The sequence below is a fragment of the Monodelphis domestica genome, chromosome 1, assembly GCF_027887165.1.
Source record: "Monodelphis domestica isolate mMonDom1 chromosome 1, mMonDom1.pri, whole genome shotgun sequence".
NCBI classification, from domain to species: domain Eukaryota; kingdom Metazoa; phylum Chordata; class Mammalia; order Didelphimorphia; family Didelphidae; genus Monodelphis; species Monodelphis domestica.
Window position 1 is genome coordinate 64386294 of NC_077227.1, and position 119193 is coordinate 64505486.

The window sequence follows — 119193 nt, forward strand, 5'->3', positions numbered from 1 at the left end:
TGCCCAGGTTGCCACTCCTTTCAGCTCTCTATCTCAAGATGTGTGACCACATCTCTCATGGCTTGTTACTCAAGCAATATAAATATTTCAACCAGAATATTCCAAATTGACCCTCTTTTTTCAGTGCTTTTTACAAGTGTCCTTTGATTTTTCCATAGGGAGAGCTAAAATTCTGTTTTTATCACTTCTTGTTTTAGACATTTTGATATTTTCTACTTTCCATAATCTTTAAAAGATCACAGACCACAACTCAACATCACATTCATCAGTTTTATCAATATCCTAGCTTGGTTGAGCATAGCAAAATAAACTCATTCAGGTGGTCTTTCCTAACTTATCCTGAATTTTAATTATTTTTTAGTAATTTTAATTTTAATTTTTTTAATTTAAATATCATTCTTCTTGCAAAGAAAATAAATTAAAAAGTGACAGTTAAATAATACTACTGTCTCTTTATTCTATTCAGGTCCAAATCTGAGAAGATGCACTTCCTGGCTGCTTTCCAGCTTTTTATGCTAACACTTTCACTGACTATGGCCTCTGACCAAGTCAGAGGGGAATGTGAACCAAAATTAAACATGTGCAATATTATGCCTTGTGGTATGCCTGGGAGCAATGGGTTACCAGGTCGAGATGGGAATGAGGGTCCTAAAGGAGAAAAGGGGGACCGAGGTATGTGAATCAGATGTCCCTGAAATATTTAGCTTTGGGAATGGCATTGTAGACAGTGTTAGATACAAGAAGTCCTGGATGTCCGTGTGTGTGTGTGTGTGTGTGTGTGTGTGTGTGTGTGTGTGTGAGAGAGAGAGACCATTCACAAAACACAAATGCTCTGAGTTTTATTTTCTACCTCTACAAAATGGGGATAATGGGCTCTTGTGTGTCCCAGAAGAAATGGTATCTGTAAAGTGTTTGGCAAACTTTGATGCACTTTAGAAATGTCTTTTATCTTCTTCATCTGCTCAAGAATCATTTGCTAAACATTCTGAGGAGAAGACAGTGTGCCCAGGTTTGTAGAGTAACAAAGGTAGATAATACATGGTCCCTGGCTCAAAAGACTTGGTACCAGAGTCTCACACCCATGCTACCTCCCCCAGCAAAGCATGGGAAGGTCATTTTTTACTGGAGGCTTGATTTACCTCTGAAAAGAAGGATGGATTCTGATGCAGGTCCCAGGGCTCTGTGGAGAAATAACAGCAAATTAAAGCCTCATTTAGCAGGCTCAATTGCCTCAGCTATCCATTTGACATTCCAGGGTCCTAAACACCTGGCCTCAGTGGTGCAGATTCCTCAGCCTTGGGTACACTGACATAGCAGAAGTTCAGTCTGCCCATAATCATGAAAGGGAGAAACCCCTTGTACTGATTGTTGCCTTTTCTCTCCAAATTCTTCCCATCATAAGGAGAGAGAGGATCAATAGGTCCTCCTGGAAAACTTGGACCCATGGGCATCAAAGGTGATCAGGGGCCTGTGGGACCCAAAGGACGAAAAGGAGACTATGGAGGAAATGGAGGTGAGAGAGAAAAGGGGTACAATGGGGAATGGAAGGATTGGGGGTGATTATTTTCAACTTTACTCAATTAGTTCAACATATATTTAACAGGGATCTATTCTATTAGGTCAAGGCTTCATTTCATTCTCCAGATCTTACAGTCTAGCTGGGAGCTAGAACATCTGTGACAAAACTAAACAAGAGAACTGACAGCTTGTTTGGTACATATAATATTTTGTTTTGGTAGTTAGAGAAAGTGGAAATTATCATGTACTGAAATAATCATAAGACGTCTTTTTGAAGATGGGTACCAGACCTTGAAGGATAGAAAGGATTTTGATCAAGGACAGCATCATTTTAAGGCATCAGTAAAGGTAAAGAGGAAGCTGTTAAAGGATAGTGTGAAGATGAATGTGGAAGGTGCATAGGAGAGATGAGTGGGTTAGAAAAGAGCAGATAAGCTCACAGCAAATAGCTTTGAAGAAATTTGGACTTAAGTAATGAGGATCCACTAGAGATGTGGTTTAGGAGAAGAATATGGAGAATGTAAAACATTAGAAATAGAAAAAGTAGTAGTGAGGGAAGGGAAAATAAGAAAGTGGAATGGAAGGAATGGAAAAAGTGAAGAAAAGAGGAATAAATATAATTTCCCACAGCCTAAGTTTGAATGGTAGCAACAGGAACATTGAGAAAAAATTACAAATAATGAGGGAACTTTATTAATCTTAGTCCAGGAGAGATGAATGGAAAACTAGAAAATATATGGGGGATGGAAAGGAGAAACAGTTTTTTTTCTATAATCTCTGAGACCAAGTGCCCCCCCATATGACAATTGAAAATCCCATGAAGCTGTCTTACCAAGAAATGCTATCATTTGACATAAAGCACACGATCTATTCCTTCCCTCCACTTCTCCACTCCTCCATTACTCAAGTCTTTGTCTGTCAAGACTAGATCTGTTGCAATGTGAGATGGAGTGGGAGAGGAAGGTCCTGGTATTGAGTTCTTCTATGGATAGGATGTGGCTTTCTCACTAGAGAAAAAGGAATCAAAGAATCTTGGTCTGTCAGAAGCATTGCATAATATCCAATGGAAATGAAAATCATTTTTGTCACTCAGGACTGATTCCACTCAAGAATTAGATGAATGTTTTGCAAGGAGAAATGAGAAACCTTCAGGCTCTTACCAACAAATACAAAAATGGTAAAAATATAACTTTAAAGTTGCAAGCTAAAGTATTTGCTCATGAGATTAATTTTATCAACCTTTTCCCCACACATTTCTATTCTTTTGGATGCCTAGGTTCAGATGTTCCTAAACCTGACTGTGATAGTCATATTCTGATCTATGGAGTATTATACTAAGGAGATTAAACCTCTGTTATAGCCTTGGATTAAAGTGAAACTTTACTAGTTACCCATGTCCTAAAGTATAACGTTCTGGATTTCATAAAGATCTGGTTCAAATTCCACTTCACACATTTTTTAGCTGTGTAATCTTGGATAATTCAATTTTAAGTACGCAGAGCCTCAGATTCTTTGACTGGAAAATTAAAGGGATAAATTTGACAATTGTCTCAGTTCCTTCTAGATTTGAATCCATAAATCTATGATGTCTAGGGCACATTTTCACTAAGAATTTTAGAGGTTCAGGGACAATACAGAGAGAATAAGAATACTATGACACAGAACTAAAGAAGGAGAAGGAACTTGTTGGATGACAAGTTCCATTGCCTTTTAGGTCCTCTCCTCAATCCATAGATGTTAGAATTCTAAAGAAATAGCTGAATTTCAGAATCATAATTTTGGAGGTGATTAAGGGTCAGCTAGTCCAGAAATTCCTTAACCCAAGATCTAGAAAAAAATTTTTACAATAATTTGCAAGAAAAAATATTTTGATAACTATATTCAATATAAAGTTTCTTTTATAATCTTTTATATTTTTCTTTGTGTATTTTAAAACATTACTCTAAGAAGGGGACCATGATAGACAAAAAAAAGGTTAAAGATCTTGCCCAACTTTGTTGCTCTCCCCACTTCAACAAGAAAATTGAAGCCCCTAGAAGTGAATTGACTTGTCCAAAATCATGCATAATTAACCTGCCTCTCCAGGCCAGGGTTCTTTCCCCAGTCTAGTCCAATTCTTTCTTCTTCCAGATACATAGATGCACCAAAAGAGTCATGTAGGTACTTCAGGAGATGGTTTTGTTTCCCAATCTTTGGCCAAGAGGAAAGAATCTCTGGATTGAATTGGTATCTAATACTTTAAGGATCTCTTTGGTCACTGAAAACTTGTTCAAGCATGAGTTCTGCAAGAAGCAGGAAAAAGCTAGAGGGGATCCTCACTATAATTCCTCTCCTTGGGTTGGGGAGGCATAGCAGGAATGATGCAGAATCATCCTTTTTCCATGTGTGTCCCATAAGTCCCTTTGTTCAGGACCCAAATTCTTCCAAATTCTGGGAATTGGCAGGGAGTCTACTAGCAAGGTGTGAATAGAGTATATCTACCTTTCTCCTTTACAGTTTTGATATTGACTGGCATCAAAAATGTGAATGAGAAGTTTTTTTGTGTGATAGTCACATCTGAACATTCATTTGAAGAGGGAAAGGCTATATGTTCACAAAATGGTGGCCTATTGGCAGCCCCCCATAATGCCAGGGAGAACAGAGACCTGCAAGAACTGACCAAAAAGCACAATTTGCCAATCTTCCTGGGCATGAGTGATGAGAATATTGAAGGCACATTTCAATACCTAAATGGGAAACATATCATCCACACTAATTGGGTATCTGGAGAACCGAACAATACTGGGAATGAAGACTGTGTTGAAATCTATACTGATGGCAAGTAGAATGATAAAGCTGTGACTTAAAACAGCAAGTCGTTTGTGAACTTTATGCTGAACCATGTGTTTCTAAAGGGCAACTTGGTTCATTGGCATTGCTGGCATACTCTTTCAGAATTTCTTGGGCAGGGGTTCTAATTTTATCTACAGGTACAATGAGATTTGCCATTTGAGAATTCCTTAAATAATATTCATCACAAATTTGCCTGACCTTATGTCCTCAAGAGAGAGACTTACTTCAATGAAAAGATCCTACCAGGATGAAATATAAGTGCTGTAGATAATGAAACAGGGTATAATTTAGGGCATCTCCTCTAGGACCTTTGGATTATACTTTGGGGAGAGGAATAAGAAACTAATAGAGAGAATTCAATGAAAACTACAAAGATAGTCTATGGCCAAAGGGGGAAAGGCCATTTCATTTTAGACAAGATAAGCATTGTAAGTGACAATTCACAGAATGAAGCATTTAAAAAAGAAAATATTTTAATATTGCATGTTATTACCTAATATTGGAAATATCATGGATCAAAAACAATTTTAGAAATGACCAAATTTAAGAGATGGATAATATTGGAAACCACCTAAAGCACAAATCCCTTCTCCAAGAAGTACTCATCCCACTTTAATATGAATGATAGAAAACTCATTACATTCTGAAGCTGCTTGTTTCCATTGCTGGCCATCTCTTGTTTAAAAAGTTCTCTCTTAAAATTAATCCAAATTTGCCTCACTGAAACTTCCAGTCAGTGACCATTGTCCTCTCCTCTGTAACTACAAGGGCAAGTCTAATCTCTATTCTACATACAATTTTAACTACCTATAATGTTTTTATAAACACTGGAGGGAGGAATATTATTTCTCCTGTCTTATCTTCTCCAGGCAAAATATCCCTGGTTATTCCAATTATCCTTCTGTTTTTTTAACTTTTACCTTCTGTCTTAGTATTGACACTAAGTATTGGTTCCAAGGCAGAAAAGAGGTAGGGACTAGGCAATTGGGGTTAAGTGACTTGTCTAGGATCACAAAACTAGGAAGTGTCTGAGACCAGGACTAAACCTGGGACCTCCTAACTCTAAATCTGGCTCTCAATCCACTGGGCCACCCAATTGCCCCCTCCCCACAAGCTTATATATATATATATATATATATTTCAATCTTTACCTTCTGTCTTAGAATCTTCTTAGAACAATACTATATATTGGTTTTAAGGCAGAAGAGTTATAAGAGCTAAGCAATGGGGGTTAAATGAGTTGCCCAGAGTCAAAAAGTAGGGAGTATCTGGGGCCAAATTAGAACCTAAGACTTTCTATCTCTAGGCTTGATTCTCTAACCACTTAGCCACCTGGCTGCCCCCTCCCCAAATATATTTTTTTCTTTTAATTCAAAAATATTTATTTTCCCAATCACATGTGCTGATTGTCATCAAATGTTTTCCAAAATTATGAAATCTCAACTACCTCCTTCCCTCCCTTCTCTCTCCTCACTAAGAGACAGCAAGCAATTTGATTTGGACCATACATGTATTATATTTTGCACACTTGGTCATTTTTGGAAGAACACATTCAAACAAAATCAAAGTCCCAAAATAAAACTTTAAATACACAGATGTAAAAGATAGAATTCTTTAATCTGCCTCTATCTGACTCAACAGTTCCTTTTTGGAAAGTACATAGCATTCCCTGTCATAAATCTCTCAGAATTATCCCAGTTCATTGCATTGCTGAGAATAGCCACATTTTCACAACTGATCATCATACAATGTTGCTGTTATTGTGTACAATGTTCTGCTTATTTCATTCTACATCAGTTCATATAGATCTTTTCACCTTTTTATGAAATCAAATCATCTTATCATTTCTTATAGTTCAATGTTATTCCACCACCAACATGTACCACAATCTGTTCAGCCATTCAGCAACTGATAGTTTTCCAATTTCCAGTTCTTTACCAACAACAAAAAAGAAAAAGATCTGCTATAAATATTTTTTTACAAGTAGTTCACTTCCCCCTTTTGTTTTCACTTTGGGATATAGACTCAGCAGTGGTATTAAAGGATCAAAGGATATGTTCAGTTTTATGACCTCTTCGGCATACTTCAAATTGTCCTCCAAAATGGTAAGATCAGTTTACATTACCAGCAATGCATTAGTGTCCCAACTTTGCCACATCCCTTCCAACAGTTATCACTTCCATTTACTGTCATATTGGTCAATCTGATAGGTATGAGATGGGCATCTCAGCATTGTTTTGATTTGCACTTCTTTAATCAAGAGTGATTTTTTTCATATGATTATTAATAACTTTTATTTCTTCATCTGAAAATTGCTTATTCATATTATTTTACCATTTATCAATTAGAGAACTGTGTTCTTATAAATTTGACTTAGTTCTCTACAAATTTGAGAAATTAGACCTTTTCCAGAGAAATTTGCTATAAAGGTTTTCCCTAGCTTGTTGTATCCCTTGGTCATATTGGTTTTTTTTTGTAAAAAAGCTTTTTTAGTATAATTAAAATAATTGTTTTTTTATTTTTTAATGCTTTCTATATCTTGTTTGGTCATAAATGTTTCCCTTTTCCTTAGATCTAGTATGTCTAGGCCACCTTCCTTCATATTTTTTTTCATTAATTGCCCTGTTTTTCTTCATCTTTTCTTCTTCCAGATGAATTTTGTTATTTTTTTCCTAGTTATGTAAAATAGTTAATTGGTAGTTTGGTTGGTATGGCACTGTATAAGTAAATTAATTTAAGTAGAATTGTCATTTTTATTATATTAACTCAGCCTATCCATTATCAATTAATATTTTCCAATTATTTAGATCTGACTTTATTTGTGTGATAAGTGTTTTGTAATTTTTTTCATATAATTCCTGGGTTTGTCTTGGCAAGTAAATTCCCAAGTATTTAATATTATGTAGAGTTATTTTAAATGGAATTTGTCTTTCTCTCTCTTGTGCTGAACTTTATTGATAACATATAGAAATGCTGATGATTTACATGGGTTTATTCTATATCCTGCTATTTTACTAAAGTTATTAATTATTTAAACAAGTTTTTAGTTGATTTTCTAGGATTCTCTAAGTATACCATCATATCATCTTCAAAGAGTGATAGTTTAGTTTTCTCATTGCCTGCTTTAATTCCTTTTTTGTTTTCTTATTGCTAAAGCTATCATTTCTAATACAATATTAAATAACAGAGGTGATAATGGGCACCCTTGTTTCAGCTGTGATCTTATTGGGAAGACTTCTAAATCTTCTCCATTGCAGATTACACTTGATTGTTTTATGCAGATACTACTTCCATTTTAAAGAATGACCCATTTATTTCTATGTTTTCTAATGTTTTTATTAGGAATGAATATTATATTTTGTCAAAGGCTTTCTCTGAATCTATTGAGATAATCATGTGATTTCTGTTACCTTGTTATTGATATGTTGAATTATGCTGGTATTTTCCCAATATTAAACCAACCTTCCATTCCAGGTATAAATCCCACTTGGTCTTGGTGACTGATACTTGTGATATGTTGCTATTATCTCCTTGCTGGTATTTTATTTAAATTTTGTTCGTCTCTTCATTAATGAAATTATTGACTGTTTCTATAATTCATTCTTTGGTCCACCCCTTTATTAGCATTAGATTATTTGGTTTCCAATTGATTTTTTTAAATTTTTCTCTCCATAGTTTTTAATACATTATGATCTGAAAATGATACATTTATTATTTCTGCTTTTTTGCATTTAGCTGTGATGTTTTTATGCCCCAATACAGTCATAATTTGTGTAAGTACCATCTATTGCTGAAAATAAGGTAGATTATTTTATATTCCCATTCAGTTTTCTCCAGAGATCTATTAGTTCTAACACTTCTAAAATTTCACTCACTTCCTTTACTTCTTTCTTGTTTAAGTTTTTGGTTCAATTTTTCTAGATCTGAAAAAATGAAGTTGAGGTCCCCCACCAGTATAGTTTACTATCTATTTCCTCTTGAAGCTCATTACTTTCTCCCTTAAAATTTTTGAGGCTATACCATTTGGTGTATATATGTTTAGTACTGATATTGTTCCTTAGTCTCTAGTACCTTTTAGCAAGATGTAATTTTCTTCCTTCTATCTTTTAATTAAGATCTATTTTTGCTTTAACTTTGTCTGAGATGAAAATTGTTACACCTGCTTTTTTTAAAACTTCAGATGATGCACAATAAATTTTTCTTCAGACCTTTAACTTTACTCTTTGTGGGCTTCCCTGCTTCAAACATGTTTCTTATAAACCACATATCATAGGATTCTGGTTTTTAATGCACTTTATCCATTTCCATTTTATGGATTTCATCCAAATCACATTCACAGTTATGATTACAAACTGTGTATCCCCTTCAATTTTATTTTCCCCTTTTGATCCTGTTCTTTCTCCTGTCACTCTGCCCCTTCTCAGAAGTATTTTGCTTAATGACCCCCTCCTTACTTCCCCCACCTTTCTATTACCACTTCTCTTTGTCTCATTCCCTCTTTTTTTTAACATTATTTTATTTGGTCATTTCCAAACATTATTCACTGGAAACAAAGATCATTTTCTTTTCCTCACCCCCCTTCCCTCTCCCATAGCTGACACACGATTCCACTGTTTATCACATGTGTTACTGTTTCTAACCCATTTCCATGTTATTGGTATTTGCATTAGAGTGTTCATTTAGAGTCTCTCCTCAGTCTTATCACCTCCACCCCTGTAGTCAGGCAGTTGCTTTTCCTCATTGTTTTTACTCCCACAGTTTATCCTCTGCTTGTGGATAGTATTTTTTAGATCCCTGCAGATTGTTCAGGGACATTGCATTGACACCAATGGAGAATTCCACTACTTTCGATTGTACCACAGTGTAGCAGTCTCTGTGTATAATGATTTCCTGGTTCTACTCCTTTTGCTCTGTATCACTTCTTGGAGGTTGTTCCAGTCTCCATGGAATTCCTCTTTTAGCACAATAGTATTCCATCACCAACATATACCACAATTTGTTCAGCCATTCCCCAATTGATGGGCATCCCCTCATTTTCCAATTTTTGGCCATCACAAAGAGTGCAGCTATGAATATTCTTGTACAAGTCTTTTTCCTTATTATCTCTTTGGGGTACAAACCCAGCAGTGCTATAGCAGGATCAAAGGGCAGACAGTCTTTTATCACCCTTTGGGCATAGTTCCAAATTGCCCTCCTGAATGCTTGGATCAATTCACAACTCCACCAGCAATGAATTAGTGTCCCTACTTTGCCACATCCCCTCCAGCATTCATTACTTTCCATAGCTGTTATGTTAGCCAATCTGCTAGGTGTGAGGTGATACCTCAGAGATGTTTTGATTTGCATCTCTCTGAGTATAAGAGATGTAGAGCACTTTTTCATGTGCTTATTAATAGTTTTGATTTCTTTGGCTGAGAACTGCCTGTTCATGTCCCTTGCCAATTTATCAATTGGAGAATGGCTTGATTTTTTGTACAATTGATTTAGTTCTTTGTATATTTGAGTAATTAAACCTTTGTCAGAGGTTTTTATGAAGATTGTTTCCCAATTTGTTGCTTCCCTTCTAATTTTAGTTATATTGGTTTTGTTTGTACAAAAACATTTTAATTTGATGCATTCCAGATTATTTATTTTGCATTTTGTAACTCTTTCTAAGTCTTGCTTGGTTTTGAAGTGTTTCCCTTCTCAAAGGTCTGACGTGTACTATTCTGTGTTCACCTAATTTTCTTATGGTTTCCTTCTTTATGTTCAAGTCATTCACCCATTTTGAATTTATCTTGGTGTAGGGTGTAAGGTGTTGATTTAAACCTAATCTTTCCCACACTGTCCTCCAATTTTCCCAGCAGTTTTTATGAAATAGTGGATTTTTGTCCCAAAAGCTGGGATCTTTGGGTTTGTCATATACTGTCTTCCTGATGTCATTTATCCCGAATCTATTCCACTGATCCTCCTTTCTGTCTCTTAGCCAGTACCAGATTGTTTTGGTGACCACTGCTTTATAATATAGTCTGAGATCTGGGACTGCAAGGCCCCCTTCCTTTGTATTTTTTTTTATTATTTCCCTGGATATCCTTGATCTTTTGTTCTTCAAAATGAACTTTGTTATGGAAATTTTTTGAAAGTTCCATGGGTATGGCACTAAATAGATAGATGAGTTTGGGTAGGATGGTCATTTTTATTATATTGGCTCGTCCTACTCATGAACAGTTAATGTTTTTCCAATTGTTCAAGTCTAGTTTTAGTTGTATGGAGAGTGTTTTGTAGTTGTGTTCATATAGTTCCTGTGTTTGTCTCGGGAGATAGATTCCTAAATATTTTATTTTGTCTAAGGTATTTTGAATGGGATTTCTCTTTCTAGTTCTTGCTGCTGAGCTGTGTTGGAATTATATAGAAATGCCGATGACTTATGTGGGTTTGTTTTGTATCCTACAACTTTCCTAAAGTTGTTGATTATTTTGATTAGCTTTTTGGTTGAATCTCTAGGATTCTTTAAGTAGACCATCATGTCATCTGCAAAGAGCGATAATTTGGTCTCCTCCTTGCCTATTTTAATGCCTTCAATTTCTTTTTCTTCTCTAATTGCTACTGCTATTGTTTCTAATACAATGTCAAATAATAAAGATGATAATGGGCATCCTTGTTTCACTCCTGATCTTAATGGGAATGGATTTAGTTTATCCCCATTACAGATGATATTAGTTGATGGTTTTAGATATATACTGTTTATTATTTTTAGGAATGTCCCTTCTATTCCTATGCTTTCCAGTGCTTTTAATAGGAATGGGTGTTGTATTTTATCAAAGGCTTTTTCTGCATCTATTGAAATAATCATGTGATTTTTGTTGGTTTGCTTGTTGATGTGGTCAATTATGTGGATGGTTTTCCTAATATTGAACCAGCCCTGCATCCCTGGTAGGAATCCTATTTGATCATGGTGAATGATTCTTCTGATCACTTGCTGGAGTCTTTTTGCTAGTATCCTATTTAAGATTTTTGCATCTATATTCATTAGGGAGATTGGTCTATAATTTTCTTTCTCTGTTTTTGACCTGCCTTGCTTTGGAATTAGTACCATGTTTGTGTCATAAAAGGAATTTGGTAGAACTTCTTCTTTGCTTATTATGTCAAATAGTTTGTATAGTATTGGAGTTAGCTGTTCTTTGAATGTTTGATAGAATTCACTGGTGAATCCGTCAGGCCCTGGGAATTTTTACTTAGGAAGTTCTTTGATGGCCTGTTGGATTTCTTTTTCTGATATGGGATTATTTAAGAAATCTATTTCTTCTTCTGTTAGTCTAGGCAATTTATATTTTTGTAAATATTCATCCATATCACCTAGGTTGATATATTTATTGCCATATAGTTGGGCAAAGTAGATTTTAATGATTGCCTTAATTTCCTCTTCATTAGAGGTGAGATCCCCTTTTCATCCTTGATGCTGTTAATTTGCCTTTCTTCTTTCCTTTTTTAAATTAGATTGACCAGTACTTTGTCTATTTTGTCTGTTTTTTCAAAGTACCAGCTTCTAGTCTTGTTTATTCGCTCAATAGTTCTATCACTTTCGATTTTATTAATTTCTCCCTTAATTTTTAGGATCTCTAATTTGGTTTTCTTCTGATGGTTTTTAATTTGTTCGTTCTCAAGGTTTTTGATTTGCATTTCCAATTCCTTGATCTCTGTCCTACCTAATTTGTTAATATATGCACTCAGGGATATGAATTTTCCTCTAAGTACTGCCTTGGCTGTGTCCCATAAGATTTGAAAGGATGTCTCACTGTTGTCATTTTCCTCAATGAAATTAATTGTTTCTATGATTTCTTCTCTAACTAACCGATTTTGGAGAATCATATTATTTAATTTCCAATTAATTTTTGATTTGGCTCTCCATGTACCCTTACTGATCAATATTTTTATTGCCTTGTGATCTGAAAAGGCTGCATTTATTATTTCTGCTTTTCTGCATTTGAGTGCCATATTTCTGTGACCTAGTGTATGATCTATGTGTATGATCTATTTTTGTGAATGTGCCATGTGGTGCTGAAAAGAAGGTGTATTCCTTTTTGTCCCTATTTATTTTTCTCCATATGTCTATTAACTCTAATTTTTCTAAGGTTTCATTCACCTCTTTTACCTCTTTCTTGTTTATTTTTTGGTTTGATTAATCTAAATTTGATAGTGGTTGGTTCAAGTCTCCCACTAATATTGTTTTACTGTCTATTTCCTCCTTCAATTCTCCTAGTTTCTCCATTAAAAATTTGGATGCTATACCATTTGGTGCATACATGTTGATTAGTGATATTTCCTCATTGTCTATACTCCCTTTTAACAGAATATATTTACCTTCCCTATCCCTTTTGATCAGGTCTATTTTTGCTTTGGCTTTGTCAGATATCATGATTGCAACTCCTGCCTTCTTTCTATCAGCTGAGGCCCAAAAGGTCTTACTCCAACCTTTAATTCTTACCTTGTGAGTGTCAATCCACCTCATATGTGTTTCTTGAAGACAACAAATGGTAGGGCTTTGGGTTCTAATCCAATCTGCTATTTGTCTACATTTTATGGGTGAGTTCATCCCGTTCATGTTCAAAGTTATGATTGTCATTTGTGGATTTGCTGGCATTTTGATATCTTCCCCTAGTTCTGACCTTTCTTCTTTAGCTATTTCCTTTTGAACCAGTGATTTACTTTGGGTCAGCCCCCCTAGTCCCCTCCCTTGATATGCTTCCTTTTCTAGCCCCTTCATTTTTATGCTCCCTTCCCCTCCCCCTCTCCTTCCCTCCCTTTTTATACTTCCTCCCCCATCCCCCTCCTTAATTTTCCTTTCTTTCTTGCCCTATTGGATAAGATAGAATTCAGGATCCCATTGGATCTAGATGTTCTTCCCTCTCAGATTTGATTTCACTGAGAGTAAGGTTTAAGTAATTCCACTTCATGCTCTCTTCCTCTCCTTCTCATATGAGAGTTCTTCCCCTCCCCTTCCCATGTGTATCATTATATGGGAAAGATTATTCTATTAAGTCCCCCTCTATTTCTTGAAGTAAATCTTAGTATTATCGACGGTCCCCCCCCCTCTCTTTTCCTTTCTTTGCCCTCACTTTCACCAAATCTTCTTAATGCCCCAATCTTTCCCTATGCATGTTTCTTCTAACTACTCTTATGATGCATACAATTTTTGAGAGTTACCCAAAACATTTTCCCCACATATTAATATATATGATTTGATGTAAATGTAATACTTATAGAAGAGAGTTTGAATTAAAGAAAAAGATAAGATTTATCTCCTTTTCCCTTTCTTTCATATTTACCTTTCCATGTTTCTCTTGCTTTCTGTGCTTGGATATCAAATTTTCCACTAAGTTCTGGTCTTTTCTTAGCAAATGCTTGGAAATCTTCTATTTTGTTGAATGCCCATACTTTCCCCTGGAAGTATATAGTCAGTTTTGCTGGGTAGTTGATTCTTGGTTGGTGACTCAGCTCTCTTGCCTTTCTAAATATCGTGTTCCATGCTTTGCGGTCTCTTAGTGTGTTAGCCGCTAAGTCATGTGTGATCCTTATGGGAGCCCCCTTATATCTGATGCTCCTCTTCTTGGCTTCTTGTAGGATTTTCTCCTTTTCTTGGAAGCTCTTGAATTTGGCAATTACATTCCTGGGGGTTGTCTTTTGGGTATTTAGTATAGAGGATGTTCTATGAACCCTTTCTATTTCTATTTTTCCCCTTTGCTCCAGAACCTGTGGGCAATTTTCTTCAATAATCTCCTTCGCCTCTGTGGAGTACTGGGGAGTCCTTCTGTTCCTCCAAAGGTGATTTTTGTGCTCCTTTGATGTAGTCTATTTCATTCGGTGCCGGGGAGAGGAAGCGTGTGGCTTCTAGATTGCAGCCATGTTTACCATCTTATTCCCTCTTATTCCCCTCCTACTCCTCTATAAGGTCAAGTAGAATCTTATACACAAATAAGTATGGTTGTTATTACCTCTCTGAGTCAATTATGATGGGTAAGATTTAAACATTGTTCATCACTCCACTCCACTGTACTAGTTTTTCATGCCTCTTTAGGTGAGATAATTTACCCCATTCCACATCTCTCTTCCCTTTTTTCTCAGTGCAATTCCCTTTTTCACCTCTTGATTTTTATGTTGCATGTCATATCATACTATTCTGCTTATGACCACACCTTCTGTCTAAGGGTACTCCTAACTGCCTTAATACTGATGATTTTTTTTAAGAATTACAAATGTCATCTTTCCATGTAGGAATATATATATATATATATTATTTATATATATATATGTATATGTATACATATATATATATATATAAATCTTATCAAATCCCTTAACTTTTGTCTTTCTTTTTACCTTTTTAGGCTTCTCTTGGGTCTTGTGTTTAGATATTGAATTTTTGGTTTAGATCTGGTCTTTTCAACAGGAATGCTTGGAAATTTTCTATTTTAGTAAATAACCACTTTTTCTTTTGAACAAATATACTCAATTTTGCTGGATAGGTGATTCTGGGTTATAAACCTATATCTTTTACCTTCCAGAATATCACATTCCAAGCCTTCCTAATTCTTTAATGTAGAAGCTGTTATGTCCTATGTAATCCTGGCTATAGCTTCATGGTATTTAAATTGTTTTTCTGGTTGATTGAAATGTTTGCTCCTTGTCTTGGGGAGTCTTGAATTTCATTATACTATTCCTGGAAGTTGCCATTTAGGGATTTATTGCCAGGGGAGGTGATCTGTGGATTCTTTCAATTTCTATTTTACCCTCTTGTTCAAGAATTTCAGGGCAGTTTGCTTTGATAATTTCTTGAATGTTGATGTCTAGGATTTTTTTTTAATCATGGCTTTCAGGTAAGTTTAATAATTTTTAAATTGTGTCTCTTGGATCTATTTTTCATGTCAGAAGTTTTTTTCAATAAGATGTTTTGGGTTTTCTTCTTTTTTATTTTTGATGTCTCCTAAAGTCACTAGCGTCTACTTACAGAATTTTAATTTTTATGAAATTATTTTCTTCAAAGAATTTTTGAACCTCCTTTTCCATTTGGCTAATTCTGCTGTTATTTTCTTCTTCTATTGCTTCCTCATTTTTCCTCTATCTCTTTTAATTGATTTTTGAAATCCTTTTTGAGCTTTTCCAGAGCCTAAGACCAGTTGTTTTTTTTTTAAGTTTTGCATGTATTTGCTTTGGTTTCACTGTCCCCTCCTGTGTTCCTTGGTCTTCTTTATCTCCATAAAAAATTCCTACAGTTGGGTATTTTTTAAATGTTTGCTTATTTTTCCAGTCCTTTTCTTGACTTTCACTTTTATTTTAAGGGTAAGCTCCATTCTCAGTGTAGAGAGGGCATTCTCTTAAATCTCAGTTTTTCCCTGCTGTTACCCTTAATTCTATTTCTGGGTTTTTGCAAGTTTCAGTTATTCTTAAGTAGTTTGATGGCCTGTGGACCAGGAGCTCTGAAACTCGCTTCCTACTGCTGATTCAATCAATCCCTGGAACTGCTGATGGCTTGCAGAGCTCAAAGCACTATCATTTACCCTCTTCTGTGGCTTGAGTTTTAACATTAGGCTAGAATAAGGACTCTGGACTTCACTTTGGGCTTACACAGACCAGGTGTGCTGCAGACTGCCTTGCATTGAGGGTTAGTTCCACACTGCAGGTTTGAGCTGGAGTTCTAGGACTTGTTTTGGGCTTACACAGACTAGGCATGCTAGTAGATTGTCTTGCACTGGAATTCAGGATCTCACTGCTGGCTTGAGCAAATGTTCTGGGTCCCACCTTGGACTCATACCAGCTAGGTGCCTTTCTGACTGCCTTGTACTGTGGCTTGGGGCATTCATTAAGGCTTGGAACAGGGCTTGAAACTTTATGGGGTGGGAAAGGGATTGTACTGCTATTGGCTTAGGCTGAGTCTCAGAGTCTCCAGTTTGGCTTGGGGCCAGGCTCAGAACCTGGACAATAGATGTTTGGCAGAGGGCTTGCTCTTGACTTGCACTGGTACTCCTTGGTGTAGCCTCCAGTGAGCTGTGCTCCCTTCCTTTCTTAGTGAACCATTCCCTCTCTGCCTAACTTTCAAGTTGTTTTCTCATACTGGTTCAAGATTTCACTTCTTCAACTCTGCTATCTTCACTTCACCTCCAGAATCTTTTTTCCCAATCATATTTCCCAATCATATTTTTCCCAATCATATTCTTAATAGATATTATCTTTGACTACCACTTTTTCCTTCTTGCCATTTAAGTCTATAACCTGAAAAAAGAGATGGTTTCTTTTACCCCGTTTCTCTCTCAATCAGCCTTAGGAAAATATAGATTAAAATTTTAAGGACTTGTTTTAAAATTACAGTAGAGTAATTATCTTTGCTTTCATGCATTTCCCATTTTTTTCCAAAGATGAACAAGTTTAGAGCTCCTGCAATCATTATCTCTATTTCTCTCCCCTTCATATTCTTTTCTAATATGGTATTGATTTTGATGTTTGGTTCACATGAGTAACCTGTCAATCTATAGTCAAATTAATTCTTTGTACTGATGTCCAGTATCCCAGAACCTTCCTTATTTCTTCTTAAAAGAATAGTAGTGATATCCAAGCTTCTGAATGCTCCTGGGCATTTAACCTCTTTCATTTCTCAATTTTAAATCATATTTTCTGTCCAAGTTTTCATTGTTCCCTTACCTCCCCCAACCAACTTAGCCTTGAAGTCAAGTTACCAAAATAACTGGAGAATCATAAATATAGAGATGATAATTAAATCTGAGGGAATTGAAAAGATCACCAAATATAAAAGTATAGAGTGAGAAAAGATGAGAGTTCAAGACAGAGTTCTGTGGGACAACCAGATTTAGCAGGTGTGGTCTGGATGAAAACCTAGCAAACGAGACAGAGAAGGAACAGTAAGATAGGTAGAAGAGAAACCTATTGAGAATGGAGTGACAAGAACCTATAGAGAAGATAGTATCAAGGAAAAGGGAATGATGATCGATAGTATCAAAGGTTATATAAAGAGAGTTTAAAAAGAATATTAAGAAATTAAGAAATCACCAGTAACATTTGAGAGAGCAGTTTTGGGTGGATGATAAAGACAGAAGCAAGATTGTAAAGAATTAAGAAGAAAAGGAGAGAAGGAGAAATGAAGGCATCTATTGTCAATAGCCTTCTCAAGTTTAGCCACAAAAGACAAAACAGATTTGGGGTGATAGTAGGAATGAAATGATCTAGTGAGGGATGTTTGAGGATAGGAGAACATGGGCATGTTTTAAGCATGTAAGGGAATAGTCAATAGACATGGAACAAAGATAAGTGAAGGGGGAATTATAGAGGGAACAATTTGTTGATGATGAGATAGAACATGATCACTTGTACAGATAGAAGGTTTACCCTTGACAAGGGAGGACCTCCTCTTCATATGAAAGGGGGTTGAATAATGTTATGAATAAAGGACTCGGGAAAATATTTTCATACTACTGAAAATTGTATCTTCTTAAATGATGAATGTGAAATTAAACAGGTTTCAAAGATACTCATTACATGTGATGATTTTTCAGTGGAAAAATTTTCCCCAGAATTCCTTATCTCAGTTTTATCCCAAAAAGTGTTACATCACACTCTCAACAACACCTTTTTAGTTCTAATATATAAGGTGTTCTACATGATCTTAAGAACCATTATTTCCAGGAACCAAAGAGATCCATGGCCAAATCACTTTGGGCAATATGCATCCAGTCATCTTTGCATTTATTCCCACCTAACCTCATGTATGTGAGTGAGATTTCAGGTCTGTAGGAGGCCTGATGCTATTATGTGGGAAATACCTGAAGTTCACCCCCAATTCAGAATGTCTTCACTCTTTGGCCATATGGAAAAGTTGCACTGCCCCTCATCCACTGCAGTTGGTGCCATGGGTCCTACCAAAGAAAAGCCTATGTGGAGTTGAGGAACTTCCAAAACCTTTATCTTCATGCAGAAATGAATTCTCTGAAGCAGCAAGTAGCAACCCTTCAGGAACAGGTGAAAATCCTGCAAACAAGTTTCACCAAATACAAAAATGGTAAGTGATTTGGAACTTGGGCAAGAGTCTTTCCCCCTATTTCTACTAATTACCTGGTCCTTTGCACACAGATGGTTTTTGTTAGGTCTTCTAATTATGGTTTCTTTAAATTCAAGTATAATATTTATATTGCTATTCATAGAGGCACACTGTGTATTATGAACAAGAAAAAATAGAAAGGCCGTGGAAAGGTTTTTGGTACTTTCTACCACCTCTGATACTCTGCTGATGCCTAAATGTTCATGTTGATAAATCATATTCTATTTAACTGTGTTTTATTTAAAATATATATAAATATCCATAAAATACACTTTTAAAAAGAGCCTGGGCTGATCTCCTACCTAGTGCAAGGAGAGGATATTAATAAATCCTTTCAAAAGACTGTGTGGAAAATTTGGTCAAGGAAAAGAAGAAACTTGCTAAAGAACCTAGACTTAGAGCTGGAAGGGTCCTTAGAGATGCTTTAAATCTAATTAAATTAAACTAATTTAATCCAAGTGATAAATCAAATCATATTCAATTACTACATTTTAAAAAAGAGGAAACTAAGACCACAAGAGCTTAAGTGCCTGGCTCAGGGACACCCAAGTAGTGGGTTGAAGAGTCATGATACAAATAAAGATCCTCTGTCTACACCGTCAGCATTCTTTTTTCCATTATACTCGAGAGACCCAAGAGCCCCCATCACTTCGTTTCTTTTTAAAATTTTTACCCTTCCATCTTAGAATCAATACGGTGTACATTCCTTCAAAGGCAGAAGAATGGCAAGGGCTAAGCAGTTGAGGGTTAAGACACCTGCCCAGGGTCACATAGCTAGGAAGTATCTGAGGCCATATTTGACCCTGGGACCTCCTCCCTTCAGATATGACTTTCAATCCACTGAGCCATCCAGCTGCCACACCATCATTTCTGACTTTATTTTTAAGAGTATAGGTTCAGAGTCATATTTTGCATTACATCTTAGTATCCCAAATTCATAAAATAAAGCAGAAAAAAGACTTCAAGTGAAGTGAAGTGGAACACAGAGAGGAGGACTTTGTCATGAGGTCTTCCTTATATAGTATGGAATTTTGGTAATATGCTAGGATGTCCCAGGAGCCTGAGGGACAAGGCATTCTATTATATACTTTAAAGCAGAGACTGGGAGCTCCCCAGAGCAGATGACAACAGCTTGGTCTTGGCAGGAAGTGCTGGAGGCTTCATTTAGCTCCATGGATGATAGCAATGGTCTGGGATAGTCATTTACCCATTGACCATTCACCCTGATGAAGGCTTGCAGAGCTGCAGCTGAGTCTTGAAATCACAAAACCATAGATTGGAGAAATTTATTCAGCACTTCAGCCAGGCTTCCTGGAAGCCAAAGTGACAGCTATGTTCTATCCTTATGTTATTAGCTGGCCCTGGAACCTTTAGAACAGGTAATGATAGCAAAGAGATGCCAATTCTAATCACGAGTTTCCCTAGTTCAGGACTCACCTCCCCCAAGCCCCTGTCTGGAGGGAAAGGAATATTCAGACTTTCTGATGTTTCTAAAATCCCTCAAAGGCTCCAATCAACCCAGAGCTCTTTGCTGCACTGTCTTCACTGACTACTGCAAGTTAAGTATTCGAGAAGAGCTAGATGAAGAAAAGGAGATAATTTTTAACATCTATGGTCAATTTAATTGGCTACAAGTGATTAAAGTATAATGGAAAACCTACCAAGTTTCAGTTCAGAAGTCCCAGCTCTCCATTTACTAGCCTTGTAACTTTGGGCCACTGTCAACCTCTTTGGGCCTCAGTTGTCTCATTTTTAATGTGAAAAGATAGAAGTAGATGACTTTAAGGGTCCCTTCCAGACACAAGTATAAGATCATATAATGTCCAGAAATACTAATAATTTATTATCTATTGAAAGCTAGAATTAGGAATGTCAAGCAGGAAGGACTATATCCAGAAGATACCAGTCCAAATATTGTCACTGTGCTAACAAAGCCAGCATATTTTTACCATCATATGTGGTACTACTCCTCATGTACCTGGTACTTAGGAATCTATACTGCTATTCTCTGCAAGAAAATTCAAGAGAATTTGTAAAATTTGGAGATTTATAGTGTAGTACAAAAAGTGATGATTTGGGAGTCAAAGGTTGTAAGTTCAAATCTTAGCTCTGCCACCATATCTGTGATCTTGGACAAATCATTTCCCTAAGCTATAATTGGACCTCTGCAGTTTCTAAGTTTCTTGCATGCCAGACAAAACTCAGAACTAACTAGCTTCTTTGTTCATATGCCTCAGGTTTTCCTATGTTTTTGTCCTAGCTGAACTGTTCCCAAGTGGCCGAGCAGTGGGGGAGACAATATTCAAGACCAGCAGCTTTGAGGGCAACTTTGAGAAGGCATTGCAATCATGCAGACAAGCTGGTGGGCAAGTAGCCTCACCCAGAAATGCAGCAGAGAATATGGCAATTCAGGAGATTGTCACAGTATACAATAAGGCGGCCTTCCTTGGCATGACTGACATGAAGACAGAGGGCAAGTTCATCTATCCAACAGGAGAATCATTGAGCTATTCCAATTGGGCCCCAGGAGAGCCCAACAATGATAAAGATGAAGAAGACTGTGTTGAGATCTTTACCAATGGCAAATGGAATGATAAGAGATGTGGGGAGTCATGTCTCATCATTTGTCAATTCTGAGCCACTAGTAGAGAAAGAACTATGGTTTATCTGCTGTGTACTAGTGAGGGGATAGACATGATACAGGCTGATGTCAAGGAGACTGCCTGGGGACCACAAAGGCTCATCATGTGAAGGACCACTATACCACTCTTGACTAATAAATAAAATCTCAATGCCTTGTGCCATCTGATGCTTCTTTCATTGTCTCCAGTTTATTTCAGTAGGACCTGAGAAGAGAAAGGGAACATGGTGTAGATTCCATTCTACCTGATGTTCTAAATCTGCCTTCTGAAAAGTTTAAGAGCTCAGTCCCTGCTGACCAAGTTCAACAGACATTCAGTAAGTACTTTGTGAAGAGTACTGAGCCAGAGACTGCTCCTTGTAAAAACCACTAGCCTGCCCTCCTTCAACTTAAACTGACACTTCTAGGATACATTTTGCCTCTAAATTAAAATGTGGGACACCTGAGAATAAGGACTATTTTGTTTATCTATTTTTTTAATTCTAACTTTATGTCTTAGAATCAATACTATGTATTGGTTCCAAGGCAGAGGAGCATTAAGGGCTAGGGAATGGGGGTTAAGTGACTTGCTCAGGGTGACACAACTAGGAAGTATATGAGCTTAGATTTAAATCCAAGATCTCCCATCTCTAGGCTTGGCTTTCTATCCACTGAGGCACCTGGCTTCCCCTTAGTCTTGTTTTTCTATTTATATCTCTGACTCTTAGCATAGTGTTTGACACCTAACAAGCACTTATACTTTTCTCATTAATTTATTCAACAATGCTTTACATACTACAATAGCTTACTGAACATGTAATAATACAGGAATGAAAAAAATGTTAATTAAAAGCTTCCTCTACGCCAGGAGCTGAGAAAACAGAAAATATAAACCTGTATGACTCTCAATGATTTCACATTGTAAATGAGGGAGATCATATATCTAGGAAACTTTGGGTGCAATGTGAATGGAAAGAGCTATTCAATCAAAAAGTGTAGTTGGAGGGCATATGGTAAGGCTCAAGTGTCCGGTAGGTGCCTATTGGGACCAATGTCTGGACATCCAAAAGGCACAGTCAAAGGATTAAGGGCAATATCCATTACTCCTCCTGCCTGAATGCTAACCACATTCCCCATGTTGAACTTTCTTCCCACTGGACCACAATACTATATTTCCCAATAGAAAGTCTTTTATCCCTAGTGTCTAGCATAGTGCCTGGCTTATAATGGGTGATAAATGAGTATGTGTTGGTTTTAATTGAATTAGTATAGACCGGATGTGTAAGAAGGAGTGTGTAAGGCATGTGTATAGAAGGCTTCCTGGGATCTGAGTTGGGCTTCAAGACCCAAGGAAGATTTGAAGAGGAAACAGGAGGCCCAAGATATAAGGAATGTGGAAAAATACAAAAGCAGGAATGAGTCTGGTATTTTCAAGGATCATTGAAGAGACTGACCTGACTATAACAGAGAGGTCATCTGAGGAAGAAGTGAGAAAAATGGTAAACTAGAATGAATCCAGGAGCTCCATCTCTAGGCTCCACTAGCTACCCTCCATCATTTTTGTGATAAGACTTTCAGACTCCTTACTATCCTATGTAAATTCCTTGAGAACACAAGTCTTTGTATCCCTGGCTCTGGTACATATTAGGTATTTAATAAAAGCTTGTTGATCATTATTCATTAGTCCTGAATTCTTTCCTTCAACCTATTGCAATCTTTTCAGAGCTTTATTTCATCAAACAATCCATGTAATAACCCTAATAGGTTATGTACCTGAAAACTTGATGAACATGCTTTCAAAGTCTTCATATAAGTTATTGATAAATGTGTTGATTTTGGAAAGGGAAAGGACTGTGTCTAGTGGCAAGCTATTACTATCTCCAGTACTGTTATCTCTTCTTGACTGCCAAAGAGAAATGGTATTTTTTCAGCAAAATCAAATTATTGATTCATATCAACCTTGTGGTCCATTAAAATTCCATTATCTTTTTTACATGAACTGCACTCTCCAATTTTTTTCACTGGCACTCTAGAGGTCAGGTGTATTCCATATCATCTTTGTGTAAACCTTAAAATTTCATAGACTTATGAATGTTAAAAATTTTACTCCTCATTGAGGAATCCTCCAATTCCCTACTTGAAATAATTCCCTACCAGATAGTGAGAACTCTACTTGAATGTGAAAATTCCTTGCTATGAGAGTATCCCTACTCCACCCCTACTTAAGACTGCTTTAGGGCAGAAAACTCCTTGCTAAACAGTGAAAGTACTTGAAAACCATACTTATAAAGGAAAGGAGTTCTTTGAGCCATGCCTGTTTTTGGAATTGATACAATGGGATGCTAGGTGCCTATAAAGGTGGGGCAACTTGTAAACTACTTAGACCTAAAAGGTGAAAACTTACTCAGAGGTTTTCTCTTAATGAAATTAGTCGACACAGTAGCATTTTTTTCTGACTTACTAAAGACATTAATCTACTCAGCTGTGAATTCAAAATGGGCTGTCTTTTGGAGAACATCTACAGTGATTGGTAGATGGAAGAACTTAGGGGAGGTGACATAGGAGATTTTGCCCTTAAAATAAGAGCTCAGAGAAGAGCTGGAGGTCATTCTGAAACATTCAGATTGAGAAGGACTCATTTTGAAACATTCAGATTGAGGAAGGACTGATTCTGAAACATTCAGATGGAGGAGGGAGCTGGTGAAAGCAGCTGAGATGATGCTGGCCTGGTGTCACTAGACTCCTTACTTAGGCAGACCTTGTGGTGAGTGTTAAAAGACTGACTGACTGGCCTCTCTCTCTTAAGACTCAGGTCTAGGCCATGTTGGCTTAAGGTCCTTCATACTTTTTTTCCTTTTTCTCTCTTTCTCTCTTTTCTTTAATTCCACATTTGTATTAATTAAAATCTCTATAAAACCCAGTTGACTTGGGTATTTGAATAATTGGGAATATTTCCCTGATGACCACCTTATATTTGATTTAAAAACCAAGACACTGTAGTGAAACATATTTTCTGTGGTCAAATTTACTCACCCTCTCTTATATCTATCACAATTTATATCTTCCACCATTTTAACTCACTACAGTTTATGGGCTTCACTATTTTAAATCTCACATTTGCAAACATGAACCACCCCTTCAATTAGGGAAAGAATTTATTTCCAGGAGAGGAATAAATATGGCAATGTATCTACAAGGTACAAGAAATTTCAGTACTCCTTATTTACTTTGTCATGTGTCTTGATGAAATTCCAATGAGCTATTGATGATATTTCCCAAATCCAAAAGTCTAATTATCCTAATTTGTTCATAGTCAATTCACATTGTCTCTTAGTGATCATGGCTTCCTTTTATAAATTCTCACCACCAGTTTAATATTCTATTCTATAATCTTGTGGAACAACTTGTGGAACACTGGGAACAACATCATCAAGATCAATTCAAAGGTTCATGTTCTCCTTAAATCCAATCTTCTCCAGTCTAAATATCCCAGGTTTCTTTATCTAATTCTTATTTTGAATTCTTTAGAGTCTCAACTATCATCCTAGTTGCCTCTTTTTCTATGTTCTCAAATTTGTCAAGGTCCCTCTTAAGCCTTTGTGTCCAGGTCTGAACACAGTACTTCACATGTAATATAATCAAGTTCAATGCAGAAGAACCTGATAACTTCTTGCTTTCTCTCTTGGAAAGATACTATGATGCAGTAGAATGGGTATGGAACTTAGAAGTAGGAGAGATTCACCCCTGATCACTACCTGTAGCATCAAGAAGCAAGTTCTTATCTTCTCAGAATCTCAACTTCTTCATCTATAAAATGGAGCTGATAATACTGATAGACCATTATTCACAGAGTTGGAGTGAGGCTCAAATGAGATAATATTTATAAAACATTGTGTTATTATAATGTTCCAGACACAATGGTTCTATAATGGTTGCCTAAAATATGTAAGTAAAATAGAAACAACATTTTTGGCCATAACAAGTCCACTAAAACCCCTAGATCCTTTTCATATCCATCCTAGCCATTATTTCCCAAATGCTACCCTTGACTATTAATTTAATTTCCATATATTACTAATAAATTCCATATTATTAGATTCTATCCATCATTTTAACCTATTCTAATGTTCAGAAAGTAGAAGCAAAAAAAATACCTATTCTTCAAAAATTGATTTGAGCCAACAAGAAAAAAAAATAGTTACTAAAGAAAAATGATGGGATGCTTGGGAAAAAATCAGCATTACATTTTAAAATTCACTAGAAGGAATAGGAATGTTAAATATTAACATACACATTAAATTTTGAAAAAGAAATGTTAGGATCCAGAGAAAGTATACTAGAATTCCATGCCTTATAAACTCTAGGAGGTAAGCCAGCCAAAGAGGTAAACTACAATGAATAAAACATTGAAATTGAAAATGATAATAGTAATTAACAGCTACCATTTATAAAGTGCTTTACAAAGCACTTTATGTGTTTTGTTTCATTTGATATTCTTAAAAATCTTAAGAGGCAAGTGCTATTAGTATCCCAATTTTATCAATGAGGAAACTGATACTGACAGATATTAAATTACTTTCCCAGGGCCACACAACTAATAAGTGTCTGAGGCATCATTTGAACTCAGGTCTTTCTGACACCTAAGCCCAATGCTCTAATCATAGACAATTCAATAAGGAAGAAAAGGAAAGAAGTAAAATGATTTAGATATAGTTGTCAGGGACTGAAGGCTCTCTATATGAATGAAATCATGTCTAGTCCCTATCTCCACAAAGAGCAAATACAGAAAAATTGGAAGAAAAGATGACTATGAATAAAACATGATACTGGTCCATAAGAATGATGCATTCAGATTGAGTATGAATGCTAAGAATAATAACAAGGACTTCTTTAACCATGTTGGAAGCAAGGGGATGGACATGGTAAAAATAGGACCAATGATTGGTGTAGATTAGTCAGTGATTAATAGTTTCCAGAAAGAAGACAAAAGTACCTGGTTTTTATTTCCTTGTTTAACTACAAAGGAGAATAATCTTTGGACTAGGAAGTATAAAACAAAAATTGTTAACAGAGATTTGAAATCTAAGATAAAAAGGAAAGAATAATGGATCCCCTAGTGCCGTGATGGTGAACTTATGACAGGTGTGCCAAAAATGGCTTGCAGAGACCTCTCTGTGGGCATGTGCTGTCTGCAGCAGAGTTAGTTACTAGAAAGCCAGAGGGACTCCAGCAGAGTTGTCCCCTTTCCTCTCCCCACCATTCTTCACTTACTCCCTCCCCTGACCAGAATGCTTAGGCCACTCTCCTCCCTAACTCCCTCCCCTGTTTGGCATAAGGTGGTAGGAAGGAGGGCTATGGACTCATTCTCAGGGGTGTGGTCCACTGCACATAGCCTGCAGGAGCAGGCATGGTATGTGGTCTCTAAAAGTTTCACCATTGCTGCCCCAGTGTTTCTCATGAGTGTAAATTACCAGGACTAGAAGAACTTAAAATCAATGTATTGGGGGTTGGGAGGGAGATAGACATGATTACCAAGTGACTGAGAGGAAACCCTGATATATTCTTGAGTATGAGGAGATGGCATAGACCTAGAATATAAATTCTGGATTGCCCCAATTTTCAAAAAAATAAGTGGTTAAAATAGTTCACCTATAGACTAGTGAGATTGCCCAGTTCCCTACATGGACTTCCACCAGGCCCAGGTAGCCATTGTAAAAATTAAATTTATATCTCAAATAAATAAAAATATTATAGTTTAGGAGGTTTATTAAATGATCATTAGAAATCTAGGAATAAAGAAAATACAAAATAAAAACCATTTGCCCGTGGCTGGTTAGCCATTTTCAGCCATCCTCGCCTTACCACTATTACTGCTGATGCTACATCATGCCCAAAAAAAGAACCCATGGGAGGAATTGTTAAGGTGAAAATCACCTGTAAAGGTTGTTATAATATTAATTTATGGTCACCAAGGAATTTACTTATGAAATTCCTAAAATGAAACACTCAAGTCAGAACGGAGTTTATGGTGGTTTAATCACAATGGGAGTAAGAAAAAGGGAGAGGGAGAGAAGGAGAGAGGAGAAAAGGGGAAAAGGTTAACTCAACCTTCTGGCTGAGCCAGAGGGAGTTTAGACCCAAAGGGCCAAGGTAGAGACAAAAATCAGTCCTTGACTCATGTGACCGATCTGAAGGGAAGCTGTCTGCAGGCCTCCTCCCTCCTCAAGCTCCTAGCACGAACTCCTGCCTAGCTCTTTCTCCAGGAAGTCGAAAAGAGGCCAAGCCTATTCACAACCAGGTTTAAATACCCCATCTCGCTCTCAGCCCAGGTGAGAATTCAGTGAGATTAGAAGGCATTCTGGGGAAGTGGAGCAAGGATTTCTGGGGGTTGAAGTCCTGGATTCAAGTCTATTTTTACAAGTTACTTCTAGTTAAATACCAATAACATGATCCCACCAACATGGAGACACAGGAGAGATTATATGGAATTTTGGGAAATACTAAGGACTTCTGGGGAATGAAGTCAAAGATTCAAATTCTCCATTTATACATCCCCCCCTGAGACCCTCAGAAGACTAGTGTCTCCAGTGGGTCTTGTAAACATACCAACTTTGAAATTACAATAATTTGGGGATAAGAGAAAAAGAGAACAAAACCAGTAATTGCCAGGCGCATTGACAAAAAAGCCAGTTGGGGGCAGTCCCCTTTGGCATAAGAGTATACATACAAAACAAATGCATCCAACCCCACACATTTCAAATCACCATATCCCAAAGTTCATTCTGGATCTTCTGGTGCAGCATGTGGTCTATGGAGTATAACTGTGAAAATATGATTTGCCCAGACTGTGAATTGCCAAAATTGTTCTCAATACATTCTTGATCAAGTACTTCCATTGTTAAAAATGGGGAATAGCTTAATCAAATCTTCGGAAGTAGAGTCTGAGCAGTTTTAAGATTCACAGGAGGCATCTTCATGGTGCCTTCTCCAAAAAGTTCATTTTCAGGATTTGGAGAGGTAGCATATTTCTTAACCTAAAGTTACTCTCAAAGAGAATTTAAACTTTGCAATTTAAAATAATAATAATTATGCATACCCCCCCCTGAAGAGGGTGATTAAAAAACACAGGCATCACTTAGGGATGCATGGCTTAGTTATAAGGTATATGAATCAATAGACAGTGAAATAAAAAAAATATTAAAAAATACAAATAAAAGAGAAAAGATAACTTCTAGATGAAATATAGACTATCAAAATCTTATGTGTAAAAATTCTAAGCAAAAGAAAAATAATTCCATAACAGGTCCTTGAATAAGGACCCAATTAAAGTAATGTCTATTCCACAAGTAGGACAAAATGTACCAATATTTCACTTACCCATTTGTAGTCAAGACTACAGGAACCTTCCATACTATAAGAGAGAAAAAGGACTAGATTTTTGTGTGATACGGAAGTATCATTCTCTCGTCTGATTTTACGTTCATTCTCGGGTATAGGGGGAGCCAGGATGATAGCCAAACTTTGGTATTTGTCTGTGAATATTTCACAAAGACTGTTGATACAAGCAGTCCTTTGTCTTAACATATATCAAGGGGCAACTGGGTAGCTCAGTGGATGGAGAGCCAGACCTAGAGACGAGAGGTCCTTGGTTCCAAAATATTTGTTCAGTATATTTATAGAGAAAAGGTAATAGAATATAACAGTTGTTAAAACCCAGTACATTAAACAGATTCAGTGTAACAAAATAATATTGAATACATTAATATATGAACTTAAAACTACAAAATTAAACTTAAACAAAACAATCAGCAAAATACAATAAAATACAGAGGTTTTTGTAAAACATTGGAGTCTGAAAAAGCTTAAAAATTTAATCTCCAGGCTCTTTAAAGTTTCTTTCTCTATCCACTGAGATTCCTTTTGTCAATACTGTGGTATCTCCAATAGAGAGGGAGAACATGGGTTTTAGAAATCTCAAACTGGGCAGGCCCAAATGGCAAAGAGTTGCAGGAAGATGAATTTCTCCCCTGAATCTCAGGTAAGATAAGTAAAAGGATCAGTTCACTCATGAAAAAACATCCTAAAGCTGGAAGCTGTTTGAAATAGGCAAGGTATTGCTCTTTTCATAGAATATACCATGCTTGCAATTACCTTCTGGTTTGGAAGTGTAACTTCCTTCTCCCAGCCCCCTCACCTCCAGGTCCCCTGCCATGTTGCCTAAGGAAAGAACACTCCAGTTTTTTTTTTTTTTTTACCATCTGCCCTAACTCCTGGCTTCTCAGTGGCAGCAATCAGCAACAGTGGTAAGGGTCAGAGTCTGGTCAGAGGCCAATTTTGGCTCAGTGGATTGAGAGCCAGGCCTAGAGACAGGAGGTCCTAGGTTCAAATCTGGCCTCAGACACTTCCTAGCTCTGTGACCCTGGGCAAGTCACTTGACCCCCATTGCCTAGCCCTTACCAATCTTCTGCCTTGGAACCAATACTCAGTTTTGATTCCAAGACTGAAGGTAAGGATTTTTTAAAAATTGAGAAGTTCTCATCCAAATAGTGGTTGCCAAAATTGTAAAAAATTAAATTTATATTTCAAATATGAGGTTTATTAAATGATCATTAGAAATCAAGGAGTAAAGAGAATACAAAATAAAGCCCACATGCCCATGGCTGTTTAGCCATTTTCAGCCTTCCCCATCTTACCACCATTTCTGCTGATGCTACATCATGCCCCCCCCCCAAAAGGGCCCATGGGAGGAGTTACTGCCAGTTAAATACCAATAACATGACCCCACTAATGTGGAGATGCAGGAGAGATTATAGGGAATTTGGGGAAATACTAATTTTTTCTGGGGAATGATGTCAAAGTTTCAAAATCTCCATTTATACACCATGTTCACAACATTAAAAAAACCCTGAAGGACTGAGATGCACTTCAGGGCTACCTAATTGAAGTTGCCCCTACTACAAGTAGCTGTTGACTCATGCCCAGCTCTGATTCATGTCTTACACTCCAGATGTGAAAATGACTCTGGCAGTCCATGCTAGGGTGCTTTATTTTTTTAAACCCTTACCTTCCGTCTTGAAGTCAATACTGTGTTATTGGCTCCAAGGCAGAAGAGTGGTAAGGGCCAGGCAATGGGGGTTAAGTGATTTGCCCAGGGTCACACAGCTAGGAAGTGTCTGAGGCCAGATTTGAACCTAGGACCTCCCATCTCTAGGCCTGGCTCTCAATCCACTGAGCCACCCAGCTGCCCCTGATAGGGTGCTTTATGACCATGTACATTCTTTTCTAAGGTTCTAACCTACTTTCTCTTCACACCTATTGAAGTGGCACCCCCTACACATTCATTCTGATATCTTAAATACTACTTCACCATAATAACCCAGGCAGGTTTGTCGTGCCTTTTGTACCATTCTTGAATCACCAACCTCAAAGCTGTTTCCAAATGTACTCCTCCACAGAGAAAACATGATACAAAGAAATTGTACTGAATAGCTGATACAGGTGGCTCAGTGGATAGGATGGAGAGCCAGGTTTGGTATTGGGAGAACCTGGGTTCAAATCCGGCCTCAGACACTTCCTAGATAGATGCATGAACCTGGGCAAGTCACTTAATTCCAATTGCTTAGTCCTTACTTCTCTTCTTTATTGGAACCATTACATGTATTAATTCTAAGATAGAAGGTAAGGGTTTTTTAAAAAGAATATTCAATAAGAAATCATTGAACCCAAGTTTGATCCCAACTCTGCCATTTACTCTCTGTGTTCCCCCAGACAAATTACTTAATCTCTCTATATTCCACCTTCCTCACCTATAAAATACTGGGCTGAATGACCTCTAAGATCTGTGATACTATGATCCAAATCCTGATGGCACAGATGGTGAGGAGATGAGGAAAAAGGATTGTCCACATCACAGACACCTTTGAGCTTCCTTCAGCTCACCTTAAATCTAGTAGGTTCTCTATTCTTACATCATACATGGAGTTAAGGGTAGGCAGAACAAGTAATTTAATCTAAGGAAACTTGCAGGCTGAGTGAATAGAGAGGGATTGAGAGAGGTTCCAGTGAGGGCTGAAAGCAGTGTCCATAGTATCAGAAAGTTGGGTGGCAATAAGTCAGAAGGCTGGGTTTGGATTGGGAGTATCCCCATTAACAATACAAGTCAGCCACAGAGCAATTTCTACAAAAGTCAATTATAGAAAAGCAGAACTCAACTCCATATAAGGCTGAGTTTTCTAACCATTAGAGCTATTTAACAGTTCATAGGCTACCACAGGAAATACTCCTTGGAAATGTTCAAGTAGGGGTTGTATAGAAAGCACCATGTAGAAGATGCTACAGGGAAGATTCTGAATTGAGTGAGAAGTTGCGCTAAGTGACTTCTCAAGCCACTTCCAACTCAAGGATTCTGAGCCTTATCTGAGCTCCATTATTGACTCTGGACTTTCCCCACCATGCCACAGCAGCCTCCTCACCCTAGAAATTCACTTTACCCCCTTTAGATTCTTCTTCTTGCCAACCAATTGAGAATGGATCTCAACTTCCAAAGGAGTCTCAAATTTACCAGGTAAAGAATTATCATCATTTAAATATGGGACAGGTAGTATTGAACTTGAACAATAACTATATTTTCTCCAATCTGGTGTTGCTTGAAAAGCCTTGCAAGGCTATGACATTGTATGAAAGCTGGGTTTTCTTTCAATAATTAATGTTTATATAGAAATAGAAAAAATGATAGAAAAGTGTTGAATAATAAAATTTAAAAATCATACCTCTTTTTTGTTATAGTATAAATCATTATTTATAGTGATAATTAATTATTTAATATAATCAAAGACCTCAAAATCTGTCATTTCTAGATTTCTGAGAGCCCCTAAAAATTTCTAAGAATTTGAGATCTACCTCTCTATTTTTCTGAAAACTTGAATATTTTCCTATCTCCAAACTTCTGACAACTCTCCCCTTCTTATTTTTTCAAAGAATATAAACAGATTTGCAAATTCTTATATTTTATAGAATATAGGTTTAGATAGAATTTAAATGGATCTCATCTTCTAGATAGTAAATATCAGATACCGAATTTAAATTCAAGTCCTCTGACTTCCTTGACCAATATTCTTCCCACCTTGTCATAGTAATTTCTCTGAGAAAGGAAATTGGAATATGTTTATGAAACCAAGTATCCTCTTATTATGTAATCACCTAATTTGACCTCACCTCCCTCTAACTTCTTCCAATGCAACCAAACTATGCTTCTTCTCCTCAGTCCTTCCTCCTTCTCCCTAGCTGTACTAGTCTGAGGTTATTTATCTCTTCAGCTGGCAAAGACTCTTTCAGGAAATCATTAGATCCCCTGACAGCATAGCAAGGTTTTTATTTGCTTTTCCCACATTCACAGACTTAAAAAATCACAGAAACTCAGAGTCACAAAGGCCTGCAGAGGCCATCCTGTCCCTGAAAAAAAGAATCCTTACTATAATATATCTGACATCTGGAAATCTATTCTTAGTTTAAAGATTTCCAGCAATGGAAAACCCATTCTCTCCTGAGACAACATATTCCACTTTTAAAACAACTTTAATTTTTTAGAATTTAGAAACAGAAGAGTCCGTAGCAATCTTCTATACCAATCTACACATTTGACAGATGGGGAAATTGAGGTCCTTAGAAGTAAACATACAACCTGTGGCAAAGTTAATACTAGAATGAAGGTCTGTTTGGTGCTAGACTTGCTTCCCAAGTCTCTCACCATTTTGATCCTAAGATTCATTCTGCCTTCCTACTACAAGTCAGGCATAGCTGTCCCTCCCACAGTATTCGCAATATTCTTCCTACCCATTCTCATTGCTTCCTCTAAGTGTTTCAGCCATGGAACTCTGATAGACACCAGTGGAGTTCACCCAACTTTCTCTTTATATAATATACTTTATTCACAAAATATCTTCATGGACCCACAAGACTAAAGGAGCTTAAATGACTGAAACTAACTATATCATGTCCTATTCTCCCCTCCATTGTTCAGACACCAAAAAAAAAAAAAAAAAAGCAGCCGTTCTTGCAAACATTAATCCTTCTTTTTGTGCCCTTGAACTCTTCTAGTTCCAACTCCTCCAGAAGCTTGCTCCTTTGATCACCATTTCTCCTACTCTTATCTTCAGTTTATTTCTTTCTACTTATAGAAACTTACAGTTGATCCTACCATGCCTTCATGATTTTTCCCATAACTCAATTCTTTTTCATAATTAAATCACAATAAAAATGTATGTACATTTTTTGCTTCCACTTCCAAGTGCTACCTGACTTCTCAAGTCCTTGTAAATTGACTTCTGATCCTATCACACTTTCATAGATGACTGATGATCTCTTAATTACTGAATTTCATGGTCAATCTTTTCTTTGGCTTCATATTTGTTGACTTTTCTGCAATTTTTGATATGGATGATGATTTGCTCTTCCAAACATTTCTCCTCATTGTTAGTTTACATGGTACTTCTCTTTCCTGTTTCTTCTCTTAGTTGTGTTATTACTCTTCCATCTTAATTTCTGAATTATATTATCCAATTTCTACCAAATTTGCACATTCCCTCCAAGACTCTGTCCTGGGATCTTTTCTCGTATTTCTCTCTATACTCCCTCCCTTGTTTATATCTCATATGTTCTCCATGAATATAATAATCATCTCTTAATAAATGACACTCCAATTCAAACCTAAAGTTTCACTTCAGTTCTACCTAAATACCTTCATTGGGATTTCCAAGACTATACTTCAAACTCATCACCATCCTCAATATCTCCTTCATACTTTCTTATTACCATTGAGAAAATGGTCATCAAAGTTCATAATCGTGGAGTCATCCTTGACTCTTCATTCTTTCTCATACCAATATCTAATCAGTCAGCAAGCTGGCAAATTTGACCTTCACAGCATCTGTTGTATCCATCTCCTTTTCTCTATGCATACTCTCTCATCACTTCTTGTCTGTAGTACTATAATAGCTTCCTAATTGGTTTTGCTGTCTCCATTCTTTTCCTTCTCCACCCTATCATCCACACAGCTATCAAAAAATTTCCCAAGTAGAGCAGGTGATTTGCCCAGAGTTCCATAAGTAGTAAATAAATGAACTAAAATTTAAACCCAGGTCCTCAGGCTAAAAATTAAGCACTCATTCCATTGAACCTTCTTGCTATCATTTTCTTCTAACTACTATTGTGTACAGAGTGCTGTGCTAGGCCCTGGGGGAAATACAAAATTGACATGAGACATGTTCCCTGCCCTTTGTACTTCCAAATACAGCCCCTCATCATCTCTCATCTAGACTATTATTACAATAACTTCCTAACTGGTTGTTTTATTTGAGTCTCTCTTTTCTCCAATTCATCTTCAACACAGCTACTACATTAATACTAATAAAGTACATATCTGGGCAGTCCTCTGCCCTGCTTAAGAAGTTGTAGTGGCTCCCTATTTCCTGGAGTTTAGAATAGTCCCTTCTGATTTACATTTAAATGCTTTCCCAATATGTCTCCAACTTACTTTTCCTCAGTCTTTTTAATGTTACTCCATCTCACATACTGCATCTCACATACTCCACTTTTTAGCCAGAATGGACCAATTGCAGTTCTTCTTAGATGATATTCTGTTTTTTCCTTATGCCTGAAATATACCCCTTTCTTATATCTTCTGCCTTTTGGAATGCCTGGTTTTCTTCAAGGCTCAGTTTAAATGTCACCTACTAACTGCATGAACCTCACCTGATTCTTTCCATATGTTAGCACTCTCCCTATTTAAATTAAATGTTCATTTCCACCATGTGGTGGAAAGATTAATTATTGATTTGGAAAATTCAGTAGGTCCTATATTCAAATTCCCTTCATGACATTTCTTTAGATAACGTGATCAGGGGCTTTGCAAAATCAAAACCCTCATATGATTCAGGCCAGCTAGTAAGAGAAGAATCCTGTCTGGTCCTGGCAGTGAAATTCTTGTGTTCTTGGCAGGTAAGAAGCTCCCCCAAAAGAATTTCAACATCCCCAAAATCAGGCTCATATAATCTGAAAGCTCTTTTTAGTTCTTTTAACACTCTATGGGGTTCAGAAATGAATTTTGACATTCTCTTACACAGTGAATCCAAGTCTTGTGTGGTAAAAGACTTGTGGATATTTGTATGTAAAATGCCAGAGTTATCAGTCAGCCTTGCCACATCTTGGAGAGGCATGATCTTGTGTGCCCCCGAGATGCTTTCAGATGTAGCATTGCCTTGAGTTTCAGTTGTACCTGCCATGGTATTCACCCCTATTGCCCCTAATGCTGTAATCTTCGTTGTTTTAGAGTCCTTGTCCATGTCAGTATTCCCAGTCATATCTTCTTTAGTCACTTCCCCAGTCACCATGTCCTTCCAATTTCCCACGTTTTCTTGTTTTTTAATCATACATTCCTGACAAATTTCATTTAGAATGGATATCTGTTCAAATAATGCCTCCAGTCTATTGTCAAGGACCATTGTTTTAACAGCTTTCTTCTGCATGATGATATTAGCTCCAACCTTGATATAATGTAATTCCTGTGCCCCTGCCATGAAAACTACATATATTTGAGGGAGAGTCTTCCAGAGAAAGGATATATTCAAAGGTATCTGGGTCCAAGAACTTGTCATGTTTACCACAGTACCTATAGTATTCTCAATTATCTCGGATATTGTGTTATATATTATACAATATCCTCAGTAAACCCATCAAAACCCCCATTAACACTGTCCAGAATTACAACTGCAACATCCTTTCCATATAATCCCTTCTGTTGTTTCTACTTTTCTTGCTTCACTTAGTTATCAATGTCAGATACTAAGTGCTTATTGCCTTATAGATGTTTCTTGACAATGACTACTCTGTTCAGAGGCTCTAACTGTTGACAGTTAACAGTTGAAAATGTCTGCTGTCAGACTTCTGGTTTATCATGGAGGGTTTGTTCTTTATAGGAATCAAAATGTCTGATCCTACATACTGGGTGTTCTTGTCCTGCTCCTTAAGATGGCTATCTTCCCCTTTGAGTTCCAACTGTCAGTTTGTGACAGTTGAAAATGGTGGATCTTTTTCCTGGGGTGCCACTTGTATTAGAAGGTTGGTTTGGGTATAATGGAAAAAAAGTTGATGATAAATGCTCAGAAGTTAGAAGGAGGGTGAGATCGATTCCCCTCTTCAGTCTTCTTTAAATATGTCTCCCCAGTAACCCTGTCTTTACTCCCCTCTAATAACTGATTTTAATAGGTGAACCTCTTCCCCTGGGAAAAGAGAGAGAAGTCAGGTCTCTCCCTCTTCTACTATGACAAAGAAGTCAATTTAGAATAACTGACAACTTTATTCTAACAAATTGTGATTAGGGGTAAGATAAGAAAGATGTCTGCAGGTTAAAGTCTATAGGAAAGAGGGTAAAGGAAGCCCCTATCTGTCTAAAATATCTTTTTGGGGACTTTCAGATCAAGATGGCTCCAGAGTAAAAGCAGGGCTCTACCTCTCCTCTCCACCAATCAAAACAGAGTGCCTCAAAATGGCAAAAGCAAAATCAAAGGAGCGAAGGAGTTCCACAGTAGGACACAACAGAAAGTAGGCAAAGTTAGGGCATTTCCACGCTAAAGGGGGAGGGCAAAATTTCCCCCCACTAAGGGGTGAGCTCATCACATCTCCCCCACTTCACCTACCTTTCCAGAGTCTGAGTGAGCACGGGACAAACTTCTAAGTTACAGGAGGGAGACTGGCTGAGATCAACACAGACTTACCTCTAAGAGAAATTAGACTTAGAAAACTGTGAGGCTGAGGAAAGTGGAGATAGGATGTTGTGGAACTTGGGGAGAGGGGGGTAGTTCACAGCAAAACACCATACAAAACCGAAAAAGACCTCAGGCTAAAACCTCTTCAGTGCTCAATAGAGAGACCTCCCTACACTCCACACACAGACCTCTTCCAGGCAATAAAAAAGATGGAAGCCTTCTGGCAAGAAAAGTAGGAATTAGTTCAAAAACGACAATAACAGTTTAAAGGACAAGAACTCCCAATTGGAGAAACAGAAGGAAGCCACAAAAAGCAGGACAGACCAAACTGAAAAGGAAAACCAGTCCTTAAAGACCAGAATTAGGCAACTGGAAGCCAATGATCTTGAAAAACAGCAAGAATTAATAAAGCAAAGTCAAATGACTGACAGAATAGAAGAAAACATAAAATATCTCACTGAAAAGATGACAGAGCACAAAGAGACAATTTGAGAATCATTGGTCTACCTGAAAACCCAGAAATAAATAGAAGTCTTGACATTATACTATAAGAAATTGTCCAAGAAAACTGCCCTGATGTTCTTGAACAAGGGGGCAAAATAGACATTTAAAGAGGCCATAGATCACGTGCTACACTAACTCCTCAAAAGACAACTCCCAGGAATGTAATTACCAAATCCAAGAGCTCCTAATCTAAGGAGAAATTATTATAAGAAGCCAGAAAGAAACAATTCAGATATCAAGGAGAACCAATCAGAATTACACAGGATCTGGCAGCCTCTACACTAAAAGACCACAAGGCTTGGAATACGATATTTAGAAGGGCAAGAGAATTGGGTCTACAACCAAGGATCACATAGAAATCAAAATTGACTATATATTTCCAGGGAAAAGTATGGGCATTTAACAAAATAGAAGACTTCCAAATATTTGTAAAGAAAAGACCAGAACTAAACACAATACTTGACAACAAAATACAAAAACCAAGAGAAACATGAAAAGGTTAATAAGAAAGAGATGGATCTTATTTTTTGTTCTCTAAAGGCCTCAAATAAGGACAAATTATTTCTACTCCTATATGGAAAAATGTTATTTGTAACTGTCAAAAATTGAATTTACTATTATAGTAGTTAGAAAAATTATCCATAGGTAGAGATTGGAGTACTAAGTGGTTTGGTTTAAAATCATATATAAAAAGAAGAAGAAAGAAGGCCCGGGGGGGGGGGGGGGAATGGCACCAAGAGAAACTTGAAGGAATAAGAAAATTAGGATAATCTATACTACACAAAAAGGCACAAAGGAGTGGTAGGGGAAGAATACAACTATAAGAAGGAAAGGAAGAGAGTGTTAAAAGGTAAAATTCAAACCTTATTCTCAGTGTAATCAATTCCTAAAGGAAAGACCATCTAGACCCTTTGGAGCATTGAACTCTTTCTTACACTATAAAGAAACTAAGAGGGAGAAAATAAGGGGTAGGAGAGGGGGAGTTAAAAAGAGGGGAGAGAAAGAAAGGAGGAAGAGAATATAATAGACTCTAAAAAACAAAAGGGGAATAAAAAGGGAGGGGTGGAAAGGGAGGGTGGTGAGGAAAGCGATACAAGGGGTGGGGGAGTATGTGAAGGAGCTTTAAAAGATCCCAAAAGAAAATTAAGAGGAATAATAAAGTAGGTGGAGAAAGGAAAGTAAAATAAGGGTGGGAATTAGGGGGACTGATTAAAAACGGAATACTGGTATAGAAGGAAATAATGAAAGAGGAAAGGGCAGGACAAGGAGAGAAAATGAAAATGAGGAGGAATGGACAGGCACTAATCATAACTTTGAATGTGAAATGGATGAACTGATCCATAAAGTGGAAGCAAATAGCAGAGTGGATTAGAAACCAAAATCCTACCATATGTTGTCTACAAGAAACACACAAAGAAGGTAGATATACATAGGGTAAAAATAAGTGGATGACGCAAAATCTATTGGGCATCAACTGACAAAAAGAAGGCAGGAGTCACAATCATGATATCTGACAAAGACAAAGTAAAAACAGATCTAGTTAAAAGAGATAGGAAAGGCAATTATATCCTGATAAAAGGCAGTATAAACAATGAGGAAATATCAGTACTCAACATGTATGCACCAAATGGCATAGCATCCAAATTTCTAAAGGAGAAACTAGTGGAGCTCAAGGATGAAATAGATAGAAAAACTATTCTAGTGGGAAACCTGAACCTTCCTCTATCAGAACTAGATAAATCAAACAAAAAATTAAAAAAAGAAGTAAAAAGAAGCAAATGAAATCTTAGAAAAATTAGTTAGTAGATATGTGGAGAAAAATAAATAAGAACAAAAAGGAATACACTTTCTCAGCAGCAAATAGTACATTCACAAAGATTGACCCTGTACTAGGGCATAAAAACATGGCAAACAAATGCAGAAAAGCAGAAATAATAAACTCAATCTTTTCAGATCACAATGCAATAAAAATAATAATTAGTAAATATATAAGTAGAGAAAAATAAAAAATTAATTGGAAATTAAATAATACAATTCTCAAAAATTGGCTAGTTAAAGAACAAATCATAGAAACAATAAGTTCATTGAAGAAAATGACAATGAAGAGACCTCCTTTCAAAATCTATGGGATACAGCTAAAGCAGTACTTTGGGGTAAATTTATATTCTTGAGTTCATATATTAATAAATTAAAGAGGGAAGAGGTCAATGAATTGGGCATGCAAATTTAAAAAAAAACTAGAAAGTGAACAAATTAAAAATTCACAGATGAAAAATAAATAAGAGATCCTAAAAATTAAAGAAGAAATTAATAAAATTGAAAGTAAAAGAACTATTGAATTAATAAACAAGACAAGAAGCTGATGCTTTAAAAAAAAAAACAAATAAAATAGACAAAGTACTGGCCAATCTAATTTTTAAAAAAAGTAAAAAAGAAAAACAAATTGACAATATCCAAGATGAAAAGGGAGACCTCTACTCTAAAGAAGAGGAAACTAAGGCAATCATTAAAAACTATTTTGCCCAATTATATGGTAATAAGTATGGCAATCCAGGTGATATGAATGAATATTTACAAAAATGCAAATTGCTTATATTAGCAGAAGAAGAATTAGAATACTTAAATAATCCAATATCAGAAAAAGAAATTGAACAAGCCATCAAAGAACTCCCCAAGAAAAAATCCTCAGGGCCTGGTGGATTCACAAGTGAATTCTATCAAACATTCAAAGAACAACTAATTCCAATATTATACAAACTATTAACATAATAAGCAAAGAAGGAATTCTACCAAATTCCTTTTATGACACAAATATGGAACTGATTCTAAAGCCGAGTAGATTAAAAAAAAAAGAGAAAGAACACTATAGGCCAATCTCCCTAATGAACATAGATTCAAAAATCTTAAATAGGATACTAGCAAAAAGACTCCAGCAAGTGATCACAAGGGTCATTCATTATGACCAGGTAGGATTTATACTAGGAATGCAAGTATGGTTCAATATTAGGAAAACCATTCACATAATTGACCATATCAACAAACAAACCAACAAAAATCACATGATTATCTCAATAGATGCAGAAAATGCCTTTGACAAAATACAACACTAATTCCTATTGAAAACAGTAGAAAGCATAGGAATAAATGGGCCTTTTCCAAAAATAATAAACAGTATATATTTAAAACCATCAGCAAGCATCATCTGCAATGGGAATAAATTAGAAGACTTCCCAATAAGATCAAGAATGAAAAAAGGATGCCAATTATCACCTCTATTCTTCAACATTGTACTAGAAACACTATCAGTGTCAATTAGAGAAGAAAAATAAATTGAAGGTATTAAAGTTGGCAGTGAGGAGGCCAAGCTATCACTCTTTGAGGATGATATGATGGCCTACTTAAAGAATCCTATAAAATCAACCAAAAAGCTAGTCGAAATAATCAATAACTTTAGCAAAGTTGCAGGATACAAAATAAACCCACATGAGTCATCAGCATTTTTTACACTTCCAACTCATCCCAGCAGCAAGAGTTAGAAAGAAAAATTCCCTTTAAAATCACCATAGACAGTATAAAATACTTAGGAATCTATCTGCCAAGACAAACACTGGGAGGCAGAACCAAGGTGGCAGCCTAGAAGGAGCAGAAGTTCAGACCTCTGAATACCCTTCCTTACCGATCACAAACTGAATGCTTCTAGGAGACTGAAAATCAAACCTAACAACAAGACAGAGCCAAGGAACCCTCCTGCTGGACTCAATTCAAAAGGTACCCCCCCCAAAGCAAGAATCCGAGAACACTCCAGTCTAAGGGGAAGGCAGAAGGAAGGTCCCAGGAACCCTCCCCCTGCCCACCGAGAGCACTGAGCCTCTGGTGGCAGTGGGAACCTCTAGGAGGTCAAAGGTGCTGGTCTGGAGGGTGTACCTTGAAGGCAGTGCTATGCCAAGCTCAGAGCTTCAAACACAGATGGCGGGGAAGGAGCTGGAGAGGGAACATAGAGCTGGCAGCCTGGCTAGAGCTGTGGAGATCCTTCATATTTTCTCCAGTCTTCCAGAAGGTTTTGGCCTCAGAGCACACCCAGCCCAACCCAGCTGAACTTAATCCCATCAAAAGTCTTCAGAACTCAGGGAAGAACTCAGGCTCCACAGTCCTCCCTTTTCTAGCAAGAGCTAGAAAAAAATCACAAAATGTAAAATCAATAATTTTGATTACATCAAATTAAAAAGTTTTTTTTTACAAACAAAACTAATGCATCCAAAATTAGAAGGGAAGCAACAAATTGGAAAACAATCTTCATTACTAAAACCTCTGAGAAAGGTTTAATTACTCACATTTATAAAGAGCTAAACTAGTTGTACAAAAAATCAAGCCATTCTCCAATTGATAAATGGGCAAGGGACATGAATAGGCAACTTTTAGTTAAAGAAATCAAAGTATTAATAAGCACATGAAAAAGTGTTCTAAATCTCTTATAATCAGAGAGATGCAAATCAAAACAACTCCAAGGTATCACCTCACACCTAGCAAATTGGCTAACATGACAGCAAAGAAAAGTAATGAATGTTGGAGGGGATGTGGCAAAGTTAGGACATTAATTCATTGGTGGTGGAGTTGTGAATTGATCCAACCATTCTGGAGGGCTATTTGGAACTATAACCAAAGGGTGCTAAAAGACTGTCTGCCCTTTGATCCAGCCATAGCACTGTTGGGTTTGTACCCCAAAGAGATAATAAGGAAAAAGACATGTACAAAAGTATTCATAGCTGTGCTCTTTGTGGTAGCAAAAAAAAAATTGAAAAATGAGGGGATGCCCTTTGATTGGAGAATGGCTGAACAAATTGTGGTATATGTTGGTGATGGAATACTATTGTGCTGAAAGGAATAAAAAAATGAGGAATTCCATGTGAACTGAAATGTCCTCCAGGAACTGATACAAAGTGAGAGGAGCAGAACCAGGAAAACATTGGACACAGAGACTGATACACTGTGATACAATCGAATGTAATGGACTTCTTCATTAGTGGCAATGCAATGACCCTGAACAACTTGGAGGAACCTACAAGAAAAACAACTATCCACATCCAGAGGAAACACTGTGGGCCTAGAAACACAGAAGAAAAACAACTGCTTTAATACATGGGTCAAAGGGAAATAATTGTGGATATAGACTCTAAATGAACATCCTAGTGTAAACAACAACATGGAAATAGGTTCTGATCAAGGACACAAGTAATACCCAATGAAATTGCATGTTGGCTGTGAGAAGAGCAGGTAGAGGGGAGAGAGGGGAATAATGTGATTATTGTAACCAAGGAATAATGTTCTAAATTAACTAAATAAACTTATTCAAATGAAAAAATCTATAAAATAAAAAAAGACAAATGCTGGAACTATATAAACACAACTACAAAACACCCCACACACAACTAAAACTACATGTAAATAATTGGGAAAGTATTAATTGCTCATGGGTAAGATGAGCTAACATAATAAAAATGACTACCTACCCAAACTAATTTAATTATTTGATGCCATACCCAAGAGTTCAGACCTTCAAACCCAATCCCAAAAGACTATCATGGGTTAACTTTTACTTAAGTACATAATTCCCAGTAAAACTGTAGCTATAAGCCAAGCCCATAACTTTCCCACTAACACAAACTTATTCTCATGAAGCCAGCACACAAGTCAATCATAAAGGCCCATACAAAATGTACAGGTACACTAAGCTTCACCATGCCTCAGTGACTCCACTTCATAAACCAGTAACTCACCAGTGAGAAACTCCCTAATAAACCCTGAAAAATTACCAGTCTAATATTAAATTCTGTATTGTGTTCCCAGTTCCTCTCAACCTCAATGATACGATTGTTGAATTGTCTTTAAGAACTTCTGATTGATTATTTCTTTTTATTAAAAGTAATAAGTAAATTTCCTTGATTGTTTGTAAGCTCAAAACTCCTCACAAGGTAATGAGAAAATTATGCCACCTGTGACAAAATCATTTATCTTGTATGAAACCTTTCTTCTGTCAAGAATCTGTAATCACAATACAAGAACATAGAATGTTAATCAAGTGATTTGTTAGAAGTTAATGTTTCACTTTTCCAATTATCTCTATTTAGACATGTGTGTTAAGTAATGTATCTGTGTGCCAAGAAAATGGGTATAAAATAAACACCAAGCTTGGGGATGGCCAAGTAGCTATCAGATGCAAAGGATGCCCATGGCCATAAAGATATAGCTGTCTTCTGTTTGTTATTTTCTTGACTGATCATTTGCCTCCTGTCCGGAACCCCTGGAGTTGCAAGTGAGGCTGGACCTTGCCCTTGGCATTTTCTGGCACCAGAACAGGACCCTTCCTGGCTAGGTAAGTCCCCTTCCCCAAAGCCCCATAAGTTTCGAAGGGATCAGGTTCTCCCCCTGGAAGAGGTTCCAGGCCCCTCTGTGGATAGAGCAGGGTTTGGGGGGGCGAGTAATCCAGGGTTCCCAATATAAGAGGAGTGGTTCAGAACCGGAGAAGATAGGAGAAGAAAAGGGCCGCCATGGGACAAAGTGAACTGAAAGAAAGAAAGCTATTCACTGAAATGATTAAACAGTTTTCAGAAAAGGAGAGTAAAAGAGAGAAAAGCAAGCAAGTCACAGCTGACTAAGTTCTTGGAGTTTATTCAAAATTGCAGTCTGTGGTTCCCCAATATACAATTGGGAGATTTAGACACAGAAGAAAAAATTAGCCCTGACTTAAAATCTAATAACATCCCCGTTTGGGGTAGACAACCACCAGCAACCTCCCTCCCCAACCTGAGGGAAGGAGGAGTGAATGGTTGGGAATGAGGGGTCCCCCTCCTCCTCCACCTCCACATCCTCCAATCCTCCGATCTAGCACAGAAAAGCTCATTTTATTCTTTTTTTAACTAAAAAAAAATTAATGAAGTCAAAAGTTGGAAGGTGTATTATTTTAATCAATGAATTAAATTATTTTACTTTGTTACAAGTAATTCCCATATCAGTATAAAGTAGACTGAGATACACAGCTATAGAATGAAATAAAAATCATCAGATATTCTCATCTAAGGACTATTAGAGACTGTGTCTTCTCTGCAAAAGACAGTCCTCCTCTGCTCTTCCCTATAGGACAGAATTGAAATCTCATATGTCAATCAGAAGGGCAAAAGCTTATTGAGAGGTCATCAAAGGCCTAACAGCTGGCTGCTATGAAGGTGTAGAGAGCAAAATATCCCAAGCTTAAGGGACAAAGAATTCACAACGCTGGCTAAGAGGAAGTAGTAGCAAGGTGCTAATGTAACCCTCACTGGCTTCTACACATCTTATTTTGGCAGCAAGCCCTTAAGCCAAAGACCATCTCCCGGTTTTTATCATTGTTCATTTATTTCATTTGTCTGACTCTTTGTGACCCCATTTAGGGTTTTCTTGGCAGAGATATGAGTAGTTTCCCATTTGCTTCTCCAGCTCATTTTATAGATGAGGAAACTGAGGAAAACAGGATTAAGGGATTTGCCCAGGGCCACACAACCAGAAAGTGTCTGCGGCTAGATTTGAACTCACAAAGATGAGTTTTACACACTTCTTATCTTTATATATTTCAGTTTTCTCCCTCCTTGGATGTTGGAGTGAGGAGGGGCAGAGGAGGATATTGAGAGGGAGAAGTATCATCTCCCAAGGCAGTTCCAGCTTTTAATGTCTTTGGATCACTTTAGATTTCTGTGCTTTCTTGCAGACTTCCTCCTCAGCTATACCTTTTTTTTAAATTTTATTTAGTCAATTTAGAATATTATTCCTTGGCTACAAGAAACATATTCTATTCTTCTGGACCCTTGCCCCCACCCTTCCCCTAGCTGACATGCAATTCCACTGGGTTTTACATGCATCCTTGATCAGAACCTATTTCCATGTTGTTGATGTTTGCACTACGGTGATCATTTAGAGTCTACATCCCCAATCATATCCCCATTGACCCATGTAGTCAAGCAGTTGCTTTTTATGGTTGTTGCTATTGTTGTTGTTTTTGGTGTTTCTACTCCACAGCTTTTCCTCTGAATGTGGATAGTGTTATTTCTTGTAGATCCCTCTGGGTTATTCAGGGTCACTGCACTGCCACTAATGAAGAAGTCCATTACATTCAATTGTACCACAGTGTGTCAGTCTCTGTGTACAATGTTCTCCTGGTTCTGCTCCTCTCAGTCTGCATCAATTCCTGGAGGTCATTCAGTTCCCATGGAATTCCTCCAGTTCCTTTGAGCACAATAGTATTCCATCACCAACAGATACCACAATTTGTTCAGCCATTTCCCAATTGATGGGCATCTCTTCATTTTCCAATTTTTTTGCCACCACAAAGAGTGCAGCTATGAATACTTTTTTTAATTATTTTATTTTATTTTTTAAATTTAAATTAATTAGTCAATTTATAACATTATTTCTTATTTACAAAAATCATATTTCCCTCCCTCCCCTACCCCCACTCTTCCCATAGCTGACATGCAATTTCACTGGGTATTGCATGTGACCTTGATCAGAATCTATTACCATGTAGTTGGTATTTGCATTAAGATGTTCATTTAGAGCCTACATCTCCAATATGAATATTCTTGTATATGTATTTTTCCTTATTGTTTCTTTGGGGTACAAACACAGCTGTTTTATGGCTGGATCACAAAGCAGACAGTCTTTTAGTGCCCTTTGGGCATAGTTCCAAATTGCCCTCCAGAATGGTTGGATCAATTCACAATGCCACCAGCAATGCATTAATATCCCAACTTTGCCACATCCCCTCCAGCATTCATTACTTTCCTTTACTGTCAGGTTAGCCAATCTGCTAGGTGTGAGGTGGTACCTCAGGGTTGCTTTTATTTACATCTCTCTGATTATAAGAGATTTAGAACACTTTTTCATGTGCTTATTAATAACTTTGATTTCTTTAACTAAAAGTTGCCTATTCATGTCCTTTGCCCACATATCAATTGGAAAATGGCTTCATGTTTTGTACAATTAATTTAGCTCTTAATAAATTTGAGTAATTAGACCTTGGTCAGAGATTTTTGTTATGAAGATTGTTTCCCAATATATTACTTCCCTTCTCATTTGGTTGTGTTGGTTTTGTTTGTATAAAACCTTTTTAATTTGATGTAATCAAAATTATTTATTTTGCATTTTGTGATTTTTTCTAACTCTTGCTTTTTAAAAAAATATTTCCTTTCCCAAAGGTCTGACATGTGTTCACCTAATTTACTTATACTTTCCTTCTTTATGTTCAAGTCATTCACCCATTCTGAGTTTATCTTGGCATAGGGTGTGAGATGTTGATCCAAACCTAATCTCTCCCATACTGTCTTACAATTTTCCCAGCAGTTTTATACAATAGTGGATTTTGGTCTCAAAAGCTGGAATTCTGGTCTTTAAGGACTGGTTTTCCTTTTCAGTTTGGTCTATCCTGCTTTTTGTGGCTTCCTTCTGTTTCTCCAATTGGGAGTTCTTGTCCTTTAAACTGTTATTGTCTTTTTTGAACTAATTCCTACTTTTCTTGCCAGAAGGCTTCCATCTTTTTTATAAGCTCCAATTTAAATTTTTCAAGAGCTTGTGGACAATTTCCTTTTTTTTTTGAAAGTTTTGGTGCATTTATTTGTATTTCCTCTGTAGCCTTGGATTTTCCTCCATAAAAGTTATAGAGTCAACCCATTCTTCTTGTTTTTCTCTGTGTTGGGAAGTTGTTGTTCCTGGGCACTGTTTGCCATTACTGTGGTGTTTTTTCCTTCCCTTTCCAGTTAGAAATCTGAGCGAGATGGGCAGGCTCTATGTGTATGGAGCTAAGAAGCAAGGATTTTGGCTGAGGCCAGCTCTCAAGTCTCTGAAGCTTCCTCTGTTTGCTGTCCCTCTCTGAGCTATCTCCCTTCTGGCTCCCATAGTCTGTGCTCCTCAGCCTGCTGGGGCCTCAAGTCTAGCTTCTCTCAGGGGTAGGTCCTTGGTGGTCTCAGTCAGCTGACAAGGACCCAGAGGCACCCCTCACTTGCTCCAGAGGTGCCCCTCACTCAATCATTGATTCTAGCACACTGGCTCTGACTCTGGCTCCATAGGTGGGGTGGCGGAGGGTGGAACAGCTCGCATTTTGGTGGAATCTTTTTCACCTCCTTATGGGGTGGAAATGCCCAAATCCCACATACCTTCTATGCTGGGCCCTACTGTGGAGTCCCTTCATTCATATGAATTTGGAAGAATTTTTTGGCTTTTTGAGGTAGTCTGTAGTGGTAGGTGGTGAGGAGAGGAAGAGTCCTGTGTCTAGACTGCCACCATGTTTACCTGGAAGTCCTACGCAGCTATACTCTTGGAAAAGCCCATTCTTCAATCTCTTGTCACCTGCCTTTTCAAATGTTTACACTTAAGGATCGTGGACCCAAAAATTTATTTCACCTCTAACAGTTTTAAAGGAACAGTACCTTGGAAACAGCAAGATGGAAGTTTCCATTTTTTCTTCCTTTTTCTATCTTCCTCAAGATGTTGAGTAAACACCTTAATTCTTAAAAGCATGCTTCACTAAGTACATGTTTAATGTTTGTTATGTGTGTCCACATCATAAATTTTATCTTCATGTTTCCCTAATTGGCCACTTAAAAAAAATGCTTCAAAGTCCTCTCCGAAAAGAGGTAATTTAGGTTCCATAAATGTTCTCTCTTTTGTCTTGGAAAGGACCCATCCAGGAAAAAAAGAGAGAAAGAATGATTTGGAACACAGAAAAGGAACTTTTATCCCCAAAATTGGCTATTCTCTTAGATTTGATTGTAAAGATTTATATATGTAACCTTGGAAAATTGTTAATTAGTCTGAAAATGTACTGTAATAAGTGGAATTTTATGGTGATGATTGTGTCTCAGTTAAGAGTGATATGTTAGCTAAATTCAATTCTGCTCAAATCAGAGGTCTGTTTATCACACTAGGACCAATAAGAGATAGTGATGGCAATAAGTTCAGAACTCATTGAAGGTAATTAATAGACACCTTGACACCAAGAGGAATTTTTCCTTTTTAAAAGGCAAAGCCTAATGGATGCTTAGTAAAACATAAGATATTTATGTGTAAAATTCAGTCAGACAATAGTTATAGTGGAGAACTTTTTCATTTTTTTTTTCAAATCTTGCCTTAATTGAGAGTCTTGTGTATTTTTTGTTATTTTTTTTATTTTTTAAAAATTTTACTTGGTCATTTCAGAACATTATTCATTGGAAACAAAGATCATTTTCTTTTCCTCCCTCCCCCCCCCTCCCACCACCTCTCCCATAGCCCACGCACGATTCCACTGGGTATCACATGTGTCCTTGATTCAAACCCATTTCCATGTTGTTGGTATTTGCATTAGAGTATTCATTTAGAGTCTCTCCTCAGTCACATCTCCTCCACCCCTGTAGTCAAGCAGTTGCTTTTCATCGGTGTTTTTACTCCCACAGTTTATCTTTTGCTTGTGGATAGTGTTTTTTAGATCCCTGCAGATTGTTCAGGAACATTTCATTGCCACCAATGGAGAAGTCCATTACCTTCAATTGTACCAAAATGTATCAGTCTCTGTGTACAATGTTTTCCTGGTTCTGCTACTCTCACTCTGCATCACTTCCTGGAGGTTGTTCCAGTCTCCATGGAATTCCTCCACTTTATTATTCCTTTTAGCACAATAGTATTCCATCACCAACATATACCATAATTTGTTCAGCCATTCTCCAATTGAAGGGCATCCCCTCATTTTCCAATTTTTGGCTACCACAAAGAGTTCAGCTATGAATATTCTTGTACAAGTCTTTTTCCTTATTATCTCTGTGGGGTACAAGCCCAGCGGTGCTATGGTTGGATCAAAGGGCAGATAGTCTTTTATCGCCCTTTGGGCATACTTCCAAATTGCCCTCCAGAATAGTTGCATCAGTTCACAACTCCACCAGCAATGAATTAATGTCCCAACTTTGCCACATCCCCTCCAACATTCATTACTTTTCTTTGCTGTCATGTTAGCCAATTTGCTAGGTGTGAGGTGATACCTCAGAGTTGTTTTGATTTGCATCTCTCTGATTATAAGAGATGTAGAACACTTTTTCATGTGCTTATTAATAGTTTTGATTTCTTTGGCTGAGAACTGCCTGTTCATGTCCCTTGCCCACTTATCAATTGGAGAATGGCTTGATTTTTTGTACAACTGATTTAGCTCTTTGTAAATTTGAGTAATTAAACCATTGTCAGAGGTTTTTATGAAGATTGTTTCCCAATTTGTTGCTACCCTTCTGATTTTAGTTACATTGGTTTTGTTTGTACAAAAACTTTTTAATTTGATGTAGTCAAAATTATTTATTTTACATTTTGTGACTCTTTCTAAGTCTTGCTTGGTTTTAAAATCTTTCCCTTCCCAAAGGTTTGACATGTATACTATTCTGTGCTCACCTAATTTACTTATAGTTTCCTTCTTTATGTCCAAGTCATTTACCAATTCTGAATTTATCTTGGTGTAGGGTGTGAGGTGTTGATCCAAACCTAATCTCTCCCTCACTGTCTTCCAATTTTCCCAGCAGTTTTTAAAAAATAATGAACTTTTGTCCCCAAAACTGGGGTCTTTGGGTTTATCATAAACTGTCTTGCTGAGATCATTTACGCCAAGTCTATTCCACTGATCCTCCTTTCTGTCTCTTAACCAGTACCAAATTATTTTGATAACCATCTTTTTATAGTATAGTTTGAGATTGGGGACTGCAAGTCCTCCTTCCTTTGCATTTTTTTTCATGATTTCCCTGGATATCCTTGATCTTTTGTTCTTCCAAATGAATTTTTTAATTCAGTAAAGAAGTTTTTTGGTAGTTCAATGGGTATGGCACTAAATAAGTAAATTAATTTGGGTAGGATTGTCATTTTTATTATGTTAGCTCGTCCCACCCATGAGCAATCAATGTTTTTCCAATTGTTTAGATCTAGTTTTAGCTGTGTTAGATTTAAAATAGTTTTGAGTGTTAAATAGTTGTAGATAAGAGAGTGGGAGCCATAAACTGTGATAATTAAAATGTTTTGGGAGCAAGGAAAATATATAACAATTATGACCGCTGAAATATGTTTTCTACTGTGTCTTGGGTTTATATAAATATAAGATGGTCACCAGGGAATATATTCCCAATTTATGGATATGCCCAAGCCAACTGGGTTTTATAGAGAAATTTAATTTATAATACACTGATTAATCAATAGAAAAAGAGAGAAAGTAAGAAAGGAATAAGAAAGAATAAATCAGTCAGTTGGTTTTATCACTCACCCAAGATCTCTCTAGGTAAGGCTTCTCATGCCAACCTCAGGCTCTACCTTCAAGAGAGCATCCTTTCAAGAAATGTTTTCAGAGAATTCTCCTCCTGACTCCTCCTGAGTTCTCCTTCCACAGCCTCCTTCAAGGCCTCTCCAGGAGCTCTCCCTCCAGGACCTCTCTACTCTCAGACCTCCTTCAGAGCATCCACTTCAGAGCATCCACCTCCTCAGTCCTCAGACCCCGCTATCTTTAAGCCAACAATCTAAGTTCCCTCCCCTCAGTTCTCACATCTACCAATCACTGTCCATGTCTCCCCTGTGCCAATGGTGGCTCTAGCTTAACCCAGGACCGCCCAGAGGTCTGCCCCTTTGCACATGTTTGTTGAAGGTCATATTCTCAAATAATTAAATCTTGATCTTTGCTGCAGCCCTTCCTAAATCCTGTTACTCTGAGTAGGGTGGAGATTGTAGTTTCCAAGACCTGGAACTATCATTCCAAGTATCTCTATTGTATCAATTCTAAAATCAATCATGACTCAAAGAACTTCCTGTTCTATGCTTAAGCATAGGTCAAAGCCCTTTCCATTGTTTAGCAAAAGGTTTCTCTCCTAAAGTAGTCTTAAGTAGGGAGGAGAAGGATCCTCCCATTCCAAGGAGTTTCACATTCCAATAGAGTTCTTACTATCAGTAGGAAATTTTTTTCAAGTATGAAATTTCCCAATGGGGAAATTTCCAACATTCATAAGTCTAAGAAATTTTAAGGTTTACAATCCCCCCTGATGATCATGGGAGACCAGTCTCCCCATTGATCAAACAACATGATCAATTTTGTAATTCTGAATTCAATTCTAACTATAGATATACACAATATTCAATTTTCTAAGAGAATTAGAATAGTGAGAGAGGAAATAGAAAAGAAAAGAAAGCAAAACCAATGTTTTGCTAGGCACATTGACAGAAAGCCAAATTAGGGGCAATCCCTTTTGGCATAAATGTGTACAATTACAATAAATGTTCAATCAAAAGTTCAGTCCAATCAATCATATCCAAAGTTCATTCTTGATCTTCTTGATGAAGTGTAGGTTTTCAGCATCTTTCTGCAACAGTTCATTCTCTGGATATAAAAGTTTCAAGCTTCTTTCTTGAAGATCTTTTCTCGAACAGAATCAAAATCTTGAATTTTTATAATAGTAAAATCTTAAACAAAATTCAAAATTCTTGGATTTTTATAAAAGTACAATCTCAAACAAAAAATTTCAAAAATTCTTAGATTTTAAATTAAAATACAATCCCCCCTGAAGTAAGTATTAAAAAATATCAAGTTTAGCTCAGAATGCAATGTTCAGTTATGGGGGTGTATGTGTCAATTATCAAAAGAATAGAAAAATAATCAAAAACAAAAGAAAAATTTTAAATAGGCCTTGTATAGGTCCAGTAAGTATGTAGGACAGAATGCAGTAATATTTCACTTAGCCATTTGTAGCCAAGACTACAGGAAGTTGCCATAATATAAGAAGAAAAGAATTAGAATTCTATTTTGATGGGGAAATGTCATTCCCTCATCTGATTTTTTTTGTCATTCTCAGGGATATATGGAGCCAGTATGATAGTCAAGCTTTGTACTTGTTTGAGTACTTCGTAAAGAGTGTAGATACAAGGAAGTCCTACGACTTAAACATAAGTTAAGCGTCGCAACCTCGAGTCTCACTTTAATATTTCTTGTGTGCTCTATTGGCACTATTCAGGTTTAGTCTGTGCTCCTTGTTTTTATCCCTTTTCCTGGAATCAGAAACAAACATTAATCACAGTCCTATAATATTTTTTCAATAAATGGCAGGTTCCCATAGTTTAAAGCTTTTAGGCATATATTGATATTATAGCAAGAGTATATATATTAACTTGTATTACTGCAGGAAAAAATAATATTAATATTAATTATGTGTACCTTCAGTACAAAAAATGAGAAAAAAATCAAATATTCTGATCAAAAAATAAAAGAAAAGAAATAAGAAAAATAAGAAAAAAATCAGTAATTCAATATGTTCTTGAAAAAAACAGCATCCATTTGTCTATGGATTATTATCTCCAATTAATATGATAAGATAGAGTCACAATTCATATGATAGAATAGAGTCAATCAGTCTCAGCAGAAGATGCTTTCTTCACATGTGAGCAGTGAATCCAAGAGTCTCTTTCTCCAATCTTTATAGATGTTGAAGTAGTTAATAATATTTGCCATGGTCCTTCCCATGAAGGTTGAGTTGCTCCAGTTCACTTGAAATTCTTGATATAAACTTTATCTCCTGGGTTCAGGTCATGCAGAGAAAAGTCTAATGGTCCAGCTTGTACTGCAGCTCCAGATTCATGAAGTTCACGTAGTTTGTGCTGTAACTCCTGTATATAGGAAGCAATAGTAATATCTCCTCCTAATAGTGATGTATAAGTCAGGGAGAAAGGCTTAGCCTGTATAGGTGGATGTCCAAAAAGCATCTCAAATGGTGAAATATGTAAGTCTCCTCTAGGCCTGCTTCTAAGATAAAATAGGGCCAGGGGGAGAGTTTCAGGCCATTTTAAATGGGTCTCAGTGCATAATTTGCCAATCATAGTCTTAAGTTCTTTATTCATCCTCTCCACTTGGCCTGAGCTCTGGGGGTGATATGGAACATGGAATTTTGGAGTTATCCCCAAGCAAGAATATATTTGGTTTAAGACAGAATCGGTAAAATGACTCCCTCTATCGGAGTCAATACGTGCTGGCAGGCCAAAACGAGGAATAATTTCCTTTAAAAGTATCTTTGCAACAAAATCTGCTGTGGCTCGGGCTGTAGGAAATGCTTCCGGCCATCTGATTAGTTGATCTACTATGACCAGACAAAATTTATAACATCCAGGCTTTGGCATCGTTATGAAATCTATCTGTAGATGTTCAAAAGGTGTGTAAGCCAGAGGACGTCCCCCAAAGGCTTTTCCACGATATGCATGTTGGTTATATGCCTGGCAAATGGAGCAGGCTGAACATACTTTAGAGGCTATAGTAGTTATACCAGGGGCTATCCATACTCTCTTGACAAAGACCACGATGCCCTGGGTGCCAAAATGACCATTTTTGTGAATAGATTGGCAAATTTGGTTATAGAAACTTCTAGGGAACAGGGGTTTTCCTTCAGATGACACCCATACTCCATTAATCTGTTTTGCTTTAAATTTTTGTTTCCATTTTTCCACTTCCTTTTCATTATAGGAAAGTGGTAAATTTAAATCATTAGTAGTTGTTAATGTTAAAATTAATTCAGGTCCTTCTATGGCTGCTAGCTTTGCAGCAGCATCTGCTCGATCATTTCCTCTAGACACAGGGTCAGTGCTCCCTGTATGGGCAGAACAATGAACTACGGCTAAGGCTTCAGGAAGCTGGAGAGCAGAAAGAACTTTTTCAGCTGATTTTCCAGCTGGGGTTAAAAATCCTCTTTGGAGCCATAGCATTCCGACTGAGTGGCAAATGCCAAAAGCATATCTAGAATCCATATAAATTGTTGCCTTTTTATCCTTGGCAATTATAAAAGCTTGTTTTAGAGCTATGAGTTCTACTCCTTGAACGCTAATGTTAGAAGGTAGTGAAGCTGACCATTCAGTGGCAAATTCTGAGACTACGGCAGCTCCAGTGTAATGTATGCCATCCCTCATAAAAGAGGAACCATCGATAAATAAAATCAGATCTGCATTGTCTAAGGGAGTGTCCAAGAGATTATCTCGAGGCTTTTCTGCCATGGACACTAATGTTTCACAGTTATGTAGTGGTTCTCCTGAAGTAGGTAAATCTGGAAGCAAGGTGGCAGGGTTGAGTTGAACAGCGTTTCAAGGTAATATTTTCACTATTTAATAAGGTTATTTCATACCTTGTAATTCTCTGATCCGAGAATGCCTGTGTTCTATGTTTTATCAATAATGCTTCTATCTCATGTGGGCACATTATTGTTAATGGACATCCCAATACTAAATCAACGGTTTTTGTTACTAGTAAGGCTGTAGCAGCTACTCCTCTAAGGCATGGTGGTGCTCCTGCTGCTACTGGGTCTAGTTGGGCAGAATAATAAGCATTTGGGCACTGAGAAGGTCCCAAAGTCTGAGTTAACATGCCAGAAGCTACTCCTCTTCGCTCATGCACATATAAAGTAAATGGCTTGTTGTAATCTGGGATGCCTAGAGCAGGGGCAGACATGATAGCCTTTTTTAGATCTGATAGAGCTGACAAGTGTTCAGGTTCTAATTTGAGGGGTTCAGGAACCGAATCCTTTGTTAATGCTATAAGGGGTTTAGTGATTTCCCCATAGCAAGGAATCCATTGTCTGCAAAACCCCGTTGCTCCTAAAATTGCTCTCAGCTGTTTCTTAGTGGTAGGAGCACTCAATTTTTGAATATTCTCAATTTGTTTTGGAGAAATATAACGAGCACCCACAGTCAAGATGAATCCCAAATATTCTACTTTTTGGAGACACCACTGAACTTTATCCTTAGAGATTTTATGTCCTCTTTTGTGCAATTCAAAAAGAAGGTGTTTGCTATCTTCTTGACATGTTTTTGCATCTGTTGAAGCCAAGAGTAGATCATCTACATATTTGATTAATTTGCTATTTTTAAATGTTATATTGTCTGTGTCTTGGCTCAAAATTTGCTCAAATAAGCTCAGACTTTCGACATAACCCTGTGGCAGCCGACACCAGGTATATTGTGAGCCCTTCCAGGTGAAAGCAAAAATATGCCTGGAGTTCTCATGTATAGGTATGGAAAAGAAAGCTGAACACAAGTCTACTACTGTAAAGTATGTAGCTGTGCTAGGAATAGATGAAATAATAGTATGTATGTTAGAAACTACAGAGTGTCTCTTTATAACGTGATTATTCACTGCCCTTAGATCCTGTACGAATCTATAGAGGTGCTGGCATCGGGCCCTCTTTTTGGTTTTTTAATTGGCAGGATGGGCATGTTGAATTCAGATTTGCAAGGGATTATTATTCCCTGTTCTATTAATGAGTTAATAACTGGTGTTTTTCTATCTATTTCATCCCTGAGTTCCTCTAGTTTCTCCTTTAGAAATTTGGATGCTATGCCATTTGGTGCATACATGTTGAGTACAGATATTTCCTCAATGTCTATGCTGCCTTTTATCAGGATGTAATTATCTTCCCTATCTCTTTTAACTAGATTTATTTTTACTTTGGCTTTGTCAGATATCATGATTGCGACTCCTGCCTTCTTTTTGTCAGTTGATGCCCAATAGATTTAGCTCCACACTCTTACTTTCACCCTATGTGTATCTACCTTTCTCATATGTTTTCTTGTAGACAGCATATGGTAGGGTTTTGGACTCTAATCCACTCTGCTATTCTCTTGCTTTTTATGGGTGAGTTCATTCCATTCACATTCAGAGTTATGGTTACTAGCTGTGTATTTCCCAGCATTTTGATTTCTGCTCCTTTTCCTGCCTTTTCTTCTTTCACTATTTCCTTCTACACCAATGTTTGCTTTTTAACAGTCCCCCTTGTTCCCACCCTTATTTTACTTCCCTTTCTACCCCCCTCCCTATTTATCCCCCCATTATTTTCCCTGTTGTCTTTCTAAAATTGACCCCCCACTCCTTCCCTCTCTTGTACTGCTTCCCTCCCCACCAGACCGTTTGTTACCCTTCTACTCCCCTATAGGGTGCAAATCTATTCTCTGCCCCCAATGGATTGGACTGTTTTTCCCTCTTTGAGTCACTTTCAAAGCACATAAAATTTGAGTATTTCCTGTCTCTGACCTCTTTACCCTTCCAGTGTATTGATGTTCTCCCCCCTACCACCATGAGCTTCTTTATGACATATAAATTTATCCCCATTTGTTTCTTTTCCCATTTCTTTTAATATTAACCTATTTTAAGCTCTAGTTATATATATATATGTACATATATATATATATATCTCCATACTCATGTGTATGTATTTTTGCATGCATATATCTATATACCTATTTATGTCTTGTCCTTTCATCCTATACAGTTTGTTGCTGTTCCCTCTAAGTATACTTCTTTTTGTTGCCCAGGTAATAACAACAGTTTTTAAGAGTTACCAATGACCTCTTTTCTTATAGGGATACATATCATTTTGACTTATTGAGTCTCTTAAAATTTTTTTTGTTTTTCTTTTTTCCCCTCTTTTTTAATTACCTTTTGATGATTCTCTTGAGTTCTGTGCTTGGACATCAAATTTTCTGTTCAGGTATGGTCTTTTCTTTACGAATTCTTGAAATTCTTTTATTTTGTTGAATGACCATACTTTCCCCTGTAAGAATATAGTCAGTTTTGCTGGATAGTTGATTCTTGGTTGTAGACCTAGTTCCCTTGCTTTCTGGAATATCGTATTCCATACCTTTCTTTTTTTCAGTGGATGCAGCCAGATCCTGAGTTATCCTCACTGTGGTTCCTTGATATCTGAATGACTTCTTCTTGGCAGCTTGTAATATCTTTTCTTTGGTCTGATAATTCTTGAATTTGGCTATAACATTCCTGGGTGTTGTCAGTTGGGGATTAAGTACAGGAGGTGATCTGTGGATTCTATCAATCTCCACTTTTCCCTCTTGTTCAAGGATTTCAGGGCAGTTTTCTTTAATAATTTCCTGTAATATAATGTCCAAGCTTTTTCTTTTGTCATCGTCTTTTGGTAGGCCAATAATTTTTAAATTGTCTCTCCTTGAATGATTTTCTAAATCCTCTGTTTTTTGAATGAGATGCTTCATATTTTCCTCAATTTTTTCATTCTTTTGGTTTTGTTTTATAGAGTCCTGCTGCCTTGTGAGGTCACTCGATTCTAGTTGTTGTATTCTGGTTCTTAAAGACTGGATTTCATCCTTAGTTTTTTGGTCATCCTTTTCCTGTTGGTCGGATTTTCTTTGGAGGTCATCTTTCATCTTCTTCACCTCATCTTTCATCTTCTTTGTCTCATCTTTCATCTCCTTTGCCTCATTGTCCAGCTGATTGATTTTGGCTTTCAAGACACTATTTTCTGTTTCCAGATGACTTATCTTAGTTTTTAAGTTCTTTTCCCAAGTATCTTCAGCCTCTCTTAATTGTGTTTTGAATTGCATTTTGAGTTCTTCCAAAGCCTATATCCAATTCGCTGGGATTTCTGATTTTTCCTTTGCTGATCCCTCCCCCTCTGTTTCATTCGCTCTTTGCTCATTACCTGTGCAGAAGCTGTCTATTGTAATTTCTTTCTTCTTTTTCTGTTGTTTGCTCGAGTTTACCCCTTCTTTGCTCCCTGTATTTGGCTGTGCTCTTGCTCCTCTCATTTTGTTTTGGTTTTGGGGCTGTCAGTCTCCCATCTTAGAGCTTTGTCAGATCTCTTGGTACAATCTCTAGGGAGGAATGTTAGCTTCCCTGTCCTCTTGAGGCTTTTGATTGGATTGAGTTCAATTGGGCTGGGCTGTATGTGGTATGAAGCTCTGAGGCTCTGAAGACTCCTGGAAGGCTGGGCTTCCCAGGCTCTCTCCAGTTCTCTCTAGCTGCTTCTCCACTGTCTGCAAGTGCCTTTGCCCGCCTCCCTAAGCTCTGAGGAGGTCTGATGGTATTGGGTTCAACTGGGTTGATCTGGTTGTGCCCCAAGTCAATGGTGAGGCTGGAGCCTGATGGAGGGACCAGCCATGGCACCGTCTCTCCCTGGCTTCCTCTCTGCCTTCCAAGCTGGATGCTCTGAGCCCTGAGCCCTGCTGCTCACAAGGTACACCCTCCAAACCAGCACCTTTGCCCTCTCAGAGATTCCCGTTGCTGCTGGGGGCTCAGCCCTCTGGGTTGTGGGGGAGGGGTCCTGGGACCTTCCCTCTGCCTTCCCCTTAGCCCTGAGTATTCTTGGATTCTGGCTTTTGGGGGGGCATACCTTTTAATTTGAGTCCAGAAGGAGGGTTCCTTGCTTCTGTCCTGTTGTTCAGCTTGAATTTTGGTGCCCTTAGAGCATTCAGTCTGTATCGGTAAGGAAGTGTCTTCCACGAGGTCTGAACTTTTGCTGCTTGCTAAGCCGCCATCTTGAATCCACCCCAGTGGAGAACTTTTTCTAAGAATTAAGTGTATTTCAAAATGAGATGTCCTTCAAAGACAGCAACAACTGATTGCCTGTTAGCATTTAGATTTTAGAAGTTCAGAACTGGTAATTAGCATATGTGAATTTGCATAGTTGTTAAGTATGTGATGTATGACTAAGATTGGAAGTTTTAAACAATGTTATACTTGATTGGGAATATATGTGCTAGGAATAAGAAGAGAGATATCTATTCAAATATAATTTATGTCATGTTAGATGTACACAAAATATGTATGAAATTGTGCTGTGAAGAAAATTAACTTTTATGCAGATTGTATAGTGCAATTTGCAAAGGAAATTTGACCAGTCCAGAAATCAAATAAGATTCATCATTAGGCTATTAAATATAGGTAAAAGGTAGTCACCTCTACCCTACTTATAGTAAGAGTAATAGAGACAAAAACTGGAAGTTTTATTCTGTTGAAGCAGAAGTTTGAAAGGAAAACTGGAATCTTAAGAAAACACTGTTAGGGAACTTTAAACAAATTCAATTTGGAAGTTGTTAAGTTTTTAATTCATATATTGGTAGTGATTTAATAGCAAGGTTTTAAAAACATGTAACTAAAGCATTAAAAAGGATTGGGAAAAAAGGAAAGATCTTCTCAGACTATAAGTGCAGTCAAGCAGCTACTGTCTTGGAAATGTTCCAAAAGTAATTTAGCCCCTTCCTCAGGCACAGGAAGGAGAACAAAGGTGCTTGCAATTATTTTACATTTATATTAAGGGACCAATACAACATTTATTGATCTGTAAAATGGAGAGGTTGGACTAAATCACCATTTCCCCCTACATATCTAAAATTTCCTTTACAGTAAGCTGCTAAAATTTGAATGTGATGCTTTGTGAGATGCTGAACTCCCCTTCCTTAGAGGTCTTCAAGTAAAAGATAGCTGACCACTTGTCAAACATGTGATATAACTGTTATTCCTTTCTGAGTCTAGATTAGACTATGGAGGTCCCTCAAAAGCTGGTTAGATGGCTGTGGAGGTCCCTCACACCTCTCAAATCCTGCCATGCTATGAAGTGGATAAAGGTTCTCTGAGATATTCTAATGACCCAGTGACCAACCCACATAGAAGGCATGATATAAAGGAAATTCTTTCCCATATGAAGTGGACTAAATGGCAGCTGAGATCTTTTCCAACTCTCAAATTCTTGGAGATTCTGGAATCAATAATTCTATGGCATAGCATTTGAGTAGGACTATAAGATTAGGGGGGGATTCATAAATTTGGGGGGAGCCAACCCAAAGGGATGTCATTGGAGGTGTATGTATCAGTGTGAACAGTATCACAGAGGCAAAGAACATGCAGGGAAATGTGGGTGGACTGGGGGAGGGTTGATGTAGCACAAGTCCAATAGAGGCTTGGAAGACTGAGCCTGAGTGTGCTCGGATAGCATGAGTAATGGCCCCTGGAAAAAGTGACACTATCTACTTTCCAGTCAGCCTAAGACTAATTGGTGGAAAAGTTTTGCAATCTCTGGTCTGTGTGAGAGGATAACAAATAATTTTACACAGCAGTGAAGTGATCTTGTCACAGCCTGGAAAAATGTAGCATGCCTTTGTTCTAGTCTTTTTTCCACCATGGAAACTAAAACTGGGGGGAAAGGAGTAACAGTATAGTTTGGGTCTTTCCCACGTGGTCTCCAGGAAAACTTTCTGCTGGTGAAATATGCAAAGGGTACTTTGATCTCTGACCTGTCCTAAGGCTTACCAAATACCAAATGGATTCCTAGCAGGTCACCCAAGCCCAAAGATGATGGCCAGCCAGGGTGTCCCTCAATGAATCTTCTATATCATGGCCTGAGCTCAGGAACACATGTGACAACATTTTCCTTTGACTCCTTCCTCCCTCCCCATCCCAATTCAAGAGAACCACAAATATCTAGTTCTGTGGATTGAGGGGTTGTGATGTATTTAGTCAGGATCAGAAACACTAATGAGCCCCAATTTATAGCTGTTCACATTGGACCCAAACAGACCTGATAGGACAAGGGAACAATAAATGAGTTATTGTTTCTTTTTAAATGAAGGGTCCTCAGTTTGTACCAGTAACAGGAGAATCCACACAGATAAAATCCCCAATTTCTGGGGGAAAAATACCAATATGGAGTTAGAGGCCCCAGTTGATATATGAATGTCCACTTTCAGATCTGTTCTATGATTTGTTTGAGAATTTAGCTGCTGAATTGCAGCAAGGTAACACAAACTCAAAAGAGGCATAAAGCATCATCCCTTGGTTATAAAGCTTTGTGCCAATGCTCATAAGCTCTGGTAGTCAGCTGCCTTATAACAAGAACTCATATGAAAAAGCAAAGCAGGAGGAGCTGCTATTTTACAGTTGGCTGACATGATGGACAGAGCCCATGTCTGCCTTGCCTGAGACATAGGAAAGGAAGGAAATAGGGGGGACTGGAAAATATTTCAATTCTCAGGAAAAGCAATGGTATTTACAGAAGATATCTGGCTCCCAAGACCTGCTTCAACAGTAGTTCATCCCTGTTCATCCCAAGTAATAGTGGCCACATCTTAACTGGCTTCCTGTTCATTAGAAAGAAAAGAACATTTGAAGGAGAAAGAAATCTGAAGCATCTCCTCTTATTTATTCACTTCCTTGGTGCCTGTGTTTAGAACTCCATATCCTAAGGGTTTCTGGGGTCTTCTTAGCAAACTGCTTTATATGCTTTAATATGAAAATGTCTCTCAGTTCACTGTTAGATATTTCACAGAGTGAACATCTTTTCACAGTTCCTTCCACATGGCATGCATCCTCACCTCTACCCCTTAGCTTTTGTTCTTTCTGATGCCTGAAATTTCATACAATGTATGGGGGGGGTGGAACTGCCTCTAGAAGCATAGAAACTGGGTTCAAATCCCACCTCTGAAGACCCTGGCTTTACTGCTTCATCTGTAAAATTGGGGAAGGAAAAACTGGATGGTCTCTGAGGTCCCTTTCCTCTCTGGAGCTACAAATTTTACAATTTTTTTCTGTTTTTCTTCAAAACATAGATCAAGTCCCCTCTGGCATTAAGCATTCACAAATATTCTGGTTCCCTAACAATTATCTTCTCTCAACTCCTTCCTCAATGTCCTTTCAGAACCTTGCTAACCATGCCCTCTGCTCTCCACACAGATCATCATTTCCATCCCTCACAATTTTAAAGTGAAACTCCTAAAACTACTCTGGGCCTTGATTAGACCAGCCTTGGCTTAATTTTGTGCAATTCCAGGCCTCCACTGTAGCATCCCAAGCATATTCACATCTATGAAATATAGATGACTGTATTATTACTGTGTCTCCAAGCATGAGGCTTTACCGATAAGGTTTGTGAAGGTAACTGAATTCTCACCTGGGACGAGAGCAACGAGAGCAAAATTTTATTTAAAGGGTCTTCCCCATAGGCGGGCTCTCTTGGACTTCCTTTTTGGGGCAGACGTGTCTCTTTCCATAATGTAGGTGAGGTCTTGTCTAGGCCTCTGGCCTAGGCATGTATTTTTTTCTTATACTGTATTTTCTTTCATTCTCAACCTTTAATAAACCTCATAAAATATAATACTCCTTGCAGAGAGAAACTAATTTCTACCTGCCTCAGTCTCCCCATATTCCTAAATTTTAATCTTTACAGCATTCCCTGGATCCCTGGATCCATGCCTACCAATAGGACATCTCTCTTTCTTCCTTTTTATTCCCCTCTCTGTGTATGTGGAACCTTGACTTCCTTTTACATTCCAAATAGCCATGATTTCATCAACACAAATTGCATCACAACCTTAGTACCTCATGAATTACTGTAGAAAATAAATTATCACCTAGTAACCAACGTCCTGTTAAGAGTTTCTCTGTTCTTATGTGGGTTGGCCCTCAGGTGACAGAAATACAATCCATAGCCAAGTCCATATTTGAATTATTTTCATTGGGGCAGGACATTCAAGAGTTAACCTAGGTGTACTTCCCACAGTATATGAAGTTTTTCCTGATTCCCAAAGTTCTTAGTGCTTTCTCCCCACCCAAAGTATCTCATATTTACTTAGCCAGAGACATGCCATGACCCATCAGTAAAAATAAGTTTCTTGAAAACAAAGACAATTTAATTTTCATTTCTGAAACCCTAGCACTTTAGCACATGTAGAAATCATTTAATACCTTTTTGGATTGAATTGAGTTGAATGGAGATGAACTGAATTGAACTGAACTGCTAGAGTTTGGGTAGGGTGGCAAAGACTTCAAGATCCCAAAGTCAACTTTATACCCTGACAAAGCATTAGACCAGAGCAATACCTTACCTTTCTTGTGTGTCATGGACCCTTGGCAGCAGTTGTGTGAGATCCATGGACACATTCTCAGAATAATGTTTTTAATTGCATAAATTACAGAAGATCACAGAAGAAACCAATTATATTGAAATAGTAATCAAAATTTAAAACAAAACAAGCTCATGGACTTCAAGCTCAGAACCTGAAGTTCATTCAAAGAAGACTGGAGTTCCCAATGTGTGGGTCATTGACCCTTGGCTACAAAAACATAGCTAGGTCAGGGTGACAGAAGGTTTGACTATGACCTTAGGTTTCAGTTAGCTAAAATTTAGGGGGCTCTGCTAACATTTGCAGAGCATTTCAATGAATAGAGACAGCTGAGCTTATCACATTGATAGCAAGATGATTAGTTCATCTAAAGATCTGACAGACCGCAATCATTTCTGAACCCAAGGTACCTGGCTAGGCCCTTCCTCAACCCATTGCAGTCCAGTCTCACTTCCTCTTATGGCAGCAACCTCCCTGTAGACCACCTTAAAGAGCTCTGGGGTCTCTACTTACTAAAGTCCAAGTTCTTCCCTCTCCACCCACCCCATCTTTCACCCTTAGCTGCTTGCTTCAGGGTAGATACCATGAGCTCCAGAATTTCTATTCAGGGGGTTGCAGAATTTCTGCTAGTGATCAGTACCTCCATAATTCGTGAAATTGATTAATACACCAAAGTACTCAGATGACTTATGACTACATGATCATCCCTAGTACCCCCATGTTATCCCAAGTAAAGCCTCAAAGAATCTATTACCTTTTCTCTGAACATATATATGTACAAATGAATTTTCAGCACTTGTGTTGAAATATATATTCTAAAACTAGATAAATATAGGATAAGATGCAAAACTTTAATCACTTCAACTAAACTTCCAACCTAAAAAGCTACCAGGCATCACCAACCATCTCAGTAAATGACTCTGCAAGAAGTAAATAGGCAGGGGGCAGCTGGGTCGCTCAGTGGATTGAAAGTCAGGTCTAGAGACGGGAAGTCCTAAGTTCAAATCTGGCCTCATACTCTTCCCAGCTGTGTGACTCTGGGCATCTGGGCAAGTCACTTAACCCCCTTGCCTAGCCCTTACCACTCTTCTGCCTTGGAACCAATTCACAGTAATAATTCCAAGACAGAAGGTAAGGGTCTATTTAAAAAAAGAAATAGAGAGAGAGAAAGAGAGAGAGAGAGAAAGAGAGAGAGAGCAAGCGAGAGAGAGAGAGAGAGAAAGAGAGAGAGAGAGAGAGAGAGAGAGAGAGAGAGAGAGAGAGACAGAGAGAGAGAGAGAGAGAGAGAGAGAGAAGTAAATAGGCATACATTCTGCATGCTGAATGCACAAGTCTTTCATTTCTTTGTTTAATGTATTTAAAATGTAGGATCATTTGGATCTTATAATGTCAGAAAACATATGATGAATATTGTTATTAATGTAATTGGGAAAATAAAATATCTGAGCAAAGAAAAAATAAAAGCATAATAAAATAAAATGTAGGATCATGGTGTTAAGTCTGGAGTCAAGAGGTCTTGGATTCAAATTTGAACTCGGATACTTCCTAACTTTGTGACCTTAGGGAAGTCATCCCTACATTTGGTAAATGAGAAAATTTAGGATCAAAGGGCTCATAGGCCATAAAATTAGAGTTGAAAAAGACCTTACAATTTCATCTAGTTCAAGGATTCTTATTCAGAAAGCATGGAACATGGAGTGAAAGCGATAGAGGTACAGCTGAGTGTTTGGGAGGGGCATTGCCATGCTACAGAAAGTGACTTCACTTGTGGTGCCTGCCTTCTGACCTATGGAGAACATTGACTTTATGGAAAATACTGTGATAACTTACTAAGGACAGTGGTCTGTCAAGAAACCCATGTATTTGGAAATCGATTTGTTTCTTCCAAAGCACAAGAAAAGAAGGCAACTGTCTTTCTCAGCCCTGCAGCTTGCAAAGGAAAAGCCAGAAATCTTTTTGAATGCTATATTTATCCAGCATGGATGTGATTGTAGTAAAGACAGATAATGAAAACAAGCCAAGAAACTACTGAAAATCTGGTGAAGCCTATGAAGCCTTTCTAAGAAAATTTTGCAAATTCATAATTGGAGGAAATGCTAAATTTCAAGTAGAGCTTAGTGAAAATAAAGTTGCAAGGTTTTCTTCAATGAAATCCTTTAAAATCTACACATGGACTGAGTGGAGCCTAGACTAAGGACCTCTGATCTGGCCCAACCCTGTCATTGATCAGATGAAGAAACCAAAGTTCAGAGTGATTGATCTGGAGTTACACAGAGAGTGAGGATTGAATCCAAGCTCCCTAACTTGAAATATAGATTACTTTCCACTGGGTCATGCTGACAATAGATGCTACAGTGTCTAATAAAATATAAATTAGTTTAGAAAGTTACAAACTCATGTTTGTAATTGTGTATTTTAGCAATCAGTGAATCCTTTGAATACAACTACTGGCATGTTGGGGATTTGGCATGAAATGCCCTTTACATTGAAGAGGAGTCTTCATGCTTAAACATACTAGGAATGGTGCTCTGACTTGGACACAGGCTCTGAAATCAGATACAAAAGTGTATGTTGAAAAATATTTATAGCAGCTCTTTTTGTGGTGGCAAAGAACTGGAAACTGACGAGATAGCCATCATTTGGGGAATGGCTATGATATATTTTTTGTGGGATGGTTGTGATATATAATTGTAGTGGGTTGTTATTGTGCCACAAGAAATGACAAACAAGATCACAAAAATATCTGGAAAGACTTATATGAAGGGATGCAAAGTGAATCAGAACCAGGAGAATGTCATACAAAGTGATGTCAATAATGTAATGTAATGTAATATAAGGTTTAGTCTGGTGGTAAAGAGAGAGAAGGAGAAAAAGTAGAGACCTTCCCTCTCAAAGCAGGGTTCAGTAGAGACAACTGCTCTTTAGCTTGGCCAAGGGAGAGGAGAAAGGGAGTGAGTAGTTCCCCCCTTCAGTCCCCCCTCAGCTATGGATGCTCAACCACAAACTGCCTCTTGATTTCCCTCTATTACTAAAGTCTTTCCTCAGAGAGAGAGAGAGAGAGAGAGAGAGAGAGAGAGAGAGAGAGAGAGTTACACCCCCCCCAAGCTGGAACTGGTTTTCACTCACACTAGAGTCAGTTGGGGAAAAAAGACAAATGTTATTTTAACTGATCAATTTGGGACTAACACAGGGAAATGGCTGTGGGAAGGGTTTTGTGAGGAAAGAGGGAATGGTGTCCCGAGCTACCCTTACCTCCCTCCTCAAGTTGAGGAACCCAGGCCTTGGCAGTCTTGGGCCCCTGAAAGATTCAGGCTTGGATGGCCCTGGTCTTTGTCCCCCTGGGCACTGTTCAAGCCCAGAGCACCAGGAGCTGTCAGGTGATCTTGTCAGTTGCTTGGTGTCTTCTCCAACTGGCCTCTTCAGTTGGGAATTGGTGGGGGGAAGGGTGTCCAATCACCAGGAGAAAGATGTAAGTCTTTCCTCATGAGCAAAGTCTTGACCAGCCCTATCCTTAGGCTGTCTCAGGATTGAAAGGTAACTGCCTCACTGACAGAAAACTCTTGCCCTCTCAAGATTCCAGAACATTTCCTTGAGCCCCTCCCCCACTGTGGCTGAGGCTCCAGCAATTTCCCCACTATAACTCCAGTTCTAGGGTTTGAAACCTCTATCACACAATAATGTATGGTGATCAACTGTGAATGACGTCACTATTATCAACTAGGCAAGAACCCAGGATAGCTCCAAGAGACTCATGATGAAAAAGGATACCAACATAGAAGGAATAGGAGTCCAAATGCAAATTGAAACATACCATTTTTTACTTTATTTCCTCCATGAATTTTTCTATGTATAATCTATGTAATATTATTTGCCTTTTTGGAGAGGGGTAGAAGGGAGAGAAAAAAGAATGAAATATAGATTTTTGGATGTAGCTAATGAGAGAATTTGTTTCTCTTAGCTGAGCATATTTATTATAATTTATTACATATTTATAACAAATCATTTATCTAATAGTTCTATTATATATCATATATATATACACATAAGAAAAGAAAATAAATGATAACTCATTTCAAAAGCCTGCCTCAAACACTAGAGCCTGAGTGAGCCACTTAATCTCCCCATACTACAGTTTCCTCATCTGTAAAATGGTGGAATTTGATTAAATGACTTCTGAAGTATTTCCATTTCTAAGTCAATGATCCTGTGCTCTCTTCCATTTTGCCTTTCTCCCCTCTCTCATTCCCTTTTCCATACCATCTCCTATTTTTAATGTTTAGCTATGAGTCCCTTAAAGATTGTCCTGGGATGAAGATAATGATGCATTTCAGATTGTGGGTTAAGAACATGAAGATTAAGCTCACTTAGTAAAAAAAGATATTTGCCATTTGACCCAGCTAAGCCACTATTGGGTCTATAACCCCAAAAGATCAGAGATAGAAACAAAAATTTGTATAACATTTATTTTGTTATTTCAAAGAACTGAAAACTAAGGAAGTATCCATCAAAAGGGAAATGACAGAATGATTACAATTATAATATATCAAATATTATTTTACTGTAGGAAATTAGAAAAGGGATGATTTCAGAAAAATCTAGACGTGAAGAGAGGATGGCCAAGAGAACAATGTATACAAAAATAACATTGTTATAAAGAAAAACAGCTTTGAGAGAATTAAGAATGGAATGGCCGACCAAGATTTTTAAGAACTAATAATGAAGCACAGTGTTCAAGATGAAGAATAAGAAATATTTTTCCTACACAGCTAATATTGGAAATTTTTTTGCCTGATTAGATAAGTGTTAAAAGTATTTTTTTAACTGAAGAAATATAAGGGAGTAGGGGCATTAAAAGTAGAATAATAAAAATAAAGACAACAGAAATGTTATTTAAAGAGTGATTTGTGAGTGTCTACCTCTGTTAGAAGTCTCTCTACATTGATGAAATTACAGTTGGGGGAGGGGGGTCCTGAGATTGGATGAGAGGGTACTGGGAAGAACTATCAATATATTATCAATGTTGTGTGCAACCAGGATTCTTGAGGGTCCACCAGAGGGAGCAATTGACTTGAGGAAGAGATGGGAGAAACTACAGGCTTTCTTGACTCAATTAAGTGTCTCTGAGGTAAAGAAATCATAGGATGCTGTTAAAAATAAAAAATGTATAGGAAGGAGAAGAAGAGGGTAGTGTGTGCTATCATTAAAACTCTGCTGCTTTCTTGTGTTGAAATAAATTATAAAGTCCGCCCTTGAAGAAGAGGAAGTTAGGCTTCTTAAGAAAGGTTGCGCAATAAGATATGGACATAAATGAATCAATGAATGAAGAAATATTTATTAATCACTTACTTTCCCAGTGCAGTTAAGAGTGCTGAGACTACAGGTATACAGTGCAGACAGCCTCTGCCTTTAAGGATCTCACATTCTAATAAAGAAAACAACACACAAAGAGAAGTGGCCAGAGAGGAACACTTTGGTCCAGCAATTTTCAGGGATGATGAGGAAAATGAGGTTGTAGGGAAATAGGTGAAAATATTCCTTTCATGAACAATGGCAGAATTGATGTGATCATGGTTAATGGTTCCATATCTTTAGGGAAGAGGGAAGGAAGAGAAGGGAAATTATAGAAAAGGGGGAAAAGAAAATGTAGCTGATATGTCTATGTAGAAGATAGAGAGAGTTAGGAAAGAAGTGACACATGGCTGGTGCTTTTCTTGAAATAGTATCCAGGAGAAGAGGAGAAAGAGTAACAAATGATGGTGTCTGGATACTCCAAATTAGGCTACTATTTTCCTTCCTTGGTCTGATATAGAATAGGGAACACAGTTGTTCTTGCTCATATACCTAGGTTTTAGAGGGGCCTCAGAGGTCTTCTGGCTTTATAGATGAGGAAATTGAGGCTCGAGGATGTTAACTGTCAACCAAGTTAACACAAGTAGTAAATATCAAAGGTGGGTTTTGACTCAAAGTTCTCTGACTATAGAGACTTTGAAGATCCAAGTGGGTATTCAATTCAGGGATTCAAATTGCAATCCTTCCTCCTATTCAAATCCTGTCCATGTAAAACTTATATAAAGGATAATTATTAGGACTGTGTTCAGAAGAAAAAAAAAAGAAATATCAGCTCTATCTAACTCCAAATGGCCCTTGAGAGTAGAACTAGAACCAATGGATAGAAAATGCAGGAGCAGATTTTGGTTCAATATAGAAAAAGATTTCAGTTTAATGTAGAAAAAAAACCTTCCCAACCATTAGAACCATTTAAGAGGAGAATGGAGTACCTCATAAGGTTCCCCCCTTCCTGATAGTTTTCAATTAGAAATTGAATATATATATATATATATATATATATATATATATATATATATATATATATATATATATATATATATATAAAATATCACTTGTCAGGAACATTATACAGGGGATTGACATTCATAGAAGCATAGATCACCAATTTAGAGTTGAAAGAGTTCCCAAAGGTCATCTAGTCCAACATTTCCTCATTTTACAAAAGAGAAACTGGAGATCCAAAAAGAAGTGATTTGCCTAAAGCTCTTTCCATTGCCTTGTACAAGTTGCATTAAGAGTTTCTAAATTCCCTTTTCACCTCTAAGATTTTATGAATGGCAAGATTGTTCTGAAGTACAGTAACATGGTCTGGTGGAAAGAGAACTGATTTTGGAGTCAGAAGACTTGTATTCAAATCCTAGCTCTGTCCTTTATTGCCTGTGAGACTTTGGCTAAGTCATTTCATCACTCAGATTTCCAATTTCCTTATCTTCAAACTGAGAAGAGTGGATTAAGTGAACTCTAAAATCACCTTCAATTTGAAAATACCATTATTTTAAAATACATTAAAGACAGTCTAAATCACCCTAAATCATAAATTCATAAGAGGGAGCTCTTGGCCCAAAGGAGAGAGGAAGATGAAAGAAAAATATGAGACTACCCTGGAGGAAATATTGGTAGGATCTGTCAAGAAGGAAGGACAAAGGGAGGAGGGCAAAATCTATGGTTCAATGCATTTACTACAGATAGGTGGGGGAAAATAGTAAATAATGAAGAGAAAGATGTAAATTGGTATTAAAAATAAAAAGTGTATACTCTTATATTGGAAGAATTTGAGAAGGAAGAGGAAGAAGAAGAAGAAGAAGAAGAAGAAGAAGAAGAAGAAGAAGAAGAAGAAGAAGAAGAAGAAGAAGAAGAAGGAGGAGGAGGAGGAGGAGGAGGAGGAGGAGGAGGAGGAGGAGGAGGAGGAGGAGGAGGAGGAGGAGGAGGAGGAGGAGGAGGAGGAGGAGGAGGAGGAGGAGGAGGAGGAGGAGGTGGGGAAGGGGGAGGGAAGAGGAGGAGGAGTTAACAACTGGTAAAGAAGATTGTACCTCAGAAGTGGATTAGAGTTTCTAGAGTAAGATTTAATAAAAAGGAATGAGAGGCTTCAGGCCAGAAATATATCTAATAAGAGCTAACTGAGTTTGTCTGGTATATAGAAAGCCTAATCAATGGGTAGAATTTGGTATTGGACCTGTCATTTCATCTAGATAAGGAACCCACAGGGAGGAAACTCCTTATGCTAAAATTGGAAAGGAAGGGAGATAAAAAAAATGTTATATATCCACCACTCTAGATACTATAGAGATTAGCTACAGTGTAGGAAGAAACAGTTAAAACACCCAGAAATTCAAAAGTCAAAATCTAAGAAAAAAATCCAAGCAAAAAACCCATAGCTCACACTATTTATTACAATAAACTCCAGTAGTTTCATGTCTTAAAATATAAAAGATTATCTTATAAACAAGAAATAAAAAGAGAAAGGGAAGATAGACATTTCAAAACTATGAATAGAAGAAAGAATTCCTCTTTATACAAGGGTAGAGGTGATTATAAAATATAAAGGACAATTTTAGTTCCTTAAAATTTCTGATCTTGCACAAAACAAATCAATGCTTTGATTGTGCAAGTAAGAATTATTAGGGAAATAGTTTACTTAATGGAATTTTTGGAGCAAATTTCTGAGAAAAAGTTCTCTTGATATTTATTTTGTTTCACTACTCTTAATGTTTACAGGAGAGGACTTTGGCAGAGAAAGGGAAGCAGGAGATGGGAGGTGATATTAAAATAAAAGGAAAGAAAGAAAAGTCTATCAATGGAGCAAATACAGAGAACCTGGATTCAAATCTGTTCTCAGACAATTCCTAGCTATATGACCCTGGGCAAGTCACTTAATTCTAATTGCCTTATCCTTGCCATTCTTCTGTCTTAAAACTGACACTAAGAAAGAAATTGTGTTTAAAAAAACATACAGAACACAGGATACAGAGAGTAATAGGGATTACAAACAACAGCTATATTGTTGCTATTGAGTTTGATTTACTATGTACTTTTAAAATATTTGATGTAACTTCACTGTTTCTTATACTATCCTCTTTATTCTTTGTACATCAAAATTTTTGTCTTCCTTGATGTTTCTTAAATTCACAATCTAATATTAAGAACTAGGGCTGTAGCTGCTGGGACATGGTACTCCCTCTTTTTACATTAAAGGGCTCACAGCTCTGGATCTATGCTTATGGTCCAACCATGATTAATCTTAGGAAGAACCCAGTCTCTAATGAGAGATTAGAATCTCATTTCTCATATTCTTTGACTTAATTATGTCCCTCCTTCTAGTACTTAAGTTTTCAGTTTTGGTTCACTTAGGTCAACTAGAGTTATCTAGGTTCATCTATCTGGGCCTACCCAAAAGTAGAAGTAGGAATCAGATATGTGATACAGTTTTTTTTTTTAATTTTCTACACACAAAAGCCCTTTCAGCTCTGAAATTCTGTCTCTGTGATTCTCTTTCAGTCTGCCAGTATCCCTTGAGAGCAGTGAGAATAAGAGTTTGATATTTGGTTCAGTTGTTTATTAATCTGTGGAAGCAGGACAAGGACAGAGGTCCACCCTGTTAACATACTAATGAACACAGAGGTGATTTTGTACATCCTCATGAATCCAACCTCTTCCCCCCTATCTCTGGCCTAAAAAAGAGGACACTCTGTTGTGTTCTTTCTTTCCTGTGGGCCCCCAGGTGAGTTTCCGAGCAGAAGGTGAGTCTGTGGAACTGGGGTCAAAGGTCTGTGTATTTAACTTCATTTTAGGAAGGGAACTTTCCATAAGATTATCAGGTAAACTTTTTATCTGTAACTAGATCCAGGTTCAAAGATCTTTCCATTTTTATATCCTGCATTTATTTTTTTTTAGGTCTCTTGGTGTCCTTTGGAAGTCTTGAACGCATTAGAGACAGGCCAGATTTGTTGCAGGTAAAAGGGGGGAGGGGGGGCATGGAATTATCTGATCTCCTACAGAAGGATTAGCAACCTTTTTTTTGACCCAGGGACACCCTGGAAAGGACAGTATTTGCAAAATTTGGGGGTAGGTCTAAACCATATGCAGAAATGAAGATAGGAGAAAGGAAGGGAGGGAGAAAAGAAAAGAAGGGAAGGAAAGGAAAGGAAAGGAAAGAAAAGAAAAGAAGGGAAGGAGAGGAGAGAAGAGGAGAGGAGAGAAGAGGAGAGGAGAGGAGAGGAGAGGAGAGGAGAGGAGAGGAGAGGAGAGGAGAGGAGAGGAGAGGAGAGGAGAGGAGAGGAGAGGAGAGGAGAGGAGAGGAGAGGAGAGGAGAGGAGAGGAGAGGAAGGGGAAGGAGAAAGAGAAGGAAAAAGGAGAGAAGTAAAAACAAAAATGAGATTTAAAAGCATTTTCCAAGTTCTGATTATGGAGGGGGGGTCTCAATGGATTTTAAACTTTAATAACTTCAGAAGTAAAAATGATTTTTAAAAAGCTTTTAAAATCATTCAAAAGTTTATTTACTTTCTTTAAAAAAAAAAACCTTACCTTCTGCCTTCGAATCAATACCATATATTAGTTCCAAGGCAGAAGAGTGGTAAGGGCTAGGCAATGGGGGTTAAGTGACTTGCCCAGGGTCACACAGCCAGCAAGTATATGAGGTCAGATTTGAACCCAGGACCTCTCATCTCTAAACCTGGCTCTCAATCCACTGAGATTCCCAGATCTTACAGCTGCCCCCAAAGTTTATTTACTTTTTGTTGCACTTAGTTCTGCTAAGATTATAAATGCAATCCTTCCAGTCAATGAGCATCAGTGAAAGTCTTTACAAAGTTAAAAAGTTGAATGGAGAGATATAAAACATAAGAGTCTATGCATAGTATGCTGATTTTTAATAAGAAATCCATGAATTATTTTTCAAATTAAATATCCTTTCCACTGGAGGGGTGGGGGGTGGTTGTGGCATTTGTGCTTCTGAGATAACTAAAACTTAAACTTACACTAAGACTTTTGAGACACCTTGTTTATCCAATCTCATGCTAAGAACTGTAGATGACTCTGGAAAGTAGAAGATATGTGGAATAAATGAGTATACATAGTGTGTGAGCTGGAGAGGCAAGACGTGCCTGTTTTTAAGAACAGAACAGGAAAGAAGCCAGGATAAATAGGGTAGGAACTAGCTTACGGAATGGTTTCCAAATTAATTTGAATTGATTAACCTTGTAGGCAACAGAGATTCAATAAGATACTGATCAAAGGACTGGCAGGATCCAAAGCAATGAAATTAGAAATGCTATGTACAGGCTGCTTTGGAAGGAAAAGAGAAAGTTGGTGGCAGCACCGCTAGGAGGAGACAATAATGAGGAGGGAAATAACAAGGATGGTTGAAGACCTCTGCTATTGGTCTTTCTAAAACAATTGACCTCAACTTTTTCCCCATTCCAGGTTTGAAGGATGGCTCTCTTTTCCTGGGTCACATTCCTCCTCCTCATCATGATAAAGACTAACTACTCAGAGACAATTGTGAGTGAGAAAACAGAGCATACCTGTTGTTGTTCCCTGGTTTCTTGTGGTACCCCTGGGGCAAATGGAGCTCCTGGAAAAGATGGAAGAGATGGACTCAAGGGAGAAAAAGGAGAACCAGGTACAGGTCAATTGAGTTCATCCTTTTCAAGTCTTCATTTCTACCAGTTGTTCCCATATGATAGGCATCTTTTCTAGGAGTTCAGACACATGAGGTCATATTTACCAATGATGATGAATTGTTTCTCTAGATACAGTCCTATCCAGTGCCCTTTCCTCTAAACATGGGAGTAAGATGATCAAAGCCATGTTATTTATGTAATCTGGTAACCAAAAGAAAGAATATGTTGTTGCCTTACCAAAAAATCATATAGAACTACCTTCAAGGCTATCTCTTGAGAAGTTCTCAATCCTCTCCTTTTTTAGGAAACCTGTGGAATATGTTTTACTTAGTAAGATTTAAATTAAACATTGAATTCTGAAAAAAAAAAACAAACAAAAAACAAAAAACCTTAAGAACTCTTTCATGGAGAAACCAGTTATCTTTTTACAAGTCCATGTAGTCATGCATAACTCTCAGAGAAGTATTTTTTGCTCATTTCATTCAATTCTGTAGAGAAGTGAAGGACTATGAGTTCAGAATACTACATGACAGTTGGTATAGTGGTATGCCAATTAATTGGGGTGAAATATAATAATTTTATTTTCTGATATATAATATCTTATAATTTTTTGCCTTTCAAAGAATTTAATTTGAACTATATCCTCAATTTCTTATGATTTGCTATTATATATAATTTAGCATTGAGTCCACTATATTTTGACTTTGATTCTTTGTCTTTGATTCTTAATTCATGAAAATACATTCATCATATTATAAATTAATTATACCTTTTAAAATGGTCATTTTTTCAAATTCTAGCCTTGATTATTGTCTACAGGCTCTCAATGAGTTTTAAATCAGTCAAGTTTTCAAGCCACTGAAGCATGCTTCTCTCTATTTGCTGAATAAATTTCTTAGCTTTTCATGACTTGTAGCATGGTCCAAGGTTATATTGTAGAATTCCTTCTCCATTAGGAAATTCCTATGGTTTCAAAACAATTCTATTTCTCAGTATATCAATAGATTTATCAGAGTTCTTTGCATTCTTCAGTTGGAACAAAATGTCCAGGCCTGCTGAAAGTAAATAATCCCCAAACTTTTGGGAGGATAGATGTTTTAGTTTGATGGAGATTCCTGGATCTTACAGGTTTATCAGGACTTCTGATAATGGTTTGGAATGAAAAGATCTTGAATTAAAAAATGAATTTCATTAGTAAAAATTACCTTTTTGTAATTTTCATTATGTTCATTTTTATGTTTTCTTATCCATGAATAATAGTAAGAGTTAGTAGCTGATTTTTCAACTTGTCTTATCACTGTTCTTCCAAGTTTAAGAAACCTTTACCACACTATAGCATGATCAACAACAATCCTTCTAGCCAATAAGTTCCTACAAATCTCTTTATATGTGTGTGCATGTATACATATATGTATGTATACACATACACATGAAGCACACATATGACTATTGCTATGCTAAAATTGAATTTTTTCAATTACTACTTATTCTAAGTAATTTGCACAGCACCATAATTTTCTTTGTTTCAAGAAAGGGCTCCTGGTAGGTGGTGAGAAGGTGGAATGGGCATATATAAAAATGATCACATATAAAATAAAACAATAAAATTCATTTTTTCATTAATTTTAAAAATGCTACTAAGATTAAATTTGTTCATTTCCTGATAATAGGCCAAGGACTCAGAGGTATCCAGGGCCCTCCTGGAAAAGTGGGGCCTCCAGGGCCACCAGGGTCACAGGGAGCTCCAGGACCAAAAGGCTTAAAAGGAGATAAAGGAGACAGCTCAGGTAAGTCTCTATCTGTGTTGTGCTTACTTTAACTGAGAGGGAACCATTCATCGAATCTAGGCTCAGACCTAGAAATAAGATTATCTCTCCTCCAAATATCCTATTGCCAGTATAGTCAAATGTCCCCTCCCAATTGTATCATTATTGGCAGAGCCTCCTATATGACTCAGTACCCCTCTGCCTTCCTAGCCTTACTTCACTGCAGAGACAAGAAACTATGACCATAGAACACTGCATACATTGGACTTTTCTATACAGTGATTAATTTGACTGAACTTTTTTTTCCTTTTTTCAATTCTTCATTACAAGAGATGTCTCTATGAGAGGAGAAGACAAAGGGAATACATTGGGAAATATAAGTAAGCAAAGAACAGAAATTATAAAAAAATATATTTTTTAGAAAAACAAAGCCCAAGGTGGGACCAAAGTCCCATTTGTTTTCATCAGTTACTCTAGAAATATCTATTCCTAGATCTTTCTATTAACTAGAAATAGCTATTTTGTCTGGTTATTCTACATACACATACACATATCCTTCCATGTACACATTCTTCCTCACACAACTTTGTTGTATGTACTTTAGCTAGAGACCCTGTCTGACTTCAGCTGGAAGTAGAGTTGAGTATTTGCTCCAGAAAATAATCATATAAGAGATGGTTGAAGGAATTTGATCCCATTTCAGTAATGTTTCTGTAGCTTTTGAGGTATTGAAGAGCCAGTGAAGAAGCTTCAAGGAATCAAAGGAATTTGATAAGGGGAAAAAAATTAAACCTGGTAAAAGGAATGGGGGGGGGGGGAAGGAGAGAGAGAATCATCAAACTTTCTTATTAAAAATATATCAGGACCATCACAAATTTTCCCCCAAATCATAGAATCTTAGAGGTAGAGAGAACCTCAGAAGACATTTAATACATACTGATTCAGTGTCTTGGATATAGCAATGTGTATTAAATACAGGGACCACTTTAGCTCAGGCTTTTAGTATCTGTCACCTGGTCTATTAAGACAACATATTAGTTAGTCTTGCTGCCTCAGCCATCTTCTAAAGATGGGATTATGGACTCCCCTCCTGGAGAGATTCCATCAGCTCCCCATTACCTATAAAAATTTTTACCTCATTTAATTCTAATTCTTGCACAAGTCAAGATATCAGCCTTGCTGTCAATGATTCGTCTTCAAAAACAAAGGACCAACAACAATTATCTCTAAAATCAAATGTAAAATTCTGTTTAGCTTTCAAAGATTTTCACAAAGATCTAACCCCAATATACCTTTTTAACCTTATTAGACATTACTTCCCTTCTATGCAGTCAAATTGGGTTTGTTTGTTTGTTGTTTTTGTTTTGTTTATTATTCCTAACACATGATATTGTCTTTCTCTTGCCTTTGCATCCTCTGTATCCTATACCTGGAATAATGTATTGCCATTTCACCATTACCTCTTAATGTACTTTTCTTTTAAAATTCTACTCAAGTGATCCCTTCTGTATGAAACCTTTCCTGACTCCCTCAGCTAGGAGTGTGTTCTCCCAAATATACATATCTGATGACATATTATTCACTTTGAATCTATTCTAGATACATACATATTAATGTACGTGTTGTCTTCTCACTAAAGGAAGCTCCTTGATAGTAGAAAGTATTTCATCTTTGTCTTCTATTCCTAATGCCTGCAACAATGCTTAGTAAATACTTGTTGATTTGGTATTTATTAAACTCAGCTATATACAGGACATGTGCTTAATTCTGGAGATACAGACAAAGGCCTCTGCAGTCTGTGTTCAAGAGACTTCCATGATAGTGAGGAAGAACCTGTAAATAACTATGTATATGGCTTTTGCAATAGTCCAGGTGAAAGATAATGAAGGGCTGAGAGTTGTGGCTATCTGAAAGGAGAAGAGGGGATTTATGTGAGAGGTATCATCAAGATAAAAATGACAAGAGTTGGCAATATGGTGATTGGATATATAGGATAAGTGAGAGTGATGACAATGCTGAGACTCAAAATGTAGGTAACTGGGACAATGGTGGTGCTCGTTAAAAGGATAGAAAAGTTCAGAAGACAGAGAAGGATTGGGGTGAAAGAGGGAGTTGTGCTGAGTTTGAAGTTTCTAGACAACATCTTATGTGATATATATATATATATATATATATATGTATATATATATATATAACTATAGCTCTGAAGTAAGACTAGAAATAGTTATATAGGTCTGGGAATCATCTGAATAGACATGATAACTGAACTTTTTGGAACTGCTGAGATCACCAAAAGAGGTAGTATGAAGTCAAAAGAGAAGAAAGGACCAACCAGAGACACCAAAGATGAGAGGATGGCTACAGTCGAAGAGCCAGCAAAGGGAAAAGAAGGAACACTCAAACAGAAGGAGACTCATGAGAGAGCAGTAGCACAAACACACACACACACACACACACACACACACACACACACACACGAGAGTATTCAGAAAAAGAAGGCATTTGACATTGTCAAATGAAGCAGAGATCAAGAATAAACATGAGAGACCATTCATTGGCACTGAGAAATCATGACTAGCTTTGGAGAGGGAAGATACCCTTTGAATGATGATGCTAGCAGAAAGCTTAAAAGGGTTTAGAAGACATCAGGGGAGAAGCAGAGATCAGTATTATAACACTCACCTAATTGTTTTGCTTCTAGTTTCCTTGGCTAAGCTGTCAACTTTGGAAGGAAAAATTCAAGATCTTGAAAGAAAAATGGAAAAGATCAATGAATGTAAGCTAACCATTCATGAAAGTGATGCTCCTTCTCTCTAGTTTGCTCTTCAGATGACTAAGCCAGAGCCTGATCCATACAATGTAAAGAGTATTGGGTTTAGAGTTCTAAGACCTAAGATTTGGGTTCAAGTCTGATACTTACCAGCTAGATGACCTTAAGGAAGCTAAACTTCTTTGATATTCCATTTCCTCCTCTGTAAAATGAGAATGATAATAATAATGCCATCTATACCTCTTGAGCTTGAGAGGAAATCATTTTGTAATTAGTAAATTATCATAGAAACACTCATACTATTTTACATGAAATGGAGAAAGAATTTTCTTCTTGGAAGAAAAAAATCTGGATTTTGGTTTTGCTAGTCTTACTAGCTGTGAGATTCTATCTCCTTAAGCTTCAGTTTTTTGATACTTAAAATAAAAGAAATAAAACTTATGAAGGTGAGAGAATATACATGAAAGAGGGCCTCAGAATCAGGGAGATAGGAGTTCAAGTCCTAACTCTGACAGTATACTGTTTGTGTGACCCCAGGCAAGTCAATTTAGTCTCTTCTTAATCTCTCCAAGCTCCCAGCAACTTTCTAAGATTATAAAATTACAAATCAGGAGCAAATCTCCCTTGTTAAAGGGAGTGTCATCTTTGCTACTTTCCTAAAGAAGTGGAATCACAGCCAGATTTTAAAAGTCAGAAATACCTTCTGACTACCAAAATCCTCATTGCAGAATAAGAGGAAATCAAATCGGCTGGAGGAATTTTATTTCAATGGAGTAATTCTTCAGAAGCTATTGAAGTACTTATAAGCAAGATCTTGAATTGAATCTCAAGACAGTTCAAGTAAAGGGAAATCTTGAGATTTCAATGGAAATAAATAAAACCTGAAAAAATGGGGCAAGAGTCAAGGCATAATGGACAGGAGACAGTGGAAAGTACCACCATCCTTTCTTAGTCAAGTTCTCTGAGTCCTGTTATAAATTTTTCCTTAAAATCCTGGGATCTTAGAGGTAGAAGGAACATGAGAGTTCACCTAACGAAAATGAATATATTTCCCTCAATATAACCGGTATATCCGAAAGGTTTATTGAATAAAATCCAAATATAGGGATCTTCTCAGTGACATTCATAAGAGGTGGTCACCCAGTTCCCTACCTGAACATTTCTATTAATGACAGCTTATGCATCTATGATTAGTTGGTTCTATTAGGAACTGCTTCCTTATACTGAGCCTAAGACTTCATCCTTATAACTTTCAATGATTGGTTCTAATCCCAGTTCTGCCTTCTGGTGCTAAGTAGAAAATAAGACTTCTATGTCTCATGATAAACATCTTTTTCTTATTTCTTTTGTTTCTAGCTGTTTTGAAACTGGTCACAGCCTCAAATACACAAATCCAGAACCTTCAAGCTCAAATGAACAGGAATAAGAAAGGTAAACTATCTCTTTGTGATGGGAGTGTCCTTTCTCTCTAATTGTTCTTTGGAGAACTTTAAGTCAGGGGCGGGATAGCTTCATGGGGGCAAAGAGGAAACTGAGCTTAGAATTAAAAAACCTAGGCTTGAGCCACAAAATGACATTGAACCCAGAGGGACTCAAAAAAGCCCCTTATTTTACCTCTCTGAGCCTTGATTTGTTCATTGGCAAAAACACAAAAACCAATCTCGTGGGGTTGATGAAAGTGCTTTACAAATTTTACAACTCCCTAGAAATGTGAGTTATTAATATTGTTTCACAAATAATGAAAAAAGCACTTTACTTACAGCAAAAAGATTTAGGTAAACAAGAAAGCAAATTGGCTCTGCAGCCAAAGACCCTGAGTTCAAATCCTGCCTTTGATACTACCTATCTATGTGACTTTGAGCTAGTCACTTAATAGCCCTTGAGATTAGTTGCAAAAGTGAGCAGATGGGCTAGATAGTCTCTGAGGCCTCTTCCAGTTCTAGATTTATTACCCATCTATATGAATTTTTGTTCTCCCACTTTGTGGCCATTTGATTATAGACATTTCTCCAAACATCACTTTCTTAATATTAAAAGTAGGGATAATGATCCAGCTCCCTGAAGGCATTCTGGTCCAATAAATCAGGGAGTTCCTTCCTCATCCCAGCTCCATGAACAGTAACTGAAATTTTAGCTCTTTATAGTTTATATTTTATAGATGAGAAAACTGAGACTCAGAGAGATTAGAGCATCTGCCTTTGGACACAGAACAAATAAGTGGAATTTGAACCTAAGTTTCTCCTGGCTCCCATCCCAAAGTTTTCTCCATCACACAAACCATACTGATACAAGGACATTACAAATTAGAAAATATCATCTAACTGTTAGCTGTTTATGCCAGAGTTGGTTGGGGGAGTGGAAGTGGGAAGAAGGGATGGTTCATATGTGTGGTCTCATCATTGTGGGGAAATACATTGGAGAGAAATTCCTTCCACTGACACAGATTTGCAATGGCACCTCCAGTTTCCCTGTAATACATAGATTATTCCATATAATACAAAGAAATTCATCTAGACATTGAGAAGTTATGTGATTTGTCCAAGCTCACATGACCAGAATGTGTTTAAGGCCAAATATAAATCTAGGTCCTCCTTATTCCTAGGCTAGTCCTTTCTCTCTACTAGACTACAATCCTTCTCTTTATTCTTTTTCTGTTAATAAGGGGGGAAAGATAGCAAATAGCTAAATATTCCAATCACAAATTTGACTTTGAATCACAGTTTCTCTTCTCAACTATTCCATGTCCCTTTCCCTGGATCAGTTCATCTTTAATTTTTAGTTGTAATGTATCTGGTCACTTCCCTTTGACCTGCCTGCCCTGGGACAGGTGTTTTTTTTTTTTTTTTATGTTTCTTCCATCAATTGATATCTGTGGGTAAAGACCCTTGGTCCTGGCCAAAGGTGTTCCTTTGGTTCACAAACCACGCCCTTCCCACACTTAAGTTATGGACCTCATCCTAGTCACTTTGTCCCTAGAAGTTGGGCTCCAGACCTCACACTGCCAAAACAGAAGCTTATGGCTATACCAGAGGGTCTTAACTCAGGAGCCATAGAGTCCCCCCTGAAAATGTCTGTGAGTAGATTTCAGAGGGGTCTGTAAACCTAGATAATAAATTTTCCTCTTTATTTTCATCTACTTGAAATTTAGTATTTCCTTCAATTATTTAAAAATATTCTCCTCTAAGAAGGGATCCACAGACTCTACCAGACTGCTGAAAGGGTTCATAATGTGCACACACACAAGTTAAGAACCCTTGGCCTAAATAAATGTGACTATGTCTCTTCTGAAGTAGCCTTTCCAGGAAAGGCATTAGTTTGTTCCTGTGCTGAACTTGTCAACTATGCTAATCTCTCCCACAGTTCTGGCCTTCTCTGTGGGCAAAAAGGCAGGAAATAAACTTTTCATAACTAATGGAGAAAGAGACACTTTCGACAAAGTGAAAGCTCTCTGTGAACAACTTGAAGCTACCGTTGCAACCCCAAAGAACAGAGAGGAGAATAAAGTTATCCAGGATTTGGCCGGTGGCATCTCAGCTTTCCTGGGTATCACAGACAGAGAACAAGAAGGACAGTTTACATACCTGACGGGAGGAAGATTGATTTACACCAATTGGAAGAAAAATGAACCCAATGATTATGAACCTGGGGAAGACTGTGTATTAATGCAGAGTGATGGGTTATGGAATGATATATCCTGTACATCTTCCTTGCTAACTGTCTGTGAATTTCCTGCTTAAATGGATCCCTCATTGGGCATTGAATGTTAAGACCCTTTACTTGTGACTCCATAGCAATGATACCAGAAAAAATGTCAGAACTTTGTAAGCTTCAAGTTCAGTTGCCATATTCTGCATTGAAACACATAATTAAAATACCTAACTCATCCTGATTTTCTCATGCATATTTATACTAGCAGTAATCCCTAGTATGTCCAGGCATATGCTAGGAAAAGGGAATGCAACCTCTGACTTGGAAAGAGAAAACCAAGAAAATATAGTTCTATGAGCTTTTTTAGTCTTCATCCCAGAGGGGCTAGTCCTCTCCCTTGGACACCCCATCCATAGACACATCTACATAAATTTGTGTGTATCCATATATGTATGTATATATATATATGTATATATATGTGTGTGTGTGTGTATATATATATATATATGTATATATATATATATATATATATATGTAACTATGGCTCGATAGATTTTGTTGTCATTCAATCATTTTCAATTTTGTCTGACTTTTCATGACCCCATTTAGATTTTCTTGGCAAAGAGAGTCGAGTGGTTTGCTATTTCCTTCTCTAGTTCATTTTATAAATGAAGAACCTGAGGCTTACAGAAGTAAGTGACTTGCTCGGGGTCACACAGCTAGTAGGTGTCTGAAGCCAGATTTAAGCTCATGAAGATGAGTCTTCCTGATTCCAAATCTAGTGCTCTATCCACTGCTCCACTGAGCTGCCCCTTGTCACTGACATCAGATAATCACTGGAGCTGAAGTTTGGTATCTCAGTTGACTGGTCTTGATAATTACCCCCAACAACATCTAAGCACTTACAGCATTTAAGGTCTCTGCCATTCAGAAAGTTTCATGATATCAGGAGTTTCAAGAGATCTTAGGGGACCATTTGCACTAATCTCCCTCATTGTTCAGATGAGACCAAGACAAGTGACTTCCCTAATGTCATACAGCCCAAACAGATCTAGGATTCCAAACTAGATACTCTGACTCCTAACCCACACTCCTCTTGCTCTACCTTCCTGCTCCTCCTTATTACTTAACCTCCTGTGTTGTGTTGGAGTTCTATTCCTGGTGTGTATGTGTGTATGTGTGTGTGTGTGTGTGTATACAAGCTGGACTCTGAGTTCTATCCTTGAGTGTTAAAAATATGTGATATCTCTGGTATTCATATCACACTGAATAATGTACTTAATTGGGATTAATGTCTATGGCCACGTTGGCCAACCTATGGCACTCATGCTGGGGGGGGCTGTTCACCTTCCCCCTCTCCACTTGCTCCTGAGGACATTTCTCACTTCATCTGCACCTCTGCTCAGCAGCCCACTAGGAACATTTCCTCCCTTTCCTGTCTGGGGTAAGGTGGGGGGCTCATATGTGGTATGAGGGTTGCAGTTTGGGTACTCAGTCTCTAAAAGGTTCTCCATCACCGGTTTATGAGTGATGAGAGGGGGAGGCAGCGTCCAAATCACTGAGTCTAATTGTTCTCTTTGCAAATACTGTTCACTGAGCACCTACTGCAAGGGTAGGTACATACCTAGGCCATAAGTAATATTAGATATCTTGAAGCCTTAAGGAGCCCACAAATAAATTAATAGGAATTAGTATTAATTAATAAGCCATTAATAGGAATATTGTTGCTCAGTCATTTTAGTTATGTCCAATTTTAAATGACCCTCATTTGAGGTTTTCTTGGCAAAGATATTGGAGTGGTTGGCTATTTCCTTCTCTGGTTCATCTTACCAAGGAAACTAAGGCAAACCATGTTAAGTGACTTTTTCAGGGTCACACGACTACTAAGTGTTTGAATTTAGAGTCGAACTCATGAAAGTGAATCTTCCTGACTCCAGGTCCAGCACTCTATTAACTGTACCACCCAGCTATCTCTAAATAAATGGATAGATAGATAAACAGGTAGTGTTTAAAAGGAAAAAAAATAACTGAACAAAAATTTGAGCAAAACTTTCTGTAAGGCTGTAGGTTACAAAAGTCATGATCTACAGACACACCCAGTTTGATCTGAGACACTGAGTTCTTAGATCCTACAAATTGTATAAGCAAAGGCAATGACAACAGTAATTATGAATAGGGCCTGGGTTCTGAGCAGATGTTCAGAAAAATGGTCCTGAACAGGGTTTATAAAATTGATTTCAGGATCAGCAGTTATAACTATGCCATTCCCCCTTTTCTCCTTCTCTTTCTCAGGTGACTTCAGTAGGGGTCCGGTTCCCCATGTCACAATCTCCAGGGTGTGGGGCAAGGCAGGGGGGAAGTATATAAGCACTTTCATCCTTGCAGAGATTTTTAATACTATTCCTATTACTTTTTCTCTTATTAAAATCACAGAGTTACAATTTACCAAACTACTGTAGAGGAATCCTTGTAAGTGATCAAAAGCTACTTAATTAAATTTCTTCTTACAATAGATAGAGACAAACAGACAGACAGACAGACATGCCCTAGAGAACTTAATGCTTTCAGTTCCAGCACCCATACTGACCCTCTGGGTCCCCATGGTAATAATTATGATTGCTTTATGTGGCATAGGGCACAGACAGCCCTAACCATGTTTTTTACCTTATTCCCCAGCTACCATTTCTCCCTTGTCCTTCCACTCCACCTACCACTTCCCAGTGCTGAAACCATAAATAATCAATCCAGTCATTGCTCCTAGTGCGTCAATCTACTCCCCTATTGCTCATCCCCTCATCTCTGTGATTTTCCAAACTAAAATATACCCACCACTGATGGCCACTGGCCCCCCTTTAGGTGCTATCTCTTCATATTCTATTAAGTCAGGAAACGCTTCCTCAGACATTGCCTACACTCCAATTGGACTGCACTCTTGAGGGATCTCCTTGACTTCAGCAGCATCACTCATTTAGGACTTCTTTCACTCCTCCCCAATAGCCACAGTAAACTGATTGTCTGAAGATCTCACCCTCTGGCAAGATCCAGTCAGACTTGTTACTTATATCTCATCAGTAATCTCTGCCCCTCAGGAGGAGCAACATCTCTTGCTTTTCAGGTGTGTGTGTGTGTGTGTGTGTGTGTGTGTGTGTGTGTGTGTGTGTGTGTGTGTGTGTGTGCATTATCTCCCCGGTTAGATAAGCTCCTTGAGGGCAGGGACTGTCTTTTTATTTTTCATACTGTGTGAATTTAATATAAATTGTATCACTTAAGTCCATTTGAAAACCAATTTTGGTCAGTATCAATCCCACCCTTTAACCGGGCACCACTGACTTCCTAGCTACTTGGGAGAGGTTTGCTTTAGTCCCATATGGCTCCTGTGTTCTATAAGACCCAGAACTGAGGTTGTCTGTCCAACCAGAGAGACCCAGAAGGAGTGGCTTAAAAGGCTTCATAAGAAAGGGGACTGTGGAAGCAAGCTCAATTTTTTAGGTGTTTGGCTCTTGGCACACTTGGGCTAGAAACTTACTGGAACAGATGTTTTTGCCTGTTGAACATAGAGTGGCAAACTCAGAAACTCAGATTAATTAGACGTGGCCAGGTGATCATGTGAGTTCCTCTTTTTCTCTAATATTTACTAATATATATTTATAAATTAATATACAGTCTCCAGAGAATTTTAATCACAACAATATGGTGGCCAATGAATTGGGAGACTGAAACTCTTGCTTTATTTTTTTCTCAGTTTTTCCTTGTCACATAAAAGTGGCTTACAGGTAGGATAGGAAAAAAAAATTATGAGTTCTGAGGTTTCTGAGAAAGCAAACACAGAAGCTTTAGGTAAGATGACTTTTTTTTTAGTTTATTTAATTAATTTAGAATATTTTCCCATGGTTACATGAATCATGTTCTTTTCCTCCTCTCCTCCTCTCCCCTCTCCCATAGCCAATGAGCAATTCCAATGGATTTTTCATGTGTCTTTGATCAAGACCTATTTCCATATTATTAGTATTTGCACTAGGGTGATCATTCAGAGCAGATGACTATGTTTTCCTGTGTATATGTCAGTTACTTTTTTTTGTCTTTCTTTTTGGTTGGGGAGTATTGCAATAGAAAAGTGAAAAGCCTTTAGTTTAGTATTGAAGATATAGAAATTAGTGTGTGAATTTAATAAAGAGATGACCTTCGATTTTATGCCCACTCTTTCTTTAAAACTAAACTGTGCTTAGGGGATTCAACAGAACACCTGGTGTCTAGGGAGAGGTCTAAGATGGAGATTTAAACAATTTATAACCTGTTTTTCTTTCCTTTCCCTTTTTAGGGGTTCTTAGTTTGAAGATAGGGAATGCTCAGAGCATCCCAAGTGGAAGTCCCTTATATAAGCTCCTTATCTCATGGAGAGAGAAAGGATTGCCTATTAAGCCAGGCATGTCTAGAAAGGAAACAATCAGTTTCTATAAACCTCAGTCAGAAAAGGTTTTTACATGGCTTAGATATGGCTCTTTTGATTTCAACATATTAAAAAAGTTAAAATTAGCTATTAGAAATAACAACTTCATGGCCTCAGACACGTCCCAGCTCTGTGACCCTGGGCAAGTCACTTAACCTTCATTGCCTAGCCCTTACCACTCTTCTGCCTTGGAACCAATACACAGTATTGCTTCCAAGATGGAAGGTAAGGATTTAAATAAAAAAGAAATAACAACCCCAAAGAATTATCTTACCGGTACCTTTGAGTGGCACTCCTTGATCAATTTACTAAAGTTCAACCACAGAGCCAAATTGTTAACCAGTCTTTAAATGCTGTTCACATCCTTCTCATTTTGGCTCTCTGCCAGTGTCTGAGACTGCTCAGCCTGCTCCCCCTTCCCTCTTCTTGGGGACCCTCCCCAAAGTTTCCTTTGCCCCTCTCTCACCTGTAGACTCTGTTCATCCACACCCAGATGACTTTTTCTCTGGCCTTTGCCCCTCAACAGCACCTGAGACTCCATCTTTCAACTCGGTCCCAGAAACCTCTCTAACCACATCTGTTCCTGCTCCTCCAACTTCCCAGCATATTCTCTGCATCCTATTTCACCCAGACTCTCTTCCTGTTCCTCCTTCTCATCCTCATCATTCTTCTCCTCCTCCTTCTACTCAGTCTCATTTCTACTCAAGTCTCCACCCAGACTTTAGGCTCCATAGTGGAAAATGATGACTCCCCTAAGGGCATGTTTCCTCTAAGGGAAATTGCCACACATAATCATAGAGGCTACCTGGTGACATAAAGAAATCAAGTCCCTTCTCTCCATCATATATTAAAATGTGGATAAAAGATATCCCGGAGTTAAGATACCAAAACTCTGATTGTTATCAGGAGCTTTGAAGGCATTTTTCAAAGTTTTAATCCAAGCTGGGGTGATGTAATGGATATAATGCATACCTTACTCACTGAGGGAGGAAAACAGGCCATTTATCCTCTGCCTCTCTTAATTTTCCTTTGACATCCTTTTTCAGCTTCTCCAGAATGTGTGTCCAATTCATATTTCTCTTTTGGACTTTTTGTGTGTTTGCTTTGCTTTCACTGTCGCTTTCTGAATCTGTTCCTTATTCTTTGTCTCCCTAAAAAGTCTCTATCATTAGGTGCTTTTTTTGTTGTCTATTCATTTTTCCAGTCTTTTTATAGGTAGGCTCTGCTTTTTTTGGGGGGGGAGGAATGGTTAGGGCACCTTCTTAAACATCAGTTCATCATTGATGCTTTATTTCTGGGTTTCTGCCAGTTTTAGTTCTTCCAAGATGGTATGATGGCCTGAGGACTGGGGGATCTGAGAACCACCTCCCACTACTGATTCAATTATCCCTTGAGGTTGCTGATAGCTGAAATTCCCCCCTCAGACTTGGTGTAGGCTTGTTATGATCAGGCACACAGTAGATTGCCCTGCCCTTGGGCTCCATCTTGAGTTTTTGGAAAAAGGTTCAGGGGGCTCAGCATTGGGTCAACCAGCTACCCCAAACTGGGATCTATGACCTCACCACAGGCCCAGACTGGGACTCCTGGCTTCACTCTGAGTCCACACAAATCAGGCTGCATCAGTACAGACTATCCTGGGCTGGAATTCCAGATGTCACTATAGGTTTGCTTGGAATTTCAAGGGGTATGCATTGGCTTGGACCTCTATTTTCCCAAGCAGGATCTCAGGGTCTACTCCTTTCCAGACTCCAATACTTTGATGCTAATTTTTCCAGGCTGCTCCCTTCCTCCCAGAAGGGCCTCATGTGACCCTGAAGGTTAGGAACATTTATGATTGTCTTCTGGACACAGGGACTTCCAGATCAGTGTTAGTGAGCAAACTTAATTCTGAATGGAAAGCTATTGGTTCTTTAAATGTGGTAGGAGAGTCAGGGAAGCCTCAAAATCTTAGAAAGCTTTCTCCTTGCATTGTGTCCATGGGCCCATTATCAGTAGAACATTCATTCTATTAAGGTCAGATTCTCCTACAAATCTACTAAAGAGAGATCTCTTATGTAAACTAAGGGCCCCTATATCATGCTCTCCAAATACTTTTGTTTCTACAATTGCCTGAGGACTCTCCAACTTTGTTCCCAGTCCTTCTTCCTGATATTCAGGAAGACAAACTATGGCCCCCATCTTCCATTCCATTCCATTCCAGTATCCTTTAACCCTGGCAGCTATTGAAGGGATAACCCCAGTAATTATTTCATTAATTAAGCAAAGAGTAATAATAAATTAATATATGATCTCCAGAGAATTTTAATCATAACAATTCTTGTATCCCTACTGCTTATCACATTGCCTGGAATATTGTAGTTGCTCAATAAATGTTTAAATAATAACAATAATAATAATAATAATAATAATACTTACTATATGCCAGATAAGCACTTTAGAAATATAATCTCATTTTATCCTCACAACAACCAAAGAGAAAAGGTGCTATTATTGTTCCTATTTTACAGCTGATGATACTGAGGCAAAAAGTTGTTAAGTGATTTTTCCAGTATCTCACAGCCAATAATTTCCTTTGACTAGATTTGAACTCAAGTCATCCTGGCTCCAGGGCCAAGACTGTGCGTTGTGCCATCACCTAGCTATTTCTCAATGTGACTATTTATTGACTTGTCTGCTCTTGCATCTCTATCTCCAGTGTTTGGCACTTAGTGGGTGCTTAAGAAGTGTGTTTTTCATCTATCCAGTCCACTGGCCAAACCCCACATATACACTAAACACCAAATGAAGACTAGAGATTCTGGTTCATTAGTTGTTGTCCTTCATTATAAGAATCCTGCAGAAATGCTGTGAATGGAGGTAGATATGATGATAGGATCAGAAGGGAAGATCATCATTAGGCGATTGTCATTAGTTATTGAGCCACTGTCTCACATAAATGGAGTGAGGGCAGAGAAGGACCTCTAATTATATTTGATATTTATAAAACTCATCAATTTAGGACTGGAAAGGACCTCAGTGATTAACCCCAACATTCCACTTCAGAAATTAGGAAACCGAATTTCAGAGAGGGGCGTGAATATACACAAGATCATCAACAGGATATGTGCAGAGTAAGAGATAGAATTTTAATCTCTGACTCCAGATCTAGTACTAGTTATATCATATCAGGTGTGTGCAACTCAACTGACACCTGTTTGCTTTGTTAGATTTCTCCTATCTCTTGCTTCCTCAGTTAGACCTCTGGAGAGTAAGACCATGTTTTCTCCCTTTCTTGGATGCTTCAAATTGCTCCTATTCTACTACTCTAGTCTGTACTCCAGAGAACAGTAAGTAGCTCAGAGAATATTTTGGAATAAATGAAAGAAAGAGAAGGGGGGAAAGAGCATATTCTCACTAAATACCTCATGATTTGATTTTTCAATAAGTTTCAAGAGAAAAAGTACATTAGACATGAGGGACAGGGAGAGGGAATATTTATTCTAGCCAAAAATTGCCAAATTTCCCACAAGTCTTAGTAAACAGAGAAGTGGGTACTAAGTTCAGCTGTGGATTGAGTATGAGGACAGAAATCCAGCTTTAATCAGATTGAAATGAGCAGAGGTGCTTATGCATTTTCTACTGAATCCATTCTTCTCCTTCATCCTTTGGAATAACAGAGAGGTAGGGAATACAGCAGGGATCCTTCACTCAGGGTCCATGAACAAAATTTTGGAGTTTGTGACCTTGGGATTGGGAATTTTTGTTTTTACTGGCCCTATCTGAAATTTGGCATTTTTTCCAATTATTTAGAAACATCATTCTGCGAAGGACTCCCTCAGGTTCACACAGCTTCCAAAGGAGTCCATGACACAGGTATTAAAAAGCTTAAGGACCCTTGGACCAAACCATAGGCTTTTACTTTATTTTCTTTTCCTTTCTGTTTCATCTTGCTCAATTAGGAGACTGACTTCACTCCTTAACATGAATGTGGGAATCCCAAAAACCTTCTCTTCCCTGTGTCTGTCTCTCTGTAACAGGTAGTTCTCATCCAGGACACTTTCTTGGATGATATTTCCTGATCATGCATCCATTAGGATGTTAAGATTAGGTCTATACCATCAAGGGAAAGGATAAATAAAGATTGTTTTGACCCAAGAGCCACCAGCGATGATTCTCCTCAATATTTCCCAGGTCTGGGGTTCAAATGATGGTTCTCCTGCCCCTGCTCAGTCTCTTGCTCCTAGAGTGGGCACTCATTGGATCTTGCTCAGAAAAAGGGGGAAATGATGAGCAGCCATCGACTTACTCAGACACTTACTATCATGGTCCTTGGATTGCTGGACGGCCTGGGAGAGATGGACGAGATGGGAGAGATGGAGCCAAGGGTGAAAAGGGAGACCCAGGTATGTGAAAAGCATCCATTTTAGGTAAGAGCAAAAGTATAAGATGAGTGTTAGACATTGATTTTTTTAACCCTTACTTTCCATCTTGGAATCAATACTGTGTGTTGGTTCCAAACTAGAAGAATGGTAAGGACTAGGCAATGGGAGTTAAGTGACTTGCCCAGGGTCACACAGTTAGGATGTGTCTGAGGCCAGATTTTAACCCAGGACCTCCCTTCTTTAGGCATGGAATCATTCATCTTATGGAACATATCCTCCAACCTCCTCATTTTAAAAAGAAAGAAACTAAAGCCCAGAGAAGAGGTCTGATTTATGCAAAATACACAACAAGCTACTAGTAGAATAAGAACCCAGGTCTCCAGGTTCCTTTGTTTAGTGTTTTTTCCCATTACCAATGTAACAAGTGTTACATTTTTCCATTTTCCCTGAAGGACTTTCAACATAAGGTCTCACTCACTCCAGGAAACCTGTGAATCCCTGGGACTTAATGATTCTAGTGACATATTCTGCCAATACTAGATGGCTCAGTGGTCAAAGTGTCCATGATCTTCTCTGGAGTCCTCTAGTAACTTTCTTTCCATTGGGTGGTACAGTTAATGGGCCTCAGAGACTCCATTTTCTGGAATCACTGGATACCTGTGCCCTTATAAGGACCCTATACAGCAAGTTTAGGATGAAAGATCAAATGCTGAAGTGTACAATTTTTTTACACACTCATTAAAGAATATAATAATAATAATAATAATATATATATTAGGTGAAGGGTTATACAATATATACATAATCATATGTAATAAAATTATTTCTGTTAAATAGGCGAAGTGCTCAATGGCATGCAGGGATGTCCAGCAAATGTGGGGCATTCAGGAAGCCCAGGGCCACAAGGACCTCCAGGAATTAAAGGCATGAAAGGAGAACCAGGTGGTAAGAAATTGTTTGCTTTTTGCCCAATGGAGAATGGGGGAAAGGAGAGAAAGGAAAAAAATCTGCAGACCTAAAGTATGGAAACAAGAAGTAGTTCTCAAGCTTTTTCTGCATTCAGACTACTTTAATAGTTTAACTTCATAAGGTAGGTGGAGGAAAACCTGAACTGTCCCAAAATAAATAAGTCGTGCCCAGAGAGGGAGTAGAGGTGTCCCTGGAGAAAAAGGTATCCTGGGGTGGAGAGGGAGGCAGCTAGGGTGACTCAGTGAATAGAGAATCCAGGCCTGGAGACTAAAGGTCCTGGGTTCAAATTCTACCTCAGATACTTCTGATCTGATTGCCCCTAAGCAAGACACTAAAACCCCACTTACTACTCCTCTTACTTGGAACTGATACTTAGTATGGATTCTAAGGCAGAAATTAAGGGTATTAAGAAAAATAAAGGAGAGGAGAGGAAAAGAGCAGAGAGGAGAGGAGAGGAGAGGAGAGGAGAGGAGAGGAGAGGAGAGGAGAGGAGAGGAGAGGAGAGGAGAGGAGAGGAGAGGAGAGGAGAGGAGAGGAGAGGAGAGGAGAGGAGAGGAGAGGAGAGGAGAGGAGAGGAGAGGAGAGGAGAGGAGAGGAGAGGAGAGGAGAGGAAAGAACCCCTGAAGGAGAAGAAGACCTGAATTTCCAAGTCTCCATTAACCTTGGTAAAACCCAGGTAGCCAATAACCCCCAAGCCAAATTGCATTCTAGTGCAATTCTGGTTCTACCCTTCCAATTCCAGAAGACTATATCAATAGCAGCCAACTGCTGCCCAAAGGTGCCCTTCGGCAAAATCCAATCCCACTCATCGTCCTCAATATACCAACTTTAGGGCTTGAAACTTTTATTGGTCTTTCTCCCACTTCATTCAAAACGAAAAGGAATAAGTTTATAGAATGATTAATCTTAAATATATGAACAAATTACAGAAACTCTCTTTATTTGTTTACCCTCCACCAGCATTCACTGCAGGAGAGGGAGTAATCAGGATTTCTTTTCCATATTGGTTTTGCCTTTTGTCAATCCTTTTCCCTCTGTCAGTCTCTTTGATACCTTCACAGACAAATTATCTCATGGTAGAAAACCATTTAAAAAAAAAGACAGCTTAATATTGCATGTTGCTGAGACAGAGGGGAAAAGAGGAGGCTGACTGGCCTAGTGTCCTCTGATAATGGATCAATTAACAAGACTCATCTGGAAACCTAACAAGCCATCCTTCTATGGACCAGAGTCTCCCAGGGCCCATTCTACAAGGCTCTTCTGACCTTGACAATAGTGTATGGACTGTAGACAAAGTGGAACCAGTAATACATTCAAACAGATTTTTTTTTTCCTCAAAGCAAGGGTGTCTGTTTACTAACCACAGAGAAATCAAGGCGATATTGATTACCTTGGGGAAAGGTTAGCTCAAAGACAAATATGCAGTTTGACTAGAGAGCTACATTGCATGGGAACCATACAGAAAAGGCATACATAGAAGAAAGAATTCACTCTTTTTTTCAACAAAACAATTAAAATTGCTAACAGTGGTATAGTTCTTACGATCTGCCAAGCACTGTGATAAGTAGTTTATAATTTTTATCTCATTCAATCCCCACAACAACTTTAGGAGGTAGGTACTATTATTATCCCCATTTTACAGATGAAGAAACTAAGGCAAAAAGCAGTTAAGTAACTTGCACAAGGTCCCACAATTATTAAATATCTAAAACACTATTTGAACTCAGGTCTTCCTGACTCCAGGCCCAGCACTTTATCCCCTTATACTACCTACCAACAAAATCTGTTATGTAGAGGACATCATGCATCATGTACAATACTAGGTTTCAGTTGCTTAATCTTTTACAGTAGTGTCCAACTCTTCCTGATCTCATTTGGGGTTTTCTGGGCAGAGTTACTGGAATAGTTTGCCATTTACTTCTTCAGATCATTTTATAGATGAGGTAACTGAGGCAAATGGGGTGAAGTGACTTGCCCAGGGTCACACATCTAGTTAGTATCTAGTAATATTTGAACTTAGCTCTTCATGACTTCAGACTCAGCACCAGATCCACTGAGATACCTATCTACCTTAGAAAACTTGGAGGTCATGTAATCTAACCTTCCCCCTATTTTATAGAAGAGGAAACTGAGTTCCAGAAGGGCTAAAATACTCATTCAAGATGACATTAAGTAATCAATTTAAATTCTGAAGCCAGATTCTTTAACTTTAAATCCAGTATTTTTCCTACTCCACTATACTATCCCCCCTAGATTTAGCACTGGGAGGGAGCTTCTACAAGTCACCTAATTCAGACTCAATTTAGAGATAAAAATGTGAGGCCAATAAAAATTGTTTGCCTAAGATTGTATGTGTTACATATGTGTTAAGACATTCAACTTTCACAACCCTTTGAGATCCATGCTGCTATTATCTCATTTTCCCCTAAGAGTAGCTAATTGATTTGCAGTTTGTGAGCAGGTTTTCAATTCAAGTCTTCCCAACTGCAAACACTATTTTGTAATCTCTTCCTCAAAAAAAATCCTAATACTTTCTTATTTTGTCAAAATTACAACCATTATCATTCAGGACTATGAAGTTTTCAACATTTAATGGGGTTTTTCCCCCAATTCCTCACTTTTCTCTCTCTCCACATGTATAATTAGTTGCCAGATCTTGCTATTATTACTTCCAAAGGATGCTTCTCTCCTCCATCTTCTTCTGATTACTCATATAACTATCCTACTAGTTTAGGTTCTCCTCTATCACCTGAACTATAGAAATAATTTACTAATTGATCTCAAATCTGTCTTTTCTTCAATCTACCCTCCATACAACTACCAATGTGATTTTCCTAAAACACTACAGAATTCTCTTATGCAATAAACACTGGCAACTCCCTAGTGCCTTGATGATTAACTATAAACTCCTCTGTCTGGAATTCAAAGTCCTTCATAATCTGGCCCCAATTTGCCTTTCAGACTTTCTACATATTAAATAAATAAATAAAATAATAATAAAATCCCCTTTATTCCTGGTCATCTTGATGTTCCTCAGAAGCAACACACCTCCTATTTCCATGCCTTTCCTCTCCTCAAGCAGGGAAGGTACCTTCATCCTGTTTTTAACTTTTACAAACCCTTAAGAAATCAATGTTGCATGGATGACTTGTTGGCTTGAGCTGGCTCTTTGCCTTGTCAGACACTCAAAAAAATATTTTCTTCCTCCCAGGAATACATCCTACTCTAATTGATGAGCTCCTTAACATGACCTCATATTTAGAAGCTCGCCTCCTAAAGTTGTCAAAAGGTAAGTCTATGGATCTACCCTCTACAACAGAATTCTAGAACAATACATTTTGGGGACAACAGGGTCCCTATTCTCAGATAGAAGAGGGAAATAGGACTCAATACCCTACTCTTTGGCTATCAAATTTGGGTCTTGACGGAGGAGAGGAAAAATAAGGGAGGAAAATGGAGGCAAAAAGTGAGGAAAACAACGATTCTTGCATCTCATAATATTTTAGTTTGATTAATGTAGTTTCTGAAAGAAAATTGTTTTTTTGGAAAAGAGACTATCTTATTACTTCTTTTGGAAAAAAGAGAATTTAACCAGATCAGGTCAACTATCAAATATTCTTTTTAACTTCTCAAATAATGGTAGATATCTAAAAGCCACTCCTTTCATGTTATTTCAAAAATGGCAGTAGGTTAGGATGTTTAAACAACCAGGGGAGGCACTCAGAGGGAATTATTATGGCTGTCCCACTCAGAAAGACTTCCAAGTTCCTTAAATCAAATACAATAATAATAAGAGTAAAAATTTAAACAATGCCAAATATTTTTATAGTTTTGAAGGCAATTTGCAAGAATTACTTCCTTTGTCCATCCAAAAACATTATGTGATACTTTTCACAGATAATTAAGTCTCAACGAAATTCAATAATTTACAAATGGTCTAACAACTAATAAGTGTCAGAGGTGATATTTGAACTTAGGACTCAGCTGGATCCAAGGACCAATAATCTTTCTATCACATAGCACACATTCACAGTAATAAAGTATGATAAAACAAAGACTAATCACAAAAATCATAATAATTCATTTGAATTCTATCTCCTTTGTATTACTGTCATTCATGCCTCTTCCATATTTAGCTATACCGCAGCACTCTCACAGGTCCTCTTCTCTTTTCTCTTTATTCTCCTTTTTGATGACCTTTTGTTCTCATGGGTTCATCTAGGCAAATGACTTAAAAATCAAAATATCACTTTGTTTGTGAGCAACAATCCCACATCAACCCCCTGCTGAATTCCTCAAATTCAATATACCCGACACAAAACTTATTATCTTCCTTGCTAAAGCACCAGTCATCTCCTCATAACAAAACTTCCAAACCTTGGAGCCAATCCTAACTCTACTCTCCCTAATTCTCAAACCTATTTGGGTACCATGTCTTGTTGACTTTTCCTCCACAACATTTTCCCTTTCTCTCCACTCACATAGCCTTGCTCAGGCTCTCATGAGCACTCTTCTTGGACTATTGCAATAGCCTGTGGTTGATCACTCTGCCTTCAGTCTCTCTCATCTCCAATCTATTGCCCCCCTGATGACAAGGTTGTATTCCTAGAGCAAAATTCTTACACTCCCTGACTCACAAAGAACCAATAAATAAGACCCATGTTTGAAATTTAAGGTCCTTCATAACTAAACTCTAACCTCTTTTTCTAAGATGATTGTACATTATTCTCCACTCATGACCCCCTTATCCAGGGCACTCTCCATTCCCGCTATACTGGTTTATGTCATGTCCCTTAAACACATCACTGGGCTCCCATATCCTTGGCTTTTCACAGGTTCTACCCCAAACCACCTTCATCTTCAAATGTTCTCCTTCCTTTTTTCTGAGATTTGGAGCTCCAGTATCTCTTCCAAAAGATCCTTCCAAATCCTCCCAAAATTACATCATAATTTGTCATGTGTAGTTTATATCTATGTATAGAATGTTTTGTGACAGAGGCTGGCACTAGGGAAAATACATACTCTTCAGCCTGGCACTTTTTCTCCAGTGTCAGCCTCTGTCACAGTTTCTGCCTCACCTCTGGCCAAGTAGAATGTAGTTTGCTGAGAATAGTAACAATTTCATATTAATCTTCATATTCCCAAGTCCAAGAAGAGCCCAAAATATGAGTGGGTTAAAAAATTAAACAAACATTTATTAAACTCCTGGCACCATACTTGGTGCTCAGAACATGAAGATAAATACCAAATGTCTCTGCCCTCAAGAAGCTTACATTCTAATGGAAAGATATGACATATACAGAGATACACAAAGTATCTCCAAAGTAATTTCAATAGGGAAAGAGTCTTAACAATTGGGGAAATCAAGAAAGGGCTTGTTGAGAAGATGGCATCTGAGTGTGCTTTGAAGACAGGCCGAGGAACTCTGGAGGCAAAGTCCATAAGAATGGGAGGCTACCCTCTATGCAAAGGAACATCCTCTGTGGGGAACAGTGAGTGGGCCAGTATAGACTGGAAAGTACATGGAGGAAATTAATAGGAATAAGACTAGAATGGCAACAATAAGCATAATAAAGTCAGCCACAATGACAAAGTCAAAAACAATAACTGCCACAAAATACATTAAAGTCACTAAACTCTGCATATCCTTCTTTTGAACCTCATAACAGTCCTCTAGCATTATTAGCTATTTCAGGTTGTAAACCACTGCAAATATTATCTCAATTTATCCTTGCCACAATTTCAGGAAGAAGAAACTATTATTATCACCATTTTACAGAAAAGGAAACTGAGACAGGCAGCAGTTCAATAATTTATTTAGGATCCCCCAGCTAGTAAGTGTCTGCAGCTGGATTCAATCTCAAATGTTCCTAACTCTAGGTGGATCAAGCTATCCTAGCAGCCACCTAATTGCCCCTTAATTATTTCCATTTTATATATAAGGGCACTAAAGATGAGAGCAGTAAAGGGTCCTATTTACAGAAATGCCAATTTGGAGAGACCTAAGAGGCTATTGAATCCAGTCCTCTCATTTACAGGTGAGGAAACTGAAACCCAGGAAAGAAAAGTCATATCCAGGGTCACACAGCTAATAATGGTCACTGTCAGCAACAGAGTTTGAAGACGGGTTTTCCTAATGGAGACTTTTCAGTGCCAGGCTAAGGATTTCAGTTATCTGTTCTGAGTGTGACATGCAGAGACAGAGACATAGAAAGAATTAGTGAGGAAATGAAATGATGGAGATGAAGGAGAGAAAAACAGGAATAAAAGAAGAGGCTTCCTGAAAGAGAAATATATTCAGACATGCTCAGATACACAGAAATACAAGCTCTGAAACGTAAAGACAAAAGGAAAACTGCACTAAATATGTTGTCTCTGATCTCCAGCCCTCACTTTATATGGAAGCATGGCTGAACTGGGAGGAAAGTTTTATGTCACCACTGGCCAGCCTTCTGATTTCTTCATGATCAATAAAACTTGCCAGGAGATAGGAGGTGCTGTTGCCACTCCAAAGAATAAAGAGGAGAATGCAGCCATCATGAAGCTGGTGGTGAGACACAACACATATGCCTTCCTTGGCCTAAAAGAGGGAATAATAGGGAAATTCTATTACCTGGATGAATCCCCTGTAAAGTACACCAATTGGTATTCAGGGAGGCCAGATGGGCAAGGACAAGAAAATTGTGTGGAAATGTACACAGATGGCACATGGAATGATAGAGACTGTTCTAAGCATCGCCTGGGTATCTGTGAGTTCTGAGCCCCCACCAGGGCTGGCCTGTCTGGGAAAGGGTAAAGGACCTACTAATGAATTTAGTGAATTATTTTGCTCAAGACTTGGTGACCCAAAGGAGTTAAAATCCTCTGCCTCTCAGGAAGGAGTCTATGAGAAGGAGGTTTTAATGAATTCTATTTGTAGCTCATAAAACAAGATGAAAATGGGTTCTTTTGTCCCTTGCCAGGAATCCCCAGCTCTCTTTATCCCCTTTTTACACTCTAACCAAGTCCTACCCAGCCTTCAGAACTTAGCTGAATGTGCTACCTTTTTTCCCATATGGCCATGCCCGGTTCTGCCATTCTACAGTAATCTTTGCTTTGGAGCCCTTGCACATTTGTACCACCCAATTCAATTGCATGCTCAAGTTGCTTAATGTTTTAAGTGGGTATGTCTATAGCTCCAGCTTGAGATAAACCTCCTGAAGAGCTAGGAATTTGTCTTCCCCTCCTTCATTCTTCACAGTACCTAGGAGATGGCTGGGCAGATAGAAGACACTGAATAATTGAATCAAAATAAAATCATTTTTATTGAATTGAACTCATGTCTGCTTTGCTCTGAGAAGTGAGTCCAGGGACAAGAGACCAAGCGAGCACTCTCACAAGATCCCTCTGAAAGAAGGTTGAAGATCACCAACAAGTGTACAATTTCCCATGTTTTCACTCAACTAGTTACTAGGAAGCACAAAGGTGTCAAGTACCTCCCAGCCCCTGTCTATCCTGGACCAATCCTCAATACCTGACACATTGGCTCCTTCTACTATATTCCTATGAACACAATCTCTACTCAGGATGCCAGTTTCCTTCACCCAGAGATTAGCCTGCCAGAGAAAACGCAGGCTTGTCTCATTTCTCTGACACACATGCCTGAGAGCAGGACATTTGTAGGGGAAACATGAGTGGGTGGGTGGGAAAGGTTGTTAAAATAATAAATCAAATAAGTTACAAACTTACAAGTGTCTCCATGGCTAAGCTGGAACATGAGTCAAGCCATTAGAGCTTCCAGGGAAGAATAGAAGGCTCTTTCCCAGGCTCCTTTAAACTCCTCCCATGCCCAGTTATGCCCAGGGCCTCTCTTCCAGAGCTCTGGTTCCTCCTCCTTGGGTCAAAAAGTGTAGACAGTTTAGCACTTTATGAGCTTTCTCTTCCCCTAGGTTCTCTGAGTCCTCTCACCCCAACCTCCCAGGCTTCCCTGACTCCTAGGCATCTTTGTCCCAGGGCTTGCTGCTCTCCCCTGCTCTACCCCTCCATCTTTGTCCTTACTATTCTCCTTTCCCCTGACTAGAGGACAGCCTCTTAGGATCCCAGACTTGTACCCCAGGTGCAAAAATTCCCAAATCCAACCTTAAAATCAGCACATACCTGCTTGTGGATTTATTTGACTAGGACTGAGAGAAGTAAATTGAATATAACTTTATTCAGAATATAATTTGAGAGAGAATCTATGGAACATCAAATAAAATTTTGAAGAAAAAAACCTTTTTTTTTTTAATCAGAAATCACCCATCCAAACTTGGGCCAGAGCTACTCATGCAATTCAGGTTTTCATAAGCCTTTGTTTTGTTTTGTTTTTTAGACACAAATCTACTAAACCACTTCTCTGCTGTTATGGGTATTACTCAGTCGTAAATAGAAGGGGCCAGGATGACATTTAGGAGTTTACTGCTTTACTGCTTTGCATGCATTTTAAGAAAAATAAGTATCTAAAACTTGATACTTAGCATCAGTCATCCTTGAAACATTTTTAACATTTTATTTTCTCAATTACATTTAATAACAATGTTTAACATATATTTCCCAAAACTATAAGATGTAAAATGCTTCCTTTCCCCCCTTCTCCAGGAGAACGTAAGCAATTTGATCTGGGCTATGCACATCTTATCATGCAAAATATACTTCTATATTGATCAATGTTATAAGAAAATTCTCCTATAAAACCCCAACCCCCAAATAAAAACACAAATAAACTAACATGGAATATAGTATGCTTTGATCTAGATTCTCACTCCAACTGTCCTTTCCCTGGAGGTGGAGGCATTCTTTGTCTTACGTCTTTCAGATTTGTCCTGGATCACTGTATTGCTGGGAGTCTTTCACAGTTGGGCATTGTATAATATTGCTTTTCCTGTGTACAATGTGCTCATGTTTCTGTTTATTTCATTCTGCATTCATTCATGTAGGTCTGTCCAGCCTTTTCTGAAATCATCCTGCTCAGCATCTCTTACAGTACAATAGCTTCCTTAGCCATCCCCTCAATGGCCAGTTCTTTGCCACTACAAAAAGAACTGCTATGAATACTTTTGTACAAGTAGGTCCTTTCCCCAGCCTTGAAACTTTAAATTTGCCATTAGTATAAAACACCCAGAAATCACCCAGAATTCTTTGTCCTTCTCCCTCTCCCTCCTGGGAAGTCCAAGACAGACATGACAATTACTTAGCCTCTTTAACCTGGGCAACATACACAATGGCTTTGGAAATGGTTAATCCCTTCACTGTGGTTGAAGTCAACACATGGCTTGGGTGACCTATACTGAGGCTGTTGACCTATTAGGTGAGTATTCACATTTTAATCACCATAGACCAACCCCCCAGCACCTTGTCAGGCCCAGGGACCATGGAAGGGTTGTGGTTCTGAGGCCGACCCAACTGCCAAGGGTTATCTCAATTTCTCAGACCTGCTTTGTATAGAATCCGTGGACCTGGCTTAGATCAGAGAGAGTGCTGCTCTCCAAACAGAGAAACCTGAGGGTACCATGAACCTTTCCTGGTCACATGATATAAGCTGGTTTCTTTTATTTCATTTCAACTCAACAAACATGCATATATTTGATTTTAAAATATCTTTATTTCATCAGTAAAAATGCACTTTACATAAAATAAAAGCAAGTGTAATAATTTTACTCTGAAAAAGACATTTTCATCTGACTATAGGAAATGATGCACCTTGGTCTGACCCTTCTAGTGTAAAGAATCTACTTTGTGAACAATGCAGGTGGGTGGTTGAGTAGGTTGAGGTCCTGGCCCAGAGATGGGGAAGGTCTTGGTTCAAATTTGGTCTGAGACACTTCCCAGCTGTGTGACCCAGGGCAAGTCACCTAACCTTCTTTGCCTAGCCCTTACCATTGTTTTGCTTTGGAACTAATACACAGTATTGATTCTAAGAAGGAAGATAAGGATTTAAAAAACAAAACAACCTACTTTGTGCCAGATACTCTGCTAGGTTCTAGAGAAACAAAAAGAGAAATGAAAGTTCCTACCTTCAAGGGGCTTTCATTGTACTGGAGGTGATAGGCACAATTTGTAATATGACTATTAAAGACAGCCAAGAAAGAAAGACATGAGGGGCAATTAGATTCAATTCCTGAAGAAATCAGTAAACAGAGGAAGGATTTTTATTGACAGTTTCTCAGATAGGGTCTCATATGTAAGATACATAAAGAATTTTGTCAAATATATAAGAGAATATAGCCATTTTCCAATTGATATATGGTCAAAAGATATGAATAGACAATTTTTGGATGAATTGCCATAAGAAAAAAATGCTCTAAATCATTGTTCACTGGAAAAATACAAATAAAAAACCCTGAGATATCATCCAACACCTATTAGATTGACTAAAATGATAAGAGAGTAAAATGACAAATATTGGATGATTTTGTGGGAAAATGGGGATACTCATACACTGTTGGTAAAACTTTGAAATAAGCCAACCATTTAGGAGAGCAAATTGGAATAATACCCAAAGACAAAAAAAAACCTGTATCTGTACTTTTATTACCAACAATACACTAATAGTTTCATTTTCAATTGTGATCAGGGAATAAGGAAAAGAATCTATATGTTCTAAAACTATTTGGAGCACCTCTTCATATGATGCCAAAGAACTAGAACTTGAGGGGATGTCCATAAACTGGGGAACAGATAAACAAGTTGTGGCATCTGATTGTGATGGAATACTACTACTACACCCTAAGAAATGACAAGCAGAATTATTTTATTTAAATATGGAAAAACCTACATGAAATTATGAAGAGTAAAATGAGCAGAGCCAAGAGAGCACCATATACAGCAACTGAAATATTGTTTGAAGGATTTGAAGGATTCAAATCTGGCCTAAGATACTTCCCAGCTGTGTGACCCTGGGCAAGTCACTTGACCCCTGTTGCCTAACCCTTACTTCTCTTCTGCCTTGGAACCAATACACAGTATTGGCTCCAAGACAGAAGGTAAGGGTTTAAAAAAAAAAAAGAAATATTGTTTGAAGATTGACTTGTGTACATCCACTTCCAGAGAAAGAATAGATAAATAGAAATAAACAAGACATGGCTTTATATATGCATATATGGTTTTGTCACGTGATACCTTTTCTTGTTCTAGTGCAGGGAGGGAAGGGACAGAGGGAATTACATGAGAACTTTCATTTAAGAGATGAATAAATAAATATTTATTTTTAATTTAATTTAAATACAATTAAATATAGCTTTATTCAGACCAAAATTTGGGGGATTCTATGGGGTTTAAAATTAAATTTTGAGGAAATAAAACCTTTATTCAGACCTTTGGGAAGGGAAAGATTTTAAAACCAAGCAAGACTTAGAAAGAGTCACAAAATGTAAAATAAATAATTTTGATTACATCAAATTAAAAAGTTTTTTGTGCAAACAAAACCAATGTAACCAAAATTAGAATTGAAACAACAAATTGGGAAACAATCTTCATAACAAAAACCTTTGACAAAGGTCTAATTACTCAAATTTACAAAGAGCTAAGTCAATTGTACAAAAAAATCAAGCCATTCTCCAATTGATAAATGGTCATGGGACATGAATAGTCAGTTTTCAGCTAAAGAAATCAAAACTATTAATAAGCACACTAAAGAGTTTTCTAAATCTCTTATAATCAGATAGATACAAATCAAAACAACTCTAAGGTATCACTTCATACCTAGAAGATTGTCTAACATGACAGGAAAGAAAAGTAATGAATGTTGGAGGGTATGTGACAAAGTTTGGACATTTATTCATTGCTGATGGAATTGTGAATTGATCCAACCATTCTGGAGGGCAATTTGGAACTATGCCCAAAGGGCAATAAAAGACTGTCTGCCCTTTGATCCAGCCATAGCACTGCTGGGTTTGTACCCCAAAGAGATAATGGACAAAAAGACTTGTACAAGAATATTCATACCTGCACTCTTTGTGGTAGCAAAAAATTGGAAAATGAGGGGATGCCCTTCAATTGGGGAATGGCTGAACAAATTGTGGTATATGTTGGTGATGGAATACTATTGTGCTCAAAGGAATAATAAAGTGGAGCAATTCCATGGAGACTGGAATGACTTCCAGGAAGTGATGCAGAGTGAAAGGAGCAGAACCAGGAAAACATTGTACACAGAGACTGATACACTGTGGTACAATCAAATGTAATGGAATTCTCCATTAGTGTCAATGCAATGACCCTGAACAATCTGCAGGGATCTAGGAGAAAAAACACTATCCACAAGCAGAGGACAAACTATGGGAGTAAAAACACCAAGGAAAGGCAACTGCTTGACTACTGGGGTGGAGGGGATATGATTGAGGAGAGACTATAATGAACACCCTTTTGCAAATACCAACAACATGGAAATGAGTTCAGATCAAGGACACATGTGATACCCAGTGGAATCATGGATTGGCTATGGGAGGGGTGGTGGGAGGGGGGGGGGAGGAAAAGAAAATGATCTTTGTTTCAAATGAATAATGTTTGAAAATGACCAAATAAAATAATGTTTAAACTAAAACTAACAAACAAACAAACAAAAAAAAATCCTTTGTTTGTCCAAGTCACCCATCCAAACTTGGACCCAAGTTACTCATGTAATAGTTCTTTAAAAGTTTTATTTACAGACTTAAACTTTAACGAGCCACTTTTCTGCTATAAGGGTATTGTCAACTACTTTACCCCTTTATATACATTGTAAGATAAGTATCTAAAACGTGATGCTTAACATCAAGCAGCCTTGAAACTTTAAAATTTATTGTGAGTATAAAACACCCCAAAATTACTCCGACTTTTTTCTTTTTCTCCCTTCCCATAGAGATCAAACAACTTCTCTGCCTCTTTAAAATGGGCAGCATAGCAATAGCTTGGGAAATGATGAATCCCTTCATTGTGGTTGAAGTCAATTCATGTTCTGGGTAACCTCTACTGAGACTATTTGCAGATTAATTTTAGTGGCCTATCATGTGATTATTCCTAACTAAATTCATCACTGACCAAGCCCTCCACATTCTGTAAGTCCAAGAGATAATTGAAAGGGAAATATGTAAAAAGATTGTGGTTCTGAGCCCTGCACAGCTATTCACGTTGCCATGAATGGCTTGAATTTCATAGACAAGTTTTATATACAACTGACTTAGAACCTAACTTAAAACCAATATGTATTTTACTTAAAAGAACCAGAGAACTCAATGTATGATGGCCTCCAGAACACTGATTTAAAAGCTTATGCTTATACAAAACTATTGATAGCTGCGCTCTTTGTGGTGGCAAAAAATTGGGAAATGAGGGGATGCCCTTCAATTGGGGAATGGCTGAACAAATTGTGGTGTCTGTTGGTGATGGAATACTATTGTGCTCAAAGGAATAATAAACTGGAGGGATTCCATGTGAACTGGAATGACCTCCAGGAATTGATGCAGAGTGAAAGGAGCAGAACCAGGAGAACATTGTAAACTGCATTGGTGAAAAATCACCTTTAAAGATTGTTATATAGGTTCAAATCTGGCCTCAGCCACTTCCTAGCTGTGTGACCCTGGGCAAGTCACTTGACCCCCATTGCCTACCCTTACCACTCTTCTGCCTTGGAGCCAATACACAGTATTGACTCCAAGATGGAAGGGTAAGGGTTAAAAAAAAAAAAAAGATTGTTATAATATTAATTTATGGTCACCAAGGAATTTACTTATGACATTCCTAAAATGAAAACACTCAAGTCAGAATGGAGTTATGGTGGTTTAATCACAATGGGAGTAAGAAAAGGGAGAGGGAGAGAAGGAGAAAGGAGAAAGGGGAAAAGGTTAACTCAACCTTCTGGCAGAGCCAGAGCGAGTTTTAGGCCCAAAAAGGCCAAGGTAGAGAAGAGAATCAGTCCTTGACTCTCGTGACTGATCTGAAGGAAAGCTGTCTGTGGGCCTCCTCCCTGCTCAAGCTCCTAGCACTAACTGCCGCCTAGCCCTGTCCACAGGAAGTGAACTAATTCCAAAGGGTGTTCCCTACCTCACTTCCTGTGCCTCGCAAGTGCCAATGGTGGCTCAAGCTTGGCTTAGGACAGCCCAGGTGGGCAGTTAGTTATTTCTGATTTGTCATTGACTAGCACATGCCCGTGTAGTGTGGGTGTGCACAATCCTGGGTGCTAGACCAAGCAAGATGGAGATTTTAAAATTTACACACAGATACTGATACACTGTGGTACAATTGAATGTAATGGACTTCTCTACTAGCAGCAATGCAATGATCCAGGACAAATCAGAGGAACTTATGAGAAAGAATGTTATCTACATCCAGATAAAGAACTGTGGGAATAAAAACACAGAAGAAAAACAACTGCTTGAACACATGGGTCGAGGGGGATTTGATTGGGGATATAGACTCTAAACGATCACTCTAGTGCAAATATCAATAATATTGAACTAGGTCTTGATCAATATACATGTAAAACCCAGGGGAATTGCTCATTGGCTATGGGAGGAAGGGAGGGAAAGAACATGACTCATGTAACAATGGGAAAATATTCTAAATTAATTAATTAAATAAACTTAATATTTTTTAAGAGAGTTTATACATACAGAGACCCATAGAACTGGAAGGAATCTGAAAGGCAATAAACCTAGCCAAGCACTGAACCATATTTCCATTTTACAATTGAACTGCCAGTTTATGAGAACTCAGAGATGCTCTGAAGATGATGCAGGATGCTCAGTGTTCCTGAAAGACAAGAAAGACTTTGAATTAACAGTTTGGGTAGCACGAATTTCCATGTGACAGCTTTGAATTACTTCTGTTACTCTTGTAATTCTGGTAGTGGTAATTCAGAGTCAATTTGCAAATGGCAATAAGTTCTTAACCCTAAGCAGAATAATAATAACAACAACAACAAAATTAACAATAAGATAGCTAAAATTTATATACTGTTTACTTTGTGCCAGGCACTGTGCTAAGCCCTTCAGAATCATTATTTAATTTTATCCTCACAACAACACTAGGAAATAGAAGCCATTATTATACCCATTTTTCAGATGAGGAAACTGAAGCAAATAGTGGTTAAATGACTTGCAGAGGACATACATTTAGTGAGGGCCAGAAAAATGTAAGGGGTTAAAATTAAAGGGTGAACTAAATTATTTAAGAGTATGGTCTCCAGGAATTATTATCAATTCCAAATGATTTTTATAGTAATTTATTTACAAAAGGAGAAAGAGTGAAAATAAGAAAATCAGAGATAGATATTTACTCTGGCCTGGTCAGAACCAGGCAGGGCTTAAGAGGCCTCAGCAAAGAGAGCCCAGAGGTAAATTAGACACGGGTTTTAGCTACAAGGACTCCTCTAAGACGAGGGGCCTCTCTGAAGGATAGTACCTCCAGGAAAGCCAAGGAAAGGAGTCAGCCTTTTTCACTCACCCATATGATAGTCCTAATAGGAGCAGTCCTCAGCAAGAGTTCCTCCAAGGTAAAGTTGAAGGCAAAAGACTTCCTCACAGGAAGTTCTTGGTATTTTAAAAAACCATTCCTTCCGTCACTTCCTGTGCCTTCCTTCTACTTTTCTGTGGACCAATTATAGCTATAGTTTTGCTTAGAACTGCCCAGGAGGCAGTCAGTGAACTCAGATTTGTCACCCACTTTCACATACATGGGTCACATACATCGCCCACTTAAGGATCAGTGGGATGTATACATTTCTAGTGATTAAATCTAAAAATGGGCAGAGGAGGGGGCAGCTGGGTAGCTCAGTGGATTAAGAGCCAGTCCTAGAGACGGGAGGTCCTAGGTTCAAATCTGGCCTCAGCCACTTCCTAGCTGTGTGACCCTGGGCAAGTCACTTGACCCTCATTGCCTAGCCCTTACCACTCTTCTGCCTTGGAGCCAATACACAGTATTGACTCCAAGATGGAAGGTAAGGGTTTAAAAAAAAAATGGGCAGAGGAGAATTAATCCCATCTTCACAACCCCCTGTGATCATTGGGAAGGATCATTTGACATAATTATCTTGTACCTTTAAAAATCTTCTAACTATAGTGTATACAATATTGCACTTTCTAAGAGGAAACTACAATAATTAGAGATAAGAGGTAAATAGAAGAGAGAGAAAACAAAACCAATGTTTGATAGGTGCATTGACAAAAAGCCAATTAGGGGATAGTCCCCTTTGGCATAAAAGTTTACATACAAAATTAATGTTCAACCCCCTTCAGTTCAATCAATTGCACCCCAAAAGTTCATTCTGGATCTTTTTGATGCAGTGTAAGTTTCTGCAGGCATCTTTCTCCAAACATTTCATTTTCTGGATTCAAGCAGTTAGCAAGCTTCTTTTCCTGAAATTTTTCTCAAACAAAAATTTTAATCTTGAATTTTTATGAAAATATATGCAATCCTCCATGAGGAGGGTGTTGACCAACACCCAGACCAGCTCAGGATACATGATTGAGTTATAGGGTCTATGAGCCAGTTATCAAAAGAAAAACCAAAAACATAAAAAGAAAAACAAACAGAAGAAAAATTAAACTTTGGAAGAAAGAAAAATTCAAAATCAGCAAAAATCTATATATATAAAAATTTCTAAGTAAACAAGAATAAATTCATAACAGGCCCTTTTATTAGGGTCCAAATGAATAAATTGATAACAGGCCCTTATATTAGGGTCCAATTAAATTAATTTCTGTCTCATAAATCTGTAGGACAAAATGTAGTAATATTACACTTGCCCATTATAAGCCAGGACTACAGGAAGTTGCCGTACTATAAGAGAGAAAAAAGAACTAGATTTTTGTGTGAAAAGGAAGTGTCATTCCCTGGTCTGATTTTACCTTCACTCTCAAGGATAGGGGTAACCAGGATGATAGTCAAACTTTGGTACTTGTTGAAATGTGGCACAGGAAGGCCTGTGTCTGACATATGTCAAACAACAGCAACTTGGAACTTCAAACAAGTCCTCTTTCTTAGCACAGATTCTCAACAATCCCACTGGGATTGATTTGGCCCTTTTTGACCTTGTGCTTCTAGGTACTATTCAGATTCTGATCAATCCCATCAAGATTGGTTAGTTTCCTTGACCTTTTGCTTCTTGACATTGTATAATGGCTCTTTTGTTCCCTTCTCCTGGAATCAGAAACAAACATTAATCACAGTCCCATAACAATTATCAATAAATGGTAGATTTTCATAGTCTAAGGCTTTTGTATTAATAATTGAATAAATATATATTAAACTTACATTACTGCAAAATGAAAAAGATTAATATTGTTTATGTGTCTTAAGTAAAAGATATAAGAAAAGAGAATTCAAATACTTTATTTCATATACAAGGAAAAACAATTATAAAAAATATTTTAATCAAAAATATATAGTTTACAATCAGTGACACACTATGTTTGCCAAGGAGAGGCATAATACAAAGGTTTCTCACCCAAAAATGAAATCCAGTTCCTTTTTAACTTGACCATGACCCATAGTATGAGTATACATAATTTTTACCAAGTGATATCTTTTCAAAACAGTAGTATACATCTAATTCACATTTAAGAAGTACCCAAATCCCCCAAATCATAAGAGCACATTTAAATGACAATAGCAAACAAACCTGCTATCATATAGGATTCACATGAGTTGCTGTGTGACATTTAAAAAAAAAAACTATGAATTCATGGATACTTGTCACAAGTTCTATAGATGTAGAAAATCTTTCAACTTTGGCTGAGATATTTTTAAGAAAGAATATTACTTCCATCATTCCAAAATGTGGCAGAGGATTCCAGAAAAAACACAAATATCTGTACATTTGATGAAAACATTTTGGGTCTAAAAATATCACTAATAATTTAAATCATTCTGGTGGAATATAATAAGTTGAAGAGTTACAAATATAAAAACCCATTTTGAAGCTACTAGACTTCACAAGAAAAAGTCCTTCACACTGTTTGGATGAGATTATAACCCATTACAGGGCAACTAAGTCACTTGGGCACCTGGCTCCCTCTGATGTGAGACTGTAACAGTTAACAGACCTATCTCCAATAGGTCCCACCCATTTCATATGGAGCAAAGGACTAAATAGTGAAAATCACTTCAGGTGTCTCATTCATTTATGTTTTTATAAATGCAGAGGTAGGGAATATAATAGTGCTATTGCACTTTTCTTCAACTACTAAATGGACCCTTACCTCTTGTTACAAAAAACTCAGAGGAAGGCAAATGATCAGTCAGATGTATTGGGCACTACTAAATATCTAAAAATTGCTTCTGAAGACCCCTTAAAATCAATTAAAATTCTTAAGTCATTAAATTCTCCAAAGGTTGTATACAGTTTGTATCCAGGTTGATGGAGTCCATCCATCATCATATATGTGACAATTAACAAAAACAAAAAGGAACATGTGACCTCAATGGATCCAGTGACAAGCCCAGTATACATAAGGGCTTATGGTTTTTCCAAAGGGTTTGCACAAGTTATTTATGGGCTTTTACAATGGTATTTTCTCCAGTCCAGTCATAGGGGGAGATACAAATAATGGAACATTATAGATTAGATTAATATGTGAACTTAACAAACAAGATTAAACCTTTAAAAAAATCAGCAAATACAATATATGTGATAGGACGCAGGCACTGAATTCCAGAGTCTTTTTCTTCAATTCCAATAACTGCATTACAGACATCACTATTTTGGAGGGGAACAAAACTGCAATCAATAAAGCAATTGGGTCTGAAAAAGCTTAAAAAGTCATCTCCAGATTCTTTAAGGTTCCATCCCCTCCCCAGTATCATCATCCATTTAGGTTCCTTTTGTCACACCTCTGGGATCTCCCATAGTGAGGGAGAATTCAGTTCTGAAAATAGTGTAGAGGAATCCCATATTGGATGTATTGTAGAGACTGGGCAGGCCAGAATGGCAAGGGACTGTAGGAAGATGAATCTCCCCCTGAGTCTCAGGATTATTCAAGGTAATTGAAAAGACCAGTACTCCCAGTAACAGTAGTAAGAGAAGATAACTCCAACACTTTGAGTTGTGTGAGCTCTGTAAGGCTCTCCTGGAATGGGAGCTGTTTAATATAGGCAGGAAACTGGGCCAGGCTTACAATTCTACTTTTTGTCAGTTGATTACACTACTGGCTAGGGGTTAGAGTCAGGGTGTGGTCCCTTTAAGAATTTTAAATGGGATAATTGTTATGAGTTCAGGCACACCTTAATCAATTAATTCTTGGGTGGAGGGCAGGGGAAAAGCCTCTTGTCTGAAGCTAAGTTTAGGAGAGGCAAGAGAAGGCAATTGCCTCCCCCCAGGGTAAAACACTAGAACCATGTGCTTCTGCCCACATGCTTCCTTCTGTGGGCAAAAACTCCACTTTTCTGAATTTGCCTGGGGAAAAAAGAGTTTTTATAAATTATTTTTCCCTTATTTGGGCTCTAAAAATCTCTTAGGGTAAAAAAAAAAACAAACACAGTTTTTTTGTTACTTTAATGCTGCTCTTCCTGACTGATCACCTCAGATTTTGCTTCTCACATAAGTTAATTCTAGAGAGGTGTGGAGCTTTGAGAAAAAAGAAAGTAGACATTCAGGAGCAAAACAAGGCTAAACCTTCAATTTCAGCTTAACAATAACTCTCTCTAATAACAAACACCTGAGCTGAGCTCAGTAACTTTTCTCCAGCTTTTTGGAGATTTTTTTTTTGACTGCAAGATGGAATTCTGCTGGGGCAGAGCATCTGCACAATGCCTAGAAGCACAAGGTCAAAGAAGACCAACCAATTCTGGTAGTATTGATGAGAATCTGTGCAGACAGAGGACTTGTTTGAGGCTCCAGGTTGTGGTTGTTTGACATATGTCTCTTATAGTATGCTAATTTCCTGTAGTCCTGGCTTATAAATGGTAAGTGCAATATTACTGCATTTTGTCCTACAGATTTGTGGGACAGAAATTTACTTTAATTCAACCCTAATACAAGGGCCTGTTATGAATTTATCCAATTGGACCCAAAAAAAGGGCCTGTTATGAAATTATTCTAGTTTACTCAGAAATTTTATATACATAGATTTTTTTTATATTTTGATTCTGATTTTGAATTTTTTCTTCCTCCCAAAGTTAATTTTTTTTCTTTTTATGTTTTTGGTTTTCCTTTTAGTAATTGGTTCATACACTCCATAACTCAGCCATGTATCTTGAGTTGATCTAGGTGTTGGTCAACACCCTCCTCTGGGAGGATTGCATATATTTTCATAAAAATCTAAGATTTAAAATTTTGTTCGAAAAAAATTTCAGGGAAAAAAGCTTGCTAACTCCTTGAATCCAGAAAATGAACTGTTTGGAGAAAGATGCCTGCAGAAACTTGTACTGAATCAAAAAGATCCAGAATGGACTTTGTGGTGCAATTGATTGAACTGAAGGGGTTTGAGCATTTTTTGAATGTAAATTTTTATGCCAAAGGGGATTGTCCCCTATTTGGCTTTTTGTCAATGTGCCTAGCAATCATTAGTTTTGTCCTCTTTTCCTTTTATCCACAAATTATTGTAATTTATAAGTTGGTTATTTTTACAAGATCCATTGAGAATACTAGTCTTCCAAAGGATCTCAGGAGAGATTGTGAAATTAGAATCTGTTACCCTAAAAGAATATGATCCCCAGCAAAAACTATAATTCCCAGAACCCCACTCACATCTTTACATGCTGACACAGACAGGATAAATTGAGTGGAGTTCTGTGTCTAGCCCTCTTTCCCTCCTGTTGGTGGCTTTGGTGGAGCAGCCCTTTTGAGCATATAGATTACCTTAATTCACGTGGTTCTATTTTGTCAGATTGTCACTTTATAAAAATAATACTTGAAGTATTGGACTTTAATTTAACTCTTACACTAGTAAGTGTATGAGACAGAATTTGAACTCGGGTCTTCTTGAATCTAGGTTTGGCATTCTATTCACAATATAAATATAGAATGATCAATCATCTGCAAGGCATAGACTAGGTTAAAGCCTTTTGCACAAAATGTGTCCCCTATTAAGAGCTAAAATTTGAAGCTAGGGCCCCTTGTCCAAAATATATCCTTCACCAAGAGCTAAGATTTTATTAATAGCTATTCATTCCTTTGGAGTTAAGCATTACCCTCTCCAGGCTTCTAGTCACTTAGGTAGGTTGACAAGTAAAGATTCTTCTTTGTGAAAGAATTTTTCAGTTCCCCTTCCTCTCTGATAGAAGAAAAGAAATACCTGAAACCGGTGGCTGACTGGAAGTGAGGGAACCATGAAAACAAGCTGTCTAGGCATCATTTCACTTACATATAAAGTGAGGAGGCTAAACTTGATGGTCTCTAATGCAGATCCCACTTCTAAGGTCTAAGATGCAGAACTATTAATGTAGAAACTGGTAGTGAGGGGAATTGTGGGAAGATAGTGGTTCATTGGATGCTCAGCCTCAAACACTCTCAAAATGCCAGTAAAGTTCTTGAAATACTTTACCCTTCAAAGTGTGAAATGAGAAGTGAGGATTAAAAGGGGGTTGGGGGGAGAGAAACAGAAGGAACAAGAGTAAAGAAAACCAAAGAGAGATAGCATTAAGTTCTGCCATTCCCAAGGCTACACAAAAAGGCTGCCAGAGTCAGAAAGTATGATGCAATAAAGAATATTAAATTAAAATAAAAGACTGAATGAAAGAGAATAAAATATATTGGAGTGTGTGTGTGCATTATCTCCCCAGTTAGATAAGCTCCTTGAGGGCAGGGACTGTCTTTTTATTTTTCATACTGTGTGAATTTAATATAAATTGTATCACTTAAGTCTATTTGAAAGCCCATTTTGGTCAGTATCAGTCCCACTTTGACTGGGCACCACTGGCTTTCTAGCTACTTGAAAAAGGTTTGCTTTATTCCTATATGGTTCCTGTGGTCTAGAAGACCCAGAACTGAGGTTGTCTGTCCAACCAGAAAGACCCAGGAGGAGTGGCTTAAATGGCTTTATAAGAAAGAGGACTGGGGAAGCAAGCTCTATTTTTTAGGTGTTTGGTTAGAGACTTGCTGGCACATTTACTTTTCCCTGTTGGAACATAGACACTGTGGCAAACTCAGATTAATTAGGCTTGGCCAGGTAATCATTTGATTTTCTTTTTCTTTCTCTCTAATCTTTACTAATAAATATTTATAAATTAATATACAGTCTCCAGAGAATTTTAATCATAACAATATGGTAAGCCAAGAATTGGGAGACTGAAACTCTTGATTTATTTTTCTCTCTGTTTTTCCTTGTCACATAAAAGTGGCTTACAGGTAGAATAGGGGGAAAAAAAAAAGATTGTGACTTCTGGGATTCCTGAGAAGCCAAAAGCATCCATGAGAAGCTTTAGGTAAGATGACTATTTTTTCCTGTGTATTTGTTAGTTGTATTTTTGTTTTGTTTTGTTTTTCTTTTTGGTTGGGGGGTGTGCAATAGAAAAGTGAAAAGCCTTTACTTTAGCCTTTAAGACAAAGAAATAAGCGTGTGAATTTAATAAAGAGATGACCTCCCATTTTACATCCACTCTTTAAAACTAAACTGTGCTTAGGGGATTCAAAAGAACCACCTGGTGTCAAGGGAGAGGTCTAAGAGGAAGATTTGAACAGTTTATAACCTGATTTTCTTTCCTTTCTCTTTTTAGGGGTTCTTAGTTTGAAGATAGGGAATGCTCAGAGCCTCCCAAGTGAAAGTCCTTTACATAAGCTACTTATCTCATGGAGAGAGAAAGGATTGCCTAGTAAGCCAGGCATGTCTAGATAGGAAACAATCAGTTTCTATAAAACGGAGGTTTATAGGAACCTCAGTCAAAAAATCTTTTTACATGGCTTGGATGTGGCTCTTTTGATTTCAAGACATTAAAAGAGTTAAAATTCACTATTAGAAATAACAACCCCAAAGAATTATCTTACCGGTACCTTTGGGTGGCACTCCTTGATCAATTTACTGAAGTTCAACCACAGAGCCAAATTGTAAACCAGTCTTTAAATGCCTGTTCACATCCTTCTCATTTTGGCTCTCTGCCAGTGTCTGAGACTGCTCAGCCTGCTCCCCCTTCCCTCTTTTGGGGGACCCTCCTCAAAGTTTCCTTTGCTCCTCTCTCCCCTATAGACTGTTCATTCACACCGAGATGACTTTTGCTCTGGCCTTTGCCCCTCAAAAGCCCCTGAGACTCTATCTTTCTACTCTGCCCCAGAATCCTTTCTAACCACACCCCTTAATTCTTTTCCTGCTCCCCCGACTTCCCAGCCTATTCTCTGCAACCTGTCTCACTCAGAGTCTCTTCCTCTTCCTCCTCCTCATTTTCAGCATTCTTCTCTTCCTTCTTGCCATTTCTACTCAGTCTCCACCCAGACTTTAGGCTCCATAGTGGAAAATGAGGACTCCCCTAAGGTATGTTTCCTCTGAGGGAAATTGCCACATGTGATCATAGAGGCTACCTGGTGACATAAAGAGATCATGTCCCTTCTCTCCACAATATATTAAAATGTGGATAAAAGATATCTGAAGCTATGATACCAAACCCCTGATCATAGGCATCTATCAGAGTTTTAAGGGGAGTGCTTGGTGTAATGGATTTAATGCATGCCTTACTCATTGAAGGAGAAAAACAGGCCATTTTTGAAGCCATTATTTATTATTGTGATCAGGATGCAAAACATATGCCATTATAAGACCCATAGTAGGACCTCAATAATCCTGAGGATTATCTGAAGTAATGTGAGGCCAGAGAGGCACTGTTGAAAGCTATGAGGGGACTACTCTACTCACATAGAAAGTTGGGAAAATTTGAATAAACTAATCAGGAAGAAAATGAGATTCCCAACCAGTTTTACAATCATGTCTTTAACACTACAAGCAAGCATGCAGAACTGGACCCAATTAAACCCACAGATCCAGCTTCAGAAGACACCATTTTGTAAATTATTCCTCCCTAAAAATAAAAGAATATTTTCAAAAGCATTGTCCAGACTGGACTAATATGAACATAGAACAGTTAAAGAAGATAGCCATTCATGTTTTTGAAGGGTGTGAGAGAGAGGAAAGAAAAATGCCAAAAAGGAAAAATGGGACAGAATTAAACAGGACAGGCAAAGGGCGATTGCTATTTTGGGTTCCATTTTAATAGCTTTAATTGAGGAAATCATAACTCCTTTGAAAGAAGTTGCAAAGACTCTAACAGATAGAGGTTCAATATAGTGTTTTTCTGTGCCAGACCAGTTCACATAGCAATAGATTGTAGAAGGAAACATCAGCAATTTAGAAACAAAAACTGGAGAAATAATAGAACCTCTAACAGGGCTCATAGCATCTCATAATGCAAACCATGGTGCCCTGAAAAGGCATAATAGTCAGCGTAGGAGATGTCAGAGAAATAGAAAAAGGAATCATGATTTGTGATGGATCAAGGTAGAGGAAGGGACCTTAGAGTCAGAGGGCATGTTTTAATGCCAATTATTCCAGTCTGCTCCCTTCCTCCTGGTAGAGCCTCATATGACTCTGAAGGTTAGAAACATTTATGATTGTCTTCTGAACACAGGAACTTCCAGATCAGTCTTAGTGAGCAAAGTCCATTCTGAATGGAATGCCATTGGTTCTTTAAATGTGGTAGGAGAGTCAGGGAAACCTCAAAATATTAGAAAGCTTTCTTCTTGCATTGTGTCCATGGACCCATTATCAGTAGAACATTTGTTCCTATTAATGCCTGATTCCCCTACAAATCTACTAAAGAGAGATCTCTTATGTAAACTAAGGGCCCCTATATCATACTTTCCAAACAGCTTTGTTTCTACAATTGCCTGAGGACTCTCCAACTTTGTTCCCAGTTCCTCTTCCTGATAGGAAAGAATTTGAAATTCCAGCAGGTATACCAGAATCTCTGTGTGTTTCATCCTCTTCTGATAAAGACTTGCTTAAGTGAACTGTTCCTGTTCAGATGAAGACAAACAGTGGCTCCTATCATCCATTCCTCAGTACCCTTGAACCATGGGAAGCTATTGAAGGGATAGCCCCAGTAATTGTTTTACTCTTTGAGCCAGGAGTAATGATAAATTAATATACAATCTCCAGAGAATTTTAATCACAATACTTGTATCCCTACTGCTTATCACATTGCCTGGAATATTGTAGTTGCTCAATAAATGTTTAAATAATAATAATAATAAGCATTTTAATAATACTTGTTATATGCCACACACTGTTATAAGCACTTTAGAAATATTATCTTGTTATATCCTCACAACAACCAAGGAAAATTGGAGTTATTATTATCCCCATTTTACAGCTGATGAAATTGAGACAAAAAATGTTTAGTGATTTTTCCAGTATATCGCAACTAATAATTTTCTTTGACTAGATTTGAACTCAGTTCTTCCTGATTCTAGGGCCAAGACTGTGCACTGTGGCATCACCTAGTTATTTCTCAATGTGATGATTTGTTGACTTGTCTCTGCTCTTGTGTCTCTATCTCCAATGCTTGGCACTTAGTAAGTGCTTAAGAAGTATGTTTTTCATCCATCCATTGCATTGAAGAAACCCTACATATCCACTAAGCACCAAATTAAGGCTAGAGATTCTGGATGCTGTCCTTCTTTATAAGAATCCTGCAGAAATGCTATGTGTGGAGATAGATGTGATGATAGGATCAGTAGGGAAGATCATCATTAGGTGATTGTCATTAGGTATTGAGCCACTGACTCACATAAATGGGGTGAGGGTAGAGAAGGACCTCTGATTATATTTGATATTTACAAAACTCATCTATTTAGGACTGAAAAAGACCTCAGAGACCCAACATTTCATTTCAAAAATTAGGAAACTGAACTTCTGAGAGGTGCGTGAATATACACAAGATCATCAACAGGATATGTGCAGAGTAAGAGATAGATTTTCAATCTCTGACTCCAAATCTAGTACTAGTTATATCATATCAGGTGTGTGCAACTCAACTGACACCTGTTTGCTTTGTTAGATTTCTCCTATCTCTTGCTTCCTCAGTTAAACCTCTGGAGAGTAAGACCATGTTTTCTCCCTTTCTTGGATTCTTCAAAGAGTTCCTATTCTATTACTCTAGTCTGTATTCTAGAGAATGGTAGCTCAGAGAATATTTTGGAATAAATGAAAGAAAGAGAAGGGGGAAAGAGCATATCCTCACTAAATATTTCATGATTAGATTTTTCAGTATGTTTCAAGAGAAAGGGACAGGGAGAGAGAATATTTATTCTAGCCAAAAATTCCCAAAATTTCCCACAAGTTTTAGTAAACAGAGAGGTGGGTGCTAAATGCAGCTGTGAATTGAGTACGAGGACAGAAATCCAGCTTTAATTAGATTGAAATGGGCAGAGGTGCTTAAGCATTTTCTACTGAATCCATTCTTCTTCATCCTTTGGAATCACAGAGAGGTAGGGAATACAGCAGGGATCCTTCACACAGGGTCCATGGACTAAATTTCAGAGAGTTTGTGACCTTGGAAGTAGGAATCTTTGTTTTTACTGGCCCTATCTGAAATTTGGAATTTCTTCCAATTATTTAGAAATGTCATTCTGAGAAGGGCTCCCTCAGCTTCACCCAACTGCCAAAGGAATCCATTGTACACATATAAAAAAGATTAAGCACCCTTGGACTAGATGATGGGTTCCTGCTTTCTTTTCCTTTCTGTTTCCATCTTGTTCGGTTGGAAGACTGACTTTGCTCCTTAAAGTGATTCAGAATATGGGAATCCCCAAAAGCTTCTCTTCCCTGTGTAGGTCTCTCTGTGACAGGTAATTCTCATCCAGGACCCTTTCTTGGATAATATTTCCTGATCATGCATCCATTGGGATGTTAAGATTAAGTCTATACTGAAATAATGGGGTTATCTGTGATGTTTTTGAAGAGGATGCTGTGATAAGATGCTTTGTTGTTGTTCACAAATATATCTTTCTGCTCTTCCCTCAGAAAAAGCCAGGAGTTAATTTCTTTCACCAGGCCAATATGTACATTACTTGGAGAGTATATGTTCATTAAACAATCTATTTATTTATAATTAAAAGATATAAGTGTAAGGATTGATAACAAGGAAAACCTTAACACTAACAGGGAACTATATCCACCCACTTTCTACATTTGTCTCATGAGAAAGCCTTCAATTCTTCCAGCTACACTAAAACTGCTTTGCACTTACGAACCCCCAAAATGCTATCAGACTATATTCTAAGTATAATCCTTATTCACTTACTTAATTTGATAAAGATATCTCCAAGTACATCCAGATTCAGTCAGCCAC

The 119193-nt window shown here is 37.7% G+C and overlaps 3 protein-coding genes across 7 annotated transcripts in view; all 3 read left to right on the top strand.

The window, feature by feature from the left end:
* The window catches only part of LOC100016420 (pulmonary surfactant-associated protein D-like), a 24199-nt gene extending 2962 nt beyond the window's left edge, over positions 1–21237 (top strand). For 2 of the 3 annotated variants that reach the window (XM_056800042.1, XM_056800046.1), the window contains 4 exons: positions 467–672; positions 1403–1513; positions 18212–18394; positions 20694–21237. In XM_056800042.1, the coding sequence (XP_056656020.1) occupies positions 467–672; positions 1403–1513; positions 18212–18394; positions 20694–21070 (877 nt within the window). In that variant the 3' untranslated portion in view covers positions 21071–21237. The remainder of the gene's footprint in view (positions 1–466; positions 673–1402; positions 1514–18211; positions 18395–20693) is intronic. The other variant, XM_007478499.3, reaches the window with a different exon arrangement.
* A 22281-nt stretch (positions 21238–43518) lies between these two features.
* On the top strand, positions 43519–82393 carry LOC100016460 (mannose-binding protein A-like). 3 transcript variants are annotated; one of them, XM_007478500.2, is made up of 7 exons: positions 43519–43688; positions 72242–72300; positions 73769–73967; positions 75639–75755; positions 78436–78510; positions 79861–79935; positions 81865–82393. In XM_007478500.2, the coding sequence occupies exons 3-7, from the start codon at positions 73778–73780 to the stop codon at positions 82239–82241; spliced, it is 834 nt and encodes a 277-aa protein (XP_007478562.1). In that variant the 5' UTR covers positions 43519–43688; positions 72242–72300; positions 73769–73777; the 3' UTR covers positions 82242–82393. The 3 variants fall into 3 exon arrangements, with proteins under 3 accessions (XP_007478562.1, XP_007478563.1, XP_001370294.2); XM_007478501.3 differs by lacking the exon at positions 43519–43688 and adding an exon at positions 71912–72087; XM_001370257.5 differs by lacking the exon at positions 43519–43688 and adding an exon at positions 71912–72068.
* Positions 82394–90111: 7718 nt separating this feature from the next.
* LOC100016501 (pulmonary surfactant-associated protein A-like) lies at positions 90112–99244 on the top strand. The gene is made up of 6 exons (XM_007478504.2): positions 90112–90259; positions 90389–90451; positions 90770–90981; positions 91798–91905; positions 95141–95218; positions 98316–99244. The coding sequence occupies exons 3-6, from the start codon at positions 90783–90785 to the stop codon at positions 98687–98689; spliced, it is 759 nt and encodes a 252-aa protein (XP_007478566.1). The 5' UTR covers positions 90112–90259; positions 90389–90451; positions 90770–90782; the 3' UTR covers positions 98690–99244.
* Positions 99245–119193: the final 19949 nt, after the last annotated feature.

Bases quoted from the DNA above. Each gene is read 5' to 3' on its own strand.
- LOC100016460 (XM_007478500.2), top strand. From the start codon at position 73,778: ATGGCTCTCTTTTCCTGGGTCACATTCCTCCTCCTCATCATGATAAAG. The intron at 78,511-79,860 runs GTAAGCTAACCA...TTTTGTTTCTAG, and splicing joins AATGGAAAAGATCAATGAAT to CTGTTTTGAAACTGGTCACA. The intron at 79,936-81,864 runs GTAAACTATCTC...TCTCTCCCACAG, and splicing joins AATGAACAGGAATAAGAAAG to TTCTGGCCTTCTCTGTGGGC.
- LOC100016501 (XM_007478504.2), top strand. From the start codon at position 90,783: ATGATGGTTCTCCTGCCCCTGCTCAGTCTCTTGCTCCTAGAGTGGGCA. The intron at 90,982-91,797 runs GTATGTGAAAAG...TCTGTTAAATAG, and splicing joins GGGTGAAAAGGGAGACCCAG to GCGAAGTGCTCAATGGCATG. The intron at 95,219-98,315 runs GTAAGTCTATGG...TCTGATCTCCAG, and splicing joins CCTCCTAAAGTTGTCAAAAG to CCCTCACTTTATATGGAAGC.